Genomic DNA, 140,790 nt, shown 5'->3' with positions numbered 1-140,790 from the left:
GTGGCTGCACTGAATAAACAACAAAGTCGTATAAATGTGGAGGCTCCTACTCCAGCCCCAGATGCCCAACAGCCAGTGTGCAAGGACACAGGCCTGCTGGGGCCAGAGCCACAGAGCGGGGTCCCAGTCCCAAGCAAGTGGCACTGACTTGACACAACGCATTCTGCCACTGACTTGGGACAGAGGTGGTTCAAGACAAGGAATGTACAGCTGACCTACTGGGCTTCTGGCTCATGGCAGGCTCACTTGTAAAGTCTCAAACCAGCAGGAGAGGGTTGCTCAACTCCCTTGTACAAGTGGGGAAAGTAGCAGAGGCAAGCTAAACTCTGATCACAGTCAGGGCACAGCCAGGACCAAAGCTGCTCCCAAGCCTTTTGGACAGCCAGACAAGTGCCATAGGGAAGGACTGACTGAGAGCGGCTGCTACTTCGGTGTGTGGAGAACGGCCTCCTGGAGGGCCATGACGCGAGCTTTATTGTTTTCAAAGGACAAAACGAAGCAGGGTAATTAATACTAGACCCATCAAGTATGTTCTGGGAAAACAGTGTTTTGTGAAAGTTTTCAACTGTTTCTGGCTAGAATGGAGGAGGCCGGGGAGCCCACATAAGGACGTGCAGCTCCTGGCCAGCTGTGCCCCACTGCGGAGCTCTGCAGGGCAGCCAGTGGCTCCAGCTGAGGGTGGGGGACATGCACAGGTGGCACGACTCCACCCTGTGAGACTGTGGGGACAGAGGACCTTCCACCAGGTCTGCTCGAAATTTAGGACTCTGCCAAGAAAACTACCTGATCCTGGGGACAGTCAGCTCTGAGCAACAAATGAGAAACCAAATTCCCATACTAAAACTCTTGGGGGGACATGCATGCATGTATGTATGTATGTATGTATGTATGTACGTATGTATATATGTATGTATGTATGTATATGTGTATGTATGTTTATGTGTGTATGTATGCATGCATGTATGTATATGTGTGTGTGCATGTGGCTTACAGTGAAAAAAAAAAAACTTCCAAAACCATGACAAAAGCAGCAGGATCTGGCTCTTGCTCTTACCTTCTCCCCTTCTCCCCATCTCTCTCCGTGCTCATGGCCGGCCTCTACTTCTCTACTCCCCTTCTCTCTCTCTCTGCCCCTACTACCCTCCTAACTCCCTTCCCCATGCCCTGCATAAACTCTATTCTGTATTTTAAAAAAGGAAAAGAAGCAGAGTCTGGTGGCTCAAACCTATAGTTCCAGTGTTTGGGAGATGGAGGCAGGAGCTCAGCCTGGGCTATAGAAAACCAAAACCCTAAACAACAACAAAAAGGGACAAGCTGGCTTTAAAACAGTAAGAATAAATGCTACCTCGCAAATGTCCTGTGAGGATCATGTGATGGGTAAGACAGCAAGCACCTGGAGCACTAAGGCCAGTGGGCACATTTCCTACGATCCTGCTAAGGCCATCTTTCTAGCCTGAGCTGCAGAAGCATGCTAGGCCAAGGGAGGGCTGTACTTCCAGAGCAGCAGGAAGAGGTAAGGTGGCGTGTACAATGCAGCAGACAGTGGATTCTGGCAAGAAGAATGAGCCTGAACCCTACGAACCAGGAGCTGGGATGCTAATCCCCCTGCAGGCCTCCCACAATCCAACCAGGTGGCCTTCCTAGCTCCTGTCCTCCAGACACGGGGAGCTCGGCGGTGAGAGGAATGGCAGAAGGCATTCCAGCCCTTAGGGAAGGATGCAGCCTGCTGGGGACTTTGGGGTCAACCAGCTGACAGCAGACTCCCCGGTCCAGGAGGATGCAGGATGGAGACAGGGGAAGCCGGAGTGAGAATCATGGGGAGGAGGGATGAGAGACCACACACCCAGTGTGCTCCAGTTTTAGTGCTACCCATGAATAATCTACTAATGTACTGTTTATGTGATGGCCAAATATGTCAAGAAAGAAAACAACAAGTAGGAATAGCTGTTATTTGGACTTTTGGCGCAGGACACCAGGCAGGCTGGTTTCCCTTTCCATGATGCCAAAAGTCCTGCCAGCTCTACAAGGTTTGGTTGCTGCTCTTTTGGCAAAAGGGGCTGATGAGAACTTATTACAGGACACTGGCAGGCAGCGGTACCCACAGGCCTTTGCATGTTCTCACAGCTGAGCACCTGACTGTTCCGATGCAGCTCCTGGGTGTTACCTGTCTGATCCTCGAGTAGGTAATACTGCTTCATGAGCTGCCAGTGGGCCTGCAGAGCCTTGGCGGTACGGGCCAGGTAGAAGGCATCAGGGTGTCTGTGCAGCAAGTCCTGGAAGGTTTCCAAGGTGGGCTGGCTGGTCTGGAGGTGAGAAATGCTCTCTTCATGCTGGGTTCTCATTCTTACCCATCCCTGTCCCCAGGCCCTCCCAAGGAACTAGAAAAGTTAACAGTCACGGGGGGGGGGGGGGGGGAGGCACAGTTTTTCTCAAGACCCAACCCAAAGGCCCCTGCAGATGTGTACATCTATCTGCATGTGTATTTGCAGACCATAAGTGGGGCAGACAGAACTCCACACTGGTGGGTTCCCACTGGTCCAACTTGTACCCTGCCCACTTACCGATCCTACTTTGCTCAGCAGCTGCTCCTCAGCCTTGCTGAACAGGGCCTTGCTCTGAATGGCTGCAATGGCTTCTGGGTGTAACTGCCTCATGGCCTGGCAAGCCAGCCTGCACATGGGGAGAGAGAAAGGAGGGGCAAAACTGAAAAGGAAGGAGTCAAGTAATCTGGAGTTCCTCCCCCCCCAAATCTATAAGCCTCTGGAATACAGATTCTGAGCCTAGGGGTCTGTGGTAGAAATAACTGAGGCCTAACTTAGTACCAGGTCATGGTCCAATGAGGCGACTCGGGAAACAGGAACCAACTCCCGCCTGCAGGGCTGCTCAAGGTTCAAGGCCAGTACAGTCTACAGAGTTCTGTATCAACAGCTACACAGTAAGAGCCCAGCTCAAAACAAGCAAACTTCTGAGACACCCTGGGAACAGCTGCGATGCTCTTTCAGCCCTTCCTCATTAACCACTGCCCACTGCCTTTTTCCAAGCTGAGGCCAAGTGGTTTTTCTGGTCTCTTGGAATGTTGGCTATAGCTTAAGTAGGTGGCAGGGCTGTGGAGGAGTAAAAGATGGGCGTGCAAATTCAAACCAAGCTTTAAGGACACTGAATTAAGTAACTGAGGAGGAGTATGGTATGTATGTATATGAGCTTATTTGAAACTCTGCTAAAACTAGAAGGGTCTTGAGGCTTTTATTTCAGTATCTGACTTTGTCTCCTCTCTCTCTCTACTGTTCCCCCCCAACCATTTGTTTTAGAGACACAGTTTCTCTATGTAGCCCTGGTTGTCCTAGAAATCACTCTGTAGAGCAGGCTAGCCTCCAACTCAGACAGCCAACTGCCTTTGCCTCCTGAGGACTGGGAGGTCAATTCCCGCTCCACAGAAAGCCCTGTGGGAGTTAGAGGAAGGAGAAGCAGGTCCCCTAGATTACCCCAGAGGGTACAAGGCCCCACGGCCCTGTCTCCCAAGACCCTCCTTTGGGCCCTGGTTGAATGTGGCCCTCCTATACCTAGTTCCAAATTTGGGGAGCCCCCAGCACCTCCCCTCTACTGAAGCCAGCCTACTCACTTGGAGATGACGGGGTCGTAGAGCAGGGCGTACCAGCGCTCCTGAACTTCCCGAAGGGTGAAGCGGCAGCTGAACTTCACACCCAGATGGACTGATGTCAGGTCATTAGTCTGCAAGACCCCACACTGGTTTGCTCCAGCACCAGCACTGGGAAGACCCCTTCCCTTAGAAGCCATAGGGTCCTGCTAAGCTGGTATGGGGACTAGAAATTGAAGGGTAGGGGAGAAGGGAGCCCCAATCCCATGGTGGGTACCTGCAGCACAGCATTGATGAGGAGGAGGTCATCTGCAGGCTTCCATCGGCCCAGATCCTTGGTCACCTGAAGTGGCTGTTTGCTTTTCTTCACACGCTTGGTAAGTCCAGGGGTTGGGGCAGGGCTGGGTGGTACAGGAGTAGTGGGGGCCTTGGATACCTGGGTATAGGACAGAACCACAATGGACTCAAAGCTGGTATCAGCAAAGCTGGGACTTCAGACCTACTGCTTCACTTAGTGTGACAGCTGCAGGCTCTGACCACACCAGGGAGCCAAGCTGAGAGCTGAGCTTTCTCACACCCACACCCACCAAAGTACGTCTACATCATTCCTGACCAGATGGGGTCTTCTCTCTGCTTGTGGTACCCTCAACCCCAGAATGGAGGGTGGGTGGGGAGTATACCAGGAAACCACTCTTGCTGCTGCACTGTCTGGGGCCGGAGCAATGCCACCTGGGGGTTATTTTTACACCCTGCAATGCTGGGAACAAGCTGTCTGCTCCCAGAATAGATTCGAGCTCCCTGCCTCCCACACTGAATGCGATACAGGATGCACTGGCAAGCAAGGGATGCAGCAAGGAAGGGAGCAGGGAGACAGGAGGGGGGTTGACAATGGGAGTGAGACAGTACGGTCCTCTGAAGGCCGCATCCAGCTACCCAGTGCCTCACCTTCTTCTTCTCACTAGAGGAGGGCTCGCTCCCCGAGCAGCGGCCCGACTCCAGGCCACCAGCGCCCTTCACCCGGGAGGAGGATTTGGCCAGACTGCTCTCTACCAGCTCGTCATCGAACTTCTTCCTCTTGATGAACCTGTGGCAAGCTCTACACCGTCAGCCACTGGGGCCGCACCCGGCTTCCTTCCACAGAGCGTGGGAACTAACTGCCTGCACTTTCCAGCAGCGTCTGGCTCAGTGGACGCGGAAAAGCCAAGTTCTCTGAGGTGACAGGCAACTCCCCAACAGAGACTGAAAACCTCCCTCTCCCGTCCTCAGTGTCACTCAGACAGACCAGTAGGGAAAGGAAAGGAAAAGCTCAAGGTTTTTCTGGACTCTGTCTGGACCTAAGGCAGGCTCTGGAGGCCATTTGTAACAAAGACTAAGACCTAGTTCCAAAGCCTTCCCCTTCCCAGGCACTCTGAGCCCAGACTACCTGGAGGAGCTTCTCCTTTTAGGGATAGTGCCCAGGGCCTGGGAGGAGGCTCGCTTCTGTCCTGCCAGTGACTCCTCATCCTCTGAGCGGCTGGCAGTGCCCGACGCCATCAGGGATGAATCTAACAGCCCCTGAGAATCTAGAAAAAGAGAAACGGTAAATTCGGGCTTCCAAGTGCCCTCTGCACACAGAGCCCTTCTTTCAGTCCCTTCAGCCCTTTCCCAGCCTCCTGGAGGCTCGAGGTCTTGAAGGCGAGCATTCCTTGGCCATCCAGATCCCATCTGGGCTCAGACCTGGCCCAGACCTTCCACGCTGGGCAGTTCTCCTGGTGCCATGTGTCATGTTGAGCGGCACATGGTGCTCAGGTCAGACTGATGAGGCCGACACACTGGGCTCTGGGCACGACTGCCCCTCTGCCGTCAAAATGCAGCGTGCCAAAGAGCAGCAGCTCGACAACGAGCCAGTCAATTGTGGCTCTGCCGGGAGGTTCATGGGTGGTGCTGGCCCAGGGGGAGGTGGCAATGCCCAGCCAGGACCAAGAGACACATGTGTAAGGCGTGGAGTAGAATCGGCAGCTGCTTGCTTGGGGAGCCGGCCCGGCCTCATACTACCTTTGTCCATCCTCTCACGGTCCCAAAGCCACCGGCTCCAAACCACAGGGCAAGGAGGGAGGGTCCCACAGGTTCATCCAAGGGTTCTGACCAAGTGAGCTTGGGTGCTGAGGAGAGAGTCTGCAAAGGAGAAATAAGGTTCCCTCAGGCTCAGGTTTCCAGCAGACCAAGCCGACTACCAATTCCTTACATGCTCATGCACCGTCTGAGGAGGGAGGACACGGGGTGGGAAGAGGCAAAAATTCTACTCTCAGTTGCACCCGACAATCAGTAGCTACAGCCTGGTTAGATGGCTCCTACCTTTAATCCCAGTATGTGGAGGCAGAGGCAGGTGGATCTCGGTTGACTTTAAGGCCAGCCTGGCTTACACAGCAAGCCAGGGCTATATATATTGAGTTCCTGCTCCAAACAACTAAACCAAAAAAATGTAAGTATCTATGTGGGAGTCACTGAGACCTTCGAGAGTATGATAAAAGATGTTGAGAAAGATTTATCAGGCTCAGAGACCTCTCTTAATTTTACCACTAAGTCCTAAATTAAACATTTGGAACGTTAACTAGAAAGGGTCAAGTAATTCTTGGCTCATTTCTTTCCTTCTGATGCCTACTCAAAGTAGCATCCCGTCTCTGGGCCACAGCCGGGGAAGGTAGATAGAATTCCAGTGTCTCGCTAGCATTTTGCTTTCCCCTCCATTTGCAGCTTTTACTTTAGTGGGTGGTTTGGGAACTGTATGAATTTGGCAGCCCCCCTCCCCCTTCTAGAACCCACGGAAAACCCAGGTACTGGATTTCCAGGAGGGCTGGGAGCAGGCCCCGCCCCTCTCGTCTCTTAGAGCAAAGTTCCGGCTCTGACCGAAAGGAGGCTCCGCACCCAGTTCCTTAAGTCAGCGGCTGGGAAATGTGGGTACCACAGAAGAGGGTGAAGGTGCCTAGTCCCACGAGCAACTAAGGCAAAGTGTTTACCCTCCTTTCCATCCCTCCTCCCGGTAGAGCACACCCAAGGTGAGGAATCAGTCCACGTCTGTTTTGGGGACTCTGGGGAGGAGTGGTAATTTAGTCAGCTCTTCAACTCATACTACTGCACCGATCTCGCTATCTGGCTTTGAGACCCTCCACAGGCCAGTGGTAGCGAACCAGGACCAACTCTAAACAAACCTCACCCCACCTCAAACATGCCACCTTTGCGCATGCGTAACACCGCAGGCCAGATTCTAGCCCGATCGGATTTACGCATGCGCAGATTTTTCGGAGCGATACCGGGGCGGGGCCCCAAATCTTGCTGGGGGGTTGTGCCCCGGGCACATTGGGAAACTCCACTTCACCCCCAGGTATACTCAGAACACTAGAAGACGAACCACGGGGTCTCACCATTCCTAGGCTGCCAGCTCTAACAATTTCTCCGCGGCGACGGCAGGAGCCGCAGGGCCAAAGCCGGCTTCCGTGAGGCACATCTACTTCCGGGTTACGAACGAAGGGTTGGACGACCTTTTCCGGTTCGTCCTGGACGCGTAAGTGAAAGGGGCGTGGCCTTGCACCCTAGTGGAAACCATTTTGCGGGGAGCCGGAAATGAAACTTTCCGGGTTGGCAAAAGCGCTTAGGGAGGCACTAGGCAGTAGTTACTTATAGGAACCGCGGAGGTTTCCTGGTTGGAAGAAGCAGCGGGAGGGCGGGGCTTGTGGCGAGACACAGCCCAGGCGACGCTGGGAGGGGCGGAGACCTCCGTACGAATTTGCGTTTCGTAATTAACACTAAGCTTGGTAGGTCTCCCAGGACTAGATTTTGTATTATCTGCCAGTGTTTTTAGATACGGTATTCTGCCAGTGCCTTTGCTAAGCACACGATTGGAAGAAAATCTCGGAGAGCTTGCTCTAACTGGGGGCTCGCGGGGGGGGGGGATGCGTCGTACAGTACGATCCCGAAGTTTCATGTCTAAGGAGATGCAGGATGGTGGCCGTGTTCCTAAGGAAACACTCCGAGAGAAGTAACGGCGCCAGTCGGTTACGTCAGATGGGACTTCATCTAGACGGCTGGGGGCAGTCGTAGGTAGCTAGGAAACCAACCGAATGCTTTTCAGAGAACCGCTTTCCCTGAGGGGGAACTGTTTTGAAAGAACTAGTTCCCAGAGAACGGAAACGTCCGGACTTTGGGCGTGTAGGAGGTGCCTGGGCAAGCTAGGGAAACCGGAGTTGTTTCATGCCTTCTTTAAGGGGCACAAAAGTGTAGCAGCTCTGGCTGGAGTAGCTCCCTGGAAGAGCGTTTGCCTAGGTGCCTGACATCCTGAATTTAAGTGTCAAATGGACGGTTTGCCCATCCTGACCCTGACAGTTTGATTAACCCTCAGCTTCAAGTCTTCACTTAATATACTGCTAACTTATTTCACGAGTATGTGTTTGCCTTATCTCCCCCAAAATAGTTTTCTGGTACACCGTGTGCTTGTTAGATTTTTGTCAACTTGACACTAGCTAGAATGTTCGAGCTCGGTTGAGAAAATGCTTCTATCAGATTGGTCGGTAGGCAGGTCTTGGGGGTGTGTTTTTTGATTGGATAGATGTGGCAGGGATAAGCCTACTGTGGGTGGTACTACCTACCCCCGGGCAGGTGGTCCTCTTTTGTAAATGAAAGCAGGATAAGCAAGCTGGGTAGAGTTAGTCTTCCGTGGCTTCTGCTCCAGGCTTGAGGTTTCTGCCTGACTCCCCTCAGGAATAGAGTGTGACTTGAAAGTTGTGAGATTAAATAGACCCTTTCCTTCCCAAGTTGCCTCTAGTTGCAGTGTTTTGATCACAGCAATTAAAAGCAAACTAGGACACCGTCTGGTGGGTTGTGCTAAATATAGTGCGGTTTAGTATCTGTACTAGATGAGAATAATTGGGCACTCTTTTTTTAAAGAGGTAATTTTTTTTAAGTGGGAATAAAATACTTGATGCGTGCTAGGCAAGCTCTGTACCACCAAGCCACAGTCAGCAGCCCTAACAAGGTATCAGTTTGGTAAAGAGCTGGATTAATATGGGTCAGTATTTGTTAGATGTTCTTCTGACAAAGGCAACTTGAGGAAGAAAGGGGTTATTTTAGCTTACAGGGTTTTTTGAGGAATGTGGGGGCCTACAAGCATCATGGCAGGAAGGGCCTGATGGCAGAGGAGGGGGTGATTGCAGAGAATGAAGTAATGGTGTTCTGTTTGCTTTCTCCTTCCTGTTCAGTCTGTAGCCCTAGCTCAGGGTCTTTCCATTCCAGTTAAACCTCTAGAAACAGCTTCACAGACACATTGAGAGGTTTTTTGGTCTTGCAGGTGACTCTAAATGAGACTAAATTGACAAGCCCACAAACCCACCCGACACCTGTGCATAGCACTTTTATGTCGGTGGTACCCATCAGCTGCTGGTGCCACTGGGGCGCTATCAAACACATCACCATTCTTTCTTGGTTTGTTTGGTTTGGGTTTGTAACTTTGGCTGTCTTGTAACTTGTTATGTAGGCCCTGAACTCACAGAGATCTCCCTCTGCCTCCCAAGTGTAAGGATTAAGGGCGTGTGTCACTACACCCAGCTATTAGTCTCCTGTAGCCCAGGCTGGTCTCAAACTCAAGGTATCAAAAGATTGACCTTGAACTTCTCATCCTCCTGCCTCTACCTCCCCGCTGCTAGGACTGCAACCATGTGCCATTTTCCCTGGTTCTGTGTGGTGCTGGGCATCAAACCCATGGCTTTGTGCCTGCTATATAAGCACTCTCCTCTACATCCCCAACCCTGAAACATCACTTTTAAATCATAATATTCCTGAAGTCTCATGTTAATTGTTTATACTGGGTGGGAAATGTATTACTGGACATGACGCAGGGGGTGTAGGAGAGCAGAGTGGAAGCTCTCACTACAGAGTCTGCCGCTTTTCCAGGGGACATGTGTGAGCCAGAGCTATGGGGTGAACCGGCTCTCACTACAGAGTCTGCCGCTTTTCCAGGGGACATGCGTGAGCCATAGCCATGGGGTGAACCGGCTCTCATTTGCCACGTCTTTCAATTCATTTGCATTAAACTTGGTAAAGTTCCAGTTTTATGAGGTGTGGATCTTTTAGAGGCCAGGGAACTTGAACTTACCTCTGTACGAAGCCTTCACCACGTTCCTCGTTGTGAAACTTGGTGCAGATGGACATGCTGACCAGGCCTAAGTGTGTTCTGGTCATTGTGTCCTGGAGCTTCCCCAAGGCACCGTGCATACTTGTCTGAAGCCTAGACTGGGGATAGTATTGGGGTCAGAGACATAATTAGCTCCTAGAAAGTTGCCTCCAAGATCCCCTAGGGCAATCCATATAGGTAGCAGGTTGAATGTGCGACCAAGCAGGCTGCTGTTTATAGCATTACACACAGGCCTCCATGAAGAACGGGGCCTGGCCAGCTCAACTGGCTGCAGTCACGTTCATTTTGTTTGTTTTTGGAAACAGGGTCTCTCCATAGCCCTGGCGGTTCCAGAGCTCACTTGGTAGACAAGCCAGCATTGAAGAATGCTGGGATTAAAGGCAGGTGCCACAGGCGTGTCTTCATGTTCATTTCTTCATGCAAAAGGCAATCATTTTATCTTAAAAGCCCCCCAAGTCTTAACACTTTCAAAATAATCAAAAATATAAATACAGAGTGTTTTCTGAGACTCAGGTGATCTCTATATCTATAAAATAAAATACAAGTGACGTGCAATATACAATGCAGAGTAAATATTTACATTCTGAAATAGAGTGTCAGGCATGCAAGGAAGATCAGGCCAATGGCTGGAGAGATGGCTCAGTCTGTAAAGTGTGTTGCAGGAGGCCAGGCCAACACTCCATGTCTAAAATCTCAGCTCATGATGGAATCTTCTGGTTCCCAACACTGTTAGGTGCTGTAGCCCCAGCTCTGCATGTGCACCTTTGCTCTTGGGTCAGCTCCCTTCTCTTCCTGCAGCTTTTTTCATCAGATGTCCCACCGTCCTAGAACCTCCAATGTCCACTGCAATTCAGGTATCACTTTCACATGGTCACGCAGTGGATTCCCAGGACATTTTCTACGAAACCTGACCACACTCTACCTTGCCTGGTCTTGAAGACTTCCTGGAACCCTGTTATATTGCTTCGGTGGTGCCACACAGAATTATGCATTATGTGTGCCTATAAACTAACGTCATGTAGGTACCACCAAGTTCCACTGTGGTTTCAAGATGTAGTCTATCCCCTTTCTATTACAGTTGCAGTGCCTTCTGGACACAAGTTTGAATTTTGACAGATTGGTGTCTCAGAGGATAGGTGAGTGCCCACAGGACCCCTTTCCTGTTGCCCTGCTCCCTGTAAAGCAGAACAAGATCAGTGAGCAATAATCATGAGTGTAGCCTGAACACTGTTGTCCTGACATTTCCTCCACCAATAGATTGGTCTATTACTAGTAATTCAGCTCCAGTCAAGGTTGAAGTGGAAACTTCTAGTTCTTTGGAAAATTAGTTATTCTAAATGAGATGTTTAGGGGGAAGAGGAGGGCAGGAGATATTGCTCAGTAGTTAGAGCACTGACTGCTCTTCCAGAGACCCTGAGTTCAATTCCCAGCAACCACATGGTGGCTCACAACCATCTGTAATGGGATCTGATGCCCTCTTCTGGTGTGCCTGAAGACAGCTACAGTGTACTCATATACATAAAATAAATCTTTTAAAAAACTGAAAGAAGGGCTCAGGCAGATTTGCAGACATAACAAGATAATACTATACAGAGCAAAGCCATAGTTCAGGTTATAGAGGGATGTAATATCAAGACTGACGTCAGGCCACAGGATGGGAGGTCACTGAAGGGCACTAAGCTACACCTCAGGTCTTCCTATGGGATCTAAAAGAGGGAAGGGCTGCATAAAGAGTATAGTTTGGGTGTTTCTCTATTTTAATTGAGAAATTAAGTCATATATTAAATTTTTGTACTATATATGTCCCTTCTCATAAATTCATCTGTACTGGCAGGTTTTGTGTCAACTTGACACAAGCTGGAGTTATCACAGAGAAAGGAGCCTCAGTTGAGGAAATGCCTCCATGAGATCCAGCTGTAAGGCATTCTCAACTAGTGATCAAGGGGGGAGGGCCCCGCCCATTGTGGGTGGTGCCATCCCTGGCCCAGCCCATGGTGGGTGGGGCCATCCCTGGGCTGGTAGACCTGGGTTCTATAAGAAAGCAGGCTGAGCAAGCCAGGGGAAGCAAGCCAGTAAGTGACATCCCTCCATGGCCTCTGCATCAGCTCTTGCTTCCTGACCTGCTTGAGTTCCAGTCCTGACTTCCTTTGGTGATGAACAGCAGTGTGGAAGTGTAAGCTGAATAGACCCTTTCCTCCCCAACTTGCTTCTTGGTCGTGATGTTTGTGCAGGAATAGAAACCCTGATAAAGACAGCATTTTATTTTAATCATATGTGCACCTAATTACAAATAAGCATAAGATGGTAAACAGGGGGTTCCCCCTAAATATTGATATTGGGAATACAACTGAGTAAGAACTATTTTAATTTGATTGTTTCTAAGAAACTTAAAACTATTGTTCAAAGATGGGAGTACCCATAGCCTGCTGCACACAGCACCGAAGGAACTCTGAGGTTGCTAGGGTCATTGTTTGGAGAGGGGTATGTGTGCATAATACACGCAAGGGGAGGAACTTTGCTGCCACATGCATGCACATAGGAGGGCGTGTGTGTGTCATGAAAAACAGAGTTCCAGGAGAAACTGACCTGTAAGTCACTCTTCAGCAGCGGGGTCATGAGGGGGAGGACCAGGAGATAAGACAGAAAGCAGGAAAGCTGGACTATGGATGTCTTGCACAAGTTGTGTCTTAGGCCAACTATCATACACTGTGACAAAGTCAGCAGGAGGCTGCTCAAGCATTACCACATAAAGGGACACAGGATGTCTGACACACTGAGCACTGGGAAGGATAACCTTTGCTCCTTAGTAGAGAAGAGTACAGTTCTCAGGACCCACAAGGCCTTGCCAAGCATATTTCCGGTTCGGCACAAGGAACTACTGTTATCTTTCCGTCCATCAGGGACTGGGGAAAGCCTTGGATCAGCCTGGCGCTCGACACTAAAGGATCACCCACGTATGCTTTCACTTGCCCTACTCAAAAGTTTAGACCCCATCCTTCTGCCAGCCGCTTAGCTCTCAGGACAGTCGTTTGACCGAGGTTTTTCTTTTTTTCAGTACTAAAGGATATGCTTAATATCTGTTGAGTAATCATCTTTAATTACTACAAAGGAGTAACCTGTGGGAGGCCCAGAGTTGTGTGGGAGCAGAAACTAAGAGCTCTGAGTTAGATGGGTTCAGTTTGGGGCACCTGAGAGGTATCTTGGTGGAGGGACCGCGTTTAAGAGGCAGACATACTAGTTCCATTAGGAGAGAGGCCTGGAGATAGACACAGAAAGTCAGCATCATGACGAGTAGCCGTGACGAGGCAGACGTGAACACCCGGGGAGGAGAGTAGACATAGGTACAGAGAAGAAGGGCCAAGACCAGTGCACAGGACCCTCCAACATTCATGATAAAGTAGAGATGTGGAGCCCAGAAAGATAGAGGATATAAATGAAAAGGTTAGCAATGACTCCAACCATTCACCTCAGTCAACCAGCATGGTGGACAATAGTCTCACAGTCTGGCACTGTCTTTCCCTGGTGTGGATGTGGTTTATAGTGGGAGCCATGTTCATGGGTCCTTTAGAATCTTCGCTTAGTTTTATTTTTTGTTTGTTTTTTAAGACAGAGTCTCTCTATGTAGTCCTGCCTGTCATGGAACTCACAATGTACATCAGGCTGGTTTCAAACTCACAGAAATATACCTCCTTCTGCTTCCCAAGTGCCAGGACTAAAGGTGTGGGCACACCTGGCAATTGCTTTTTATTTTGTAAAAGATTTGCTTTTATTATTTTTTTTCTGTTGCTCTTTGTATGCATGTACACGTGCACACACATACGCATGTGTGCATGCATGCTTGCTTGCCCATGCCCATGTATGCATGCCCAGTTACCATGTCACGGCATGTGTGGAGGTTAATTCTCCTCCTCTTCTATCATGTGACTCTCAGGATTTGAACTCAAGATCGTTAGGATTGACAGCACACACCCTTACCTGCTGGCACATCTCACTAGTACACAAACAACTCTAATTTTTTAAATTGAGAATTTAAAATTGTATTTATTTGTGTGTGTGTGTCTGTATGGGTGTACACATATCATGAGAAATATGTAAATATTGAAGCCAGCTTGTGGGAATTAATTCTCTTTTCCCTTTAGATAGGTAGATGGGTCCTGGGATTGAACTCCAATTGCTAGGCTTGGCAGCCCATGGCTTTACCCACTGAGCCACCTCACTGGCCCTAGTTTTTTAAAACATGACTAAATTTACACATCTCAGTCCAAAGTTCATAATTATACTTAAAAAAGAGACCTGTCTCATTAAAGTGAGACATGTGACAAAGTTTGCTCTTGTGGCTATTTTTATTTAAAGTGCTTGCCTGTATAATTATAGATGAGAAAAGAATGAGATATAAAAAAATAAAGAATTAAAATATTTAGGATGGCAGCTCTCGTTTTTAGGTTTGGACCACCTGACATGTAGTAGAGTTATTTGGGAAGAAGAAACTCAACTGAGAAAATGTCTCCATCAGACTGGCTTGTCTGTAATCAAGAATGTGAGCATTTTCTTGATTGATGACTGACATGGGAGGGCCCAGCCCACGGTGGGAAGTGCCATCCCTAGGCAGATGGTCCTGGGTGTATGAGAAAGCAGCCTAAGTAGGCCATGACAAGCAAGCCAGGAAGCAGTATTCCTTCATGGACCCTGCTTTAGTTCCTGCCTTCAGGTTCCTGCCTTGAGCGCCTGCCCAACTTTCCTTGAGGATGGACCTGTAATCCAAATAAATGACCTGCCCTGATGTGCTTTTGATCACCATCTCTCTATCACAATAGAAGGTCCAAGAACATCAACTGAAAAATTAATACAAATAAGACGTGTTTGACATTTATTTATTTATCTGTGTATGTGTGTGTGTATGTAGGGCGGTGCTCACATGCAATCCAACTGAGATCATCAGACTTGATACTTTAAGCATAACAGACGTAACTTAATGCACTCTTTAAAATGTACGTTTTAAAAGGTATAAAACAAATAAAATATGTGATATTCAGTTGAAATAACAAAGCAGATGAAACAGTAGCGATCTAGATCTAAATGCGTTAGATCTGGGTACTTAACATTAAACATGCTAGCAAAGGCACAAACGGAAGCTTGGATAGCTAGAAAGGCATAGTATATCTCGAAGTAGAAAGACTTGGTATCATAAAGATGTCAGCTCTCCATAAATTAATCTATAAATTTAATATGGTCTAATAAAAATACCAATAGACTACATAACCTGAATATAAAGTTCATGTGTAAATTTATACCGATTTAAACAGCAGCAGCAGCAGCAGCAACAAGGTAGCCAGGAGCATTTTGAAAGGGAAGGTTAATGAGGGGGAGGAAGCTCTCCCACATAGCACAGTGAACTCTAGAGAATGCCAGTGCATGCATAAACGGTTCCATCAAGAGAACAGAATGGCCCAGAAATAGATACAAGACATTAAAAAAATGTCGTATATTATGAAGATAGCATTGTCTGTCAGCAGGGAAAGAAGAGATTATTCAGTAAGTACTATCGAGACAACTGTGTAGCCACCTGGAAAAAAATAATGTGGCATCTCTGCTTCAGTTCTTACACTAAATCACATCCGTAGGAATCAATTGCACTTAAATAAATACAAAAGAGTAAAATTACAAACTCCCAGTGTCAGAGCGGAGAAAGTATTTCTCACGTGGTACAAGATTTCTCAAAGCGTAGGAAAGACAAATTTTGTCAACAGAAAAATCTATAATTTCTGCAGAGCGAAAGCATACCATAAACAAAGACAAATGGAGAACTGAGGGGTATCTGCAGCTCATATCAGACAAAGGAACTAATTTGCTTTATGCATACAAAATCTTTTCAAATCGATATGGAAAAGAGTGAAAAAATCCTATAAATGGATTGTTGACAGAAAAGGAAAGATAAATGAATGCCCTTAGACATGTTGAAAAATACTCAAGTCTCTCATAAGAAGATTGAAGTTACATTTAAATATGTTTCACCTGCAAACTGGCAACAATGTCAAACCTTTTGTTGGAATTACAGCTCCATATGACGTTTGATCCAGCATGCCTGCATATATGGAAGATAAACTATAGAGATTGTTAAAGCATTGGTAGCAAAATTTTAGAAAACACCCAGAGACTTAACACTACAGGACCAATCAACAGTGCAGTGTGTCCAAGGGATGGAGTGCCACACAGCCAGCTGAGGAGCTGGCAGAAACGCTCTACAGAGCGCTTAAACATTTTCCTAAGAAAAGAGAGAGTTGTGAGCTTTTTAAGTGGAGATGTCCTAAGACATCTACAGTATAGATCTTGCCAGTCTAGTGTGGAATGTTTGCAATAGAATACAACGTAAGAGACACCAGCATCCTGGAGAGATGGCTCAGCAGTTAAAAACAATGGCAACTTTTCGGGAGGACCCAGGTTTGATTCCCAGCACCCACACAGCAGCTCACAGTTGTCTGTAACTCTACTTCCAAGGAGATCCAATGTCCTTATCTGGCTACTGTGGATCCCAGGTATACCGGTGGTGCGCAGACATATATGTAGCCAGAATGCTCATACACATAAAGAAGTGGCCTAACTTAGGATAGAAAGAGAAGACACGTGGTGGTTGATGGGGATGGACTGAATATGGGGTACAGTGAGGAGGTGCTAGCTTTGGCAGGAGGGGCTGGTGGTTGTACACTGAGAATAGCTCAGGAGAAATGCCAGCCTTGGCTGATGTGGAGACATGAGCTCGGTTTGGATGAACTGAGTGAAGGTTACCAGCGTCTGAGATGTTTGGTGGTGGGTTTGATTTCTCACAATCACATGGTGGTTTACAACCATCCATAACTCCATTTCCAGAGGATCCGATGCCCTCTTCTGACCTTTGTGAGCACCGAGCGTGCAGATGGTACACACACAAACATGCATTGCACACATGAACATACAAGCAAAACACACCAAAACCAAAACAAATAAATCTAATAAATAGTTGTATGTATGCCGTATAGCTCTGGGGCTCAGATTAGAATTGGAGGTACAAGGGGGGCTCTCCTTTATCAACCTGAGAATCGCAGCCACAGGGCAAGTCATCTTGGGAGAATTCTAGCAGTGGAGTGTGCCCCCAAGAGTGCAGGCAGGAGACCACAGTGGAGGGAAGGCAGGGGTGAAGGTAGGCTACAGGGAGAGTGGAAAGGTTCACTTGGCTGTCACTTGGCTGAAAACCTTTGAGCACATAAAAGAGGTTTTCTTGGTTTTTCCCTGTCCACCCTCCCTTCAGTTAGCACGTGTTGTGTGTGTGTGTGTGTGTGTGTGTGTGTGTGTGTGTGTGTGTGTGTGTGTCTGCCCGCCATGTTCCCTGTGGTAGTTCTGTCTTTTCCTCCCCGACATTGCTTGACATCCCTCTGAGCCCTCTCCTGCGTGGGCCTTGCCTCACCCCTCCACTTCACTTCGCTAAACTCCACACCTGCCAAGGGCCACTCTTCGGCTCTGCCGGCCCAGCACACCTTCCAGCCCGGTCTCCAGGAAAGAGACTCTGCACTTCAGTGTCATGATTATCAGAGTCCTCTCAGCACAACACAGCCAGGAAGCCATTGCTGAGTGAAGAGTGGTTGGACAGATGGACGGATGGATGAATGGATGGATGGTGGGTTCTCAGGAGCCTAAGAACCTAGTTTTGTTTTTGTAACATTTGCGTTTGTGATATTATGTGTTTATGTCCTCAGCGCTTGGTACAAAAACATGACACCACAGTAGGTATCAGGAAAGTGATTAAGTAATCAGCCTGTAGCTGGATGCATCCCTTAATCCCTGTGCTCAGGAGGCAGAGGCAGGTGGATCACTGAGTTTGAGGTAAGCCTGGTCTACATAGCAGATCCCAAGCCACCTAGGCCTACACAGTGAGACCCGACTCAAATCCAGCTGTAAATACAAAGTCATTTAACTCGATCTGCTTTTCAATCAGAAGCAGAGGCAAGACAACAGATGCAGCTCAGGCGGTGCTATGGGGAGGAGCCTCTTCCTTCAGAGCTGGACTTGGTTCCTACTGTGTGTCCTGGGGGCAGGGTGCCTAGTGTTAGGTGCTGAATGGATATCTGTTGAATAAGTGAATGAATGAAGAGTGGTTGAGGGCATGGCATGTGTTTGGTGGGAGTCCATGGAAGGGCCTCTGGACAAAATTCCTAAAAATAGTTGCCTAAATGATCACTAGTAAGAACACATTTCTGCGCTGCAGTGCTGAGGACCATGTGCGAGTGGGTAGTCAAAGGACGTGGCCCAAGGCTGAAGGAGAGAAGGCTCACCGTTACTAATCGGTAGTAGGGTACAGAAGTTCCGGGGACAGCCTTCACTCTCCCTTTGCCCGCCTTGCCCCCCACAGGCAGCCCAGCACCTTCCCAGGTGGAGCCCCAGGAGTTCCTAAGCTTTCTGTAATGTCACCCCTCCCAAACCAAGCCCTCGAGCCTCTTAAACAAGTACTTTGCTGCCTCCTAGTGGCTTCTACTGTAAAGGACCTCTTTCAGGGAGCATGAAGTGACTGGCACCTGCATCTTCCTGACTTTCCCAACCCCAGTTCTTACTGACTGCCCCCTCTCTCAGGAAGCAGCCACAATCAGTCCTCAGCTGAGTCCTGGCCACTGTGCCGGCTCTCCTTGCGGGTTCTAGGGTAGTTATCTTCAAGAGAGCCAAGTGCCTTCCATTCCGGTACTCAGAGGGAGAGGTGGAAGGATAAAGAGCATCCTGGTGTACTTAGTAAGTCCCAAGCCAGCCAGGGATGCATAATGAGACCCTGTTTCAAAGAAAAGAAGGATAGATGGAAGGATGGAAAGGAGGGAGGGAGGAAGGGAGGGAAGGAGGAAGGAAAGAGGAAGGAAGGAAGGAAGGAAGGAAAGAAGGAAGGAAGGAAGGGACGGACCTGAGCCAACAGGCCAATCCTACCCATGCTGATGGATATTCAAGTCAGTGACTAGCGTAGCGTAGCTAGGCTCCTCTTCGCCTTCCGGCTGTAAGTGCTGTCTTTATGGGTGGTGAAAGCAGCCAGGTCCTCACAGCACGCAGCTTGAGAGGAAGGCTGGCACCTGTGGAGAACTAGAGGACTTCTCAGGACACTAGCCTCTGCTGTGTTCTAGCCAGTTGTTTTCGCACCTAACAGAAATCTGAGCTAATAACTCACTACTGACGTTAATATTCCGAATATCCTCATTACGTTGATAAAGCTTGTTCATCTCTGTCTTCCTGATGGGTGCAGAGATGACACTGAGTTACAGAGTAAATAACTTACAGCTGATTAGCTCCCAAAGCGAGGTTATAAGAGTCATTTCAAATATTTGAAACAATATAATTTAACGTGAAGGCTTTTATTATTGTTGTTGTTATTTTGTTTTTTTGTTTTTTTTTTTTTTTCAACATAGGGTTTCTCTGTATAGCCCTGGCTGTCCTAGAGGTCTCTCTGTAGACTGGAACTCAGAGTATCACCTGCCTCTGACTCCTGAGTGCTGGGATTAAAGTTGTGCGCTAATGCTGCCTGGGTCTTTTATTTATTTATTTTTTTAGGACAAGCTCTCACGGTGTCACCAGGTTGTTCTTGAACTCACAATCCTCCTGCCTGCACCTCTGCAGTGCTGGGATTCCAGCCAGAGATGGACATGGTTGGGTGCGGTTTCGAGGAGCCTGGAAACTGCCTCAGCCTGTTCTGTGTGACCTGCATCTGAATTCCGCTGTCGTCCCAACCAGGCATCCTTGATGGCTTAGGCTATGGTTCAGAGCAAAATTTTTACAGCAGCCTCAGAGCCAGCTGGGTACACCCCACACTCTCCTTTTTTCTTGAGCTTTTGTTTTTGGGACAGGGTCTCCTTATGTAACCCTGGCTATCCTGGTGCTCAAGCTAGCCCCGAACTCATATATAGACCTTCTTACCTTTGCTTCCTACTGCTGCCATTCAAGGGCTGCACCACTGTAGCCAGCTCTTTCCTGACTTTTAACCTCAACTGGAACCAAGGATGGGCGCCATTCCTGGGGAGAACCTAGATGTCTGTTCACTTAGGACATGTGCTTCCTGCTGTGTCTGATCCCCAGATCCCTCATGGCAGTGTAAACAGCAGAGACGGAGTGGGGTTGGGTAGGTCAGGCGAGGGTAGGTGGGTGTTCAGGACAAGTGTATTAACTAAAGCAGGGTTTCCACTGACCAGACACACGGCTGCTGGTGACAGCCTTCTGGACCGCCACCATCTCCATCTAGAACCTCCACATCTGTGTTGTTTCTGCTGTTGTGGACAAGAGTGGCCATGGACTCCTGGTCCTCCTGTCTCTGCCTTCCAGGTGCTGGGAACTCGGGCATGCCTTCTGTTCTTCTGAGCTGTCAGGCTAATCATTTGACCATCAGATCCTTATTTGTAGTTGATTAAATGGGTTCTCTAAGTGATAATGACTCTGCCGTGGTTGCTCCCAGAGCCAGCGATGCCACCAGCATACCACCTGGGCAGTTTTCTGATGGATGCTCAACTTCTTGTCGGATGGCCTCAGACCTAGTTCCGAAGATGACTGGGGGGGGAGGTGGCTGGCCTTCAGCAAGGAGACAGAAAACTTTAAACCAACCTTTATTTTATTACAAACTAACAGTTTGGGGACTGGAGAAAGAAAATAGAATCTCCCAAAGTTCTGGAACAACTTAGCAACAACTGTGTGTGTTGAAGAGCACCGGCTGGGCTCCTGCATTGGGAACAAGACCTTGTGAGGTTGTTAGTAGCCCAGAAGTTTGAGAGTCACTAACTAAGGGTTGGAGTGGGGACTGGAGTCACCCGATCTCTCTGGCTTTGTAGGGATCCGGGGAGTGACTGGCTGGACATTTTGCGGATAAGCTCGGCCAGCTCCTCCGAGGGGTCCTGGCATTCCTTTCTTAGGATCGACGAGGCACTGAAAGAGCTAATACAGGTACAAGTTGGGTAGTGACCGAGACAAGGCCCCTGCTGTCTACCCAGAGCATGGAAACAAGGGCAGAGCTGGGCTCAGGCTTGACCTGAGTGTCCAGCTGCTTAGCTTGACATCTCTGCGAGGTTTCCTCGCTGGCTCCGGCTACGGCTCGAAGCCAAACCTTCTCCTGGCAGCAGCTGTAGAGCCGGCTGGGCATCCTATGCTCAGCTTCCTTTCTTGAGTTGTGTTTGGTTTTGGGTTTGAGACAGGGTCTCTTTATGGAACCCTGGTCCTTGGACTTAGGCCAGCCCTGAACTCATAGAGAGCCTCCTGCCTCTGCTCCCTCTCCTCTTTCTTCTCCCCGTCCCTCCTCTCCTCACCCATCTCCTTTTTTTTTTTTTTTTTTTTTTTTTTTTTTTGTAAGACAGAGTTCCTATGTAGCCACTTAGCTTTGAACTTGCTCTGTGGACCATGCTGACCTTGAACTTCTTGAAGTGCTCTGTTTGCCTACATAAATGCTAGGATTACAGATGATACTTTGATGAATGTCCCAAATCAGAAAAACAACACCGGATGACCCTTGTGCCATAATAACAGGGCCTTATGGCAACATAGGAACCCTCATAGAAACACCCAGAAGCCTAGCACACAGGGAGGTGACCCAGTCCAGGGGCAGAGGAGGACAGAAGCAGAACTCGGCCTCTAAACCAGAGTTGTGCTAAGCTGAATAAACTCCCGTAGAGTTGAAAAGGGGGGAAGACAATTGTATTCATCTAAATCCTCTTACAAAGAGAAATCTGTCTTTGCTGGGAATAATATTTTGATATGTGCTTCAGCCTGCAGCTGAGATCCCAGTGGAGGCTCAGGGGTGGGTGGAGCAGCTCCGCTTGAGACGTGAAAGGGATCTAAGAATTTCGCACGTTATGCCACAGACTGTGAGGGGGAAAGGAAGGCAAGGATGAGAGGAAGCTGCTGTTGGTGCTGTTCCTTGAGACTCTTTTCCCATCATCCTCTTCTTTTGAATGTGTAGGCCTGTGTGCTCATGCAGGCGTGTGAACGTGTATATGGCACAAGTGTGTGAGAACGTGGGGAGGTCAGAGGTGAACATTGGGTGTCTTCAGGTGTTCTCTACTGTATGTTTTGAGGCAGGTTCCCTCAGACCCTGAAGCTCATCAATTTCACTGGGCTAGCTGAGCTGGCCACTGGATTCCAAGGACCTACCTAACGCCCCTTCTGAAGCTGGGGCTACAGATGTGTGCAGCCACGCCCAGCGTTTTATGTAGGAGCAGGAATTTGAACTCAGGTCCTTATGCTTGTGCAGCAAGCAGTGTACGGACTGAGTTGTCACCCCAGCCACTATCTCCTTTCGTTTTTACAATGATCCCAATGCCCTAAATGCCTACAGTCAAGCGTAGTGTGTACACTGGATACTTACACAGCCGTTTATATGTGGAAAGAACAGAGAGGCTCACCTCAGGCTCCCCCAGAGTCCAGGCAAAGCCAGGGCAGTGTGAGAGGTACAGAGGGGGACACAGAAGGAGCTTGCCATGGGGGATGCCACCAGAGGCCCTCACTGAGCAGAGCCCCCAATAACTCCTTTTTGTTACAGATCTTTCTTGGGGGTAGGGTCAGTCCCACCAGCAGCAGGTATGATGAATGTGAGGTCCCTTGAAAAAGCCTTAAGTCTTCATTAGTGACATCTTCAGGCCATGAGAGGCAAAGGAGATAAGCCTGTTCTAACCAGAGAAGCCTTCAGCTGATCCCTAGGTCTGAGTCCTGCTGCCTTCCCTGTCCTCTTGTTCCAGGGTGGCCTTAAACCAGAGAGCCTCCTGTCTTGGCCTCCCAAGTGCCGAGAGCTAGGCCTGTGTCCCCACACCTGCTCCTCAGCTGTTTCCCCAGTGACAGTTCTTGAAGGCAGTCAGGAAGTGAAAACCACAAGGTGGGGTCCAGGCACAAGTCTCGGGTCTGTCACATCGTCCTTGGTCTCCCTCCGTCTCATTGTCCTCCGACCTGTTTCTCTAGAACAACCCTATTCTAAGGACAAGCTAGGGCACCCAAGAAAGCCGTGGGAAGCCCAGGAACCCCATACAGCAAGCTAAGTGCAGCGAGAAGCTGAAGAAGTACTGGCCTCAGGACCCAAGCTGACGGCCGGCGAGCGCATGAGGCCAGCAGTGTTTGGTTTCTGAGGTGGCACAGTAACTGTGTGAGCGCCTGGGCTGTTGAGTAAAACCCAATGCAGCCTCGATGAACAGGTCTCCCCAAATCCAGGGTAAGCACCCACCCTTGCTCCTTACCGAGCCTTGAAGGACACTGAGCTTCTGGGGTAAGAGGGATGCTCGTCCACTGCCAGTAGCCTGGGGATATCTGGGTACCCCCCTAGCTGTTCCCAGGACAGGTTTGTGGGAATCTTCTTTTCTATGAGGTGACTTGAAGAGGCTACGTCAGTCTTCCATATGGCTTCCATCTGGTTCCCTTGTTGGCTAGGAGTGGGCAAGCACAGGGGATGTCAAGAGAGACAAAGAAATACAGGTCCAAGACACTGGGCCTTGTTTTCTTCCCTTTTTAAAGAGTTTGTCACCATCCTTGTCACCCTCACCGCCCCCCACGTAGGCTCTCTGACTTAGTGCCCGAAGATCCCCTTCTAGACACTCGCGATGGGGCTGGAGCTCCGAATCGGGTCTCACTGGGGTAGGTGTTTACTTGAATCACCTTGGCTGCCTGGAGGCTCGCCATGTCTGAGCCTGAAGCCCACATGGTAGGAAGGATTGGACTTGTCTGTATGGACGGACCAATGGTAGATGCTGGCTCATATGCTCAGGGTAGAGATGTAGGTTGTCCCTTGCATTTTCTCAGAGTCGGTCAGGCTAACTTGCCACTCGCAGAATGCCATACACATTCTGTTTCTGGACCTGAGCACCCGACAGTCGGGGGAGTTGAGTAGCGGGCCTTGAAGCCGTTTGCCCGTACCCCACTTGCTACTGCTTCCCCAGGCTGGCTGCCTCCCCTCTCTCCTGCTGCCGTCCCTACCTAGCTCTCCGAAGGGGCACAGATTTCCGGTGCTTGTTGGTGGAGCGGCTGGCACGGGCTCTCTGATGTAAGACCGGAGACGACTTGCTTATCACTGGCTTTGCAGAGGTGAGCACGGGGATGTTCAGGCGGATGTCCCACTCTTGCTGGAACTAGAGAAACCAGCAGAGGGCATCAGGAAGGTGTGTAGGAAGGGTGGAGGTCTTGTTTGGTTGTCACTGACCCTGCTGGGTAGAGGCGGAAAGGCTGAGGCCCTTTGACTACAAACCCCAGGTCCTCAGCATGTGACATGTTCCTTGAAAGTCCTTCAGTTCTTATTTTCTGGGGTAGCTCCTACTTTCTCCCTTGTTGTAAAGAATCACAGACAAAACAGAAGGAAGAAGACGAGGAAGCCAGGCCACTGTCCAGCCTGTAGAGGCTGCATAGTGTTTCAGCGTTCTCTTAAAACATGTTTATTACTGTTGACGCATGTGCACATCTGAGCGCCGTGGAGTGCGTGTGGTTGCCAGAAGACAGCTTCATAAAGCTGGTTTCCTTCTCTACCTTTCTGTGTCACAGGGATCGAACTGAGGCTGTCAGGCTTGCGTGGGAAGTGCCTCTAACCTCTGAGCCATCTCATACCTCACTATTTCATTTTCTCCAAATGCCAGAGTTGCCGGGCCCCCAGCAGCAGAGCAGGGTGTTCTCATGTCTCACCCGGTGTAAAGAACGCTATGGTACTTTCATTTCCCTTGTGCACACGCCGTGTGGTTTAGCCCCGTTTCCGAGAGATTTCAGTCCACCGCCATCACTGTTCACATGGCTGAGGCGGAAGGCGGAGGGCTACACCAGAACCAGGGGTGAGAACAACCTTCGGGGGGCCGACTAGTGACCGGCATGCCCCCTCTAGCCAGATCTCACTCCTAAAGGCGACAGGCCTTTAAAGCAGTGCCACAGACTGGACCCTGAACATTCAAAGCCTGTGAGGACATTTTAGATTCAACCACAACAGCCCAGAAGGGAGATGGCTGGGTCCTGTGGGGACTCCATTTTCCGAAACTCCCACACTGTGTCATAGTGGCTGTAATCAAATCTCTGCCTCTACCAGCAGCGTTCAAAGGCTCTCTTATCCTTGCCTCTGATTGGCCTACTTTATTTTCTGACGAATCCTATTTCTTCTCTGGTATACCCCAGCACCTCCTGAAGGTGCCCCTGTGATTTGCTACAACACGCATGCTATGTAAAGCAACCTAGGTGCAGAAAGATGGTACTGCATGATCTCACATTTGTATGTGGAATCAAAAGGGGAAATATCACATATGTAGAGGTACAAGACAAAATGGTAGTTGCCAAAGTTGGGGCACGGGCCAGGAAGTGTGGAGGTGTAGACCAAAGGGCAGAGTAGAAGGCATGGGTGAATAGCTCCAGTTGTGACTGTCCTTGTAGGGACCGAGATGTTCTAAAGAGAGATACTTGTGCCCTACCTTTTATCAGATACTTGAAAAGTGGTTCCCAGAGGATTGGAACTCCCCAGAAACCTCATGCAAGGGAAAGGAGAAAGCTAAAGCCCTGGTGCTGGAGGAGGAGGAGCTCGGCTCCCAGGAAGAGATTTCACACAGTAGGACGACTTGCGAGATGCAGAATGGAACAGGGCACCTGTGGGTCTGTGATGTGATGGGACCACATCTTGATCACAACTTCAAAGTCCTATAGACCTCACGCCCTCTGTTTAGACCTACACCTCCGACAGCCCCCAGACAGACTACTGACCACTAGACCCTTTCGTTTGATCCTTCCCCCAGTGCGGCCACAGTGCCACACTGCTTTTCACTGTGACTTTCTCTTTAAGGGGCAGCTCAAGGGTGAGCAGTTGAGGCCAGTTTGCCAGGACCGCCAGAGAGCAGGCTTGCACCCTAAAAACCCCTGTACCAGACAGATAAGTACAGTCTGCATCAGTACAGGCTGGGGCTCTAGTTAACCACCGTGGATTGTGTTTAGGATTTTGCCACCTGGACAGGTGATAGCTGCGTTTGCCACAGAGGGAGAATGGGTCATTAGCTGAGAAGAAATGTTCCTGCTGAGGGGACCGAAGTACAGCAGCACCGTCATCCTCAGCAGCCTGAAGAGTTACCTTCATTTTTTAGGGACTTTGACTTAGGAAGAGGTGCCTGGTTGGGGGGCAGGCAGGGACTGTGACGTGATAAGGTGAACCAGAAGAAGCTATTATGGTGACACCAGGAGTCTTGCTGAGATGAGAGTCTAGAAAATTTCAGGTTTACAGACTGGAGCGGACAAAAGCCCGACACAAATGTTAATTGTGTTGGAATTCCTGAATCTAGGCTTTAATCAGAGTCTTGGGCTGGGGCCCTCTTTTTCCTTCCCGCGTCCCCATAACCGTTTCTTCCTTTCCGTCTTGTTAGTTTGCTTCTAACTATTTTACAGCAGATAGGTGTCTTACTTCAGCCTGTGTTCTAACCCTTAAACATACACAACAAGACTCACTATAAACAAACACAATGACTTTTTGTCTCACAAAGCTCTCTGAAAAACAGGCTCAACAGTCACGCAGCCTTTTCACACTGCGAACGAATGAGTTCAGGAGACAAAGAGGCTCCTTAACGTCTTTGCGCCGTCATTTGTGTTGGGCTTCATTCGTGGTTCTGCCGGGTGCATGCAGGCCACAGGTTAGCTACACCAGAACCCCCAGGGCCAGCAGATCATACAGAGCCACTGTGTAATCTAAGAAATCATGCTAGAACCTTAAGTTTCTAAATAGAAGTGGTTGGCCAAGTGCCCAATAAAGTCAACAAAAATAGGCCCACGCCAGGGAAAATAGGCCCATAGCCATGAAACACTGTTGACAGAGAAGGAGCATGGCAGCTAGGAGGAGGAAGGCGAGTCAAGCTACAGATGCAGGTCTACACAGCATCAAAACCAAAAAGGCCCTGAGTGCTGTCTGTATCCTGGGAGGGGTGGCAGAACCCATTTTGGTTTCCATGAGTAGACAGCCTGTCAACTAGAAGTCAGCTGGGTCCAGGGGAAGACGCTCTCAAGGTCTGTGGGATGGCTGAGAAGGGGCTTGCCACGAGAGCCTGCTGACCTGTGTTCTATCTTTCCACCATGGAGGGGAACACATGCACAGCAAATAAAATCATTCTTAAATAGAGACTTCTAGGCGGCTGGAGAAATGACTCAGAGGTGAAGAGCACTTTTCTTCCAGAGAACCCAAGCTCACTCCCAGCACCCACACGGCAGCTCACACCTGTCTGTAACTCCAGTTCCAGGGGATCCAACACCCTCACACAGACACACATGCAGGCAAAATGCTAATGGACATAAAACAAAAATAAATACATAATTTGAAAAGAGGCGCTTTTAGGCCACCACGGCTCCAGGGATTGCCCTCCTCTGCATTCTTGGTTAGGAAATGTCTGGAGGAAGGACTCCAGTAAACCACGGAAGTGTGTCAAGGAAGAATCCAGAAGGCTAAAGCTGGGCCTCTGCAAGGGGGAAGAGGTAGCTGGACTTCAGCCAGTGCTGAAGGAAACCCCAGTGTCAAGAAGAGAGTGCAGGGCTCCGCTCTCCTAGTCCTGGTTCTTTTCTGCCTCTGAAGAGCCCCTCCTCCCACAGCCCCTCCCACACACTGGACAGTTACCTTCCCTCAGTCTCTGGCCCAGAGGCTCTCATGAGTTCTGACAACCCCCACTCTGTCCCCGCTCACTGAACAGGTGGCAGGGTAGGAGCCCCACCTTAGGGAACATGGTCACCATCACGTGCAGGCACTCCTGGTGCCTCTCCTCCAGCTCTTTCTGCTTGTCTGTCCAAGCCTGCAGCCTGAGGCTCTGCTGGCGGTCAATGTTCTCCAGGAACACATATGGGTTCTGGGCCTTATAGACGACTCTTGCTTGTCGTGTGATTCCAATGTGCCTCATCACTTCTTGTCTGGGAAGAGAGGGAACTTAGGAGGTAGAGAGACTTGACTGGAGAGACGCCTCCATTTTGTTAATTCTTGGGAGGAAAGTGAGGAACGGATCTGTGAGAAGGAGCAGGAAGGTGGAAGGTGGTGTGAGCAGAGGAACCTCGGGGCTGGAAAGGAAAAGCAAATGGTAGGGACCATGTTGAATGAAGCACAGGAACACAGGGGTTGCAGACAGAGTGGGTTTATAGACAAAGCCCGCTAGAAGAAAAACAGCATAGAGATGCCGTACCTCCTACACCTCCAAGGGTTGCCCAAGGCCTGGCCCCCTTGTTAGTTCCCTTTCCTAGGAGACCAGGGGGAATTCTCCTCATGGTTTCTTGCCCACGTTTCTTTCTTTCTCTCCTGGGTTTTAGCTCTACTCTGATTTGCAATGGGCACGGGTGGGTTCTGGGTTGGTGCCAGGTGGCCGCTGGGTCACCTACCGGAGGCTCTGGAAGCGTCTGTAGTGGATGTACTTCTTGCAGAGGTACTGCAGCCTAAGGATGCTCAGCTCCATAGTGATGGCAGTGACCTCCAGGGCCTTGCTGCGTAGGTACTGGGGCAGTGCCAGCTCTGATTCCGTGCTACCCAGGATCTGCAGGTTTTTCAGCTGGGCCTCCATGTCTATGTGGTAGGCCTTGTCCTTAGGTGTCCCTGGGGCTTTCTGCAAAGAGGCCCGGGCTACCTTCCGGACGGATGTCCCTGTGATGGGAAAGGAGCCACATTTCTTGGGCTTAGCAGAAACCTGGCGGGTCCATGGTGTTTGCCTAAACTCAGCTGAGCACAGGGTCCTCTGGATTCCCAGCCTGGGCTGCTGGGAGTGTGGGGGTGTGAATATGTACGGCCTACTTTGAGGAGCCGACTGGGCCCGGCAGTGGGGAGACGCCGTTGCTGATTCCGACTTCTCCAAGTTCTTCCACCGACTGGTGGTGGTGAAGATCTTCTCCGAACTCGCGTTCTGCTCCTTCCTGGGGCTCTGTCTCTCCTCTTCTGGCTGCGTGAGTTTCTGCCACCGCTGCCTGGCAGCTGCCTCTGCCTCCCACTGCCGCACTTTCTCCTCATGCTCCTGCTCCAGCAGGGCCCACTTCTTCTGCCGTTGAAGCCACATCTCTTCCTCCTGCTGCCACTGCTGCCTCCTTGACTCCCAGTTGAGTTCTTCCTCCCAGTGCTCCATGCGGCTCTCCAAAAACATCCTCCTGGTGCTCCCTGGGGACAGGGACTTCTCAGGATAGGACTTGCTTTGGACTCCCTCCTTCTCTTGGATGCGGTCCCCCTGGTCTTTGCCTTCCTTTCCCTTTAGTTTTTCCCACTTTGTAGGAATCTGGGGGAGCCCTGAGTGTAGCAGCACAGGCTCCAGGGGCTCAGAGCGGTCAGTGAACACATCTTTAACCCTCAAATCTGTGGCTGTGCTGGAGGGTGGCTTTTGTGCCGCAGGTGTCCTGCCGCTGCCCCAGGCCTTGTTCAGGAGACTTGGGGAAAGAGCTGAAAACACCCGTCCTTCCTTGGGCTGCTGCTGTTCCTCCTCCGGGGCTGTAACCACCTCTGAAAGGGTCTCTTTTTCAGGGGGTTCCAGATCAACAAAACCCTTGGCTGGTTCTTCTGTCTGAGCCATCTTCAGCTGGAGTTCCAGGGCATGCTTTGTCATGAGGAGGTTATGGTATTTTTCCCCTAGAACCTTTACCTGTTTAAGCAGCGTGTCCCTTTTGCTCTCGAGGACTTGGATGGATTTTTGGAAGTGCAGCCTCTGGGAGCTGAGCTCTTTGTTCATCTCCACCTTCAGGCATTTGTACTTTGTCTCCAGACTTCTGTTCTCCTTGTGCTGGAGGATCAAGGCCTTGTTGAGGTTCTCCACCACAGCGGACATGTACTTGATGGCCTTGACCTCCCCTTTGCTGAACATAGTGGACTCAAGGAGCTCCTGCAGCATGGATCTCACCCCAGAGACATTCAGGCAGGTGGCGTTCTTGTCCTGGAGCATCTGCTCTGGGCTCGGTGGCTCAGGGAGGAGACCCCGCTCCTTCTGTGGGCTTTCCTCATGCCAGTCCTGCCAGAAGCTATGTTTGGACACTGGAAGAGATAGAGAGGAGAAAGGCAGCGAGCTTCCAGCAAGAAGTGACAAAGTACCGACCCGTGGGACCCTGCAGAGCCAGGATGCTCAGCCACCGCTCTCTGAGATGGGCAAGAAGGAGCTGGCACTGTGAGCCAGAGAGGGGTTATCAGGAGCTACCTCTGCCGGGCCTGAGATTACCATCTTGGAGCATCCTCGCAAACATCACTGGCAAAGGGAACAGTGGGTATCTTCGGATGCAGGAGAGCGTAGTATGGGGCTTGTGTGATGCTGAGCTCGGTCTAGATCTCACTGTGTCAGACGAGACACATGACCCTGGGGTTCAGAAGTCTGAGACCAAGTCACCTGGATCTGAATAGAATTCGTACCATGTGCCTTGGGTACGTTTCTTAACATCCTAGTGCCTTAGTCTCCTCGTTGGAAAAATGGGAACAACCATGGATTCTAATTCTTGGAATGTAGAGTGCACATATTTAAGGCCATGGATGATAGCCCCATAGTAAGTGTTCAACGAATAATTCCCACAAACCGGGCGGTGCTAGCTTTAATCCCAGCATTTGGGAGGCAGAGGCAGGCGGATCTCGGTGAGTTCAAGGCCAGCCTGGTCTACACAGCTGGCTCTAGGTTCCCCAGCACCAATGTAAGAAGCTGGACGTACTGGGCATAAATATAATCTCATTGTCCCATTGCCGGAGAGGCAGAGCCAGGAGCATCTCTGGGCTTGCTGCTCAATCAGCCTAGCCCATTGGGGAGCTCTAGGGCCAGGGGAAGACTGTTTGAAAAATAAGGTGGAGAATGATTAAGAAAGGTGCCCAGTATTAATCCCTGGCCTACACATGAGCACACCATACAAATTTACACCCTCGAAAGGGAGGATACAAATGACTGTGTTCCCATGTGCAGAGTCGTGAAGATTGTGGGTCAGGTAGTCTCCATCGACGTCTTCCTCCTCCTGTAACATCCAACCTCATTTTTTTGAGACAGGGTGTCTCTACATATAATCCTAGCTGTCCTGGAATTCACTGATCAGACCAACCAGGCTGGCCTCAAACGTGGAGATCTCCCGCTTCTGCACGCAGCACACTGGGATTAGTGTGCACCACCACACCTAGCTTCAGCTTAACTATAGTTAACTATACTCACTTAACTATCCAAGAGGATCTGTGGAAACGCTCACACTGGCTATTTTTTATTAAGCCCAGAAGATCCCAGGCATGTTGTCAGACATCTCGTGTCTCCTCCTCCCAGCTCTGAAGTTTCTTGTGGCCCTTCTGCTCTCTGAGCTTCACAGGTCAGTCATAGAGCGGACAGGAATAAAATTACAAGGGTTAGCCAGGCTGGTGGCTGACCATTTTAGGAGAATCCAGAGTTCTCTAGAAGCATCCAGGACTTCCAGTTGAAGCTTACCAGACCCTGGCCTGTGCTGGGTGTAGAGAGAGGACAGGGTGCTCTTCAACCTCTGCCGACAAACTGCAACTTTCCTGGCATTTTGGCCCCATTTCCCAGAACTCACATGAGGCCACAGCTCGAGGAAGCATTTGAGGGCTAATCTTTACTTTGTTCCTACTATATCTTCAAAACAAACAAGCCAAAATGGTTTCTCTGTATAGCCCTGGCTGTTGTGGAAGTCACTTTATAGAACAAGCTAGCCTCAAACTCAGAGATGAGCTCAGAGATCTACCTGCCTCTGCCTCTGAGTGCTGGGATATGCATGGGTGGTTTTGGACTTTGTACCATGTGCATGTGGTGCTTGTGGAAGCCAGAAGAGGGCGTCACATTCCCCTGGAACTAGAATTACAAATCATTGTGAGCTGCCATGTAGGTGCTGGGAATTGAACTCGGGTCCTCTGGGAAATCAGCCTGTGCAGCGAGCGAGGCTCAGAACAGCTTTGTGATCGGAATGGGTTCGTTACCCCAGCTCTGTACCCTGGCTTCCCGCTCTACTGTCTTTTGCATGTGTGTTATGAAGGACCGTCAGATGGCATCCAGCCCATCCCCCCCACCCCCAGCTCTTCTCCTGGAAGCTCCAGGAACCTACTTTCTGTCCTTTTCTTTTGGTCTTCAATGAGAGTCGAGCAAAGAGAGATGAGAGACTCGATGCCTCCTTTGGTGGCAATGAGGGAGAGAGGCAACACCTTCTCCATCACCTCGATCCATTCATCCAGGGTTTCGTCTTCCTCCGAACTCCTGTTCTTTATCTCATAAGTTAGACTGTCACCTGGACGGGTGGGGTCAGGTTGAGAACAGTCTGTCCTCTAGGGACCCCCACATAGATATCCCTACAGCAGACCTGAGGGTGAGGTGGTTTCCTCGTACATCGGCTATTAGACAACTCACTTTCTTGAGCCCGTCCCGTTCCCTGCAGAAGGGATGGGGGAGGATCGAATGAGGTAATCCTCATGAAGTGACTGGCATCAGGCCTGCCGTGCACAAATGCAGTAGACGTGAGAAGTGTTGCTCAAGTGTGAGGCCAGCCATGTTAATCTATACATAGTTTAGCATCTGGGCCACTGAGTGGATCAAGTCAAATGGGCAGTTTTCCTTGTGCTTCTGTTTGTCTGCCTGCTTGAGGTAGAGTCTCAGTATGTAACCTCAGCTGCTCTGCCGTCTGTGTGGGTGTGTGTGAAGCCCGGTGATCACAGTGGACTACCTTCCCCAGCATAGCCGAGCCAGCTAAGGCTCTCAGGCTTTGTGATAGGTTCTAGGGTTCTGGACGTATTTACCCACTGGCTTACCTTCCCAGCCCCGTATGTGATGAATAACTTTGGCTGGCTTGGTGGAAGGCGCACCTCTGGGCAGGGGCGTTTCAGAGGTGATCACGGCATGAGGTTCGGACCTAATCAGCAGATTAACCCACTCAAAGAGTCAAATTTAGGTGGACTGTTGGGAGATAGCAGAAGTGTAAAAACTAGGACCGTGTGGGGGTGCGGGTCACGGACGGGGCGGACATGGGTTGTGGGGGTTTGTTTGCTTTAAATGGTCTGTCCTGCCCCTGGCCTCTTCCAGTTCTCTGCTTTCTGGCTGCACGAATGGAGCAGCCTCCTCTGCCACAATCCCTGGAAGTCGCTGACACCTCTGAAGCTATCTTTGCCCTTCCTTTCTCTCAGGTGCTTGTCAGAGCAACAAAAGACCAACTGACATATCCCTTCTGGGGAGTGAGACTGCGTGCTGTGATTTGAGACTCCTTCACTGGGGAAGAAGGTTTCAATCTGTCCTTAGCTGTCCGGGGCCACCACCCCATCCCCTCCTTGCAAGTGCTGATTAAGTGGAGAATCTTGAGGCACTGGCTCTCTGGACCCACAGACTCACCCCATTCACCCAGCCAGCGGAGGATCTCATACAGCTGTTTCTCTTTAGCCTTGGCGTCTTTAGAGAAGGAAGCGATTTTCTCCAGCAGGATGAATCTCTTCTTGCCTTTCTGCTCTGGCTGGTGAGACCTCGTCTTCTCTCTTAAGTCATATCCCAGTTCTTCCTGGAAGCGATTGACGGCACAGTTGACATTGTCCAAGATGTCTGAGAGTTGGGTGGAAATATCCTGTATGGGGCAGGAGCAGCAGATGGCAGAGGGTAGGAGTCTCCATCTTGGAGGTGTTGCCCATGTTCTAGAGTGTAACTCTGGGTCTCAGGGTTTTCCCACTGGTAAAGTAGAGCTTTGTGAGAACTGCATGAACTGAATGTAAAGTGTTTAAAACGGCCCAGAACACAGAGAGAGCACCAGCCCTTACGGCCATTTTACGTTTTAAGGTCAGTGACACTGAAGATCCACAGCCTTTAGAATTTCAGAATTTGCTAGAAACATCTGGAATTTCACAAGGGCCCAGAAGCAAGGTGGGGACAAAGGGAATTCCAAAGAAACACTGTCCCGTGCTGTCCCGTGCTCACACCCACTCCTCTCCTTGCAAGAGCTGACTTGGGGGGATAGAAAAGCTCTGGCACAGCTGCACCAGAGCCCCATATTTAGAGTGGTCCGAGCCTCTGGACATCACCCCAAGTGTTTCCAGGACACAGCTTAGGGGATTCTAGCCGTCTGTCAGCATAGAGTCTGAATTTTAAAAATCTGCGCCTGCACAAAACCTTTTAGGATCCAGGCGGCACTGTCCAGGAGCCTTATGCCCACTTACGTAGGGGCGTAACCTGACAGCCCTGCCTCACAGAGGTGGTTGGTCTCAGATACACCATGTGGGCATTCCAAACTCACCTGTCTGCAAACCCAGCTTGTCAAGTATCCCAGGACCCCCAAAGGCCCAAAGGCTGGAGTCTTGTGTAGACGTGAGAGATCAGTCCCCAGCCTCTACATCAGACCCTAATAGAAGGGTAGTTTCATTGTCTCTGGGGTTACCTTCTGAGTCCGAATTAGCTGGGCAGTCTCAATCTTTGAAATAATAGCCTTCACTGATGTGGGAGTCACCAAGTGTGGGGGGTTGTCATTCTCCATTCTAGATAATTCTCTCAGTCCGAAGATGCCTTGTGTCTCTGGCACACAGGCCTGAACACACAGTTATGGGCAGCTTTGGGGGCTAAAGGCCCAGGGAGGTTCCCAGGTACCCTCTGCCCAGCTACAGCTGCTCTAGTAACTGCCAGACACCAGGTTCCAACGGACTCCCTTTTCCCCAGTGACATCATCAGTTTGCCTTAGAGAATTGGAAGTTTACACTTCCTGCCACCCAGCTGCATTTCATCTTTACCTGCTTTTATCTTTACTTGACCTGTTTATTTGTTTTGCTTAACCATTAAAAAAAAATCATGTCCCCAAACTAAATATTAATGGTAAGAACAGGAAGAAAAACAACCAAGAAAAACGACTTTCTGCTGTACTTTAGATCCTGGTTCTCCAAAGATCCATACATGGAAGGTTCTGGTTCCCAGCATGGTGCCATGGAGAAGTTGTGGAACATTTGGGAGGGAGAGCTCTGGGTGGGGGATGGATACTGTGTACTCTTGAAGGGCATTGTGGGGCTCCAGCCCTTCCCTCTTTCTCCCTCCCTGATTCGTGGTTTTACTCTACCACTTCAGAAAGAGAAGGGCTCTTAGATCACAGGCTGGAGTTTCCAAACTGGTGAGCCAAATAACCTTTTTCTCTTTGAGTCAATCCTCACGAGTGTTTTGTTACAGCATCAGAAGGCTGACTAGACCCTTTTCTAAAGGGAGCATTTGACTTTAAAATCAGAGCTTTTTTTTCTTAAGGGTTTATTTTATCTTATTTATATGAGCACAACTGTAGCTGTCTTCAGACACACCAGGAGAGGGCATCAGATCCCATTACAGATGGCTGTGAGCCACCATGTGGATGCTGGGAAGTGAACTCAGGACCTCTGGAAGAGCAGTCAGTGCTCTAACCACTGAGCCATCTCTCCAGCCCCCTCAGTCAACACTCTTACTAGCTAAAGGCGATAATCATAGCAGGGGTTTTCTTTTCTATTTCCAACATCGCTGTATGTTTGGGACCTAGACTTGCATGTGGCACACACCAGGGCACCGAGCACCTGTTGAGTAAATGGGCATGAAGTGCAGGTCATGGGCATGATGAGAAGTTTGCTTCCTTGTCACCAAAGACACCGCTGTCTGCCGGATAGCGAGCTAAACTTGTAAGTTGTCTTACCCACTTACGACTTTACCCGACACTCAACTGTCTTTCACCTGACTGCTCGTTCACCAAGGCAACGGTGATTCTCCTGTTGCTTATTCAACACCTGACTGCTCGTTCACCAAGGCAACGGTGATTCTCCTGTTGCTTATTCAACACCTGACTGCTCGTTCACCAAGGCAACGGTGATTCTCCTGTTGCTTATTCACTCAGCAAACATCCACTCGCTCTTGGTGATATCCCAGGGGCTGTGCTTGTGGCTAAGTGCTGGCAAAGCAGAAATGAGTGAGACCCAGACCGAGACCCTAGCTAGTGGGTATTTATGTATCTTCACATCTGCTCTGGATGGTCCTTTGGGCCTTAATAACCTCAGAGATTGTATAGTTTGTAAATTATTTTTAATTTGATCACGTTTTAAGTTTTTAAATTTTAGCCTCTCTCAGTCGCTCACAGTCTTGCTCTAAGGATCAGATCCAGACTCTTGTGCGAGTTCCACACGCGTTCTACCACATCTCAACCCTGGGAGACTTACCTTCCCCAGCATAGCCGAGCCAGCTAAGGCTCGCAGGGTGCCTAGGTATGATGGTTTGTATATGCTTGGCCCAGGGAGTGGCACTATTAGGAGGTGTGGCCTTGCTAGAGTAGGTGTGTCACTGCGGGTGTGGGTTTTAAGACCCTCAGCTGCCTGGAAGCCAGTCAGTCTTCCACTAGCTGGCTTCGGATGAAGATGTAGAACTCTCGGCTCCTCCTGCACCATGTCTGCCTGCACACTGCCACGCTTCCTGCCAGGATGATACTGGACTGAACCTCTGAACCTGTGAGCCAGCCCCAATGAAATGTCCTTGTAAGAGTTGCCTCGGTCATGGTGCCTGTTCACAGCAGTGAAACCCTGACTAAGACACGAGGTATAGCTGGAAGAACAGAGTTGGGATTCTAACTTGGTTTCCTATTGCAACTCCTCCTCTGGACTCTTCCTTCCCTGCTCCCGCCCTCTCTATCCTCTTTTATGTCCAACCACACTGATGAGTAGATTGTATATACATGTTCTGAACCAATTAAAGCATACAGAGTGTATGACTTTAACTGGGAAAAGCCTGAGACACCCCCCTCAATAGTGGAAATGCCTTTAACTAACCCCAGCACTCAGAAGCAGACACGGGCAGAGCTCCATGGGTTCAAGGCCAGTCTGGTCTATGTAGTGAGTTCCAGGACAGCTACATAGAGAGACCCTGATGAGACAAAGGGAGGGAAACGGGCCTAAGACTCAACTGTATACTGCTGACCTGGAACTTTAAAAGGCGCACATTTCTGGGTGTGGAGGCACAGCTTGCAGTCCTAGTTTAGGGGGTAGAACAGAAGGGTCAGGAATTCGTGGTCGTCCTTGGATCCATATCCTGTTTAAGGCTGGGCTTTGTGAGAGATCCTGTCTTTGGGAGACATGGCTAGAGACATAGCTTAGTGTTTAGGAGCATTGGCCGTTGTTCTTCCAGAGGTCCTGAGTTCAACTCCCAGCACCCACATGGTGGCTCACAACCATCTGTAATGGCATTTGATTCCCTCTTCTGATATGCATGAAGACAAAGCACTCATTGTCTTGGTTAGGTTTCCATGGCTGTGAACAGACACCATAACTAAGCAACTCTTTTAAGGGACAACATTTAATTGGGGCTGGCTTACAGGCTCAGAGTCAGTGTTCAGGCATGGCAGGATCCAGGCAGGCATGGGGCTGAAGAAGAAGCTGAGAGTTCTACATCTTCGTTCAAAGGAAGCCAGGAGCAGACTATCCCAGGTGGCTGTGAGGAGGGTCGCAAAAGCCCACCCCAACAGTGACACACTTCTTCCAAATAAGGCCACACCTACTCCAATAAGGCTATACTTCCTAATAGTGCCATTCTCTGGGCTAAGCATATTCAAACTACTACACTCATATACATAAATAAATAAATAAATCTTTTTTTTTAAAGGAAGCAGAGAGAGCTGGACTGATGGCTCAGTGTGTGTGTGTGTGTGTGTGTGTGTGTATGTGTGTGTGTGTGTAGGGGGGTTTAAAACATTTGTATAAAGGTTTTACATAGTAGGGAGATAAAAAATATTTTAAAACATTTTTATTTAATGTATGAGTGTTCTGCTGCATATACATCAGCACGCCAGAAGAGGGCACCAGATCCCATTACAGATGGTTGTGAGCCACCATATGGTTGGGTATTGAACTCAGGACCTCTGGAAGAGCAGCTAGTGCTCTTAACTGCTGAGCCGTCTCTCTGGCCCCGAGATAAAAATATTTTAATCCATTATTATTAAAGCTTCACAGTGTTCTGCAGAAAATATTACCATTTAACATTTCTTACATCCATACCCACAACACATATATGTAGTACACTGCAACACACACACACACACACACACACACACACACACACACACACACACAGACAATGCAACATGTAATGCTCAAGACTGTAACAGGACTATGGGCAGATGGTGCTCATGTCTAGAAGTTAGGGGAGCATTGGAGAGTGTAAGGGTCGACTATTCTTCCTCTCCAAAGCAGCCAGACTTATATCCCTGTCCCTTAGGACTGGGATGTCTCCAGACATTAGTCCTTCTGAGGCCACTCCATGGGCCAGCTGCCATACCTTCATCTCCATTCAGAGGCCACTCTTGGGTGGTCACTACACGTCTGGGAGAGACACTAACTTAAAAAAAACAAAACAAAACAAAAACAAAACAAAAAAAAAATCATCCTCTTCTGCCCCGGCCCGGAAGGGGGATGTGGCTGGACCAGCACCGGCCTCACTCTGTCTGCCATTTTCAATTTTCAGAGTCTGTTGACTGTAATCTTGCTGCTTATATAAACATGTGCTTATACCCAATCCCTGGCACCCAGCATCCTGGACATAAGTAAAACTGAACTGCTGGGAATAGTTTGAAAGTGTGCCCAAATCTGTGAACTCACGAGGCCTTATGTCGCCGTATGCTGTATCGTGACGGCCATCAGCATCCTCTTCATACAGTAGCTTTGGCAACCACATGTGTGGCCCTCAGACTGTACACAAGGACTTGCCTCCAGAAAATAAGGGGAGGAATGATTAAGCCATTTGTCTGTGAACATGGAATGAGATACATTTTGAGATGCAGTTCTCTATTTTTGTGCTATTGGACCAGTGAACTGTATGAATAAGTGAGATGTAACAGTTTAATACGCAGGAATGTGATTTTAGCCATTGACCTCGGTCTCACTCCAGTATTACACTCTGTGGATGTCACTCTGTTTTGTCAGAACCGCTTTTTCTAAGGTTCTTGAGGCACGAAGTAGAAACCCAGTGGCAGAATCAACAGGCTCCTTTAACTAGGACTTCAAAAATAATGTCTTCACAGAATGATACCTTCTAGCAACTGGCCTATTTTTATTGAGAAAAAAAAATTGTTCTATTTTTGTTGTTACTGTTCTTATGGATTGCATTCATATTTAACCCTTTTGATTGCTAACCAGAGCACCTCTATTCTTGGCAAAGTCTGTAGTTTATTACAGGTGTTTAACATATTTTAAACAAAGCTCTGTATTTCTTTAATTAGCATTAGAGTTGGGCTTCACAAAGATACAGCTGCCATCCTATGAAGGAGAGTATCTTAGAGTGAAAAAAGCAGCAGGTAGAATGGTGATTGACTTGAATAAGCATCATCTATTTTTCATTCTCTGGAGTGTTAAGTCTTCCAAATAGAACAGCCATTGTAGTTAAAAACAAAACAAAACAAACAAACAAACAAAAAACCCATCTAGTCTGCTTCGAGCAAAGTATGTGCTGAACTTCCTCATCTAAAACAGTGCTGTGTTGTGAGTCCTCAACTACATTATAAGTTCAGCTTTATGACTTGGTGTCCTAACATCATTTCATTGTGAAGAAGCTGCCTCAATGAAGCCAGACATCTTTAGTGTTGGACAGGTATGTGTATGTTCAGACATGCACTCGGAGGCCAGAGTTCAGCCTCAGATGGCATTCCTCTGGACAGCCATCTATCTTGTTTTTTGAGATAAGGTCTCCAAGCATTGGAACTGTTAGGGTGACCCAGCAAGCCTGGCTTTTTACGTTGGTTCTGGGGATCAACTGGGTCCTCACACTTGCAGGGCGAGCACTGAGTCATCTCCCTGTCTTAAGGGTTTGTTTTTGTCTTTCATTGCATAAATAGAAAAAAAAAACAGTAAAACAAACATGTTTAAAATTTTATAGCTAGGAATGTAACTTAGTGGTAGAACATGTATGTAACATGCACAAGGCTCTGGGTTTGAGTATAAAATACTTCTCTCTCTCTCTCTCTCTCTCTCTCTCTCTCTAAATGAATGTAATAAAATTGGAGCAAACAAATTTTTGGTGAGAAAATAATTAAATAAAACACAATCCCTCAATACCTAGTGGTCTTCAAGACAGGTTATTGCAACCTGAAACAAACAGAAGCTAGAAAACGACATTCTGAGCATATGTGAGAAAATACACCTAATGTGTGAAGAATGGACGGCACGCCAGCTGTGGTGACACATGCCTGTACTTCCAGCACTTGAGAGGCAGAGGCAGGAGGATCCCTGTAAGCTTGAGGTCAGCCTGGTGGTCTACAGAGTGAGCTCTAAGGCAGCCAGGGCCACATGGAGAAACTGTGTCTCAGAGAGACAGAGAGAGAGAGAGAGAGAGAGAGAGAGAGAGAGAGAGAGAGAGAGAGAGAGAGATGACGAGTTTGATCCCAGGACTCCACACAGTGGAAGAGAAATGACTCCACAACTTCTCTGTGGAGCACGCACACTAACATCCACACACAAACAAATTAATAAGAAAATCATATACAAATGACACAAAGTAAATGAACAAAATAAAAAAAGCAGATAATGACTAATCCCAGGAAATAATGAAGATTTGTTCGGAGAACAAGTTGCATCAGCTTTTTCCTTGGCTCAGCTCTGAAGAGCAATCACAGTGCTGTAAGAACTGATTATTAAACAAACATAAAGTATTACAGAATGAATTTTGCAGATGGATATGATAAATGATGTATAACTTATAAGAAGGGAAGGGGAATGAGCTAAAATTCTTATATCTGCCCCCATTATTTCCGGGGCTGGGGCAAGACTGAAAACCAATGTTTATATACTAAATATTTCAACACTATAAGCCAACAAGCTGTTAAGTGAAATACATCCTAAAACTTAATTTCATTAAAAGTGTACCTGGAAGGCCAGGCTCTAACTTAAGAGCTCTGGGACTCTCCGGAATTCTGCAGTAGCAAACGGTAGTGCCCAGCCCCTGGCTCTGCTCCATTCTTTCCTTTCGGCCCTTAGCTGTGTCCCACCTTGAGAGAACCTACATGGGGTCAGTGACCTCTGGTGTATGCTGAGCCTCTCTCTGCAAATAGCTACCCTTGTTATTTCTCAGGCCCAGGGATGCCCACATTATCTTCAAGGTTTCTCTGAGGAGGGATAAGGAAATCCAGCAAGAAATGAAAGATGGTCCAGGAAACAAACTGGATAGGCAATTTCCCCATCCCTTTGAATATCCATCAAAATCTGATCAATAAGGGAATCGTAGCTTTGGGTCAGGATATCTCCTTGGATTCTTTACCCCGGGAGAAGGAATGAAGCTGAAAGAGGGAAATAGATACACCTAAAAAACAAACAAAAACTAACAACCCAGAACAACAGCAACAGAAAAACCACTAGTCATGAAAATGAAAATGGCTGTCTTGAAAGAGAAGAGAAAGGAGGCAAGCAAGGGTCTGCTCTTGGTCTTGAAATTGTTTATATATTCATTTGACCTTTAAAAACATTTGTCAGCTCATACTGTAATCTGGCACTTGAGAGGCAGAGAAGCAAAGGCAGAGAGGGGCAGAAGCTGAGGCAGGAATGTGAATTCAAGGCCAGCCTAGGCTACAAGTTAAATTCCAGGTCAGTCTAGGCTATATAGTTAGACCCAATCTCAAAACTCTCTCCCTCTCTCTTCCTCCTTCCATCCCTCCCTCTCTCTCTCTTCCTCCCTGTCCCTCCCTCTCTCTCTCTTCCTCCCCCCCCCCCCCCCCCCCGTTTTCCAGCACTGCTGTCAATAACCTGAGATTTTTTTCCGTTAAGTAGATCCACTCAGGTAAAGCCAGATGCTTAAGTATGTTGCAGAAACACACACACACACACAGTGCTTTTTTAAGAGAGAGAGGCTGGAGAGATGGCTTAGTGGGTAAAGACAATTGCCATCAAGCCTGACAACCTGATTCAATCTCCAGGACCCAAATCGTGGAAAGAGAGAACCGAGCCCAGAAAGTTGTCCTCTGACTTCCATGTGGGTGCAGTGAGCTCACGTGTGCCTCCTCCTCTGATAGATAAACAAAATAAAAACAAGTAAACATAGGGAGAGAACATACTTTAGATTTTTTTTAAGCTTGGTTTTGGACTTATTCTTTTGTTTTGTTTTGATACAGGGCTTCTCTGGCTACACCTTTCCTGTGTTTTCCTGGCTGTCCTTGAACTTGCTGTATAGACTAAACTGACCTCGAACTCAGAGATCTGCCTGCTTCTGCCTCCCAAATGCTAGAATTAAAGGCATACACCTCTGCCACCTCAACCTGACACAACATTAGATTTAAAGTGCATAGTTCATTTGTTATTTGAGATGGCTTCAAGAAAGACAAATTAGATCTCAGGGGAAGGGGCTTCCTTCCCTCGTGTTGGCTTTTCCCCCTTGATGTCCTGGGACATCATTTTAAAGATCAGGTCTCTCATTAGTCAGAGGACTTACAAAGTAGGCTAAACATGCTAGCCACTGTGCCCCAGGGATCTGTCTCTGCAACCCAGCGCTGGCCGGAGGAATTAATGCAAGAACTTTTAACACATTATTGATAGAGCCAAATTGTCTGTAGACATAGAGAGGTGTTTTCTTGAGTCAGGTTCAGAAACCTGCCAAAGGAAACAGGTAAGTTCTTTACCCTGGCTTTGGAGAGGGTAAACGGGTGCAATGCCAGGGCCAGCTGTACTAGCCCAAGAACTGGAGTGTGCACACCCTTTAAGTAGCTCCTCTTATCTGCACAACCGAACGCTTATCTCACATTGTGGAAGTTATAGAGCCAGATTCCAAAAATAACCCAGCGAGAGGCCGTTTGCCACTCCTTTAGGGGATTTACGGGCCGCGCCCGACACATACTGTTCCTGGAACAGTGAACAGTTCTTGAATTAAGAAATAAAAACTAAAGAAAATAAGCATGGAAAGGACCCGCTCTATGAACCGCAGTGCTGCCCAACGCGCGGGCGGCGGAGCCGTGACCCGGGCATCCACGCCGCTCGGCGTAACCAGCGCGCGGTCAGTCCCAGGCGGGTCCAGGCGTGCCCCGCCCCGGGGGCGTGCCCAGGAGTCTTGCGCACGTGGGGGCGGAGCTTGGCGCTCCGTGCCGGAGGCGGAGCCGGGCCGGGCACACCGGGCCGGTTGGGGGCTCCGCTCCTTGGCGTGAGCAACCGGAGCCCCGGCTACGAAGGGGTGCGACCTCCCACTGGCCCCGCCCTCCCGGCTGAAGCCCGACCAATCAGAGCTGTTTTTACTGGCGAGTGGGCCGAGCCGGCCCAGCTGCTCTGAGGCTCTGGCATGGTAACGTCCCCGCGCGGGGGTGGAGAGGCCCGGGGCTGTCTCACAGCGCCCCCTGCGGCCCGGGCTCGGGCCGGGGAGGCGGGAGGGCCGCCAGGGTACCCGGGACCCTGAGGGAGGGCGAGGGGACCGAGGGGTGAGGAAAAGAAGCCCAGTAGGTAGGTGGGGGCGGGGATTGGGGGTAGAAGGGGCGGGGAGGCCATTATGGAGCATGACGGGGGGGCGGGGTGTGCGGCCCGGGGCTGAGGGGACTGAGAGCTGAGGCACTGTGTGAGAAGGAGGAAGGGATGAAGTGAACGGTGGGTCTGTGGAAAAGGGTCGGGGAAGAAGAGAGGGCGGGAGATGGAAGCTAGTTACCAACCGTGGGCTATTTGGCGTGGCCCGTGCCCCTCCCCCAGAACTCGGCTTATTTCTTTTGGAAGCGCTCAGTGCCCCTTTGGACCTTAGGGGGTCTCCCTTCTTTACAAACCCGTTCACAAAACCTGTCTCTCCTGAGGTTAGGAGGGGCTTCTGAGGAAAGAGGCTCCTGGTTTTCACCTCAGAACTGGAGGGACGAGCAGAGGCGTCCCAACCCTTGCTCTGCCTTCAAACAGACTGTAATAACTCTGTGTGACCTTGGGCAAGTCACCACCTTTCCTTGGGCCTCGAATTTCCCATTGACTTTTAAAAAGGAAAATGGGCAATATGATAAACTGAATCTCCATCAGTTGCAAAAGGGGGCGGGATTTGAGGAGGAAATTTAATCGAATGCGGCAAGCATGAAGATGTGGAGACCTTCAGCTTGGTTGGGGAAAATTTCCCCGGGATTTGCGGATGAGATATTTAATGCTTGCAAGGTTGGGTCCTGGCAGGCATGGGCTTTGGGAAATGTTGGAGAAATGGGAGGAAGTTGACCCCTGGCTCAAAAAAGATGAGAACCAGGAGTAACAGCATTCTATTCTTCGGGAGAGTGAAGAGGTGATGGAAGATCAGAAGCCAAAATGTTGAATTCTAGAAAGATCTCCTGGCTCTTTGTGGGGAGCAGAAGGAATGCTAAGGCTTACCAGAGTAGAGGCTAGGAAGTGGGTGGGGGAGGGGCTGATCCTATTTGGTCTCAGCAGGTCAGTGGAGAGACTACTGGGTGATTGGGCTCAGCTGTTCTTCTCCGCACTCTATTGAACCTAGGGCCTTGTTAATGCCAGCAAGTACTGTAGTGCTCAACCACTCGGCCAACCCTGTTTCTTTTTGATGATGGCTGCCTCTTTCTGAGAAATGCCTCCTAGCCTTCATTTTCTTACAGCTCCTTTGGTGAGTAAGTCAGGCCAGGCCTACCTAGGATCACCTGGCTGTCTCAGAATCTCAGGATTGTGTGAGGATTGGGATGAGGGCTGGGGGAGGGTTAAGATGAGGCAAAGAAATGTCATCTGTGGCATCCTTTCTGGGAGGCAGCTTGGGCGGTCAGATTGCTTGGATCTGCCTCCGCTGTTTAATCTCTGAGAACCGTAGAGAAGAAGTACCCTGTCAGAACCCCAACTTCTCCATGAAATGGGATAATTCCTCAGAAGGTTGTGAGGATTTAATGAATGTGTGGTATGACTCTGGCTCATAATATGCACCCAGCAGACATTACTGTTAGCTGTGATTTCTGTTCTCTTCTCTGGTTCTTGTCTTTTTCTGTGTTCTGAGTGCTCACTTCTGAGATATCCCTCAGATTTAAAGGCTGAGAGTTGATTACATCTTGTATGAGGATGCTTCCATTGGTCCCCTGAATACATGATGACTGGATGGTCAGATGTGTCTCAGCATTGACTCTTCCCTGCCCCAGACTGTATGTTCTGGTCCAGGGAAGACGATTTTCAGATCTGCTTGTCTTCAGCTTCCTTTCTTGTGTCCTTTTGCACTGGTCACTTCTGAGTTCACTCAGAAGTGTAAGCGTCCCAAAGTTGTATTGGTGTTGCAGCAGGTGAGAGGAGCAGGAGAGAAAGGACAGCTTAGGGGAAGCCTGGGGGCGAGGGAAGGAAGGCTGAAGGTTCCATGATCATTCCCATTCTTCCCATAGCTCTCTCTTCCTCGGTAACGGATTAAAATGGGTCTGGGTTTGAATTCTGCCCAGAAGTGTCCGTACAGTTAGCTTTCTATCATGTGGCTTTTCCCATATGAGTATTTGATACCTGCTGCCTTCACCAAGGTAAAGAATCTACTTGCCTACATGTTTCTTTTACAGACTGTACTCCAGAGGATGTTTGCAAACAAACAAGTACAAACAGTATTTTAGGTCGTATGCAGAAATCCACCAAGGTTAGGGATGAGGCAGTTTCTTCAAAGCACTTCACATGGAGGGCCGCTCTGTCCAGACAACCGGCAAGGTTACAAAAGAGAAAACGCAGGCTGTCGAGATGGCTTAGTGGCTGATGCTTGCTGCGGTGGCACAAGGATTGGAGTTCAGATCCCAGTACATACCAGATACTCACCTCCCTATCATTTTAGCCTTTGAACACAGAGACTGGGTCACCAGAGCAAGTCGGCTAGTGAGATTGGCTTTATCAGTGAGCTCTGACTTTGATTGAGAGACCCTGCTCTCCTCAAGGAATGGGGTAAAAGGTTGATTAAGGATGATTCTTAACATTAGCTTTGGGCCTCTGCATATTCGCATGCCTCACACGTCTTCAGTCATTATGAAGTGAGTGGAAAACCCTAAAATGTAGCACACTGGAGTGGAGAGGTGGGCACTCTCGGAAGCTCAGTAAACATCCACAGACGTACATGGGGCTGCCAAGTGGTGTGCTTGGTCCTAAAAGGACAGAATGTGTGTGGGTGTGTGGTTGTGTAAAAGTAAAATGAAGGAGTTAACACTGGATCATCTTGAACAAAATGAGAGAATTCTAACAATTCCTGAATAGAAAGTTAACTGGGAAGCCCTGGCTTCAGGGCTAGATGTGGGATTGGCTGTATTGAAAGGCTTTGGATGGTAGATGAAGGGGGGAAAAGTATTTAGGTTTTGTTTCTATGAGACAGTGTTTCCCCCTTGTAGTCCTGGTTATCTTGACTATGGCCTCAGAAATGCCTCTGCCTCCCAAGTTCTGGAACTAAAGGTGTATGCCACCATCCCTAATTTACTAATTTATATATTCATTTTGAGACAGGGTCTCTCTCTTTGTAGTTCTGGCTGTCTTGGAACTTGATATGTAGACCAAGATAGCCTTGAATTTGCTGAAGTCCACCTGCCTTTGCCTCCAAACTTAAAGGCATATGCCAAATTAAGAACAGCTGGTTTGGACTGGAGTGATTTCTCAGTGGTTAGAGCACTGACTACTCTCCTAGAGGTTCTGAGTTCAATTCCCAGCAACCACATGGTGGCTCACAACCATCTGTAATGGGATTTGATGCCCTCTTCTGGGGTGTCTGAAGTCAACTACAGTGTACTCATAAACATTAAATAAATCTTAAAAAAAAAAAAAAAAAAAAAACCTGGCTCTAAGTTGAGGAATTTTACAGGGTGGGCAGTAGGCACCACTGTTCATCCTTAAGATGAGGGTTGAATCTTGGTGATGTAATCACTTTCAGGGAAGGCTGGTATGAAACACTGTCCCACCCTTTACCATTGCTCATCCAACTTTTCTCAGATGTGAGAGGAGTGGCAGTGTGTGCGCTGTCATTCCTGTAAGTCCAGCACTTGGAGGTGGAGGTAGGACCAGCCCAAGCCACCCAAGACCCCGTCTCAAACAACAAACCTTGGCACATGACTGTAATCCTGGCACTTGGGAGGCTGAGGGAAGAGGATTGTTCTGCTGTAAGTCTGGCTAGAGGTAGAGGTATAAAGTGGTAACCTGTCTCCATTGATGATGATAGTCAGCATCTCCTCCAGCTCCTCCACAAACAAGAATTATGTTTTGTTGGTAAGCAGGCCTTACTAGTGCCCACTGAATTTGGCGGGGCTTGCCAAGACCAGCCAAGTCAACAAACTGCTGCACTTTAATTTTTTCTATATTTCTCTTACTCATTTGGATGATGGTGCATTGTGCTGCAGTGGAGGTCAGAGGAAGGTTGTGAAGTCAGTTCTGTTTCTACTCTGTGGGTCCCACAGATCAAATGCAGGCAAGTTTCTTAAGAGTTGGAATTACAGTGCTGAGCCACTGTGCTGAGTTTCCTCTCCCCATAAGACCTTTCATTTTATTGGAGTTACACTAAATGTTATAGTTTATTAAATCTAAGATGTAAGGGAGGATCCATGTTTTTGTTTTTTTTCCCCTCAAGTTTATTATGTATACACTATTCTGTCTGCATGCCAGAAGAGGGCATCAGATCCCATTGCAGATGGTTGTGAGCCACCATGTGGTTCCTGGGATTTGAACTCAGGACCTCTGGAAGAGCAGTCAGTGCTCTTTACCTCTGAGCCATCCCTTCAGCCTGAGGATCCATGTTTAGTACAGTACATATTTTACTGCCACATGAGATAGCACATTTAGAGTTACACTAGTGGCTAAGATTGTGATGGGTGACTCCTGGCAGAAAGGTGATGGTGGTAAGCATGTAAAGGTGGCTCTGGCTAGTGCCATGGGTTACTGAAGGCTTTCACTAGAAATGTTTGTTGATTGTGAAATGTTTATAGGACATAGGAAAGATGCCTGAGATCAGAGAACTGAGTGTGGCTGGAGCACAGAAGATGGGGATGGAAGAGGCTGGCAGGGTCACTGCCTCACAGACCTGGGTTGGGTCTTGGCGTTTGCTCTCAGAACAGTGAGAAACCAATGGAGAGCTCTATGCAGATGCTTGTGTATCTGATAGGTATTTTGGAGGGTGTTGTGGATTCAGACAGAAGTGGATGTAACAGTTTGGGAAGCCACATGGTAGATCAGATGGGAAAAGTGGTTTGGGCAAGAAGTGTGAGAAAAAATGGAAGCAATTTTTAGATGGAAGAGCCTTTCGGAGGTAAAACTAAGAGAACTGGGTATCATCAAGGATGTTATGGAGAGCGACTCCAAGTCCATCTTTAGCAGATGGTGCTGCTGGGCCTGATAAGACTGAAGGGTTTAAGATGGCTCAGTAGTTAAGAGCACTGGCTGCTTCTTCCAGAGGACCCTGGTTCAATTTCCCAGCAACCACATGGCAGCTTACATATATATGTATAACTCCAGTTTTAGGGCTTCTGACATCCTCACACAACATACATGCAGGTAAAACACCAGTGCACACAACACAATAAGTTATATATCTTTAAAAAAAGCTGTTAAAGCAGCTTAAGGTGAAATAGTAGAACACAGAGTTGATATCCTCCTGTGGCAAGTGATTTCTGACATTCCATACAGATAAAATCTCCAGAGGATAGAAACGGTAGCTTAGCTGAAGGTAGAGAACAGAGAATTTCAGTAGCTTGGTACATAGCTACTTAGGACAAGGTAAACAATACTTCCACAGATAAAGGCTAGAAAGCAGTTTTAACTGCCCAGGCCTCAGGAGAGGGGTAACTGAGAAACAGTTGGGAGGCAGCTCCTCCTCTCCATACAAACTCTTCCTAGAGTTCTTGTGCTGTTCCTCAGCCCTCTAGTTACATCTTCACCTTGTAAAAAGTGTTTGAGCCAGGCATGGGCACACCTCTAATCCCAGTGCCAGGGGCAGAGATAGGAGGATCTCTTGAGTTCTAAACTAATCTGATCTACAGAATGAGTTTCAGGATAGCCCAGGTTATATAGTGACACCCTGTCTCTAAAACAAAACCAAACAACATTAGACAGTTTGTCCATGTCTATGACCAGAGGCCAGAGGAAGATAGCATTTTATCCATCCCTCACTGCCAGATTTACTAGAGATAGGCCTCTCATTGAACCTTCGGTAGGCTGGCAGCTAGCAAGCCCTAATAATTATCTTGTCTCAGTCCTTCATAGCATCGGTATAACAACCCTGCACAGTTGTGTGTGTGTGTGTGTGTGTGTGTGTGTGTGTTATGTTGGCATCCAAACTTAGGTACTCATGTAGCAACTGCTCCTGTCCACTGAGCCATCTCCTCAGCCATGTACATGTTTGCCTGCACGTACATCTGTGCATCATGTCTGTGCCTGGTACTCATGGAGGCCAGTAGAGTGTGGAACTGGGGTACGTACAGTTGTGAGCCATCATGTGTGAGATCCCTGGAATTGGGGTATACACAGTTGTGAGCCATCATGTGGGAGCTGGGAGACTGAACCTAGGTCCTCTGGAAGAGCAGTGTCTCCGGCTGCCCCACCCCTAGTATTTTTGAACAGGTAATAAAACCATATAGTTGCATATTCATAAGGCATACAATGGCATATATAGAAAGTCTCCTGTCTTTTGTCTCTCTTATCACTGGTATTTATGCACAATAAAGCTTCACCATACCTGGCCTCCCCTGAACTTATTAGTGTATCTTTAGATGTTGGCATCAATCCATATCTTAGTAATGAGTTTCCTCATTCTTATGAGTGTGCTTCATTTTATGTTTTTATCTGATTAGTCTTTACTTATTTCCTTTTCTGTTTATAAATATGTTAAAATGAAAAATTTTCTATATCATTTTATATATATATACACACATATATATAATGATTTGTACATCTATCATATATATGTGTGTGTGTGTTGAGAGTATGACATTTTAGAATTAGAAAGTTTTATAAAGATGTTTGCTTCATTGTTTTAAATCCATTCAGTATTTATTGAGTACCTATATATGCCAGACCCTGAGGCAGGTACCAGGAATCCAGCTTTCAGAAAGCCATGTGATCCTAGTCTTTGTGGAATGACATCACGCTCTAGTAGGGCAAATATCAGAGGAGAAATTGAAGAAAGCTACTTTAAATAGTATCATGTGATCAGCCATTGGGGCAAGACAGGAACACTTGGACTGTGCAAGCCTGTGTCCATGTTCAGGGTTTGTAAAGGAAAGGTACCATCGGAGGTGGGGTGATGGGGATGAGGGGCTGGGAGTAGAAGTGGAGACATGGATGAGTGAACACTAGTCTGGTTAGGGAGGATGCTGGTCACAAAGAGACTAGGGCTTTAAAGGAACAGCAGCTTTGGATTGAATCTTCAACCCAGTAAATTGAAAGATAAAAGATGTGAACCCCTAACAGGCTTGAGAGAGGGGCAAGAGAATGGGTTGAAGCCATGAGAAGAACCAGATGCCTGTTGCTGAGCCTTCTGTGCCTCTGCAGTGGCATTGCCAAAATGGGAACTCCTAAAGTAAAACTGATATGACAGACTCCATCAGCTGGCTTTCTGGGATAGATCAAAAGGGCTCAGGCTTGGAATGGGCAGGAAATGGGGCTTGGAAACTCCCTCTTCAACTTGTGTTTCTCTTTCATCCTCACCCCCTCTGCTTCCCTTCTGCAAAAGCCCATTTCTGTGCCCATCCTGGGTCCTATGACTTTTCTCTCCCTCAACAGTCGGTTCCCGATTCTGGTCCCCGGCCCCCAGCAGCGCCTGCCCCCTTCCCACCGGGGCCCCCCATGATGCCACCACCCTTCGTAAGTTTTATGTGTTTTCCTGGGCTTGGCTTTTCCAGGCTGCACCCTTAGCCCCCACCCTACGACTGCCATGTTGCCAGGAAGGACCTGTTATACACCCTTTTGCAGCCTTTGGAAGATGGGTGGTGTTGAGCACTGGGGTGGGAGAGCTGCTCTTAAGCTCTAGTCCATTAAGTGACAGTTTTCCTTTTGTTTTGTCCTTGGGATACAAAGGGCTGGATGGAGGTAGGAGAAATGGAAGGGAAAGACTTCCAGTAGAGTGAGGCCTGGGGAGGCTTCTTTCTTTTTCATTATTCCTTACTGTGCTCTTTATGAAAAGCCTCTGACTTTGGGCTGGAATAGCATTGGAGGTCATGAGTCAGAAAGGGATGGGAGGCAGGAGACCAGGGTCCTTGCCTTGTCCACCTCACCTGCAGCTTTCAGGGGCGTGCAACCTCCCTCTTGACACCGTTTCTTTGCCCTTTTCCTTTCCCTTCCTCACTTGTTAGGAAGCTGTGTGCTTGCTATTATGCCCAAGAACTCCTAGACTGCCTGTCTTTATCAGTAGTGAGGAGGGAGACAGTCTTAATACCTTTTACTTCTCAATGGAAAGCCTTGGAATCACCTCTAGGCTGGGATGAGGTCTGGGTAGTTCCTGAGATAGGTGGTGTCTGCCATAATAAGACAGTGTCCTTTGTTTAGTTTATTTTTCTTTCCTCATTTCCAGATGCCCCCTCCAGGGCTCCCACCTCCTTTTCCTCCAATGGGGCTCCCCCCTATGAGTCAGAGACCTCCAGCTATCCCCCCCATGCCACCTGGCATATTGCCCCCAATGCTTCCACCAATGGGGGCACCGCCTCCACTTACACAGGTAACCGATTCCACAGGGGTCTTTAGCTGGGGAGAACTGGGGAAGGAAGGGAACTTTGGGCTAGATTTTTGCCTGTTTGTCTCTGCCTAAAACAGTTCTTAGGCATGGTAAATGTCCAGAACCTGAAGACTCTCAGAGTATGTGCTCTAGTGAGGGTCGGGACCCAAAAGGAGTCTCTTAGGAATCCTAACTCAAAAAAACTATTTTGTTTAGCCCTCCCTTACTCTAACATTGGCTGCTGGTCTTTATATCCATAGATACCAGGAATGGTCCCTCCGATAATGCCGGGGATGCTGATGCCAGCGGTGCCAGTCACTGCAGCGGTAAGCGTGCGCTAGGGGCTAGCAGGAAGCAGGTCTGACTTGGAATGCATGGATGTGCACTCTGTTCTTTCCATCCTATCATATCTTCTGTGGTCCCTGGCTGCGTTCCTCACATTCAAATTCTCAACAGCCACACACTCAGCAGTTGTGGTTTCCTACCCTCTCCCACCCTCTCAAGTGGGATGAAGGCAACAGGTTCTCTCCTTCTCAAGCCATCCAGCACTCTTAAAAAACACACTCATCCAGATACTCCTGCATCCTAGACATGCTAAGAAGGCTGCTCATATCACACCCTTTCCTCTGGAGGGGGCAGTGGCTCCTTCCTGTGCTGCACCTTCCTGTGCTGCTGTTCAGTGCAGTGGAGTCTTGAGTTGGGTGTCGAGTTTGACATCTACTGTGAAGATGGATCTCAGAAGTTGACTCAACAAAATACTCTTGTGGAAAATGAAGAAAGGAGCTACTATGCAACTCTCCCTGGGATCTGAGAGTCACAGTCCTGGTGGGGGTGGGTGGGAATAGGACTGTTAGTCGGCAGAGATCCCTGGGAACAGGACACACAGATCCTGGCCTGGCCTGCTTCTCCATTCTCCCATGGCCTGGGTCCTGGGGGCCACTGGGCTTGGCCCCAACCCTTCCCCCTCCTCTTTCTCGGCAGACGGCTCCAGGTGCGGACACCGCCAGCTGTGAGTCTTCTGGGGACCTGTTCCCCCAGGCTCGGAGGTTGGGGGGCACAGGGGAGAGGGGACCATGGACTGGAGCCCACGCTGGATCATGCCTGTTGGGATGTTGATGGGAACAGGGGGACATTTATGGGATGGAATAAGGGAGGACTAAGTGGGGAGAAAATGGGGGTTTGGAGCAAGGGCTTAGTACGCTTTCTTTGCCTTCTTTTTTAGCTGCTGTGGTGGGGACAGGCCCTCCGGTGAGTGCTTCCAGTTTAGATTTTTGGGTAGAAAGTGGGAGGAAGGTTGATGGCTAAGTCTTTAGGTAAGGAAAGGTTTTGGGAAAGGAGCCTCACTACAATTCTGTGTATCTTCCCTTCCCCCAGAGGGCCTTATGGAGTGAACATGTGGCCCCTGATGGGCGCATCTACTACTACAATGCTGATGATAAACAATCCGTGTGGGAGAAGCCCAGCGTGCTCAAGTCTAAGGCAGAGGTCCTGAGTGGGGTTTTCTGGTCCTTCCTCTCAGCTTCCCTGGTCCTTCCAAGTTCTCTTTCTTCCTTGAGTCTCCAACCATTTTCACTGTGGTTCCTCTGACACAAGATCCCTGACCACCTCCATGCTCCTTGTAATTGCCTCCCTAGGATCTTAGGATGTCCATTTTCCCCACTTAGGCAAGGCCAGGTGGCAACTAAAGACTTATCTTTACTGTCTTATGCTCACTGGGTCCCCTTAGCTCATGACCTTTGGCCCATCCCCTTACAGATGCTGCTGTCCCAGTGTCCCTGGAAAGAGTATAAGTCAGACACAGGAAAGCCCTACTACTACAACAACCAGAGCCAGGAGTCCCGCTGGACCCGGCCCAAGGACCTGGATGACCTGGAAGGTGAGGTGTCCTGGAGGTAAAGGGGAAGACTGGGCAAGACTACAGGGAGTTCTTTGCTATCCCCAACTGCTCTCTTTTTCCCTTTGCAGCCCTAGTCAAACAAGAGTCTGGAGGGTAAGTGACTTGACTATGTACCCTTCCTTCCTTGGAACACTTTGGGGAGAGTGGACTCACTGTTATCCTTCCTCTGTGGGAAGAGGAGCCATACTTCTTTATAGAGTCAGATGCTTTTAAGACCCAGGCTAGAGAAATTGGCACACCCCTACCTTCCTGTCTCTGCTTTAGTACACCATCACTCTTTGGCTTACCTGCAGAAAACAGCAGACCCAGCACCTACAGACACTACAGCCACAGCCACCTCAGCCACAGCCTGACCCTCCACCCATACCGCCGGGTCCCATCCCAGTGTCCATGGCCCTCCTGGAACCTGAACCAGGTCGAAGTGAAGACTGTGATGTGCTGGAGGCTGCCCAGCCCCTGGAACAGGGCTTCCTGCAGCGGGAGGAGGGCCCCAGCAGGTATGGGCTGCTCCCTTTCACTACAGCCTCAAACTCTTCATCCTCATTCTCTTTAGAACCTTGGGGGGGACATGTCAAGAGCTGAGTATGACCTCCGAAGGGCTTTCTGGGGAGCAAGAAAAGGACAATAAGTTGCTGAGAGTGAAGGGCACTGAAAACTGTAAGGACCATGGGCACTGTGGCTGAGTCCCTTCTACTCTCCAGCTCTACTGGACAGCATCGGCCACCACAGGAAGAGGAGGAAGCTAAGCCAGAACCAGAGAGATCTGGCCTCAGTTGGAGCAACCGGGAGAAGGCAAAGCAGGCATTCAAAGAGCTGCTAAGGGACAAGGTGCTGGGGATTTGAAGGGCTGCTAAGGGAAGGCCTGGAGGGCTTGAAAGTTATCCGGCTCTAAGACCTATGCCTCTCTGTTCCAGGCTGTCCCTTCCAATGCCTCATGGGAACAGGCCATGAAGATGGTAGTCACTGACCCCCGTTACAGGTACGCTTGAGTAGGAGTGGGATAGCCCTTGTGGTGGAAGCACCTGGGCCAGGAACTCTCTGAGACGTCCCAATTTGAATCGACACTCAATTGCATTGACTCCCACTTGGGTGCTGACATTCAGATCTGAGTGGCTGGGATATGGTGCTAGAGGAGGAAAAACTAGATGCTTAGTGAATGATTACTGGCTTGCATTAGGAAAATGAGCCCTAAGGAGACAGATATAAGATAGAAATTTGAGAACACTTGAAGCAAAAGGGTCCAGTATTTGTCCCTCTCACTTCTCATCCTACCCATATTCTGGACACCTGTATGCTAAGTCTATGCATGGGTCCCCAATTTGGTGCTGTGGAGACCTTTCCCCCATGTCTGTGATCCTGCTTCATGGGCTGTCAGGGTAATTCACGCTGCATCCTCTCCTTTCCTTAACTGTTTACTCCAGTGCCTTGCCCAAACTGAGTGAGAAGAAGCAGGCATTTAATGCTTACAAGGCTCAGCGGGAGAAAGAGGAGAAAGAGGAGGCCCGGCTGAGAGCCAAGGAGGCCAAGCAGACTCTGCAGCATTTCCTGGAGCAGCATGAACGCATGACCTCCACCACCCGCTACCGGTCAGGGAACTGTACTAGGCTGGGCTGTGGCTCAGGAATCCTGAGAACACACAGGTGCATGGTCTGTTCTCTACCTACTCACAGCCCATGTGCTTCACAGGCGGGCAGAACAGACTTTTGGGGACCTGGAGGTCTGGGCTGTGGTCCCTGAGAGGGATAGAAAAGAAGTTTATGATGATGTCCTCTTCTTCCTGGCCAAGAAGGAGAAGGTAATGGACAATCACTGGCTGGATTCTCCTGCCCTCAGTTTTGTGTAGACCTGGCTATTGGCTATTCATTCTCTGCTCAGTGTCCCTTCTGAATTGGGAGCTGGTGTGGAGCTTCTCCTTCCCTTTTTCTGCACTGGGCCAGAACCCTGGTGAGGGAGGGCAAGGAGGACGCTACTGTGACTTGGAATTCCTCCTCTTTCGGGGACACAAAAGTCTGGAGTCTTGTTTCCTAAGGAGTTCTAGCTACTTCCTTTTCTCAGTTTTTCTTTTCCAGCCCTGCCTCACTTTAATCCTGTGTCTTTGCAGGAACAAGCCAAGCAGCTCCGGCGTCGAAATATCCAGGCCCTGAAGAGCATCCTGGATGGGATGAGTAGTGTCAATTTCCAAACCACATGGTCCCAGGCCCAGCAGTACCTCATGGATAACCCCAGCTTTGCTCAGGACCAGCAGTTGCAGAGTAAGCCTGGCTCTCTGCTCTTTCCTCACTGAGCTGAGAGCCTGCCCCCTTGCCTCTTCCCTTACATCCAGTTATTGCTCCTCTTGGGACTCTGGAGTTTCCAGATGTTTGATGGTATCTGTCTGGATGGTTTCGTTTGTGTGGTGCTACAGATTAAACCCTGGCCCATTTTAGGTCAGGCTGTATCTTTTTTTTAGAGGTCTGAGTTAGGCAAAGTACTCTACTACTGGGTTCAACCCCCAGTCCTGGGGTCCACTGTCTATATGAACACTGTGTCTTTCAGGGAAATCTCTGGGATAGAAATATGAAACCCTAGAGATGGTGGTGACGGTATCTACAGTTCATGTGAACATGGTCTGTGGCCTTAACTGTAGTTAGGAATTGCTGGCTTGTCGCCACCTTCTGAAGCTGTACTGAAGCCTGACTGCTTCCAGTTCCCCAAGATGTGATGCCTCAGATTGTAGGATAACTAGGTTACATGGTGGTTTCTAAAAGCTGAACTCATCAGAGCTGAGTACTTGCTATTTTTTCCCCATACGATGAATACTCTTTTGCGAGAACTACCAGCAGTGACTGTTCCCATATAGCCCTGCTTCCCCTTTCTACCCCTGGGGAGTCCCTAGCACCCACATGGGAAACATTCTTGAGACATGGGGTCTGAGGGACTGTCCTACTGATATGGCACCTGCTAAGCTCCATCCTGCCTGTAGATATGGACAAAGAAGATGCACTTATCTGCTTTGAGGAACATATTCGAGCTTTGGAGAGAGAGGAGGAGGAGGAGCGGGAACGGGCTCGGCTTCGGGAGCGGCGCCAGCAACGAAAGAATCGGGAGGCTTTTCAGGTATTTTTATATTCCTCATAATCAAAGCTTGGCTTCGTTCTGCTCTAGACCACAGCCTCTTTGCAGCGGTCTGCTTCTGAATGAGGCTGGCTGTTGACTGGCCCCTTTGAAGTCTCACAAGGCCACTCTACAGTAGTGTTCCTTCAGGGAACCAGGCTGTCTGTACACACTCAGATATGAGTGTCTTCCTTTGGGTGAGAGCCACACAGGTAGTTTTCCCTCAGCTTAGTGGTATAGTAGGATGACTAAGCTGGTCCTAGCAGGAAATCGCGCTCCCTGAGGTCTCTGACTCATCACCTCCAGGCAGGCTTACTGGCTGTGAACTCCATGTTTCTCTTGTAGTGCCTCTGCTTGTTCCTCTGCCCTCCTTTTCTTAGGCGCTGGCCATGCTTCCTATCTCATTCTTTCCCTGTGCAGACCTTCCTGGACGAGCTGCATGAGACCGGGCAGCTGCACTCCATGTCTACCTGGATGGAGCTGTACCCAGCAGTCAGCACTGATGTTCGCTTTGCCAACATGTTGGGCCAGCCGGGTAAGGCAGCCAGGCTTCCCCTTGTCTGGTCTGGCTTCTCAGGACCCAACTCCCTGGCCCTGTCCTTGTCCCTGCCCTGAGCCTTGGGAAGCTGCCGCCCGCCAGGCCCCATCTCTCCCTTTTTGCAGGCTCTACTCCTCTGGACTTGTTCAAGTTCTATGTGGAGGAGTTGAAGGCACGATTCCATGATGAGAAGAAGATCATAAAGGATATTCTCAAGGTGAGGGAGACCTGGGGTTATGTATGGATAGACCAGGACTCCCTACGTCATGTTTTTCAGGAACATGGCAGCTTGCACTGGGGATACAAATAGACACATTTTCTAGACATACGTAGTGATGCATGTCAGTATTCCCAGCGCTTGAAACACTGAGGCAGGAGAATTGCCACAAGTTCAAAGCCAGTGTGAGCAAGAAAGTACCAACCAGGTTCAAACCCTGTGCCAAAACAATTAAAAACCAGAGCAACAAATCCTTTTTTTCCCCTCTTACATGAGAAGTATTAACCAGGGACCAGTGTTACAGACAGGAATCAGAAGAGTTAACATCAACCTTTACCCTTAAAATGAGCAGATGGAGGGGTGGGATGTTGTAGACATAGGGGTTCGTCAGGAGCAAAGGCAACTGGGTGGAAAAGGCCTGAGGAGCAAGCACAGCACTTGTAAACTTACATTCCCACATCTAAGCTCCTTCCTACCTAGAAGGTGTTTTGAAGAATTTGGAACTTGTTGCTAATGCTTTACAATCTGGAGATTTCACATAAAAACCTGTTTTGTTTTGGTTCTTGAGACAGGGTCTTAGGTATCCCAGGCTGGCCTTGAACTCCTGATCCTTCTTTCACTTCCCACACGCTGGGATTATAGGTGTGCACCACTATGCCTGGCTTCTCATAAAATCTGGATCTTCAGTGTCTCTTGCCAGTTTGGATGATGTCAGCACTGGGCTCGTTCTGCAAGGCATGCCATGGACACTGGCTGAGATGCCACTGCCCTCTTAGAGGAAGAGGGTGAGGCGTTCTTTCCCTCACTATGCCTTACTGCCTTAGTGCTGGCCAGTGTCAGCTGCTGTTCACTAGCCCATGTGCCCTGTCATTTTCTCTACTGGAGAAATAGTTGTTTGTCAAACTTACAAGTGTAAGTAAGTGAAAGGAGCGTTGTGTTCCAAAGGAAAAAAAATTATTTATTTATGGAAGTAAATACCATTTTAATATATAATTCTATTCTATGAGTATCCTATTAATAACTAATAGTAAACACTATTCTACTAAATACTATATGTATTAAGATACCATATAGTACAATGACTAGAAGCAGGACCTAGGGTAGAGTCCAGATTAAGCTCTTAAGAACTTTTCTAAGCATCAGTTCCTTTGTCTCAGAAATGGGGAGTGTTCTACCATGGAACCCCCAGTTGCCAAAGATGGCAACTTTGTGTCTTAAGTGGAGAGGGACATGGTACTAGGCAGGTTGCCTTACAAAGCTATGAATGTTGTAATGTTCAATATGGACTTAAACCAACTGCTCTCGCTTTTAATCCCGCTGCTTGAAGGTAAGGAGCGGGCAAGTTGCAGGTCAGCCTGGGCTTCACAGCAGATCCTATCTAAAAACCTGAATAAATTCCCCTGAGAGTTTCAAAGTTACTCTTAAGTGAGACACATATTGTCCTGGGGTTTTCTTTTATTTCTCTGTAACCACATGCCCTCTAGAGCTTTACAGAGGGCTTTGGATTGAGCTATGCTTTTTAGTTCACCCTTGTTTCAGTACTCTGTTAGCAGTGCTCTTTGATCCAGAGGTGAGGAGGAAGACTAGTCAGGCAGCTGTTTCAGAATCTAGGTAGCAGAGAGGAAGCGCAAGACGCCATAGGATATTAAGAAAAGGTTGTATCTCTTGTGCATTAGGATACCAAAAATATAAAAGATTTTTAAAATGGCAGATGATTTTAATCCCATCACTTGGGAGGTAGGGGCAGGTGCACCTGAGTTAAAGGCCACCCTGGACTAGAGTGAGCCTAGGACAGCCAGGATTTTACAGAGAAACTATCTTTTAAGATTTATGTATATGAGTACATATGAGTATACTGTAGTAGTCTTCAGACACCAGAAAAGGGCATGTGAGCCATGTGGTTGCTAGGAAATGAACTCAAGACCTCTGGAAGAGCAGTCAGTGTTCTTAACCATCTCTTCAGCCTGAGAAACTCTGTCTTAAGAAAGGTGTAAGTTGGGCTGGTAAAATGGCTGAGTAGGTAAAGAGGTCCTCGGGCTTGGTGGGGAACCTTAGTTTGATCTCAGGAACCAACTTCACATGTGCCCCCACATACAAAGTGAAGTTAGACTCTGGGACAGAACCACTAATGTAAAATTGCCAGACTGTTTTGTGACATGAATGGCACTACCTTTGTTACATGTTAAAGATTTTAAATAGCAAGGGTTGAGCCAAAAGAACTGGCTGCAGAAGATGAGTATTTCATTTTGGAAGTGATCCTTTAAAGCAGCTCGGGCAGGAAGAAATATAGCAAATGAAGTATAGATGCCGGTCCTATGAGACCTAACATTTAGCCAGAGTAACTGATGGCCTGTTGGGTTTTGTCTAAACTAAAGCAGTTTAGATTTCTATCCTTCATTTGGGCGTGTAGCCGTGGAGGCCAGATGATCTTAGGAGTTCCTGTGGACATCCAGTCAAATGAACTGTAGGGGCACCTCTCATCTCCTAGGACAATGCAGGGCCCTGAACTTGGAGCAGATAGAAGCCTGGAAATCTGGGCTAGAAGATTAGCCAGTTTGGCATGGGTTGGAAACTGCTAGGGAAGATGTAGATCAGGTAAGTTTTGTTTTTTTTTTTTAAGTTAGTGTCAGGGCAGATCTCAGGAATACATGCTCACACGAGGGGAAGTGACAAAAAAAGGCCCTGGAGAGGAGAGTACTGCCTGCATGTCACAGTAATCTGCTCATTGGCCTAAAAGCCCCTGCAAGTTTATCTGGAACATCTGACCCTCATTTCTTCTGTAACTTGGGGATAAGACATGTATCGTATAATTCTAAATAACATAGAATTTAACAACTTGTCAAGTATCTTGTTCATAACAAAACAATCTTAGTGTTTATTTCTTTTCCTTGTGCCATGTCTAAGGAATTGAAACTGAGGAAAAGAAGCAGTTAGCTAGTTTGAGGGATATTCTAAGTGAAGTGAGCTGTGTGAAGAGGATGTAGTCCAAGCCTTCCCTAAGGAAGGCCTGTCCTAGGAAGAGAAGGGCTGCCACACAAGCACATGGGCCTGTGCTTGAGTCCTCAGCACCTACATAAAATCTGGACATGCTTGCAACCCCAGCCATGAGGCAGGGTAGAGAGAGACAATCCTAGCCTGATAGTTTAACTCACATGGAGAGCTTCAGTTTCAATGAGACTCAAGTCTCAAGGGAGGGAAACAGCTGTATACCCACAGCCCTCAGGCTGTGACCTCACTTGTACTGAAAGGATGTGTTTGGGAAGGACTCCTGGGGAAAAGCAATAGAAGACTGGAGGAAGCCAGCTGTGTGGAAGGACAGGAAAGCTGGCCTGTGACACAATGTCCCACTTACCTCCTACATGAGCTTTGCCAAGTGAGATTACTCTCCCAGATCTTAACTTCACAAGCACATGGAGGCTTTCTGATGAGAAAGAGAGGCTGGCCGTGTGTACTTAAGACAACGAACATACATGTGTTTTTATATTGCTGGAGAGCTATACACTTGGCCAACATCTCTTCCAGGACCTATGCAATCAGGCTGGGTGTAGTGCCTGAAAGCAGATTTGGGATTTAGACCTAGGATATGGCAGAACAAATGATTTCATTTTTCTTGTCTGCATAAAATTAGACCTGGCCAAGTATGACAGGATTAGTAGAGAAATGTGTCAAGCACTCTGTACAAGAGGCAAAGGGTACAGACCAGATGTTAAGTATGCATGTCAGCTTCTATGAACAGCAGGAAGGTCCAGCTGTGGCCAGAGGAACAAAGTCCTAGTTGTAAAAACTCAGTCATCTATCAAGATGGAAGATACTTCCTGACTTTTTTGGCTCCATATGAATCCACACAGGTTGGAATGGGGCCTGTCAAATGAAGACTTAGCATGGTTTCTAAGGTGTGTCACACGTCTTATGGATCCTATCTGAGGGTAGAGGCTTGAATGCCTTGCAGCCTGATCCATTTTGCCCATTGGCCTTGAGTCTTGGGCCTGTGGTGCTCCTGGACTTCACACACTGCTGTGCCTACAGGACCGGGGCTTCTGTGTGGAGGTGAACACAGCCTTTGAGGACTTCGCCCACGTCATAAGCTTTGACAAGAGGGCTGCTGCGCTGGACGCAGGCAACATCAAGCTGACCTTCAACAGTGTGAGGGGATGGGCAGGGCTGGGTGGTCTTTTCACTTACCCCAGAGTTTGTTCCTAATTGCCCTGCTGATTATCTTGGGTTTTGGACCCACCTTCCTACCTCTTAAGGTACTCCTGACCCTGTTTTTGTTTTTCTTTGCCCTCAGCTGCTGGAAAAAGCAGAGGCACGGGAGAGGGAACGGGAAAAGGAGGAGGCCAGAAGGATGCGGCGCAGAGAAGCTGCCTTTCGAAGCATGCTGAGACAGGCCGTGCCTGCTCTGGAGCTGGGCACTGCCTGGGAAGAGGTCAGAAGCACAGCCTGGCCCCAATCACCCTCAGGCCTGAGGGCAGCGGAGCTTCTCCACCACTGAGGGCCCACCCCAGTCACAGCACAAGCCCTGGGCCAGCTCCAGTTCCCTTCCTTCCTCTGCCCCAGCCCTGCCCAGTTCTCGTGGCGGTGTCCAAGCTGGTCCAGGCAGGCCCTGGTCTGATCAGCAGTGCTCTCCCCGTTCAAGGTCCGTGAGCGCTTTGTGTGCGACTCAGCTTTTGAGCAGATCACCCTGGAGTCGGAGCGGATCCGGCTCTTTCGAGAGTTCCTGCAGGTGCTGGAGGTAAGGTACTTGGCCACCCTCTATACCTTTTAACTTTGAACTAGGCCTGCATGAGACCTTCAGTAGCTTGTCACCATGCAAGGAAGGGGAGGACTAAGGGTGCCCTAGAATAGACAGAATGCCCTAGCAGAGACAGGAAGGCAAGGATCTCACCTCTCACTCTGCCTCTAGCAGACTGAATGCCAGCACCTCCACACCAAAGGCCGAAAGCATGGCAGAAAGGGCAGGAAACACCATCGAAAGCGTTCGCACTCACCCTCAGTGAGTCGGCAGGTAGAGGGTGAGGCGGGACTGTCTCATACAGATTAAATACGTCTTTCCTCTATACATTACCTCCTTGGCTCTGGACTCCCTGTCCCCAGTTCCCAGATGAGGGCTTCTGGAAAACAGAACCTCTGGGCTGACCGGTATCTACTCACCTGCCCAGGGCTCTGAGTCAGATGAAGAGGAGCTGCCCCCACCATCTATTCGGCCCCCCAAGCGGAGGCGGCGGAACCCCTCAGAATCTGGCTCTGAGCCTTCTTCCTCACTTGATTCAGTTGAAAGTGGGGGTGCTGCTCTTGGAGGACCAGGCTCCCCATCTTCCCACCTTCTTGGGTCAGGTAAGCAGTTTCTAGGAGCCTGGGAGCTGGAGTAGAGGCACAGCAAGTCCCAGACCCTGAGGGTTGACTGGGATTGGGAGGGCCTGGCTGTGTAGCAAGGCTTCCTGTCCCTGCCCAGGCAGGGAGCTGGGTGAAGGAAGGAAAGCCAGATCCAGCCTTCCTCAGACCAGCATCTACAAAGAATGTACAGGGCTGAGGGTGAGGCATCTTTTTCTCCCAGAGGGACTCAGCTCAGAGTTTTTTATTTTTAACCTGTAGATCATGGTCTTCGGAAAACCAAGAAACCAAAAAAGAAAACTAAGAAAAGAAGACACAAGTCGGTGAGTGGAGGAGGAGTCTCGAGGTTCTGCAGTCATTTCACCTGCCTCCCAGCTGTGCCGCTCAACTGCTGAGATGGGCTCTGAACTCTTACAGACCAGTCCTGACAGCGAGACGGACCCTGAAGACAAAGCTGGTAAGGAGAGTGAAGACAGAGAACAGGAACAGGACAGGGAACCCCGGCAGGCAGAGCTCCCTAACCGTTCCCCAGGCTTCGGAATCAAGAAGGAGAAGGTGAATGGGAGGACCTGTCTTTTGCCCCAGCCTGTGACACACTGTCCAAGGGGCTCAGGTAAGTCACACCTTTGCTCAACAGACAGGCTGGGACACATCGGAAAGCGAGCTGAGTGAGGGGGAGCTGGAGAGGCGAAGGCGGACACTCCTACAGCAGCTGGACGACCACCAGTGACTCCACAAACTACTTTCTGCCTTCAGACTTCGTGAGGCAGTGGCTCCAGGGCTGCCTCAGCATCTGCCTCAGTCTCCTTCGTCTGTCTGGTCTGTGTCTACTTTTCCTAAAGTAACCCACCCCCAACACACTACTGTTCGCACCTCTCAAGGTTGCTCTTGGTGTTGAAGGGTCCCCTAGTTCTCAGACAACTAGTGCAGTCCTTGCCCTCAGCCCCACCAGAGATGGGCAGTCTATACCACATGGGGTGGGTGATGCCAGTAGCTAGTGTGAGAAGGGCCTCCAGAAAACAGACAGGCTGGTTGGACGGCCTGGGTGGCCAAGGGCAGGGTCCTCACCTCTAGCATCAGTGCCTGCTCTTGCCTGACCTGGCCCTGGGGCTCCACCACTGCTTCCTCTCCCCCTGGGACCCGATGTGTGTGTTCTGTTCTGTTTTTTAAATAATATTTATAACATGATCTACAACTACTTTGTCCTCTTCCTGTGCTATCACTGGGGACCGGCAGAGGGCACTCCTGTTCTGAAAGCTTTCACCCTCTGGTTGTTAAAGCCCACCCAGCCAGGCCTCCCCTGCCATCTAGGCTTGTCAGGCCTGAAATGGAGGACAACACTCTCCACCCACACTTACCCTCATGGCCACCCTCACCGACAAAGAGAAGACAGCTTGGTGCGCAAGGCTTTGTTGAGAGGTCTGGGATTTATGTACAAGAAAGGAAATGGTCCATGTACAAAACAAAGTGCCCCTGCATTCCCTTCCAGGATCAGAGAGCCCGGTAGGGAACTGAGCAAACAGTCTGAAGATCTTTCCTCTGTTGCCTGTTCCCGGCCAGAATCCACCTAGCTGAGGAAAGGTGAGACTGCTGGCACATCCTTCCTCTGGCAGTCTTGGAGCTGGTACACAGTGCCTCTCTGCTCTTCAGTCAGTGGGTAGGGTGAAGCCCAGGCCCTTCCTTTCATTGTTTGGAGCAGGAAGTGCCCATCCAGAGGGTGGCCACCAGGGGTCGGCTGGCCCCACCACTACCCACTCTCCATGTTAAGCATTAGCCCTTCCCTTTCCATTTTTGAAAGCTTCAAGTCTTCCTCCACAACACTTTGGTGTTAAGGAAGTTCCTGGGAGAAGCAGCTGCTGCTGGATGCCAAGGTGGGTGGGCCATGGGTCTGGGAGAGCAGCACAACAAACCCCTGAAGACTCAGGTAGCACACACAAGAAGGCCAGTGGCCTGACACTGCTCTTCTCCCCATTTTTACTAGGGCTCAGCAGAGTGGGCCCAGGCAAAGAAGGGCTTCAATCTGTGAGATTATCCCATATTGGCAGAGTCCAGGGATCCATTAGTCTGGACACTCTCTAGACCAGAGCTGACTGGGGAAGAGAAGAGATCGTATTTCTTTTTCAGTGTATATCATTATGTACATCCCATTAAGCTCTAGGAAGAGGGGCTGTGTACCCTCATGAGCTGAAGCTGGAAGTGGTTTTTTTCTAGCCCAGAACTTTCAGGAAATGAAGTTGAAGACTGGGGGCAAAGTACACTATGGGGAAGGCACTAGGGAAATGCCAGGCCCCTATAGACCTAGTGTCCACAGTGGCACAAAACAAGCCAGCTTCGGAGCTGGAACAGCTGGAACAACGGCCTTCTGCTGGGCCCTGTCTACATCTGTAGGACTGAGAATTAAAGTACTTCTGCCTCCAAGAGGATCTCAGTGGGGACCTGGAGCCCGAGGAGGGCCACTGGGTGGTACAGCACTCCTGGCTTGGCTGTGAGCAACCATGGATTGATGGGTTGAGCCTGTGGAGAAAACAAGTGCATGAACAGTAAAGGCGAGGAGACTGAAGCAGGACAGCGCCTGAGGAAGTTGTCAGCCATGGAGGTCAGGGAGGATCTTAAAGGAGAGGCTTAAGGACCAGCTAGAAAACCTGCTGGAGCTATTTTCAGAGGGTAGCATAGGAAACTAAAGGCCACCCAGAAAAAAAGACTAGAAGCCGACTAGATGTCAAGAAGCAGAGGTCAAGGGACATCTGTCCTTGAGTGGGAGCTACTCCCAGAGCTTTTAGGAGGGCCCCAAGGGAGGCCAGGACCCAAGATACCTTGGGTCTATGAATGGAGCCTCAGTAATCCAAACCATTAGGTCTTGCCTGCTCTGGCATAGCTCCCAACCTTGGCCCAGAGAGTCCTTAGCCCATGGATCCCTTAGTAGCTAGATCAAAATTAGTGGGAGGACACATGCAGGGATAAGCTGTGTTTCTCAGAGCATGCAGCATGCAAAGTGTGTGTGTCTCCATCACTGGGAGGCTGCTACCAGATGATTCCAAGGCATGCAGTGAGGGCAGCTCTAGTGCCCAGTACCTGTCAGAGGCCCCAGCCTTGAGGGCTAACAGTTTGACTCATCATGGTGGGCTGCATCACAGAAGAAGCGTGAGCCCCGCTTGGCAGTACGGGCCGTGAAAGGGACACTCTTCAACACTATAGCCCAGGAGAGAGCAATTAGGTTTTATGGGGAAATAGACGAGGAAGAAGGGCCAGAGGGGGTTAGGTCAGGCTCTGGGAATCGGGCCCAGTGAACAAAGGTCCCACCTGTGATGATGTCCTCAATGGTACCATCCTTCCCCTCATAAACAGGCCGGTGTTCCTTAGCTTGGCGCCGCCTCAGCTCTGCAATTAGCTCCTGCTGTTGCCATTTGTTCCTCTGGGATGGAGTCTAAGGACAGATATTAGAAGGGGAAGGAAGTTACCACTAACCCAACAAGCAACTGGTTCCTGTCCCAAGATATAGACTGAAAATGTCCCTGCTGAGAGTAACCCTGTGTCCTGTCCATCTCTTCACCCCCACCGTTAGCCACTATAAGGGAGGGTGTGTGTGTGGGGGGGGGCGACAATATATGTCTTGGTTTTCTTTCAGGCTCCTTGCTCCCTGAAATCCTCAATTCTTTGCCCTGCCCTCCAGATCAGCTCTTGGTCCCACCCACCTTGGCATCCAGCTTCTTGGCTTCCTGAGCCAGCTGCTTCTCCCGCATTACCTCCTCTTGTTTCTTACGAGCTTCATTCTCTTGTTCGGCTTCCTTCGAGAGGACCAAGAGGGGAGCTTGAGGCTTCCACAGGCGGGGAAGGGTGGGGCTGACACTAAGCGTAAAGTGTGGGTGGCAGTGGGGCCAGCTAACCCCAGGTGGCCACTCTCTGGAGGGGCACTTCCTGCTCCAAACAATGAAAGGAAGGGCCTGGGCCCCCACCCTGCCCACCAGTCTACAGTAAAGAGGCCTATGGCCAGCTTCCATGATTCCTTCCTAGACCTCAGGAACTGGAAAAGACTAGACTTGAAGCCCAGGCGCTCTCTCCATTAATCTTCTACCGGCCAAACTCCTCCTGAAACAGTTCTTCAACTTACCTTGTAAGAACGAATGAATCGGACAAATACTGGGAAAAACACAGAAGGAGGTGTGGTCTTGGGACTCTCGCCAAAGTAACGCACGACTGCATTGTAGGCTTCCTGGGTAAAGGTCAGACATGGTCATCCCAGTGGGTGGCAGCCCAGAGGTCACATATGGACAGAAGGCCCACAGAAAGCAAAGCCTACTGCCAAGAGAGGAAAACCCACTACCTGAGCCCCTCCCGAGTCATAACTTGAGACATGGATGTCTGCTATCTGTAAAGTCCTTTGTTACTACCCCTCGTCATCCCCATAATGCTGGCCAGCCGCCTGGTACAAGAGTTGGATGCCTACCTGAAGTGGCTCCAGCTTTTGGCTCCAGATGTCTGTTGCCTCCCTCCCCCAATTCCTTGCTCACCTCAGCAGTTTTGGCATCACGCTGGAGCTTGTCCAGTTTGCCTTCATTGGTACCAAGGAAGTTTCGAAGAACGCTGTTGTCATGAATGTTGCATTCCCGCCGAATCAGCTCCATTCCCCGGCCCAGCTCTTTCACATCTAGCAGCACGTTCTCCAGGGACACTATTTACCAAGAGGCCTGGCTGAAGCTTACCCAGGACTACAGCACATCTATTCCACCATGTTTCCTTAACATAGACTCAATGATGTACAGAATACAGAAGTCCGTGTCAAGCAGGCTGAGCTCTCTCAAGCAGTAGGAAGGAATGGATGGTCTGAGTTCATGGACCCAAAGACCAACGTAGTGAAGGAAAAACCAGAGACAGCTGGTCTCCAAACTGGAGCTGCCTGAGCCTGCTGAGGCTTTTTCATGGGCAGGACAGGAACAGTGATACTGTCTATCTGTCTGCAGTGGGCTTTACAGGTTTTCTAATTACTTCACATACATGATAGAGAAATACAATTCCCAGTCTAAGGGAAGCCTGATCATCCTTGAGCCAAGAGGAAGTCTCACTCTCTGGAGTAACTCCTGCTCATAGTTTTAGCAGAAAGCTTTGAAGAAGAAAGAAGACAACAAAACCCAGTAATGAACCCAGGAGTTCCTTTTGCTCAGCTTCCTCGGGTTGTCCTGAGAGAAGTAACCCTCACCTGCTGCAGCCTTCTCCACAAAGTGCAGCTCCTGCCAGAAGTTAGCCAGCTCTGGGTATTTCTCCTTCACTGTCAAGGCGATGAAGTGCAGCAGTGTCATTTTCCGGTCAGTGGACTTGGTGTCCAGCAGCTGAAAGGGAGTGGTGGCAGCAGAGCTAGGCACCCTGGCTCTGACACTGCTGTTCAGGCTTCCTGCACATGCTGCCCCACCATCTTACCAGGTCCAGGCTCTGGAGCTTGAAGCCGTATACAGCACCTCGCTTGCTGCTGTTCATGTAATTCCCCAGTGCAAGTATGATCTGTTGGTAAGATGCAAGGGAGGCAGGTCACAGCAAGCTCCAAGGACCCACCCAGGACCTGAGGACCACCAGCCCCAGTCACTGCCTTTCTAACCTCCAGCATCTGCTTCAGTTTCTGTGAGGACTTGACGGAGGCAGAGGCTGCAATGATGGCATTCAGTTGCTGAAAGACAAGATGAACACTGTGATACCCAGGCTGGGAGGAGGATAAAGTCAGCACAGGCCAGAAGGACAGTGGGCGTGACAGGTGACAGCAGTGGACAGTGACTATGGAAGGTATACCGGTGTGAGCATCTGCAGATTGTCCTGGAAGTTTCCCAGAAAGGCCATGCCAGCCATTCTCTGGGTCAGCCGTTCCACCTTGCTGAAGAGCAACATGAAGCGGTCCTCAGCTGCCAGCTCCTCTAGGGGCTGTCGCTCACGCTCGTACTGCCGCAACAGTTTCACCTCAGCCTCCGTAGGCAGGAAGCGCATCAGGCATTCCACAAAGTCTACAGGTAGTGTCTGTAAGTCAAACCTGTGTAGGATGAACAGCACTTCAGGTCTGACATCTGTCACATCCCCTCGTCCTTAGGAGGACTGGAGGCAAAGCACCACTGCTTCAGGGCCAGCTCTCCTGTCTTTGCTCTGCTAACATGGCTGGTCCTTGTCAATGGTACTCCTGCTACACTCTTCCCTCTGGGCTAAACATGCAATGCAGCTTCTCTCTTCTCACCGAGCCTGAGACCCAGACTGGAGTCAGTATGCTCTGTTCTGGTTAGTGTGAGCAGGTCCTGTCAGGAACCTTGGAATCTAGGGAAACCCAGCTGCTGTGGAAACTGAGACAATAGCTGTCTGGGGACCGGGGCCAAATTGGTGGGAGCCTCACGTGTGGATGGCCCTGCAGATCTCCTCAGCTGAGCGCCCAGCCTTGCGAAGGGTGATAGCCAGGTTCTTGGCACGATTGGCTTCCAAAAGGGTCACCTTGCTGGCAGCCTTTTGTGCTGTCTTGTTCTTGGAGCAGATGAGGTCAAGAGCAGGACCCTGGGCTTTTGTCTTAAATAACTCTTCAAACCTGTCCAGGTCTAAGTCCTGGTGGAAACAGATAGAGACAATGTTGAAGGCTAAAATAATGGTAATACCCACTGACCACGTGCCCTGCAAGGATCCAGTCATGGCTCCTAGAGCTGATAATGCTGTCAGTCCTGCTCTGCCTGAAAGTTTTTCCAAGACCAGAAGAGTTATCCCGGTCTCCAGGCCCCAACCCCACCCCTTCTGGACCCCAGATCCCTGTCACCTCCAAGATCTTCTCATCATCAAGTTCACTGAAGACAGTGCCATTGATCTGATTGGGTTTCAGTGCTGTCCAGTTGAAGACTGGAAGCCGGAACTTGGTCTTGATAGGTTTCTTGATGCGGATGGCTGGGGTTTTGGAAGGAGGGCAGGAGTGAGATAAGAGCTGAAGAAAAACTCCAGTAGCATTGCCCAGAGCCCTGAGGACACTCACCAGACAGGCCCACTGTCAACACCACAGACGGAGCAGCACCAGGGAGAGGTGGGGCAGGGGGACACTTGTCTGGGAAGAATAAATGCCATCATGACCCACAGTCCTAAGACTCCAAGGCTACCCAAACTCTGCCTGCCTCCCTCTCTTTAGAAACCGAGAGAGGAGAGAAACTAGTCAAGTCGAGCCCAAGTGTACTGAAGGGTAGAGCCAGAGCTAGTCCTTGATGGAGTTTCTTCTGGCAGTTTAACCCTCTTGGCTGCCTTCTGAGTTAGGGAGGCGCCTCCGAGATCCTTGAAGCAGAACCTACTCCCAGCATTTCTTCATCTATTTCCCACAAATACTAGTCCTCCCTGAGCCCTCTCATCCTGACTGAATACCCTCCTAGCCCTTAAATGATGCTATTTCCCAGCTGTTTCCTAAGAAAGACACTTCTGACTACAGTTCTGGCCTCACAAAAACCTTGCCCTTCCTGGCTTGGAAGTCCCAGTTACCTGGTAGTGGAGGAGGAGGTGGGGGCAAAGGTGGAGCTGGTGGAGGAGGCAGAGGAAGAGTCTCCTGAGCCGGTAGGGCTGGAGCCAACGGGTCCAGGTCAGAGGGTATCATGCCTTCAGTCAACTCTGTAGGGCCTACCCTGGCTAGGACCTCGCTACCACCCATGGATTCCAGGCCCCGGGCACTTGGCTCCAGGTGGCATTGGCGCTGGAAGGCCTCCTCCTTTTCTTTAATGAGCCTCCGAAGAGTATGCACCTGGTTGCTTGTGTTCTCATATGTCTCCTGTCAGGCAGATAGCAACATTGAGGAAGAATAGGCTGAAGGCTCTACAGTCAGTTACCCTGGGAGTCAGAATTTCTACCCAACAGACTCAAGAAGAGTCATCTCAGTGAGTGTGCTCAAAAATCGAAGAAATCCTGGTGAGGAACAGCAGAGCTGGAGTGTGGTAGAGCAGGAGTAAGCTTGCTCCACTGGTATTCTGACATGTCCTTTTTCTCTGCTCAAGTCTTTTCTCACTGCATAGGCCCCTCAGGACTGAAGGAAAAGGATGCCCCCTTGGTCCCCTGCTGCTCTCTCCACAGACCTTAGTCTTCGTTACTAATTTTATCTCATTGGCTATGGATAAGCTAATGGATGGAAGCTTCATGGATAAGCCTTTGTGATCCCTGTGTCCTTCCTGGCTCCCCGTCTAGTACTAGGCAGGGATAAGGATACACACAGAGCTGAGCTCAGTAGCCAACGTAACCATATTCTTCTGAGAACAAAGAGGTTGTGGCCTGGCTCTATAACTAAGCTATAAAATTAGGAGAAAGAACATGGACTGAAATATGAGAAGCACTGTCCTCTAGGACACTGTAGACAGTAATAAACAGACTGGCTACTCTAACGGCGCTGAGGAGCACATGAAGAACAAGCCAGCAAGAAGGCAGGAAGATGGCCTGCCCTGGATTCTAGGGGTCCATGAGCACATCAGCTGCCCCCATGCTCTTCTAGGTCTGGCCAACTCCAGCTTCAAGATTCTCAAGATAAAATCATGGGAGGAAGCTGAGCAGTGGTCATGCACACCTTTAATCCCAGGATTTGGGAGGCAGAGTCAGGAGGGATCTCTGAGTTAGAGGGCAGACTGAGTTCTAGAACAGCCAGGGCTACACAGAGAAACCCTGTCTCAAGAAGAAAGGAGGAAGGTGAAAGAAGTAGAGAGGAAGAGAAAAAAAACAGGAGATAGGAGTGGATCACCAGGTCACCCTTGCCTGAGTGCTGAGCATAGATCAGTATCTTTCCTTGACGTGATTTGGGAAGAAAAGGAAGTCCTGAGGAGCTGGAACCTGGGTCCGTCTAGGCCTCCCTACTGCCCCTCCCTTACTGGCACCTTGATGCTCTCCAGCTCCTTTTCCCGCTGTAGCAGCTGCTTCTCCAGTTCTGCTACCCGCATCATATTCTCATTCTCCAGGTCAAGAAGCTTCTCTGTGAGCTAAAAAATGGGGAAGGCGTATTCAGAGCTGTGTTCAAGCCCAAACACTTAGCATAACTTAAAGCCAAACCAGGACCTGAAAAGCTATGTCCAAAAGGCAGCCTTATTCATGTGGCTTCCCTACATGACCCTCAGGGGCCAGCAGTCCTGATGCTATGAAACAGATATAATAGTCTGTCCCAAGTTCAAGGCCAAATCCAGCCATAGAGGTCAGCACGTTCCGGTAAGGAGTTCTCAGTAGCTTGGGCCAGAGTTTGGTTAGAGAGGCTCAGCAGTTCTCAAGGTTTCCCGTGGTTCAATCTGGAGGCAGGTAGGTCAGCTCCTGGATTCCTGGAACCCAGCTGTGCCCATCCTCCCAGCCTTCCACAGTGGCTCTGGCAAGCAAAGGACACTTACGTGGGACACATGCTCCTCCAGTTCTTCCACCTTTTCCAGGGCTACATTCTTGGTTTCCGCATCCTCCAACAAGCCCCCCACATCAAACACATTGTCCAAGTATGCTTGAATCTGCACCTGTAACTTCTCGCTCTCCGTGTGCCTTGACTTCTGTGGAAAAGTAGAGAGCAGCATGTACCAGAGTCAGCACAGGCCTCCTGGAAACTCTTGGTACCCCATCATTGCTTCACATCTCCCTCCCACAACTTCCATAGAGCATGTGGCCAGTGTCTTCTAGACACTAGCATAAGGGCCCCAGTCCCAGGCCAAAGACAGGCAGGTCCCAGATCCATTTAGGACTATATTCATACTTGTTCTTAAACAAAAACAAAACAAAATACCCAAGCTCTTTGTGTGTGTGTCTAAGATGATTCTCTACCCTGAAACACTTCAACTTCCCAAGGTCATAGTCAGCTTACCTGTAGGAATTCCTCCAGCCCCAGCTTGGTAAACTCATATTGCAGATGGACCCGGAAGTTCATGTCCTCTACCGAGTGCACCACAATGTTGATGAACTGCATGCAGGCCACCTGGGAAAGAGGCAGACTCTCAGAACACAGTGTGGCCCTGTGCTGCAGCACAAAGCTGCCATGGACATGACATGCGCCTGTCCCAGACCCAGGTCCTCACCATGAAGTCAATGTTGCTGTCTTCATTCCGGAAATACTCCATTAGCTTCTCAAACCGATGCAATTCTTTGCACACCTGAATTCGTAAACAGTCTCAGGAAGAATCTCTACCGTGCAGAACTGAAATCCCCAAACTCTGGTTCCCAGGAACGTGATGGAGAAGACATGGTTCAGACCAAGTTTAGCCAAAATTCAGTGGGGCATAGTGGCTAACATCCTAGCCAGCCTTCAAGAGGCTAAAGTAGGAGGACTACCATTGTTTGAGGCCAGCTTGTGATATATGGTAAAAATGTGTCTCGGAAAACAAAAACTGACCAAACAAGCAAAACATATCAGAATAAATACATAAGGAAAACAAAACAAAAACCAAATTAATTATAACTTTATCTAGAGACTGTGCCATTTTGGACACCAGAAAAAAACCCAGAACCTGGAATCTGGCCTTAGGTCTCTGACCCTCACCACAGTGAAGGGGACCCAGTGTGGCCTAGGATTGTGCCTGAAAGACACACAGCAGATCTGATGCTGTCAGATTACAGAAAGAGGAAAAAAAGGAGTCAAGCTATGGCTGCAGCATGGGGCTGGGGCCCTACGGGGACACAGAGGAGGAGCCAGTATGCAGGAAAGCCCTCTGCTAAGAAGGGTCCAGGGGCTCCTGTGAGTTTCTCAACTTTAAAGAGGAAGAGCTGTTTCCTGAACCAAACAATGGATGCTAGGGAAGAGGCCAGAAAGGAGGAAGGGGTGGGACCACAGCTGTGGCTGGATGTTGAGGAATCCTGTGTTCAAGAAAACTGGGGTTTCAGAGGTAGACCTAAGGATGGGAAAATTCCACACAGGAGTTCCCTCTCCCCTCCCTAACAGCCCTCTTCCCTGAGAATAGACTTGCTTTGGATCCCACCTGTGGGCTGGAAAGTCTTAGAAAGTGAAGATGCCCAGGCTCCACTCCAGTGGGTGAGGAGTAGAGCATAGGCAGGGAGAGGGAGAGAGGCAGAGAGTGGGGGGGGGGGATAAAGAAAAAGAAGAAAAGATTGTGTGTTTTATTACTATAAATATATATGAATATGTGTGCTGTGCCTGTGGAAGCCAGAAGGGGGCACCAAATCCTCTGGAACTGGAACTAAAGACAGTTGTGAACTACTATTTGGATACTGGAAACTGAACCTAAGGCCTCTACAAGATCAGCAAGTGCCCTGACTACTGATCTGTATCTCCAGCCACAGTCTGCACCCTTTCCAGAGCCTCACTAACTGGCCAACTGTGAGGTGTCCTGGAACAAGATCTAAAAGACTTCAGTTTTGCTTTTGTTGTGGTCTCACTCCGAAGCAGGCTGCTCAATCTAGTGGCTATTTTAAAGTCACTAGAGATCCCAGAAAATTGGATCTACCCGGTTCCTTACTTCTCCTCTAAAACACACACGCATGCACACACCAAACATACAGGAGAGACCAACCTCTTTGAAATTGTCAAAGGCAGCAAGGATGATTTCATGACCTCCCCGCACCAAACACACAGCTGCCAGCAGCTCCAAGACCAGGGCTTTGGTCCTAAGAGATGAAGGAAGTAAACATCCAAGTCCCATCCAAGCCACCACAGTTTATGTCCTTTAGAAAGAAGATGGGAAAGGAATGCTTGTTCCCCCATTAGACTGAAGATTAAAAGTGAAGCCTGTACACTTGCCCTCCAGCAGGAGAGCCTGGATAAAGGACTTGTCAAGATAAACCAGGATCTTTAGATACCCGGGCATAATGAGGAAGGAATCAACACACCTTGGATTCTTGTTGTTGAGACTAAGTGCAATCTCATTGACAGCGTGGGGATGGGACATGACCAAGTTGAAGCCATACTGCAAAGGAGAGGATAAGAAGGGACCTTGATGGTAAGAAAGAAGAAGCCAGCAGGTCTCCACTAGCAAACTCGACTTCCACAAGCTGGTGCTCTGCTGTTTTGGTTGGACAGATAAGGCAAAGCATCCATGGCACGCATCAGCCCTTACCTGATAGTTCATGATGGCTCTGAGACAAAGGATGCAGACATGGACATCATCCTTCTGGCTCACCAGGCGGGAGTTCTTCAGGGCCCTTCGGCCAGGGAGAGTACTGTACCTGGGGGATAGGGCCAAGTGATCAGGTGGGGACAAGGCTACTGGTGAAGATTAGACCACCAGGCTGCCCTGTAGAAACAGCAGAAATGGAGGAAATAAGACCTTGTAACGAATGCCAAGACAGCCAGGGTGCAGATGGCGGTGAAGTCAGCCATTCACCTCTTTGGTGCAAGCCTTTGTTGGCAACTGCCCAGGACCCCAGCTTTATATTCTGCTAAAATCATGCTAAACCCCAGAGACCTCTGAAATACAGAATTGTTTTGAGGACTTTGTAGTCCTTAGGGTAGGTCACAAAGACATGCATCTGAGATTCCCTCCTCCCTCATTTAGTTACATCTCTGGCACATTCAGTGGGGCAGGAGAGTCTGTGCTCATCTCATTCTGAAGTCTCCACGGGCAGAGCAGACCTACACAGGTCTTATGAAGGCTCAGGGCTATGCCTGGCTTTGTATCATCTCTCCACTACCTTAATGTTTTATGAGAAGAGCAACACATACAGAATCTGTTCCTGCAAGATCAGAATGGTGAGCAGTGTCCATGATACAAAATCCAAGAGAAGAAGAACCATGAGAGAGACATAGGCCAAAGGAAAGGCTACGGATCTATAAGGACAGCCTCTGAGTAATGGGCTCTCCGAAATGATCCAGTCCACCACAGGACTGCTCTTGCGAAAGCACAGACAAAAGAAGGCATCACAACTTTGGAGAGAAAGGACCTGAAGGGGAAAGGGAAGGGAAAGGAAGAAGCCAGCAGGTAGCTGGGCCTGTTCTCTAAAAGCTGCTGGGAAAAGTGAGTTGGGGGGAAAATGGGTGTGGGCGCAGGAGCTGAACTGGCCAGTCAAGCCCAAGCCCTGCCCAAGGTCAGGAAGGAATGGCTAGGAGAGAGTAAGGACTGGGGGAAGGGAGAGCTAGAGCATCAGGGGGTAGCATAGCTGAGGACCATGTACTTACCCAGGACAGACCGCTGGGCAGTCAGGGAGACAGAGAGGACAGATCAGAGACAGGCGAACAGGCAGAGGGCAAGAGAGCTGAGCCTGGAAGCAAGAGTGGAGGGAGGAGCATAAGCACTCACCGGGTCACCAAGACCTGGGCTGGGGTGGGAGGCAGGTGGGCAGAGTAAGCGCGCACATACCGGAGCACGGACTGGCGCGCAGAGCGAGCGAGGCTGTTGGTGAAGGGGGCCGACAGGGCGCTGGGCGGTTGCAGGTCCTCGATTGACCTGCTCCAGGACCGGAGCTTGTCAAATGCACCATCATCACCACTCTCCAGACCCTCAAAGTCAAACCTAGAGCATGAGAGGACACACATGCGCGCACACAGGCACATATACAAGAGAGATTCTGTGCCAAGCCCCCAGCAAGCCCACCTCCCCCTCTTCAAGCCTCCGTGGCAAACAAAAAGCAGGGCAGCAAGAAGAGGAAACAGAATTAGGCATCAGAGACCTGATCCTGGTTGGAGCTACCGACGTAAGACAGAGCAGAAAAAAGGCTTGGACAGTTCTAGGAGAGGGGAATCTGAAGGCTTCTCCAAGGCCCAAGGGCTGTGGGGACTGGCAGGCTTCCTGTGTTCCTAGCCTCAAATGACATCTCAAATCACCGTGACTCTACTTAAAAAATCTGTTTCAAAGATAATGAATGGAGGGAAATGAACCAATTTCAGGTCTTGCTCAGTGGCCAATGGCAGAGGCCAAAAGACTCAGACCATGCTAAAAAGTAGCCCAGGTCATCAAGAACTGGATAAGTCTGAAAGGAAAGAATTGGGGCCCTGAAAAGTCAAATTGGTCCTTGAAGCTCCGCAACTACACCTCTTGTCTCACCCTACCAACTGGCCTCTGTGGTTTGACTTGTCTCCTGCCAGGCCAATATGCTAATAGGTCTTAGTGAGTTACACCCCAGGCCTAGCCCTTTTAATGGCAGGCTTTTTATGACTGAGGCTTCTATGTCTTCCTCCTCAGCTTCAGCTTCCCCAGAACTGTGAGCTGAGACTGTGAAAGAGGGAGGTATTTCTGCCCCTGAGGAAGTGAGTATTGTTTTTAGTTACTGCCATAAGTAGTTGTGTCCAGAGCAAAGAGGTCAGCTGAGACCACACAACACTCAGGGCCTTTTCTTACATCCCTGCTCCCCCAGAGTGCACACCTTGAAAAGCAATCTCCTCTCCTGTCCCTCCTGCTCTGTATCCTCTAAGAACTAGGACACAGGCTTTTCCCCATAGGACATCTTGCCCATTTTGAATGCCCAGTGCCAAAGGCTGGGGCTTTCTGGAACAAGGGATACCCACAGAGGTGAAGCTGCAATGGTCAGGAAGAGTCCTGACAGCAGGTGGCATTTAACAGGGTGATCCAGCCATGGTCTCACCCTTTCCTCTCGAGGCCTTCCAAAACACTGTCTCATTCTCTGGACTCTACTTTCGAAGGCACTAACTGACTTCCCTGGACACCAAAGTGTAGTCTTGGTTTGGAGCAATGGAACTGTTTACTTTTCCAAGAAAGACAGGCATATTTGGGAAAATGATCTGCATCTTTTTACTATAAAAGTTCTGAACTAAAAATTCACTTAAGCAAAAGTTTCCCCATTTCTTTCTATAAAAAGATCATTTAGAGGGACACTCGGTCTATAGAGGATGACTGGGAAGGGGGATGGGAAGCTGAACCTGGGAGGACCAAGAAGAGACACAAGGGCAGGGACAGTGGAAAAGCAAAAGTTTAGGCAAGGTCCAAGACTCCAGACCCAGATTTCTCTAGACTAGGGATTTTAGTTTGGGACCCATGGGAAGTTGAGGGCAAAACTGGGACCCGTCCTCCTTAGGCTGACCTGTCTAAAGTGTAAGCCTTGCATATGTTGCTAACTTCATTCACTATCACAGTCAGCCTTCTATGTCCAGAAATTATAGGCAGGCTTATCACCTGGGTAATAACAGCCAAGTAGCCACCAGAGGAGGCCTAGTCTATTCCAAATGCTAAGTGGGATACACACCTTCCCATCTAATCTGTTTAGTCAGGACAAAGGTGCCTGAGGTTCCACAGACCAGCTTTGACTCCAAAAGCTCTCATCCACTGCACCTCGCCATGCTTGCTAACCAAGGTCACGCTCACTGGCCTTCCTCAGCAGCGGGCCTGTAGTAGTTCTCTCACATCTCGGGGCCCAAGCTGCCTCAGGAAGACTCAACATTGTTGAAATTATTAAATCCTACAAAGCCATCTCCCGGAGGAGCCAGGACATTTCCTTGAAGAGCCTGTAGCTTGGCACTTAGATCACTTGGCTTCTGACTCCAAGCTTCCCTCCATACTGTTCTCCTCATGCTCCCCTGAAACATGTCTTCCAGTCCAGCTAACTTTCCAATCCTTGCTGACTCCTGCTATTCCCCTGTCTTGCCTGCTTACTTCTGCAGAAACACTTGAGCCACTCCCTCCTGTTCCGGGATGCCCGTCCCACCTTCTCTGCTGGAATCTCACTCGTCCTTTTTCTTTCCCACTACATTTCCTCCCAGGATAGAAACCGAAGCCTCAGCCTCAGCCTCAGCCTCAGCACATGGCAGGCAATGTTCTGCTGGTCTGTATTCCCAGCCCGCACTCTTCTTCTAAATAGACTGGGACTGTCTGCTTCCCAGTGAGTCCCCAACCTTAGCCCTTGTGGTACTTACATGACAGAACACTGGGCGAATGATAGGTAGTCCACCAGCACATCCAGGCCTTTGTTCTCGTCATTGAGAAACTCCCTCACCCACCTGCAGATACAGGAACCACAGTGGATGTAGTATGTAAAGTGGTTTGGTTTGGTGGAGGGTTCTGACCCAGCAACCTAGTTCTCAACAAATTTACTCTCTCCTGTATGCTGCTGGAACCTACTAACAGGCTGAGAAAATCCTGAAAACCAAAACCTATGACAAGTCCATTTGTGATTATGCTGCCAGCCTGGACTTCCTACCGGCAAGAGAGCCAAGAAATGGGAAAACACCTTCCAGTGCCACTCAGGTTCCAGCCAGTTTCTCCTTGTGGGCCAGGTTATAACCCCATTATTTCCTGTGTCCCTTTGATCTGATACAGTGCTAGGCACGAAGTCCTTTCCCACCATGAGCTGGAAGAACTGGGGAGCCATCCAGAGCATTCACCACTCACAGAGCTGTGTCTGAAAAAGCCAACAAGTCCCTAACACTATAAATCTCAGTCAAAATGAGCCTTACAGGGCCAAAGGGCTCTCTACTGAGTTCAGTCTTGAGAAGCCATGAACAAAGATGGTTGTGGGAGTTCTGTGTTCAATTGGAGTGAGTCTGGCAGAACCAAAAAAGCTTGGGGAGCAATTAGGAATTCAAATTCCAGTACGGCATGACTCCCCCAGTCAGATGACAATGTGGGAAGGAAGTGAGCAGACAGGAGGACAATGCTCTAGGACATTTTTGCTTTCCTTTTGGACTATGGAATAAAAGTGAAGAACAAATTCCCTCCGAACTGGTGGGAGTTGTGACAGGTTTGTTTCAGTGCAGAAACATAAACCCCTCAGGATAGAAGCCTTGTTCTCCTGGGTACACTAGTCCCTCTGGAATGTTCATAGAACTACATAAACCAGCTGTGTCCAAACTGCCCTGCAGAGCTGTGTTTACCCCACAGCTGCAACACCAGCTCCATCCTGGCGAGCCACACCCGAAGCTGAGAGGCTGGCGCTAGAGCACCAGGCCTGGCTCATTTGCCAGCAAAGCTCCAGCTAAAGCTGACACTGGAGCTGCCTCAAGTTAGCTTCCTCTCTGGGGGCCGACAGGCCTCCCATTTCCTGTCTGTCTGCTCTCCAGCTCCCCACCCCCTTCTCATTTCCTGTCTGAGTCTACACTGCTATTTTAGGGATCCTGACACTTTGAGGGGAGGTTAAAGGGCACTCTGACAAGGCAGAAAACCAATACAAACCACGAGATTTAGAGGGCCCTGGAATCCTACTCGGGCAGCCTCACCCCAGAGCAAGAGACCCCAGACCCCGCCAACACTCACTCCCGCAGGACCCTGTCCATCAGGATGGAACAAAAGCAGGATCTCCATCTCACTCTGTCCTGGCCGCCTTCCACCCCTGACTAGCCTAACAAGCTTCCTGAAGAGAAGGATCTTGTCTTCCTCATAGAACTACCAGAGAAGCCTCAGATTAGATGGCACGGGCTTAGCCCTTCCCTGGGACCCAAGGGATGGGTCTAGACCTCAAACTTGTGAGCCAATGCCAAGAAGCCCTGGAGCCTGGGAACTATGCTGACCACAGGGGACTGTTTCCCTGTGGTCATCTTACTAAGGAGAGCAGACCCCCCACCCTCACACCAACTATAGCAGGACTTAGAGAAGATGGCAAGGCTGAGGAGAGGCCCTGTGGGGTACTCGGGACTCCCAAGTGGCACACACACAGCGTAAGTGATGACCTCTCCTAGTTTTCCTTCTGTGAGATTCTTAGGGGTGGAAGAGGCGGCACCCCTACCTGAAACTCCGTGGTCTTAGTTCACGGTCCGTTCTGCAGGACCACTCTTTTCAGCTGTTTCTTACTCTTGCTGGAACAGCTTCATAGGTTTGGCCACACCTTTCTCGGTGGCTTTCCATGTCTGGGTCACAGATGACTGCTGTGGAAGCCATGCTCCCAACACCAGGAACTGTCCCTTTCCTGTCCTCTCCTGTGCCACTTCCCTTTGAGTGCTGCTGCAGCTGGCTACATTCAGATATCCTCTCCCCCTAAAGAGCTCCTGGCTCATCAGGCCTGGGGGCAGACAAATAGGCTGCTGCCTTGACAGAAGAGGAAAAGCTGGTGATGTCATTGGCTCTTTCCACCTTACTCTCAGGGATGCAGGCTGGCATCTACCCAGAAGCCCCACTTCACCCTCATGGAGGCGGCACCCCTACCTGAAACTCCGTGGTCTTAGTTCACGGTCCGTTCTGCAGGACCACTCTTTTCAGCTGTTTCTTACTCTTGCTGGAACAGCTTCATAGGCCAGAAGCGCTGTGTTCTCCCTGAGCCTCATGCATCAGCCCCCAGCTTCCTCAGCAAGCTCTGGCTCCCTGCTCAGGCTAAAAGACTCACAGAGACCCTGGGGGCCCTCAGTGCACTGGCAGCAATAGGATCTGTGAGCTCGAGACATCCAATGCCTGATCCTCTCTATCTTACATCTCCCGTGCTTTAGGAAGCCTCTTCAAAGAAGTAATCTGTACACCAAAAAGTCTAAGTAGTCACCAATTAGGAACTAATTTCATTGTTTAATATCATACATTCTCACATCCCAACCTTTGCTGGGCCTCTCTTGGCCCAGTACCAGACCATAGGCAGACTCTGCTCTCAGCTGCTATGGGAATGTCTTCCAGTCAAAGCCACAGAACCCCAAGAGAGGCCCCAAGCTTGCCAGAAGTAACCGGTCAGCAGCTGGCAGAACGGAAGGGTAGAAAAGCCAGAAATGGCATGTCTAAAGCTCTGTGGAGCCAGATGCTATTCAAGGGACAACCTTGTTGCATGGCAGAAAGGATAAACCAACAAAGGGCACCCAAACCTGTGTGGGAGGCAATGCCTGCCGTCAGGGAGAGGCTGCTGGCAGACCTGACTTACCCAATGTGATTGGTGCGGAGTGAGATCTCCAGCTCCCTTAGGACTTTAGTTGACTCCTGTACTCTCCTCCTGAACTTCTGTAAATGGAATCTTTTGTCACTTGATGGACATCCCCTGTCAGTTATTTTCCTTTTCCTTTCTTTTTTTTTCCAAAACAGGGTTTCTCTGTGTAGCCCTGGCTGTCCTGGAACTCACTCTATAGACCAAGCTCGCCACAAATTCAGACCTCCCTGCCTCTGCCACCTGAGCGCAGGGACAAAGTCATGCACTACCATGCCTGCCTCCCACCTTTATCTATTTTTGTGTCTGAGTACTTTGCCTGCATGCATGTCTATGGACCATATACATGCACTGCCTAAAGGGGCAAGAAGACAACACTGGAGTTCCTGGAACTGCGGTTACAAGAGTTATAAGACACTGTGCATGCTGGGAACGGAGGTTGGATCCTCTGGGCAAACAGCACATTCTTTTAACTGTCGAGTCGCCTCTCTAACCTCCCTCCATCAACCCTGTCTGTTATTTGTCTGCGGAAGAGGTATGCAGCATCTTGCTATGTAACCCAGGTTGGCCTGGAACCCGTGGTCCTCCTGCCTCAGTCTAAGCGTATCACAGGCAATACACGACCAAGCCCAGCTGTAACTGTACACTATAAATGGAAGAGGCAGAGAAGTACAATTACCCTCCAGCACTGGACAGTCACTTTAGGCCCCAAAGCCCAGGTATTCAACTCCCATTACTCAAAAATCAATGTCAAAATACTTAACCCCAAGGCAAAAGGTTTGTGCCCAAACCCACAGGACTATGAAGGGCAGCAAGACAGCGACTTTCCGCCATATACTTCACCTTCCGTGTTACATTTGGGTCCAAGAAGCTCTGGAGTTTCTGGATATAGGTGTGGGGAGGATTCTTCACTTGAAATCTTTCCTGAAAGGAAAATGCTCACACTTACGCACACAGGAACACAACATTCATAGAAGGCACTAAGGAAGCAGAATGCTGACAGTGTTCAGTTTGAGGAAACTTGGGCCTCCAGTTGTCACCTGTCCTTTAGTGTCATCCAAACCCTAAGTTCCCGTCCTTAACGATTCTTAGGTATGTCCCACCTATGCTGTAGTCTCCTCTCTCGCTCAGTGCTCCCCAACACCTAAAGTGCTTTATGTCAGAAGCTATTTTAAGAGTCTATTGCTTGCTAAGCTGCAGAGACTACAGAGCTGTGATTAGTACCTAAGGCAAATACGTGACTGGCTAACTGACAGTTAGGAAAGCCACGGGGAGGGGAGCTCTGCTTCAGGGAGTCTCATTTTTGTAGTTCTAACCTCTACAGCTGGGGCTCAACTAGTCTGCTGTGTTGCAGATGTTCAGGGCAAGTATGCCCCCCATCTGCTCTTTGTCCAGCAACCCAGTGACGTTCTCAGCAGGGTCACCTCTCAACATCTTTCTACACAGTGCGACTTAGGTCTACCCATGAGGAAACTCAGCAACCCCCCAGCATTCTGGTCCTATAAAGGCCTCCACAAAGAAGCTCTCTGAAGAGCTCAGGGGAAGAAACACATAAAGCCGTCTAGGAAAAGGACCAAAAAAAAAAACCAAACAAACGGGGCTGAAAAGATGGTTCAGTGGTTAAGAGCACCGACCGCTCTTCCAGAGGTCCTGAGTTCAATTCCCAGCAACCACATGGTGGCTCACAACCATCTGTGATGGGATCTGATGCCCTTTTCTGGTGTGTCTGAGGACAGCTACAGTATACTCATATACATTAAGTAAATAAAATCTTTAAAAACAAAGGACTCCGAGGAAAAACTGAAATTATGTCACCTAAAAAAGACAAAACTTATCTAGTAAAGAACTTTCAAACCAAAGGGCTGCTGGTTCTCCAAATTCAAAACTTATCGCAGAGCCCAAGGAAATAGGCCTTTTCTGGTGAGAACTTGGACCTCAGGACTGCTGCTGGCTCAGGGAAAGTGTAAGTCATGGTAGAAGTAGCTAATAAAGACCCGGCACCTGTTTGTCTTGGCCCAATCTGGTTGTGAGTTCTTTGAATGAAATCACCTTACACCTTATGCGGCGGTTTTTGTGAGACTGAGAGATTTCAGTGTGTGTGGGGCTCCTAATAGGCAACCAGCCCCCCAACATCAGCTATTATGGTTTTGCTCAGAGCCTAAAAGAAAGAACAGATTTGTTCATGACAAAGCTCAGCAATTGAGTGCTTCGTAAACACCATGCCCTTACTCTGTACTCCTTCCATACCTACCAAAAACAAGCTGAGCTCTGCAGTCAAAGCCTGTGACCTTCAAGCATGCAGACCCAGGCAATGAGTGTTGTTATATCTTGGTACTCCACAAAACAATGCCTTCTCTTCTCGCTCAGTTCTAAACACTATCCACGCAAGCATAGCTGCAGTCCTTGGCTACAGTGATATTTCAGAACCGAGCCAAGGGGATAGGGACACCTCCTCCTAAAAGTCTGTGGCTGATGGAAGCACCACCCCCACCCCAACTCCCCACTTTTTGTCATGTCTGGGCCAGATTAAGAGGGTCCTTCAACATAGCCTACAGGCCCAGCCACAATCCTGAGCTGGACAGATTTTTATGGGAAAACTGCACACCTTGCCCACAGCTGATCCTGCACAACCCACCATGACATCACTGTCCACTGGGCAGCCTCTTGGGACACACAGACTGCCAGCTTTCTCAGCCAGGCAGATGCAGACCGCACCTCCTGATCATGCCAAGCTCATACCTGGTCACAGATGAGATCCCACTTCTTCTCGTTGTCATACTGCCGCAGGAGCCGGGCCTTATCAGGAGGCAGGTTCATAGAGCTCTGGGGAGAGAGCCCGAGTTAACAAACAAGCTGTGCTCCCACCACACCCACACCTGGAGGACAGAGATGGAGCCCCTTCACGGCCGCTGCGAGGCAACGTGGAGGGAGGTACTTGTCCTGCCTCCCCACTGTAAGTGTCAAGTTTGGTTGAACAGTATTTTCCAAACTAAAGGACATGGAATCAATCTAGTGAGTCAAAATCAACCGTATTTTAGCTGTAAACTAATAGTGGGTGAGATGCTCATGAGTGAACTGCCCGCTACCGAGTCTGTCCTGAGTTCACTCCCCAGAGCAGAGAACCAACTCCTGCGAGCTGTCTCCTGACCTCCGAGGACATTACAGCACGGGTGCTCCCCACATACACAACATATTTACAAATGCAAACAAGATTTAAATAGAAGACACCAAGGTTCACTTCAAGTAGGAAGCATAGAAGTGTTACAAAGCCTTCTTTAACCTTCCACACATATGTCACGTGCACATACGTCATGCTGTACAAGGTACTACACATGCTGGGCAGCAGTGGCACACACCTTTAATCCCAGCACTCAGGAGGCAGAGGCAGGTAGGTCTCTGAGTTTGAGGCCAGCCTGGTCTACAGAGTGAGTTCTAGGACAGCCAGGGCTACACAGAGAAACCTTGTCTTGAAAAACAAAAATGATTCTATATGTAACATGAGGCACAACAAACTGGGAAAAAGCATACTATAAAAGTTACTTTTTTAAAAAGCCCCCCCCCATTTTTTTGCTTTGTTAACTATTTTAAAGTGTGTGTGTGTGTGTGTGTGTGTGTGCGTGTGTGGTGTGAATTAGATGCAAGTGAATGAGGTCACTCATGCAAACAGAACCACTTATGTACTTTTAGAAAACATCTATGAAACTTTAGAACTTTAAAAGGCAGTGGCAACTTACTTACTACTAATAACAAATCATTACCCTTCCATTTAACCATTACACTGTACTATCCAGACCCCTTGGGGCACCATAATGTACAATTCTGAAGGCTAGGCCCTGAATCATTTTATTTTGTTCATTACCATGTACTGAATGAATAGGTAGTACAGTGTAAGGAAGGCCTAAGTCTGCCTGTATGAGGTATAAACCTCCCTTCCCCTCCTGTGCCCCCTGTAGCCCTGCCTACCCCCTTCTCTTGAGTCAGATGTCCCCGGCTGTCATAACTGCCTTTGTTCTAAGTTACAGCTTTGCTTCTAACAGCAGTCTGACACTTTGATCAGATCTCAGCACCTGCACACCCCACCTGTCACTCAAACAAGATGCCCCATCTGAGGTGTTTCTGGAATGCCTTCCTCTCCCTCACCTTTCCCTGCTACTCAAAGAACCCAGCTTTCACTCCTTGATAGTCCAAACCTAACCTTGCTGGCTTCATTCAGGATCTCCAAGGACAAAACAGTCCTAGAAACAGGTGTTCTATTTAAGGGACCAACAGAGAAATCCTGAACTATTTCCTTCTTCGGTGTCTACCCGCCATGCACTTATCTCACGCACACCATCTGGACTCTGGCTACGTCCAGTCTCCTCCTCAACACAGTTATAGACAGAAGTCATGAGGAGCTGATGGTTATCAGGCCCCAGGAGCAGTGGGCTCAAGTCCTGGCTGAAAACAGTATATTCAAACACAGGAAGCAGGTTGAAGACTCCAGTTAGCATGTATGTACAAAGAAAGAATTTAGGGTCAGAGAAACAAAAATGGCCAGAGGAGAAAAGGTCAGACAACCTCATCACAACTTTCCCATGTTTCTGCCTGTTGCTGAGGAGTCAGCCTGAACTACACAAGACAGGCTGCAGCTTCCCCACAGCTGGGCAAGCATGACCCATCCCTCTGGAGCTGCTGCTTTGCTGGTGGCCTATATGTCTGTGTGGATTATAGAACAAACAGAGACAAAGGTCAAAGACAGATCCAGAACTGCCTTGGCCTACCCAGCTGAGGGGACAGGTTGTTACTGGCTGAACCTAAGAGAAAACTCAGCAGAGTCTCCAGGAACAACCCTGGCTCTTCTCATCCTGAGCATTATCACTGTCATCTAATGACACTACTTCCAAGTCTCCGCCAGGAAAATAATTCCCTACTTTTTCCTGAGGAAGAAAAATGCTAGTTATGCTGGCCTTTGGGGCGGGGAGGGGGTAGTAAGTAGGGGTTCAAAACAGGGTGTCTTTGTATAGCCATGACTGCCCTGGAACTCACTCTATAGACCAGAATGGTCTTGAACCCAGAGACCTGCCTGCCTCTGCCTCCTGAGTGCTGGGATTAAAGGTGTACACCACTACCTGCCTTTAAACACACACACACACACACACACACACACACACACACACACACACACACACACAAGCTAGAGTCATTGAGAAGAGAACCTACCTCTCAAGAAAATATCCCCACCCAGACTGCCCTGTCATTTTCTTAATGACTAATGAAGAAAGGTCTATCCCCTCATTGCCACCTTGGTCAGGTGGTCCTGGGTCCCACAGTAAAGCAGGCTGAGCATGGTACTAGGAGCAAGCCAATAAGCAGCATTTCTCCATGACTTCTGTACCAGTTCCTCTAGAAGTATTTTTGATACTCGACATAACTGTCATCTCTGACGCTTTTTGCCTCTGTCTGCTAACCTAGGCCTAGTCCTGGAAGCTTCTAACCTCCATACAATTGAATCTAGGCCTAGAATATTTTTCAGCCTCTAAGACTTACTGCTAAATAAGCTCACTCTTTCTTGTTCTTTCTAAACTCTGGCTGGCTGGTTCAACTCAGCTGGTCTGGCTCAAACTCTCCAGGCTGACTGGTTCAATCTGGTTTCAGTTTCTCCTGAATTGCTCTGCTTAGCCTCAAACTAACTCTAGCAATCTGTTCTGATCATCTGGCTCCTTCTGTCTTCGCCTGTGTCTAACTTGTTCTCTCTCTGTAACCTGTATCTGTACAACACTCCCAGGAAAACTGCCTCTTTTTCCACTGCACCTCAAATAGCTTCCCTTTCCTCTCTCTCGAGAGTTGGACATGTCCTATTCTGTGATTTGTCACTCTGTCTGCCGCTAGATTAGATATCACTTTCCGACATGGGTGCTTCCTTCGACAAACTAACTTTACCTTCATTGTTTAGGATTAAAGGTGTGTATTAAGGGCATGCCTGTATTGGAGGGAGCCTGCCCTGGCTTCCTGTGATGACGTACTATGGTGTGAAATGGTCTCTCCTCAAGTTGTAATTTGGTCATGATGTTCTGTCACAGCAATGGAAACCTCAGACCTTGCTACAGAATAGAAATAGTCTGCTGCTGCTGTAACAGACATCACATCCTGTCTACACTGACTTCCTCTTTTGGCCAACCACTGTGAATGGCGGCAGCGTCACATCTCCCTGTCAGGTGTGCTGGTGAGAAAATGACCCTCTGGGACTCCTATCTTAATAACACAGATGATTCATCAAGGACCCTCAGAAAAGACGGACCCACCCCTGCCATGTGGAAATAGGTGGAAAAGCATGAAGCAACCCTAACCAGAGGCCCATGTCCTATCTGGAGCTTCTGTGGCTTTTCTAGACACTGGCCCCAGCTTTCTCGGGGCCAAAAGTGCAATGAGAAGGAGATAAAGAAAAACCTGCAACCTCCAGCATTCTCACAGAGCAAAGGACTAACTGGTAGGCAGGAGGCACTAGCTAAGGCAGAGAACCAGGTTCTCTTCCTGCCAGACAAGAGCACGAAGACTCTTGTCTCCACCTGACAATGTATATAATTCTGTCCAATGTCCAGAGGAAGCCAACTTCCTGGCTCCTAGAGACATCCAGGGGTTAAACCTGGCAGGAATCTAGACTTAGTCAGAAGCTTGATCACCAGCATTTTCCTTCAGTGGTTCCTTGGAGACTGGGCTCTCAGAGGCAAGAGTTAAGTTCTTGCTAAGTCCCTGATCCAAGTGTTGCTGAGCAGAAAGGCAGCAGAGGGCACCAGCTGTGGGGCCAGAGTGCCCTAGATCCACTTGGGCTTGTCAGAGCCTCAAGCCCCACAGAGCTTACTCATCAAGCTAATCTTATCACCTCAGAGGGCTTTATGCACATCAGATGAGCAGTTTACACCTGCACACATCTGGAATATGATGGGCACTAGCAAAGTCCACTTTCCCCCTAGAAAGCCTGTGTGGTATTTGGCATCCACACGCCTGCCCACTTGCTTCTGGGTTGTCTGTTCCTATTTGTCCTTCAGCAACTGCTTCTCAACACTGAAACTACAGCATAATTCTTTGAGGCCCCTTTTTAATCTCTCTTTGATTTCCTTTAAGACTAGAAACAATTTAAACATCACCACCTTTGGGAAGGGGAGAGACACCCCCCCCCCACTCTCAGGGAGGGAGAAAGATAAATCAGAGCCAAAACAGTCATGATCGGAGATAAGAGAAGGGGAAGCTGAAACCACATTGAGAGCAGCTCTGGATTCTAATCTCTAGGTCAGTGTAACCAGCAAGATACCTCATAGACAGGGCGACAGACAATGGGAGAAACTGAGGCAAAGATCTGATGCTTCTCCAGCAAGGCTGCTTGCTCTGCCTCCCTTCCCGCTTGGGGGCCTCTGTTAATAAGTGGTCCTATTCCTCCATCAAGGTCTCCTTACTTCCCCCAACCTGATCCCTGTTCACTTCAGAAAAGCTGGGAAAGAGGACTGGGGATCTGCAGAGGCTCCCTTCCTCTGTCTGCCTTGCACCCCTCATTTCTTTCCCACTGCAGGAAAAGGGAAATGCTACATGCATGACATTTCCTTAAAAGCTGCGTGCCCACTCGGGGACTCGCCACTACTCTGCCGGTCTTTGTGAGCCAAGCCTGGGGAAAACCCAGCATAGAGAGCTAGGAAGCGCCCAAAACGCCCTGCTTCACTGCTTCTCCTCGTCTCAGCAGAACATGGCACATCTAGGAACAGACACAAAAATGGTGTATCTCCTATAGACACACTAGAAACATCAGAAACCTCACCTGGAAAGCTACAAATGATATCTAGTCTTAGCAAAAACTAGAGTCAGTGATCTTACGAACGTCTTCTCTTGAAGACCCACATAGTTTTCCAAGATGGACACTCCAGGCCTTGTGCTTGGGCTATGGGGTGGAGATTTCTGGACAGCGGAGTCTAGAGCCTCCCTGTAGGCACACAAAGTGCTTTCCTGGGTACCATGTGCTTCTCAACATGCTGCTGTGCCCCTAGATGCAGGTGCCCAAGGCCTCCCTGGCATCTGTCCATGAACACAGTGGACAGATGAGCAGAGGTGGGACAGGGTGAAGAAACAAAAGCTTGGAAGCTGAGGCGGCAGCAGCAGGACTTGACACTGTTCCCAGCCTGTACGCCTATGAGATCCCCACCTCACCAACCAAGTCATCCCCAATGCTAGTGACAAAGCTGGCAAAACATGGCTCGAAGGCCCCTGACCAGGCATAATAAGACAGTGTTTGGAACAGCCCAGTCAGCCTTCATCGCGTCCCCATTGATGGGCACAGCTGGACCAAAGGATGAGAACTCAAGAGGTAGGAGGCATCAGCCCCTCCTACCTTGGCCCCCTGGCGACCAAAGTCAGCCCTACTGCAGTAGCAGCTCCCAGACAATGAGAGCTATTTTCAGCCAGTGCTTTAACACAAGCCAGCTGGCCAGTGTGCTGGGCAGGAGTCCTCCACCCAGCCCGCCCAGACAGCGGGCGGCCCGGCCAGCCCCACCCGACCCATGCTGCTGCCACCTCTGCATTACTGTTTATCTCACTGCTTCAGCACAGCCCCTCCCAACACCCCCCAAACTGCGGTCCTGTCAAAAGAAACAAATCAGAGCTCCATCAAAGGTCCAGGAGCTAACGGTAGAAGATCTAGACATAGGAAACACAGCAGCCCCTTCAAACACCCACACTTTTCCCTAAGCCCATGAGTGGCTGGGGTAGTGCAGGGGTGGAGATGAAACCCATGGATAGGCAGACTCACTGTGGCTCTCACTGACCCAGAATCCAGTCTTCTCTGCCAAGCCTGGGAAACAAAGCTCAGCATTGCTCCTCTTGCCCACTTCCTCTACCCTTCCCGAGCAGGGATTCAGAGAATGAGTTGGAGTCAGGGACAAGAGTTGTCCTACTCCAGAAAGAGAATCATAGGAGAGGCCAAGGGCAGGCTCTAAAAGCAGACAGCTAGCTCCCTGACTGGTGTGATGGAGTGGGGCAGACATCTGTGTCCAGCCAGCCCCCTGCCCAGCAGTATTCTAAATCAGGAAGCAGGGAGGGCAACCCTGAGACTCCAGCCCTTTTCTGCCAAATCATAAGCTCACAGTACAGTGACCCAACCCCCACCCGTTTTCTTCACTCCCTTGAAGAGGGAGCCTATGCACAGGAGCACATGCAGCGCGCAGCTCTCCCGAGGTCTTCTTGAGGCCTGAGCTACTGTTAGACATAAAGGGAAGTTGCCAGAGCTCCTAATGGCATCAGAGAAGTGGGTGTGCTTTTCTGAGACTTGTGTCTGCAGTAACTTAAGTCTGCCTTTCTGGATTCATTTTAACTGAAGCCATCATTTTAGGAACAAGCTGCCAGCACAGAGTATGTCTGGAGAGTGTGCTCCTGTGGTCGCTGATGACTCCATAACCAGAAGTGACTTGCCCGGCAGTTGTGGGCCAAGTCCCTAAGCAGCCTGGAGGGAAAGAAATGCATTCGCCAGATGTCTCCAGCTGAGCTCTGCAATCACAGCAGGCTCATCACAGCAGATGAAGAAAGGTCCAGGAAGGCCAGTGCCACTCAAACAAAGAGATGACTTTTTTCAACAATTATACCACCCCCCAGGCCTCTTTGTCACCTTGGAGGATTCCCTTATTGGATGCTGAGAGAGCAAAGGAAAGTGACCATGTCCCTAGTACTAAGAAAGCCCCAGGCTCTGCTACCCTCTGAGGTACTACCCCTCCCACACCTGCTATCAGTAACTTCTACTGGTAGCCTGTAGACCATGGTTGAGGACACCCTTCTGCCTACTACCAGTTGAGGAATACTCAGTTTCAGACAAAACTGCTGATGTCATTTTCCAACTGAGCCATGGCCCCTAACTAAGAAACCACTACCACAGCAACTTGATCTACCCATTGGCTCCTCAGCCCCTCCTCGTGGTTAGCCAGACCCACACACTCCCCAGTTACAGAGCATGGAAACTATTCTGATGGAGCTGACAGGCTTTCCAAAGTCTTGGGCACAGCTTGCCATTGTCCATTAGCTCACCAGGGTTCTCTCTTCCCCTGGGACTCCCTGGAGCCCAGAGGCTCCACTACTCAGACTCTCGTAACTTCTCGGTCACATCTGTCTCTCTCCCCACACCACAGCTGCTCCCTCACTGAGTCTCTTCCCTTCCTGCCTGTCCACACCCCACAGATGCTTTCTGACTCACCTCAGCCCTCGAGTGGCACCGCTGCTTCTAACTCTTCCTTTCCTCTTCCCAGGGGTAGGCATGAGACTTCCAAATACCCAACACTCAAGGTGAATCCTGATTTCCCTTGACTCAAATACTCTGGCTCCTTATCATTTACAAAATGGAAGTCCTTGGCCAGTTGCTCCTCAAACCTTGCCCTTGAAGATCTCTAGAGCTGGGCTTCTCCTAGCTATCAAGAAACAAGCCCTCTTGCTATTTCCTGGCCCCAGGATTTGCCTGATCAACACTTCCTTTGTCTTCTAAATCCCTCCTACCCATTATTACCTGTCTCAAAATTCAAAGTGTCACAAATCACACTCCCAAAGAATTATGTGTAAAAATGACTCAGCAAAGGTCTCCCCTTGCTATCCCCCAACTTTAGCTTCCTATGTAATGATTAGCCCTTTCTCTCCCACTTAGGTATGGTTCATGACCATGTGGAATGTAAACTGTAGTGTATAAAGTCTCTGGGGAGAAGCATTAAAGAAATGAAGCAGATACTCTCTTCTGTCCTGTTAAACACAAAGACAATGGCTGAACTTTGGCAGTTATTTTGGACCAAGAGAGATGACTTTGAGATTGAAGTCTGTGTAGTAAAACAAGAGAAAGTTCCCTGGGGTTAGGGATGCGGAAATGTGGTAGAGCACTTACCCAGCATGACAAACCCTAGGGCTGCAGAGAGGAAAACTAAAAGTAGCTACTGCTGTTGTCACTGCCAAGGGGCCATGGTGCACACCCTTGTAAACCCAGGTACTCAGATAACGAGGCAGGAGCATTGTGAATTCAAGGTCAGTCAGGGCGATTCAGCAAGAATACCTCAAAGGAGGATGACATGGATGGGAGGACAGGAAAGAAAACACCTCATTACTGATGCCATGGACAGCTGGTGCGATCTGAATGTATTCCACATATCCCTACTTTCTTGTTCGCTGCCTCTGTTTATTTATTACAACTAGAACAGGACTCCCTAAAAGCAAAGCATTTGCCTCTACTCTGAGCCACGCTGGTGCCTACTGAGTCTTGCCTAGCCCTCCACCAGGTCCCAGGTTTCTTGTTCGGGTCCTGTCCCGTTACCCTGGTTATTCAAGGACAGAAAACATTCTGTAACATCTCACCACTGTCCTTGGGACTTCTGGGCACTCACCTACCCTCTGTACCTGGTTGTTGTTACCGCTCAACTAACTTTCTTGTTTAGGCTGTTTTTTCCTCAGTAAGCTGCTGGGTCTCATTCAGAGTCTCAGTTCAAGTCTTAAGTCTATTTCCATCCCTTTCCTTCTCTTTAACCAGAGTCACCACTTTTATAGCCAGCCTGCTAGAGCACAGGAGTCATCACCAGCTCAGCAAAGACTGAGCAAATACCAATTCTTCAAGGATATACTCCTCTTCCTCTTCCACCATGTGTCCTCCTCCTGACACTATGGCCTCACCCCTCCTCCTCCAGCTCACAGCAGGCCAGATCCTACCTCTTCTAGCAAATCTTCCCTAAGTGAGAGGTTCCCCAACAGTCTCCACCCATTTATTCTTTTTAAATGTGGTCACAGTTGTGACTTATGACAAATGTTCCTCCATCCTTTCTTAAATATTCAATAAACATCCTCAGGATGAATCTCACTGACACTCCTGAAAACACAACGTCCCACCACTTATTGCTGTGTATCCTTGGGAAGAGAATTCCATGTCTGTGGGACCCAGTCTCCTCCTACCTAGAAGAGTGGCTATGGGGACTGAGGAAGTTAAATTAGCATATTTAAGCATCTACAGGAGAACCTAAATAGAAAGCATAATACATAATGCAAACTTTGCTCGGGCACTTAATTCAAACATTTACCCATAAAACTACACACCCAAGCATGACCCTTGACCTTGGGAAGAGTGGGATGAACAAGGATTACTATCTATGGCAAGCCTATATCCTGAGGTAAAGTTGACCAGAGAACGAGTGTGAACTGTAGCTTACTCTGCTGAGAAGAGACAGATCTTGCCCAAGGGATCCCTGGGAGATAGTATCTAATTAGATAAGGAAGCAAGCAGGGATTACTGGAAGAAAAGTTTCAGGATTCTGTACTAAACAAGCAGGAGAGGGTCAGGCAAAGTATTACAAAGGATGGTCACACCCTAAGTCAGGACTTGGCAGAAGTGTGGAAGAACGACATACTGTAACAAGTGGACCTGCAGTTAACAGTGTGCACTAGGAAATCACAGTCCAACAACAAAGGAGCCTAGGAGCTAGCAGGAAAGCAAGTAGGACACTACTACCATTAAATCACAATAGTAATAATGACCAAAGCTAACATTCAGTGAGGAACTTATCTTGAGTGCTTTGTGGATTACTTCACCTAACTCTGCAATACCCCAGCAAAATAAGGATTGCTTTCTTTGTTTTACAGGGACTGTGGAACTTGCCTGGGGTCACAAAGCAAATACTCAAAGGGCTGGAACTACAGTCTAGATCTGACCCCAAATCCTGAACTTTATCCTACATAGCAACTACTGGGAGACAAGGAAGTGCCTTAGCCCTCTTCGTCATCTTTCTAACTGTGTGCCCTTCGGGGCTGACCTGGGTAATTATAATTTTCCTTATGAACTCTCCCACCATGAACAACTCTGTATATACTACTCCTCGGAGCTTCTGCAGGGTGATCTGTTAGCAATTATGTTCGGACATTTTTCCTAGTTTTCATGCATAATCATAAACTTTACAATCCATCTGCTTAGAGAGGACTAAGGAAACGTAGAGGCTGAAGAACTGCACTGAGAGGCTGGGGTAAGGGGTGTAAGTCTGTTACAGCACTTGAGAAACATACAGATCTCTGTGAGTTCAGGGCCAGCCTGATCCACATAGCAAGTTCCCAGACAGTCAGGGTTACAAAATATAGACCCTCTCAAAAAAGGAGCAAACAAAGCAAAACTACACACACAAAACAAAACATCAAGATATCTCAAGTGGGTGGGATGGGAGGTTTCTCCCTGGAAAGGAATAACATGTCTAACACGTGTCAAATGTGTGTAATCAATCTAAAGAGTCAAAATCATTAATTTTAGTTAAACTAATTACCAACTATTCTAGTAGTTGACATATCAAATGTGTCAGATAAAGCTGTCCAATGTTAGCAGTTGTCTTTTTGGTGTACCTGGACCAAAGCAGTGCATGGCTTCCGTGAGCATCATGGCTTCCTTTCCCCTCCCAGAGATCATAGGCTTTGCCATTCAAACATTCAGTCTTTTTTTCCCTATTTATTTATTTATTTATCTATTTATTTATTTAATGTATGTAAGTACATTGTAGCTGTCTTCAGACACACCAGCAGAGGGTATTGAATTCCATTACAGATGGTTGTGAGCCACAGTGTGGTTACTGGGAATTGAACTCAGGACCTCTGGAAGAACACTAAGCCATTTAACCACTGAGCCATCTCTCCAGCCACAACCACTAAGTCTTAACAAGGGAGACTAACAACTATTAGCATTGGTCCAGCATTTTCCATGGGCAAGATGCCAGGGCCTGAATTCTTCAGAATGACATTTCGACCTAAATTTTGCCCTGTGGACAGACTTGCAGTCAGTGCCACTAGAGTGTGAGGTCACCACCCAGGAACATAAACCTGGGATCATTCTGTAAAAAGAAAGACCCTTGTAATCAAGTCCTTTGTAGTCAGTACTCAGAACATAGAAGTTTTCTTGTCTTTGAAACTTTGGCTACAAAGTTGAAAGAAGACCCTGCCCAAGAACTTGTCATCTACAGTGATGTCAAAGAACACTGTAGAGCTTACTACAGGTGACAGCTCCTATGGAGCCTCAATCTTCTTATCAACAGCCTAAGTGCCCTATGTACTGCACCTTACGTACTGTATGAGGTTGAACGTAAGTACCTTATACACCACACTGTGCAAGGCTGAACACGTTGTTACATCTTTATTGTGCACAGGTGTACATGTGTGTAAATAAAGAAATGGCTCTTTGTTCTCTCCCTCTGCCATGTGTGTTCTAGGGATCAAATGCAGGTCATCTATCCACAGAACCATCCCACCAGCCCAGAAAATCTGTTTGCCTTGCAAAAACTCTTGTATATTTACAAAGAGAGGGGAGGCTGCAGTTTATAAACATCTACTCTGGTCCAGGCACCAGGCACTTTGCTAATCTCTTTATAAGATTTCATAGAGGAAAGATGTTTTCCTCAGTTATTCATTGCTTTCCTTTTGCATGATGTCCTGAAATAGACTGTAACACTCCATGAGGGTGCAGACTTAGCACAGAAACATACTGTGTGGCATATGCAGAAGAGAATTTAGTAGAGTCCATGGCTGCCCAAAAAGGCAGGAGAGGCTGATGGGAGACAGCACTGCACCATCCAGTGCACTTGCCCTGGCCCAGCTCTGACTTTCCAGGAGTCTCATAATAAATCCAGGAGCTTATTATCCAACCATAAAACTTAATGAATCCCTTCCTACTTCTAAGCACATGTGGGAGGGCATGACTCCTGCTTTACAGAAGGGTAAAATGAGCCCCAAACCAGGCACATGTCTGTCACATGTCACATGAGCCGGGAAGAGGCATTCCAAGTCTTTTCTGTCTCTCCCTGGTTTTTGGATGGCTCTTAAATGAGGCATGTCCACAGTGGCTCCTGGCTTCTCTTCTCTTTGGGAGGAACTATAGTGAATGCAGTCTACTCTTAACCTCTGAGCAGTCTTCCAATGCTGTCACCCCTCGACTGTGCCTTCAGGGTCACAGCTTGACAGGGGTCACAGCCACATCTCATTTTATTTTAGCCGTTCCAGTGTTTCTGAATTTCACTGGACTATCCAACTAGGTAAGAATACCTTCCTGTATTTGGTCTAGTAAGAGTTCCTTCCCTATGATCTAGAGAGAACCTGGGGGGCTGCCGAGAGGGCTCAGTGGTTAAGAGCACTGGCTGTTCTGCCAGAGGACACAGGTTCAACTCCCAGCATGCAAATGGAGACTTACAACCATCTGTAACTCCAGGTTCAGACAACCCGATGCCTTCATCTGGCCTCTGGAGGTATTAGGCAAGCACATGATGCACAGACACATAAACACCATATACATAAAAAATTTTAAAGAATTAATGTGTGTGTGTGTGTGTGCGTGTGTGTGTGTGTGTATACACCATATAGCTGTCTTCAGACATACCAGAAGAGGGCATCAGATCCCATTACAGATGGTTGTGAGCCACCCTGTGGTTGCTGGGATTTGAACTCAGGGCCTCTGGAAGAGCAGTCAGTGCTCTTAACCATGAAGCCATCTCTCCGGCCCACATAAAAATCTTAAAAATGTAGCATTTTAAAAATGAAATAAGGACACCCTGAGTAACTTTTGGCTACATGTGGTGATATCTCTAATCCTAGCACTAGGAGGCAGAGGTAGATAGATCTGTTGTGTTTGAGGCCTGGTATACATAGCACACTCTTGGCCAAGCAGGGCTACACAGTGAGTCCTCATGGAAGTGTGAGGCACCCCCGCTGGCATATTTACTCAGGGTCAGGGGTTAGAAGGGATGTAGTACCAAGCATTTCATAGCTAACACTTGTCTCATACTGTCTCACTGACTGCCCTCAGCAACCCCTGCAGCAAATGCTCCTTCACCTGTAACCCAGTAAAAACTGGAGACCAGCTGGCTCAAGGTCAACTACAAAGTAATAGAACCAGCTGGGCGAAGTGGTGCATGCCTTTAATTCCAGCACAAGGGAGATAGAGGCAGAGGCAGGTGGATCTCTGTAAGTTGGAGGTCAGCTTGGTCTACAGAGAGCTCCAGGACAGCCAGGGATACATAGAGAAACGCTGTCTTGAACCACTGCCAACAGCACTACCCCTAAAAAAGACAAAAGCAAAAAACTAAAGTGGGGTGGGGGAGGGAAAGTACAAGAACCCAAATTTAAGCCCAAACATGTAGTTTCCAACATACAGGGTTTTCTACTAAGTCCTGCCATGAGCTTTGATGGAGGCAGATGGGGGAACTCCATTTCTAATTCAGGAAGGTCCCATTAGATTTGTCTGACAGCTTTGATCTCTAAAGGGTGCTTCCTTGCCTAGCAAGACGGAGTGAAACCAGCTGAGACAGACAGTGCAAAGTCACTCACTCCCCCACCCCCACCTTAGAAGCTTCTAAGTTACTATGTGGTGGAAGGAAAGAAACTGTCCTCTTAGACACATCATGGTAACTTTACAAAATACTGCAGATACCTTGCCTGAAAAAACAAAACAAAAAGCAGCTCAGACTGTGGGAGCAAGAGATGACTCAGATTTGAATCTTGGTCAGGAGACTCTGAGTAGGATCTGAATCTGGGTCATTTAAGATATTTGTCATGAGATACTAGGAGAGCTGTAGTTTTCTGTGCCTCTTTTCCCATTCACAACAGGAATCTGATGCAGCACAACAGCAAACACAGGAGTGAGCCCATTATCTCCTGCAAGCCGACCCCTCCAGAGGGAGAGCAGCTTCACACGCTATGGGGTTTACTCCAGGTTAAACTCCAGGGGTTTAGCAGACAGGCGGGACCAGCATCGAGGCAGGGCAGAAGGGCTAAGATCATACGATCAGAACAGCCAGGGAGTCTGGGACTCCACTCAGCTTGTCAGTCACAGTTTGGTGATCTGTAGAGATTAGGGGAAGATGTCACCAGATTTCCAGCATTCCTGGTATACCTTAAGTCCCTCACTTTCCCAGCTGTCCCTGACTTCTTCCAGTTCCATCTGTGGTCTGTAAACCTGAGGGCTCATCCGTCAGTCATTCTCCTCAGCCTCCTCTCTTCTCACATCTGCTTTGCTCCCTGGGACACTAAGTCCTCTGAGTTTCGCTCCCAGTTCCCACAGGGCTGGCTGTGAGAATATAAACCACTCAGGTTTTACAGTACTGACCCTCAAATATATAGTTCTGTCCCCAGTATCTCTTTGGAGCTTCACCGATAAATCTTCAGCTTCCCAGGAGATATTATTCCGACATCTGGTCCTGTGCCTTCATGTCTCAGACAGGCCTCACTACTCACCATTCTCAGGTTGTTCTCCTGTGTTCCACTGGGTAAAGTGACTTCCACTTAACTCATCCAGCAGGGTGGAAACCTCAGGTGCCATCCTGAGTTTTCACAGTCTCGTCTCCACGCTCCGTGTCAAACCTAATCGGTCCCTGAGGATTTCATCTGTCCTGTGGTCCCACTGTGCCTCCCGCCATCATCATATAGTAAGTACTCACTGCTCCTCATTGCTGACTTCTTCCCATGGAACTCATGGGACTGACCTACATGCAACTCAAAATCTGACTGTGACACTTGGAAAAAGCATTAGGTACAGTTCCTCCATGTGACATCCAAAGCGTCATTTTCCACTACTCTCAGCCTACACTGCACATCAGCAGTGAGCTACCTGAAAAGATTCTCGGAGCACACCATGCTCTGTCCCCCTTTCATGTCTAGGACCGTGCTGTTCTCTCTCTGGAGTGCTTTCTCTGTCTTAGACTCCGTTCAAATCCTATTAGCCCATTGGCCAACAGAGGTTTTCTCCTGCAGGCAATGTCCCCCAGCACTACACTTATGTTTCCAGCCAATCTACACCAAAACCCTCACCTAACCACATACTGTAATTACACTCGGTGAGTTAGGCCCCCCTCCAGCCTGAGCTCCTGGGGTAGACACAGTCTTAGTCATCTTTAGTCCTATGGCAATTAACACAATTCTTAGCCCTCAATAAATGCCTGCTGAGCCTTTGATGGCTGAAATGTTGTCCCTGTCCCTGTGTCTAGACTAGATGGCACATAGGCATCTTCTGCTCACTGCCTCAGAGTCCCGGAAGGAAACTGAAGGGAATCTTCACAGCCTTGCTTTGAAAACAGGCAAGAAGAGTGGCAGCTGCCATGTGGCTAACCCTGACATCTCTGAGCGCCCCGAGCAACAATAACTAGCCAGTTTTGTTACAGTTCTTGGAAGGAATCAACCAAGAGGCCAGGTGCCACCTGATGCACTTTAGCTGGTCATCCCTCAAGTCCTAAAGTTATGGTCACAACTTTTAACATGGATAGTTTAGGGAAATGACAGATAAATACTTTGGGCACATACCAGAACTTGTTGCTCTATAAATATGCAGGAGATTCTTAATTCCTTACTCACCCACCATGCCAGCAGTAATTAAGAAGCCCAAAGGGAGCAATTAGGAGCTGCTGCTGAACAATTAATTTAGAACTCATGCCAGACGCACCCAAATACAACCTGCATAGAGATGTGAGCACTTCTCAAAGAATAGGACTCACCAAGCTCAATCTGCCAAAGGGATTATGAATGTTGTGTGAGGCTCATGTTCAGGAGAAACAAGTAAAAACAAAACAACCATGACCATAAACAAGACGTCTGTCCAACACAAAGGGCTCCTTCCCTGCTGTACATCTTCTGGTTCATCTACCCTAGGGTATCATCCCCAAGGTTTGCACTGAGGAGAAAGGGGTGTATCTAGCCCACAAAATTAATCCAAGTAACAAGCCAGAGTACATTCAGAGCACAACCCTCAGCCTCAGCAGGCCTGTGTGTGTGATGACTGTCTGGCCTTGACAAAAGCCCCAGAGCTCAGAATGTTCCTCAAACCAGACCCTTCCAGGCCACACCAAAAACACCGTGCACTAAGGGGCGGAATGATGGGAATCAAGGGTTACTTACCCTGGTCCCTGGTGTCTCTAACATCGGCGGCAAAGTGACAACTGAGGTGTGTACTTCAATGATTCTGCACTTTAGAGGTACAGAAAACACAACCTCTACCCATGAATAACAACTCCCACTCCTTTTCTGTTCTAGAATGTCCTTGTGTGTACAAATGCTTTGTCTGTGCGTATGTATTGCACCATGTGGGTACCCAGTGTCCACAGAGGTCAGAAGAGGGTATCAAATCTCCTAAAGCTGGAGTTACAAAGGGTTGTGAATGTTGCGAATTGAACCCAGGTCCTCTGCAAGAGCAAGAAACGTTCTTAACTGCTGAGGCCTTTTCCCAACCCCGCTAATTCATTTTCTTGAATAGTTTCATTTGGCTTCCTAATATAAGACTCTTTGATTCAAAAGGTTAATGCCTTTAGAATACTCCTTGGATTAGGGATGAGTTGGGTGGCAGAGCGCCTGCCTAGCATGCATGAGGTCCTGCCTGTGTTCTATCCTCGGCACTATGTAAACTGGGTTTGGTGGAGTATGCTGTGATCCCAGGGCTCAGAAGACAGAAGTGGGAAGATCAGAAACTCAGGTTCATCCTTGTCCACTTAGGGAGTGTGAGATCATCCAGGACATATGAATTCTTGACTCAAAAACACTCTTACTATGGACACCCCACTATGACACTACCTTGGATCCTGTAACCATGTCATTTAACCCTTATAAATTCCCCAGAGGGTAAGAAATATCCTCATACAGGAAAAAAAGCTGAGGTTCAAGGGAGTTGAGAACTGGCCATGGTCAAAGAGCTAATAAACAGCAGCTTAAGACTCGAATCCAAGTAGGGTGATGGAGGTCACACCTTTAACCCCAGCACTCTGGAGGCAGAAGCAGGTGGATCTCTGAGTTCCAGGCCAGCCAGGGCTGCAGAGAAACCCCATTTTCCAAAACAAAATAAACAAAATGATTCAAATTCAAATCCCTTCAGCCTTTGAAAACAGGCAGGAGGAGGCCACTGTACCCTCTGCATCGGTTTCCTGGGCCCACCTTTACATTTCTCCTTTGTCCAGAACACGGTCACTTCCCAAAACCCTGAGAATCAGACCAGAGAAACCCTGAGAAGGCCAGCATCTATTTACAGCTAATCAGCACCCTGCCAGCCCTGCAGACAGTTGACACTACACTTGGGGCCAGAAAAAAAACAAACCACAGGCTCTGACTGGGGCCCACCTGGGACTAGGAGCCAGTTGGGCCCCAGAGAGCACACTGCCTCTGCTCTCCACCCAGGCTGCCTTCTGTAGGTGGCGGCCTCTTCCTCAGAGGCACCTACCTTCTGGAATCTAGATTTCACTTCTCACCCATTTCTTCGGCTTCAGTCGCAGAAAACACTGAGCTTCAGAAACATGGTCCCCGTTACTCTCCTCCTCCGATTCTCTATGTGGCACCCGTCACTATTTTATACACATGTACATTTATATTGTTCTCTTAACAGTGTGAACTCTGAGGCCAGTGTCTTTCTCTTATTCACTATGATATCGTTAATGTCCAAAATACAAAAAATGTTCAGCATTGTCAAATGAATAGATGGATGTTAACACAAATGGCAGAAACAAATGTGAGAGACAAGGCTGAACGTTTACTTCCTAAGAAATCAAATCAAGCCTACTGTTGAACCCCAAGATCCCCTCCAGATACCTCGGTGAAAGTCCCCCACATCTCACTCCTGTGCACAAGCTCTAACTGGGCCCTTCAGAAGGTACTAGAGGCCCTGGGGCTCTGCCTGGGGAGGAGACTTGCTTCTCCAGTAAGTACAGCCCAGGCAAATTAAAAGCTCCCTCTTCAGTGAATCCACTCAGCTTTAGTTATAGGTCGTACTTTTTATTTTTGTAACCAGCCAACCCACCAAATTATAGGCCCAGGCCATGGATAGGCACGCCAAACTCTGGGGCCAGCCTAGGAGAGACACTGCCCTTTTGGCCTGAGGGCAAGTACAGCAGTAAGGGCTGAGCACCAGTCAAACCTGAAATGAGAGATAAAGAGGGCCGTCCCTGTCTGGCAGAGCCTAGAGGGGAACCTGGCCCGCAGGCAGGCTGCTGCCCTAGGCAGGACAGGCTCTAGAAGTCTCCCAGTTGAGCCCAGCACTATGAAGCCTGAAAACTGTCTCCACACCTATTTTCAAATTCTTACTATGGCTGGCAAGACCCCATGAGGTCTGAGTCCTGAGCACCTTTGATGGCTTTCAGACCTCCAAGATCTTTTTCAACCAATCTCCTTTTGGTTCCCTGGATGTACAGTTGTTTCCCAGCTCCTAGAATTTCATTACTCTGCCCCAAACACACCTCAGATGTTAGCATATGGCAGTGATGATGGATGGAGAACAGAGTTAGGTCCTGCAAGACTCAAGCAAAGAAAGCACCACAGTCATTAAATCAGAGCGAGCAAGCGCTGAAGGCTGGCTGCAGTGGCAGTACAGATGAAGGTGAAGTAGTCCGGCGTGACCCCAGGTACCTAGCTGGGGCCATTAGCTAGGAAAGGGTACTAGCTCACCACTGCCTCCCACAATACAGTATGTACAATACTACCTGAGGGTAACAGCATCGTGACGCAATGAAATGCTTGTTGAGAATCTACCACAATCAAAGCACTTTGTGTACCTGTCTGTACCCAGGTGTGCCTATGCACATGTGCGGCCCTGACTGTGGAGGCCAGAGGCTGACACTGGCTATGTTCCTCATTGGCTCCCCATCTTATTCTTTCAGACAGGGTCTCTCAATCAACTGGAGCTCAAAGACTCTGCAAAACTGGCTTCACGGCAAGACCCAGGGATCCTCTTGCATCCTGGCACATGAACACCTTGCCCAGCTTCTTACATGGGTGCTATAGATCAAACTCAGGCCCTAAGCATTGTACCAACGGAACCATCTCCCCAACCCAAGCACTCTTTATAACACAAATTACTTAGGACAAGGCGCTCTTCCACCTTTAAAGAAGACAAAGAGTTAGAAAAAGAAAATTAGTTTAAAGTTTGGATTATAAACGGAAGCATCTACATACAGTTCAGGTGTAACATGTGGGATCACTTATTCAAACTAGTCTGCTCTCTAACTTCTGAGGATTAAATGTTTATTTCTCACATTTCCACCATTCAACTTTAAATGACCAAACACATGAATGGCCAGGGACCACTTACCAACTAATCTCTAATCTCTATTTCCTGATGAAAGATTGGGCAGCAGGGCCTCCTCGGAGCCTTCTCTAGCATCAGTAAATCTTCAGGCAGAACTCTCTGTGGACTAAAGATCCATCCTGATCCAAGTTCATTTCTCTGTAACCAGGCTCCTCTATTCCAAAAAGCAGACCTCCTGGCTGCTCTTCCCAAAGCCTGCTCATTCTTCCTCTTTAATCTCCTCCCATCCTGCTCTGTCTGGAACAGCCTTCTCTCCTCTGGATTACCCTAGACGCCTTTAAGACAAGATTTAAAGCAGTGCCTGATTTCCTTCCTGTACCAGGCTGATCTTGCCTTCCTCTGATTCCTGTGTGGTTACACTGACTGACTGACATCTCAGAACCTCAAGAGTTCCCTCTGAGAGGCTTCTGTTTTCTTTTACTATGGAGACAAGATCTTGTGTAGCCCAGGCTAGCCTGGAACTCACTCTGTAGTGAAGATAACTCTGAACTTCTGATCCTCCTGCCTTAATCTCCAAAGTGCTGAGGTCACAGGATATACTACATGCTCACTTTGTGGATCAGACACAGAGCCACATGCATTCTCAGTGAGTACTCTACCGACTGAGCTACATCCTGCCCTCAAGAGGGCCCTTAGTTTCTTAGAAACATGTAACTGAGTGAGGCAAACCATGTTCTCTTACGGATAAAGCCAGCTTTGAAATGCAGAGGCTTCACAGACAACCTGGGAATGTGTGCTTGACGTAATGCTCCAGTTCAAAGCACAGTTCTCATGCTCAGTTGTCTGTCCGACTCAGGTGGCATCCTTTACATATTCAGCACTCTCTAAAGTGCTCAGGAACGTGCCATGGGTATAGAAGGGAATGGCTGAACAGAATAAACTTGAGTCTTGCCAATCTAAATGAGGTCTTTGCTTGGCTCTCAATCTATTCTTTGCTCCTGAAGACATAATCCTATTTTTGTTTTTAGTTGGATTTTGTGAGAGAAGATTTTGCTGTGTGTCCCAGCCTGCCCCTAAACTCATCATCCAGCCCAAGCTGTATCAAGATCAGTATGAACCTCAGAATGACTTAGACCTGATCCTCCTGCCTCCAAGCCACCAAGTGTATGTGCCACCATACCCAGTCTGGCCCTATCTTATAATTACATTTTTCGACAGCTTCTCATTATTCCAGGTTATCCTTGAACATGTTCTATAGATGAGGCTGGCCCTGAACTACTGGTCCTCCTGCCTCCATCTCCTGAGCATTGGGATTACAAGCATGTATCACCCACATGTAAGCAAGAGGTCAACTCTGGGAAGAGGGGGATCTTGTAAGAATGCAGACTCTGGAGCCAGTGTGGTTTGTGGCTGTAATCCCAGCACTCAGGAAGATGAGGCACAAGTTAGACACCTGTGTGGGCCAGTGAGTTCCAGGGTAGTTTGGTGCTACAGTGTGAGATCGTGTTTCAAAACAAACAGAAACACAACATGGCTTTTTGGAGTCAAAATGCTTGGATTCAAATCCTAACTACTTACTAATTCTTTAATCCTGAATCATTTAACCTTTCTGGACCTCAGCTTTCCCATCTACAAAACAGAATTAACTGCTTCTATCTGGGGCTGTAGCTTAGTGGTAGATCATATGCCTTGCATGCTTGAGACCCTGCATTTAGCTTTAACATGCACAAAAATCTAAAAAACAAAAAAACAAAAGAAAACAAACAAACAACAGCAAAAACAAAACAAAAAACCCATAAGCCCTGTTTTACATAGCCACAAGAAAGGAATGAGATGGTTTGTGCCAAGTGACTGCTTGGTGCTGGCACTCCATTACCATTCAGTAAATGTTATCAAAAACTTACTTGAAATAGTCTTTTGGTGGAACGTCACCAGATGTCATTTGTCTCCCTTTCCAAAGTGGCCACATTCATTACATCCTCTTTCTCTGTCTTTCATTATTTAAAAGCACGTTAGTTATCCTTTTCCTAAGAAACAAGAATCTAGAGAACACTGTTGCTACAGGGTTGTGAAGTTCAGAGCTGAGCTTACTGCCCTTGCTAATGTTACTGCAGCTCTGCTAAGGTGAGACTTGCGAGTTTAGCTGGACCTGAAATGAAAGAGACTAAAAATATACAACCTGCCGTGTCTGAGGAACCAGGATGCCACTCAACAATCTAAATTGCAGCCTGGGGTCAGAAGGCCGTCTCTTTTCTGTGAGAACTAGTGCCTAGGTTCCCACAGGCAGGTGACAGGCAGGAAGAAGCCACCAATCCTACTGATGTCCCCTCTCTCTCCTGCTCATCTTCTGACTCAGTGTAAAGTGAAACTTCTATCATTCAAAGTTGAAGTTCCCCTTCCAACTTTATTTTTACTCTTCCATTTTCCTTAAAAGAGTAATAAATATACAAAATATAATTTTATTGAGAAATTCAATCTTCTCTGGTGGTCAACACAATTTGGTTCTGATTCTTCTAGGCCTTTTCTCTACACATTTACACATAAGCACATACTGTATTACACAGTGTTACAGTCTGAACTACCTTTTTAGATTACTATTTTTGTACATGCACACACTCTGATCTTGGAGATCCCCATCAGCCACAGACAGTAAATGATGCTTACCTTACCTATACATTAATAAGCAAGCGTAATGTCCCCACCCTCAGGGAGTCAGTAATGTAAGAAGGATAAATAAGTAGTTAAATAATTTCAAGATGAAAAGTAACAGAGGAATGAAGAGGACTCTAAGACATACAATAATAAGCAGGGCTTGGAAGTAGATGGCAAGTCCAAAGTGGAAGCACTTATAAACTGAGTAATTTAAAGACTCGGGCCAAAGGCACCCCAAGCAGACAGAGCTTGTGCAAAGGCTCTAATGTAGAAATGTTCCGGATGAAAGACTAATATTTTAAATTTGGCTCCATTGTGGAGAGAGGAACATGGCTGCCTAACTGTGCTACGAGCAAGACTGACCCCGGTGTGCGTGGGGACAGTGGCTATTGTTAAAGATGAAACTGTGGGGATTACACTTGGATTGTGTGTTGAGAGAGAACATTAGAGAGTGCTCATAGGATTTGCTTTGAGCAACTAGGAAAATGGAAGAATCAAGGTGTTCCCAATTTAAAAAGAAAAAAGGAAGGAAGGAAGGAAGGAAGGAAAGAAACAAAACGAAAAGAAAGGAAAAGAAAAGAGAGAAAGCAGTGTCACGGAGTGTATAATACTCTGTGTACACAAGTGGAACCAGTTCTGGAGAAACACTTCCCAGAATAAAGATGGCTGAGGTAAAAGCAGCATTTCAAACTGACAAAGCCCTAAAAAGTGTCACCTAAGAACAAGGCATAGTGGCTCATACCTGTAGGGCTCCAGCACTGGACTCAGAGGCAGGAGGATAGCCAGGAAGTAGAGGGACAGCCTGGCTTACACACATAGGCGAGGCACGGCTACATAGCAGGCCCCCATTTTAAAAAGACCAGACAAAAGCTTTCCAAACATCTGCACTAAATTTATCTTTAACAGCAACAGTCATGGATATTGTCCAGCTTTTTTGATATTTACTTCAAGATAGGGTCTTACTCTGTATCCCAGACTGGCCTGAAAGGTTTCAGCAATCCTCCTGCCTCAGCCTTCTAAATCCTGGGATGGCAGGTGTGGATGTTACCATGCCTGGTATTTTATTCACATTTTTACCAAATTTTTTCTACAGATTTGAAATCTACAAGGAAAACCAAAGACTAAGCATCCATCATTAGAAAAGGCTGTTTTTCTAGGAGACCTTTTAGCATTTAAAAAAAAAAAATCCAACTAGAAATGTCTTTAGGAGGACTCTCCTGAGCAAGCTCTAACTGGTGACCTTCTCTGGTTAAGCCCCTGAACCTTGCCCTTATCCCCTGTAAAACACAGGTGAACTACCCTTACAGAGCTGTTGTCAAGGTAAATGAAATCACCCATGTAACAGCGTTTCCCCTAACCCGATAAATAAGAGTACTACTTCAGCAAGTTAAGTCCAGGCCATATAGTGGGTATTAAAAACAGCCATTTCTGAAAGGAGATAGAGGCCCTACACAGGAATAAACAAGCCAGAATTGTTCTTGGAAAAGGAAAAAGGTTTACACACTCTCACTGCGTAGCCCTGGCTGGCCTGGAATTCCTTATGTAGACCAGGCTGGCCTCCAATTAAGAGATCCACTTGGCTCTGTCTTCTGAGTGCTATAAAGCCCACAAAGATGTAAGATCTTCAAAAAAATATTTTATGAATATTTTAAAATATTCTAAGCAGTCAAGAGGTACAGGTCGGTCTGTTATCATTAATCAGGTAAGATTTCTAATCACAGGACACCACATTTTGTCACCAACTATGAAAGCAGAGGCTACTGGTTCCCCATGAGTTATCAAAACCCACCCAGTCACTCCCATCTAGACGTTCCCAGAATTTGAGGACTAGACCCCTAACTCAAAAGTGTGGACAGCCTCCTCCAAACAATCCTTAATCAAGGTAAAACAGTATCAAGGGGGCTGAATGCCTCTCTCTAAATGGGGACCAGCCAAACGTCAACAGGATGCCTTAGCTGTCACCACTACCAAAGCACTGTTTTATCTACACTGATTAACTAGGGTTCTCCCCTACCACACACTTGATCACACTTTCCTAGGAGATCCGATAACAGGCCGAAAGCCCCTCCGAACACTGCATATAGACAACATGCGCATGAAGGAGATGATGAAGCTGGATAGCCTTTCAAAGGGATCTGTCATCCACAAAATAAAGAAGCACTATCAAATGCACTTACAATTCAGCTAGACATGGTACTACACGCCTGCAAGCCTAGCATTTGCGAGGTAGAAGCCAGATGATCAGGAGTTCTAGGCTAGCCTGAGCTACAAAAGATCCCAGCCTCTATCCTAGCCATCCAAAAATATTTATTGATAATACACTCCCAAATATAAGACTTTTATACACTGGTCTGATGGGCTGACCAGAGGAGAGAAACAGCATGTATAGGCCAAACTTCTACAATAGATTTTAGGGTGGAGCCTACTGTATCAGAAGAACCAGGCACTAACCCTATAGATAGGGATAATAAAAAGGTCTACTCCTTCCTAGGGTGTAAGTTCACTAAGATATGATTCTATCTTTACTCTTATTCTGTTAAAATAAAAAAAAAAAAAAAATTAAATACAAGGCCTTTGTAGTCCTGCTGGCCACCCCAGTGTTGGGACCAACAGTATGAGAGTCATACCCAATCTCTTGGTTTAACAACCCTGGACTTCTGTACCAAGTACAGCAGCACTTATTGCTCCCCAAAACTCCCTTTCCTCAGTTGAAAACCATTTTAGGATCAGGAGTAGCCTTAATGTCCTGTCCTCACTTATGTCATGGAGCAAAAGTGGCTCAGAACAGTTGCAGGAGTGGGCTGGTGGGCAGGGAAGCCTCTGACAACCTGAGTCCAATCCCTGGGACCCACATGGTGGGAGAGGACAGACTCCCACAAGGCATCCTTGGTCCTCCAGATCCACACTGTGGCAAAACACGAGTCCACATATTCTCAATAAATGAATAGAGACAATTAAAAATTTTAAGCTATAAGATTTGCTCAGACTTTCAGATGAAAAACGGACACAAAAACTGTCCAAACCTCAGCTCCTGATTATAGAACAGCCTTTCTGTAAGTCTGAGCTGGCAAATCTCATCTCAAACCAGCTATGGGGGTGGGGGTGGGGTACTTTAATGGTTTCATGGGAAAGAGAGACTGCGTAGGACTGGTTCCCTGCAAGGAAACTGATCTAAATAAATAATAAACGAAACAGCTAAACTCTGAAGTCTAAGTAGTTCTTAAAACAGAATAACCATCTCTTAAAATAACCAAATCCCAGACTTAAGCCCAGCTCTTAGAACAGGGCTGCGGAGCTGAAGAATGTGACCATCTCCTTTCTAGACTGACCAGAAAGAGGGAAAAAGTACACATCTAGCTGAGCAGTGGTGAGCACACCCTTAATCCCAGCACTGGGGGTGCGGGGTGCAGGTGGATCTCTGAGTTAGAAGCCAGCCTGTCTCAAAAAAAGGGGGGGGGGGAAGAAAGAAAGAAAGAAAGAAAGAAAGAAAGAAAGAAAGAAAGAAAAAGGGGGGGGGGAATCTCTCTTGTTGCTGCTGTATTGGGAACCCCTGTGCCAAAACTAACAGGACAACTCAAGCCCTGGAGGAATGTCAGAGGTGACTAAGGAGACAAAGGGGATGGAGACAGGAACTAACCCCCCACTGGTATAGGCCAGCCTGAACCCAGCCATGCAAAGAGCTCAGCTAGTCTCTTTGTGGTTCGTAAAGTTATTTACAATACTTTTCAGTGTCACAGAGAACTTCACAAACTAAGCCTACGCAGATCACTGAAGTTCAGGATTTGAGAGCCTCTGCACCATCGCCATTGGCTGCCATAGGGATTTTATCTTCCATCACTTCCTGCCACACTCTAACTGCCCGTAAGTGCAGTAACACCATGCTTTTCTAGGTTCGTTCCTACCCAACACAAATTCCTGAGCCACACCTTTACTCCTTTACTGTAGGTGGCAAATGTGGTAAGAGAACCTGGGAGAGAGCAGGGAGAGGAGAGGGAAGGTAATGAGGCAAGCTATAAAGGCAGAAGTAGCCAGGAGTGTGGGAGGGGCACCAGGAAGACTAAGTCAGCTGGATGCCTCCCTACCTCTTAGGTAGGTGGAAGGAAAACAGAAAACTCAGGGATCCTAGCTACCCAGTTGTTCAGCTTCATCCTAGAATCTCCTGCCCACCCCCTTCTTCAGAATAGAGAACCTTAAAACTGTCGGTTTCATCTACAGCTGCTCAGAGGGAGCCCTGAAGTCTCATGCCCAGAGGGGACAAGAGACCTCCTGGAAGTGACCACAGCACCCTCTCTATCTTCAAAGAAAATGGCCTTTCTCTTTTTAAAACGTAGTTCTAAACTAGAATGAACCCCCATCTTTTCCCTGCCATTGCTGCAGCTTAACTCAAATGCAAGAAATGTCTCCCCAAAATGGAGACCAGATGCCTAGCAGAGCAGGCACTACTCAGACTTCAGGCAGACAGTACTGGGTCCTATGGGTTAACCACAGTCAGCTCTGGGGTAAATACCTTGGTCTTGACCTCAGGGAAGACCTTGACCCTGCCTTCCCAAGAAGCCTCATGGGGGAAGATTTGTGGTTTCATTTCCTCTCCACCTTGGCTTCCTTTTTCACTTCACTGAAGACCAGTTATTTTCACTGAAGCCTGTTCCTGTTCTCACCAACTGTGGCAGTTCTCTCAAGAGTATGTGACTGCCATCAGGACTGCCCAGCTGCAGGACATGTAGACCCAGCAAGCCCAGCACCAGAGGCTTCTCAGAGCATAAGGGGTGGGAAGCAATTCCAAGAACTCCCCAGTGTTCCCCACTCCCTTACAGAACAGTTAGTCATTTATACTCTTTCATGTGTGAAAAGATTTATAATGTGAAACTATAGAAAACATGTTTATTACATAGTCATGTGAATATACAATAAACCCCCACTAAAGAACAAAAGACAAAGGTAGCCAAAACACATAAGACAAAATATTCGGGAAAGTGCAAAGTAAAACCAGCTAGCATTTTTATTAGTCAGAGACAAAAGTTCTCAAAAATCTAAACCATCCAGAAGTGGCTTATTAAGAAAAGGAAGACCAGACCTTGTGGCACATACTTTTAATCCCAGCACTCAGGGGGTAGAGGCAGGCAATTCTCTAATGAGTTTGAATCTAGCTTTGTCTACACATAGTGAGTCCCAGGACTATTGGGGTTATGAAGACAGCTCAGAATATGGATGGATGGATGGATGGATGAATGAACGAATGAAGAAATGGAGAGCAAGAGGTGCAGGTAATGGGGAGAGCACTTGTCTAAGAATGAAGGAGGTTTTGAGTTAGATCTCAAGCACTGTGAAAGAGGAAAGGAAGAAACAGGAGGGAAAATGAGATAGTAATTTACTATAGTGGACAGGAAATCACTGATACAACTTTAAGAGACGGTATAGATAGGTCTTGGGGATCAAGATAGATCACTGGGTTATGGTGCTTGGTTCAGAGTCAGAGTTCAATCCTGGTTGTGAAGTGAGAAAACTAACTCCTGAAAGTTACTCTCTGATCTCCACATATATACAGCACAGCAAAGCACAAAGCTCAACACACACACACACACACACACACACACACACACACACACACAAATGAATGATTAAAAAAAAAAAGCATAGATCTCAATGGCCTTGAAAAATTTTAACCTTTGGCCCAATAACGCCACTTGTGGAAATTTATCTAAAACAATAATCAGAGATGAAGACAAACATTTGGGCAAAGGAAATTCATCAGGAAACAAAACAGAGTTAAAAGAAAAGTACAAATAACATAGTAACCAAATACTCTATTGTGGAGTACTATGTAGCCATAAAGTCATGATACTAAGCATGTTTTAAAAGTTAGAAAAAAGTTAAGATTGTAAAGAAAAACTCAGCTGGGGTGGTGGTCCACTGCCTTTATTGAAGCACACAGAAGGTAGAGACAGGCATAACTCTCTGTGAGATGAAGGCCAACCTGGTCTACAGCCCAAGTTTCAGGATAGCCATGGCTACAAAGAGAAACCCTGTTTCTAAAACCAAAACAAAACAAAAAATGGGGTGGGAGGCTGTAGCTAGTCCAGCAGTTAAAAACTTGGTTATTCTCTGAGAAAGCCTAAGTTCAATTCCAACCATCCCATACAAAAATGTCTGTGACTCCAGTTCCAGGAGAACTCACGCAGACGTCCATGTGGGCAAAACAATTAATGCTTGTAAAGTTTAAAAACTAAGTAAAAACGAAAAACTCAGTTCCTGACAGTCTGAAGGATGTTATCTTAATTGCTAAAATACATTTAAGTGTGTCAAAATCTTACTAGGAAAAATTCCTAGTCCATTGTACAGATAATTTTCTTCTATCTTTCCAAATGTGTTTAATTAATATATACTACTTTATAATCAAGAGGAAAATCCTCTTTTCTCACTTGGAGGACATGTTTTTTTGGAGGATGAAGATTTGGTTTTGAGACAGTGTCTCACTATGTAACTGAGACAGGCCTTGAGTTTACTATTCTATTGCCTTAGCTTTACAAGAGATAACAGGCATGTGCTACCATTCCACACTGTTTTTAAAAGATAAACTTGGAAGTATGTATTTAAGACCTTAAAAACAATTTATACAGCTGGCAAGGTGACTCAGCAGGGAGAAGCTCCTGCCCGGGGTAGGCCTAACAACCGGAGGTGAAGTCCAGAACCAACTCCCAAAAGTTGTCCTCTGACCTCTGTTCAAGCCATACATACAGGTGCTGTAGTCACAGACATGGTAATAACTTTTTTGAAAATAAGAAACAATGTATAACCTCTAACTGATCAGGTTCAATGTAAAGTTTCTATCCTAAGGAAACCACACAGTGAAAGGGTGTTCAGCACAGAACCGTTCACGACTGTGGCCTATGGTTCTGTCCAGGTAGGACTGTGACAACTGGTGTGTGTAACCTACATCAGCACTGGGTAGGTGTGCTCTGTAAGCTACAAGCCGCTCCTTTGTTGCTCCTTTTTCTTTCCCAGTTTGTCAGCTGATTTCTTTAGGGGAAAGCTAGTGGGTGCAGGATGAGAGGCTGGACTTCAGTCTCTGCTCAGGCGGTGGTCACTAAGTGACTACTGAATCTCTCCAGCCCCACTTTCCTCTCCAGCGTGTGCAGTAACAGCACTTACCACACAGACTGAGCTGCAGATTTAATGGGAGTCAAAGATTTAGCAGTCAGTCAGCTGTGCACTGTAGGCTCAGTGAATGTTAACTGACCTTTATCTCAACAGTGACTCAGGTCTGAAATCACTTATATTCCCCAAAAGGAGTGTGAGATGCAGAAATTCGAGGAAGGTAACTATCCTATGCTATATACCTGGTCACAGGATGTGCCTGCTCTTGTCAGATGAGGGTTTCCCAAACCCCACTGTATTTATGGAGCTCCACCCCCCACACTCACTCCTCCGGAAAACGTTCTAGTTGGGAAAGTTGTATCTACGCTGAGTCAAGACCACAGACTCCTGGCTTTCTGGTGCAGACACATGATCTGACCCACAAAGACCTAGGCAGAGGTTGGAGAGCTTTGATCAGAACATTGATCCCAGCCCAGTGCCTTAAACCAGGTTCTCTATCAGTGTGGTGCACATCACAGGTGTACAGGCATACTTTTTTGCTTCGTCCCAGGGGCAGCTGAAGGTCATGACCGATCCCCTCCAGGTGTGCCCTGATATGAAGCAGGTGCCAAGGGGCCGATCCTTTCTTGCTTCTCGTGAAACACCTCTTTGGAACATCCTGAACTCTGAGTCCAAGTTGGTGCCATTGAGCTGAAGTTAGGCTCTCCACATTGCAGAGGCCAGGATCTCTAGACAGCTCCATTGCTGCCAACAGATCTAATCTCCCTCTTCCAAGGCAGATGAAATCCAATAAGGCTGCTAAGTCTACAACTTATCCCTCCTCACAGGCAAAGTCGGTCCTTGAGACCATACCAACGATACACCAGAATTATTACCATCTTCTAAGAGTTCTTTGTGGGGGAGAACTGAAAGCTATTTCCCGAAGTTAGCACACGGCCCAGCTTCAACACAGTGATGCTCGCTACTAACCTCTCTACTCAGAGCCTTTCACATCAACGCCCAAGCCCCAGAGCAAAGGAGAATCCCAACGTCAGCTCCCAAAGTTCGTCTTTATAGACCATCCCTTGTGAAACCACAGAAGGACTACAAAGAACCACAAGCAGTGGAACACAAACCAGTCACCAAAGCTTAACATGAAACGAGGAGAGGGAAAAAAAAAAAATCAGGCGGAATGGTTTGTGTATTGTTTCAATTGGGGAAAAAAAAACAGATGCCTAGTCAAATGGCTTATCCACATGTTCAGCCTAGGCAAACCCACTATAACTTAGCAGGATGCCTGCAGGCGGTTCTGAAATGAGTAGAATGGCATCGCTCCTTACCCCGCTCCCCACCCCCAAGGGCAGCCAGCCCCTTCTCCGTTCCCCCGTTTCCTCCCCGAAGCATCTGGTCTGAACGCGAGACCCACTCTCATACGGGAGAAAAAAAAGAAAAAAAAAGCCTGATTTCTGGCTGGGGACCCAACAGCTTCGGAAAACCGTCCCACCAGCGAGGTCCCGGGAATGGAATTCCGGCAGCGGACCGGGAAGTCTGAGGGAAGTGGGGAGGGAGGAGTCTGGACCTCCGGCAGGTCCCGGAGCTTGGGGACCCCCTCCTCCCCCGACCCCCGACGGGCCGCTGCGAGCTGCGGGCCGGGTCGGGCGCTGACGGGGCTGCGGGGGTGGGCGGGACCCGGCGGGGGGTGGGGGGCGGCGGGAAGGCAGCAGCGCCGGTCTCACCAGCACTAGGGCGAATCTCTCTTCCAGCTCGCACGGCTCCGGCATCGGCGTCTTGCCGGGCGGCAGCAGCAGCGGGACGGAGGGCGGCTCGCCCGGGCCGCCGTCGGTGCTCTCCAGGTTGCCCATCGCGGCGGGGCCTCCTCCGGGCCTCAGCCCTCCACCTCCTCGCCAGGGCCCTCTGCCGCTCCGACCTGGCTCCTCCCTCAGCGCCCGCTCCCCAGGCCCGATTCCTCCGCCCCTCAGGGGGCGCCTCGCTGTCCGGCGGGCGGCGGCGAAGCGCTCGACGCGCTGAAGCGCGCCTTATTCATGCAGGCCACGCCCACCGCCCCGCCACGGCTAACTGACAGCCGCGCCTCCCAATCACAGAGCCTCCCGCCCTCAGAGGCCTCGCGCCTGGCTGCGAGCGCGCCCTGGTGGCCCTTGGTGGGCATCCAATCGCTGTGCTTGCGGGACGATGTAGACATCGGGCGCGGACAGCAAAGTTAACTGGGAGATGTGGGGGATACTAGGGAGCTCCCCCATCTGTGGCTCACATCTGCAATTCCAGCACTGGAGAGGCTGCGGCAGGAGGACTGCTTGGTTTGAAACCAGCCTGAGCTACATAGCAAGAATGTCTTCTGTGCTTTTGAAGGGGGAAATATGCCTTGAAAGTATGGTTAAAATGAATCCTGTGGAGGCTGGAGATGGCACAGCTGTTAAGAGCACTGGCTGGCCTTCTGGGGGACCTGAGTTCGATTCCAAGCAGCCACACAGCTGCTCACACTTGTCTGTAACTTCATTTCCAGAGGATCCGATACCTAAAAAATGCACGTTTTTAAAAAGGTGATTACTGTGACCTAATGTCTATTTCGGGCCTGGCTTACAGAGGGTTTTATTATCCAAGAACGGTCATCTCTTTTCTGTGAATCTTTCTTAATGCACCTGGAGCCTTATACAAACTTCTCCGGGTCTCAAGTTCCTGTACAATGTGAACAGTATAGCCGAGGACGGAGGTGAGACTGTGGAAATAAATGGCTTGGGTTTGGTGGAAGCGATTTGTTAGGTCCCTCTGCTGCTCACAGTCCTCCAGCCGTGCTGGAGCCTCACCTCTAGACTCTCCTGCTCGCCACGCTGCGGTAAAGCCTGCTTTCTGGTGAGGTCAGGAGCTTCCATCTAGGTCATATGCTCTACCCTGGCCCTGGACTTGGCATTAGGAAGGATGAGCTTCCATCCAGAAGAGATTCAGAGGGAGATGTCTTTGTCACAGGCATCCAGGGAGAAGGAAGGCTTCGTGCAGATGGACAGGTGACAGAGGCACTCAGAATAAGACGTTATCAACGAGCACAGGTTCCTTGGGCTGGTATGAAGATAGAACATCTCTGCTCTGTCTTGTCACCACTGACGAGCTGACGGACTTCCGTTGCTTCTGTCAGCCTTTATCACCCCCTTCTTCCTCATTTTCTTTTAGGAAACCACTAGATACTGTTTTCGGCCGAAGTACAACTGGACTTTATCCCCCATCAAGGAAGGAGCTGGACTTGACCCAGGACTGCCGGATTTTGGAGATCGTTGATTGACCTAAGCCAAGCTGACTGTAGGACTAGTCAAGGCTTTAAAAGGAAGAGTCTGGAAAGAGACTCTGTCCTCAGGGCTTGTGACTTGTTAAACCACAGACCTCCAGCTGTTCTTGCTTACCTTGCCATCACTAGCCTACCGGAGCCTGGAGAAGAGCAGCTGGGAGGGGAATGCAGAAGTCGGATGACTGGAACCTGGATCTAACCTCCCAAGTTATCTCCCAGATGTAAAAAGTTATTACATGTCCCATACTGTTTTGAGCATTGAAGATACAGCTGTCAACAGAAAAAAAAAAAAGGAGCATACTCATTTGTATGCTCCAAGCAACATGGAGCAGAAATAGAAATTTGACAGGATGCCTAACAGCATGCCTTCCTCGTCCCTGTGTGGTCTTTCTTCTAATGTTGAAATCAGCCACCCTATACGATAGCTTCCTTGTTTCCTTCTCCATCTCCTAAACATGCACTTCCCCGACTTTAAATGAGAAACTTTGCCGTTATGTGTTTGTGTCTATTTGTGTGTGTACGCAAGGATACCCAGAGAAACCAGAAGAAGCTGTTAGATTGGATGAAGCTGGAGCTACTGGCGGTTGTGAGCCACCTGATGTGGGTGTTGGGAACCTCCCTCTCCAGCCCCCTTTCTGATTCCTTCAACAGACACTTCCAGAGCAGAGACATAATGATAAAACTGTAGACTCATATTAAACAAAAAAAAAGATAATTCGGGAGGGGAAGTACATCGCTATTCATTTATTATGGATAATCTAGGAGCATGTGACAGAAGAAACTTGACAAGATGCCCAGCAGCATGCCTCCATCCCTGTGTGGTCTCTTAGTCACCAGCCTTTAGCTTTTGGTTGCTCACGCTTAACTACCAGACTTAGAGGCTCTAAAGATCTTCTGGGGCTCACTAGATGACCACATTCACTGTAAACTCCCTGCTTACTCAGAGCCATTGTCTTCCTTCCGGCATTAAAAGATCTATATCTAACAATCTCCAAACCTTAGTGCCTCTTTATTCCCACGTTTCCTATCTCACCTACCTCCAAAGACCTTAGGCCGGGAAAGTAAGAGCCATGGAGACGAACGGATGTCGCCCAGGAAGGGGAAAGGCCTTGTGGGAGTAAAGGAAATGAACTGGGAAAGAATGTGAAAGGCTGAGGGACAGTCAAACATTTAACTAGGCTAAAGGATAGAGTGTGGGGAGAGAGAACAGAAGGTGGGTTGGGTCCAGTTGAATGGGGAATGTGGCACAGGGCTGAAGAAGTCACACTTTATTCTGTGTCCAGGTTAAGGTAGGTGGTATGTTTGCAAAGGCTCCCTGTTTATGACCCAGGCTATTCTTGAACCCGTCTGAGGTTCCCAAGTGCTGAGATGACAGGGTTTGCCACCACACCCAGTTTCTAGACAGCTTTTAAGTACATTCTTTGGGAAGATTCCCACAAATGCATTTCAGAGTCTAGAAAGGTCTACAGACAGAAAAATGGAGGAGAGTGGAGAAGAGGCTGTAGTGAATCAGGGTAGGAAGATAAAATAGAAGCCGAAAACAACCCTAACTAAACCAACCAGCATTGATTAACTATTTGATAAATAACGGTAAAAAAATATTTTATGGTGTTTATATTTTTAAGTGTAAATGTATTACTCTGGATAAAAGGTGTGTGTGTGTGTGTCTGCACATGTTAAAGTCAGAGGGCAGCTTGCAGGAATCAGTTCTCTCTGAGCATGTGAGTTCTGGGGATTGAGTTCAAGTCACCAGCCTTGGCAGTACATGCCTGTACCACTGGGCTATCTCTCTGGTGTGTGTTTTATAATTTGAGATGTTGTCTGTCGTCTGACTTGATCATTATAACATCATCAGAGGGACATATTATTATCTTAACTTTGAAGGTGGGTAAGCAGACTAAAAGGCTGCCTAGAAGAAATCAGTTAGCCTGGAACTGACCCTGGGCTTTAGTTTTAGATTTCCATATCAGTCTAATTCTCTCATAAGGTGTGAGGGAATAACAAATACTGAAGAAGTGAACCTAGTTTAAGAATAGCCAACCCTGGACTGGAGAGATGGCTTAGCGGTTAAGAGCACTGACTACTTTTCCAGTTCAATTCCCAGCAACGACATGGTGGCTCACAACCATCTGTAATGGGATCTGATAGCATCCAATGCACAGAGATCTGCCTACCTCTCTCCTTGTGCTCTTCTTTCTTCTGGACAATTCTTACTTATCCATAAAAACCAAGGTTAAAGGTCACCTCTTTCATGACATCTGTACCAAAAATGGCCAAGGACATCCCTGTGAGCATGTAATCTCCTGACATAACCCTTTTCATCACACCATGACATCATCAGGTTGTGTAAGCTCCTCAGGACAGGAAGATATTTCCTTGTCTATTGAGACTGTCACTCAGTGTCTGCTGCGTGCTCACAGTGAGTAACTCCTACATTCACCTTCATTCCACACGATGGAAGGCCTTCATTCCCTGTCACTCTTCCCACATGCAATGTGACGGCCAGCTCGTATCATCCCATGATCAGCAGAGGAAACAGAACTCTTGCAAGTGTTTTAAGGACAAAAACACACTTTAAAAAAAAAAAAAAAATATATATATATATATATATATTTTAGTTTTAGATTTCCATATCAGTCTAATTCTCTCATATATATAAAAATATATATATATATTTACTATATTTAAGTATACTGTCCTCAGACACAGCAGAAGAGGGTATCAGATCTCGTTACAGATGGTTGTGAGCCATGTGGTTGCTGGGATTTGAAATCAGGAAAAGCAGCCAGTGCTCTTAACCACTGAACCATCTTTCCAGCCCAAGAAACAAACTTAAAAAAAAAAAAAAAAATCCTTTAGAAAGTCTGGAGTATCTCAGGAGGGCTGGAGCACCGAAAATGCTCCAGCATTTCTGCAGTACAAGTTCGTTGCCAGAGAAACTGCTCCTTCTGCTGGTCAGGGATGGAAAGGCCCCTGGAGGCCTCGCGAGCCAGAGATCCTGCCGCTGTAGCAGGGCGCTGCCGCTGCCGATGTAACCAGGTATCAATATTTGTTTGCAAGGCTGCAACCGTCACCCAATCGCTGCTATAGAAATATATATCTTCTCCACAACCTTCTAGGGAAATGTTCAAAGGAGCAGGAAGGCGTCTTCCAGTCACTCCTGAATCTGATCCAAGTACCTGCAAGCCAGTCTGAGACTCGATCCTAGCTTTCCAGCCCCTGCGGTGGAAGTGCACTCGGTAAAAGGGGTGAGTGAGAAATGCTCACCACCTGTCTTAGGGTTTTACTGCTGTGAACAGACACCATGACCAAGGTAGCTTTTATAAGGACAACATGTAATCGGAGCTGGCTTACAGGTTCAGAGGTTCAGTCCTTTATCATCATGGATGGCAGGAACATGGCAGCATCCAGGCAGGCATGGTGGAGGAGCATCTGAGAGTTCTACATCTTCACCTGAAGGCTGCCAGTGGCATACTGGCTTCCAGGCAGCTAGTATGAGGGTCTTAAGGCCACACCCACAGCGACACGCCCACTCCAATAAGGTCACGCCTACTCCAGCAGAGCCACACCTCCTAATAATGTCTCTCTCTGGGCGAAGTATATGCAAATCATCACACCAGCCCAGACGCAGCTTATCTCCAAACCCACTCTCATTTCATTATCTGAAACTGGGTCTTTCCATCTGCACCTACGCCCCTCTCCCTTGCCTAGTGTTTGCGCTCTGGCTGTCTTGGTGTCTGGTGCTGGACTAGAATCTGCCCTTCGGAGTACAGTGTGCCCCTTTTTGCTATCTAGGTTTGATGAGTTTTTTTAGCTATGATTCTGAAGGTGCACTCTATAAGAGAATAGGTAAATACATTGGTATTCACCAGAATTAATAACTAGCCAGGCATGGTGGCTCCTGCCTATGATCCCAGAAACCAGCCAAAGCTCCAAAAGTGACATGCACCCAAAAGAGAGGGGCAGCAAAACCAAACACAAGATTCTTCTTTTCCTTGTAGGTGCTCAGCTCAGAGACATCACATATGCTAAGCGTGAAATCCTTTATGGCTTATGGATTTTCATTAATTAATTAATTAATTTTATTTGACTTTTTCGAGACAAGATTTCTCTGTGTAACAGCTCTGGCTGTTTTGGAATTTTCTCTGTAGACCAGGCTGGCCTGGAAATCTCAGAGATCTGCCTGCCTCTGCCTGCCAAGTGCTAGGATAAAGGCGTGAGCCACCACTGCCCACTGTAAATTGTTACCGAGACAAGATCTCAGTCTATCCATCAGGCTGGTCTTAGACCTCTGTCGATCTGCCTGCCTCCCAGGAGGTGTGAGCCACTGTCGCTACCGTCTCCGACCAGCAGAAAAGGAGCAACAACATAGCATTCTTCTCAAAGCGGTTTATTCAGGAACCTTACAGCATGCCAGTGAAAATCTTTCTGTCTCCTTTCTGTTTCTCTGCGGCGCGCTCCTCAACCAGCGAGGAAAGACGACCATCACCAGAGGATTCTTCTCAGATCATGCTTTATTGTGGGAGCCTCTTGGTTGAAGGGGAGAGCAGGAATCGAGGGGCCCCGAACTACCCTAGCTGTCCCCTTATATAGGGAGAAGCGCATACGGGCTTGCCATGATTGGTTGTCACCAGTCTGCTGACACCAGAGGCCTCGAGATTGGCCGGAGATAGGTTATGTACTGCGCATGAGCAGGGTGCAGCGCCTTAGCTGACAAGAGCATTACTATATATGGAGTTGTTTATCTCAAACCGTGAGGGAGCCAGCGCCATCTTGTAATGGCGTCCGCATTCAGCTCCCCACATTTCTCTTTCTCCTCTCTGCCCCCAAGCGCAGTCCCTTTTATCCTCTCTCAACTCCACCTCCTCAGTCCATGTTTCGTGGCTGCAGTTCATAGGTCTGTGTCATCTGGCCTGATCTCAAGTCATGGGTGCCTGGGCAGCTCGCATGGTGGGAGTGGCTAATCTCAGGGACAGGAGGAAATCGGGTGCTAGTCACAAGACTTGGCCAGAGTCCCAAGCGCCATCTTGGGACTGCTGCCACACCTGCTCTCCACAAGCCACCACGCCTGACAGTACTAAAGCCATCTGTTATTTGTCCTGTAAGACAAGGTTTAGCCTGGACTGGCCTGGACCTTACTCTGTGGCTGCAGAGGACCTTGAATTTATTATGGTGATTGATCCTCCTGCCTCAGCCTCATGAATGCATAGATTACATTAATGAACTCATGAGCCACGTGTGACTTACTAATGATCTTTGAAAAGTACTGTTGAGAGAACTGAAAGAAAGTGATAAGAGTTGGGAACAGGGGGCTAGAGAGACGGCTCAGCGGTTAAGAGCCCTGACTGCTCTTCCAGAGGTCCTGAGTTCAAGTCCCAGCAACCACATGGTGACTCACAGATCATCGAAGGGATCCAATGCCCTCTTCTGGTGTGTCTGAAGACAGCTACAGTGTACTCATATATATATAATAAATAATTTAAAAAGGAGTTGAGAACAGAGCTCAATAGTAGCACACACAAGGTCCTAGCTCAGTTCCTACTACCTACCTCCTAGTACAAAAAGGAAAGAAAAGAAAGGAAGAAAAGAAAAACAGGACAAATAAGTTAACATACCTAAAATCATTAATCATTATAAAAATACACATTACTAAATTCACAATGAAAGGCAGAGCATGTGACTCAGTGGGGTTTTGAATCCGAGCACCATAAAAATCAAAACCCCATTTAGTCAATTTACAATGAGCTGACACTACATAGCTAAAAACTGAAAGTCTGATTATACTATTGGTGGACGTAAAGAGAGAAATTAAACTTCTGAGACAGCCTCATGTGAAGTTGTAAAATGATATTCTGGGGAAAGGGCTGGCCAGTTGGTTAGAGGCTAAATATAAATAAATAGGCTGGAGAGATGGCTCTGAGGTTAAGAGCAGATCCCGCCTTCCGGGCTCAGGATACACAGTGGCTCAACAGTCTGTAGCTCCAGTTTCCGGAGAGTTCAGTGCCCTCTTCTGGCCTCTATGGGTACTGCACACACCCAAACATATCTGCATATATTATATATTTATATCTTAAAATAAAATAAGTAGGGGCTGGAGGGATGACCCAGAGGTTAAGAGCTCTTTCTACTTTCACAGGGAATGCAGGTTCAGTCTCCAGTACCCACATACTGCCCGTACTAAGTTACTTTTCTGCTGTGGTAGTAGACCGCCGTGACCGAAACAACTTACTTACAGGAGTCTACCTGGGATTAAGAGTGCATGGTGGCTAGAAGGAAGTAAGAGCTTATGTCTCAGTTCTCAAACATTAAACAGAAAGTGCCGTGGAATGGTCTCTGGATTTAAAATCTCAAAGCCCACCTCCAGTGATATAAAGCCACACCTCCTAAACCTGCCCAAACAGCGCCACCTACTGGGGATTAAGTATTGACAAATCTTGAGCCTATGGGGACATTCTTATTCAAACCACTACACTGGCTCAAAAACCATCTGTAACTTGAGTTCCAGAGGATCCAAACCCCTCTTCTGGCCTCCTCAGTACACATAAAATACACAGACACACATACAGGTGCAGCACCCATATAAAAGAGTTAAAATAAATATCTTTAAAAGCTAAGCATACATCTTTCGTATAATGTAGTGACTTGTTCTTGTTCTGTTTGATATTTACCCAAAAGAGCACATACATATACCCAAAGATTTGTAGTTGGACACAAAGGCTGACAGATCTCTCAGCCTGATTTACATAGTTTCAGGTGGGCCAGAGCTTCACACCGAGAATCTGTCTCAGAACAGACAAAGCAACATCAGGGTTATGACGGGCAAGTCCATCAATGGGAGAGTAGATAAATGTCTGACAGTAATCCGCATATGAGAATATATAAAAACTAATGGACTGTTGTGCTCTAGTGTGGCCAAATCTTAAAATGGTCCTGCTAAGTCAAAGAGGCCAAACCAAAAGGAGAGAACAGTCTACATGCTTCCATTTACATAAAGTTCAAAGAAGTCCAATTAATCTATCATGATAAAAGCAGACCAGTTTGGGGTGGAGGAGGATGAAGGCAGGTGGGGTCACAAAAACAGGAAAACAGGGTCTGTGGTCATGATTTCCTGTCAAAATTTACAAAATCAAAGTTTACATATATTTTTACCACTTGCTCTATATTCAGATAACTAAATAAAACTGTTTTTAAAGGAAGGCAGACAGAAGCCAGGGCTGGCACACATCATTAATCCCAGCACTCGGGAGGCAGGGGTAGCTCTGAGTCTGAGGCCAGCCTGGTCTACGGAGCGAGTTTCAGGACAGCCAGGGCTACACAGAGAAACCCTGTCTCAAAGGAAAAAAAAAAAAAGCAAGCAGATATTTGGATTGGGGGGGGGGAACTAGGCTTTGACTGTATTTACTTCTGTATTTGCTAGACATTTGCTTTCTCCACCAAAGTGAAAACTGCAGAAGGCTTGGGACTTTGCCTATTTGCACAAGACCATGTCTAACACCCAATGCAGCTTCTGGTGTACTAGAGGCACGTGGCAAGTGTTTGTTGAAGAAAGGAAAGAAAGAGAAAGGAGTTGGGAAAAATTCCAGTTCGCCCATGGAGAAAAGGGAGAACTTGATGCTGTTAAGCAAACACGGGAACAGGCAGCATGAGAAGCCAGAGAAAGAAGGGGCATCACGGAGAGAGAGAGGTTAGAGAGAGCCACTGGGGTTTGGGGTTTAGCAGTTAGAAACACTGGTGACTGAAAACAATACAGTTAAAAATAAAGATAAGTGGGCAGTGGCGGTGCATCTTTAATCCCAGCACTCAGGAGGCAGGGGCAGGGGCCCTGAGTTTGGGGTCAGCCTGGTCTACATGAAGAGTTCCAGGATAGCAAGGGCTACACAGAGAAACCCTGTTTTGAAAAACAAAACAGGGGGCTGGAGAGATGGTTTAGTCGTTAAGAGCACCGACTGCCATTCCAGAGGTCCTGAGTTCAAATCCCATAAATCTTTAAAAAAAGATAATATCTTTTAAAAGAGCAGAACCTGCCACTCTCTCCCCTAATCTCTCTTCCTCTGGTAAAGTTAAACATAACTACCATTTTCTTATGAAGGTTTTATTTGTTTTGAAGAATTCGTACAATGTTATAAAGTAGCATTAGCCGTCCTGGGCTGTGAGGGGTGTCGCTAACGTGCGTAATGATTAACAGCCCGGCTTCACGGTGCTGTGCCCAGAGCTCAGGTTCAGGTTCTGACGCTGGGCAAACTATTCAAGCCTTCTCTAATCTGTTATACAGTCACTGTTCCAACCTCGCAGGGCGATTGAAAGGACTAAATGTTTTACATATGAAACATCATGACTATATTGAATACTCTTCACAACAGATGTTAGCCAATGTTGTAAAAAAAGGCAAAATCAAGAGAGAAAATGAATTGGGGGGTTTGCTCAGTGATAGAGTGCTATGCGCACAGGTTTGAGCTCCAACACTGTAAAAATAAATAAAAATAAATGACATATTCTAACTTTTAAAGATTCGCTTATGTGTGTGAATGCTTTGCTGCACGTATATATGTGGAGCACATACATGATGTCTGGTATCCATGGAGGTTAAAAGAGGGCATCAGGTCCACTGGAGCTGGAGTTACAGTGGGTTGAGACCCGCCGTTGGGTGCAGGGAGTCAACACAAGCCTGCACAAAAGCAACAAGTGCACCACCTCTCCAGATACACACACACACACACACACACACACACACACACACACACACTTAAATTAAATAATTGTCAGGTGTGGCAATCGACGAATTCAAGAGATAGAGTCAGGCGGATCTCTGTGCATTCAGGGTCTGCTTAGTCTCCACAGGAAGTCCCATACTGGTCGAAGCTGGTCAGAGAAAAATTGAGATAGAGGGGTTTGTATATGCACAGGCTTAGTCTTGTAGATCCCAGTGACCTTCTGCCTCAGCACCCTGAGGAACTGTAGGCACAGAACACCATTCCAGACTTAAGAAGAACATTCACACAACCTGTAATCACAAGGTTATAACTCTGCCCACTAATAGGAAGCAGGGTCTCAAGTTACAAAGCTTAAGAGGCTTTCCAAAGCCTGTAATTTTTGCTTCTCGTAATTCAGGTCTGAGCTCTCTGAAATGACTAACAACTCAACAGATTTTCCTCCGAATTCGTCTATGTGGGAGAAGCTAGCCAGATTTCGCCTGCCCTCTTTTCCTGCCTATCTCTCTCTCACACTCCATCCTGAGATTAGGATGGACACTTGTTCTAGTTTGCCCATCCCAGGTCCAGCACTGGGTTTTCTCATTCAACAGTCCCACATCTGCCACTGGGTTACGTGGCAACTCCCAGGCAAACAGATGATGAGGGTTGTGTGCTTGTGGGTCTCCAAGCAAGCCCTAACTCTAGCCTGAGCATCTGCACATGAAGAGTTCTCAGAGCAGTCTGGGAGATAGCATTCCTTAGACCCTTCTCCTATAGAGCCACGCTATCCTAGGAGCATTTCCTAAGGATGCTTTTATGATTTCTGAAGAACAAACTTCCAGGCACCTGTGAGGAGTTACATATATAAATCTAGCTTGATATTAGCAGTAGAATAGGGGCCTAAAAATAGACAATGGTATGGAAAAACAAAGGAGACTTAGGGATCTTATGTGGTTTTTGTTTTTATTATCTTTTTATGTGGTTTGGTGTGTGTGTGTGTGTGTGTGTGTGTGTGTGTGTGTGTGTGTGTGTGCCTTTATATGACATGGTGTGAGAGATGAGGTCAGAGGACAGCCTGTAGGAATCAGTTTTCTCCTTATCCCATCTGGGTTCCAAGGACTAAACTAGCTTGTGTGGCTTGTTGGAAAGCAGCTTTACCTACTGAACTACCTTGTGCTGACTCACCCTATAACTTTATTTATTTGTTTGTTTATTTAACTTATTTTTAGTATAGAATAGAGTTTATTCAGGACATGGGGAGGGGAGTTAAGAGGGTGGTAGGGGCAGAGAAAGGCAGAGAAGAAAAGAGGAGTAGAGAAGTAGAGGCGGGCCATGAGCACATGGAAGAGAAGGGGAAGGGAAGGGGAGAGGAGGGGCAAAGGGGGTAAGAGCAAGAGAAGAGAGAAGAGAGAGCAAGAGCACCTTACAACTTTAAATCCCCTAAAAGTATTTAAAGCTCACCAACCAAACTGAAATATTGATGAAAAGCCCACACTGGGCTCTATTTCTCTGTAAAGGGCCTCGGTCTTCTGAGTACTGGGATCAAAGGTGTGTGCCACCATGCCCAGCACATTTTTAATTGACCCTAGTTAATTCCTTGTCTATGTGGGGGCTGGGATCTCTTTCCTGAAGCTTTCTTAGAATCTATTATATTTAGCTGCAGTTTGCTGCAGCTGGTGCAAGACCATATATAAGAATAGTGCCTAGCATAGGTTTACCAGGGGAAGTATCATGAAAGTTACCCACCCATCCTGCCAAACCTTGGTCTTGCTTTTTGGAGGTTTTGTCTGTTTCTTGCTTAGGTACATGTGACTACTTTATACCCAGCTGTTTGCTCTTAGTTTCTCATCTCTAATTCTCTGAACTCATCAATGTAACACAACAATGTAACACGACAATGTAACACAACAATGTAACACAATGTAACATAACATACCTTTTAACCCCCTTGTCTACTGTTACTGTAACACAAGAGAAAAACATGGTTTTCCTTAAGGGCCCTTCTCCCTTCTTTCCCACAGAAGTCAAACTCCTGCCTCATGCACTCAGACTTTTTCCTGTATGAGTACCTGTCTTTGTTAGTGTTTCCACTACTGTGAAGACACACCATGACCAAGACAACTCTTAGAAGGACAACATGTAATTGGGGCTGGCTCACAGGTTCAGAGGTTGTATCAAGGCATGGCAGGGTCCAGGGACACATGGCACAGGATGAGCTGAGAGTTCTACATCACTATCTGCAGGCCTCTAGGAGAACACTGGCTTCCAGGTAGCATGGAGGAGGACCTCAACGCCCACCCCTACGGTTACACCTTTTCTCCAGTGGGACCACCCCTACTCCAACAACATCACACTTCCTAACCATGCCACTATCTGGGCCAAGCATATTCAAACCACCACAGGACCCTAGTGGCTCAGTGTTCTTAACTGCTGAGTGGTTTTCCTTTAATATGTTGATCTTGTTAATAAGCACAGTGCTCTGTCCACACCACCTGTCTCAGTAACTTCAAATTCAGTCAGACTTTGTTTCTTACCCCAAAAACCCATTTTTCTGTTTCTCCCTGTTTTCTCCTGAGTAAGAGCCAGCAGTAAGTAAGCAGCCACAGAGCCTCAGTGTGGCTATTATGCAGTTTTGAAATTTCCTCCACTCAACTTGGCCCATTACTTTGAAATTTAACCTCCTTCAAACTTTCAGGACACAGGCAGAATGTAGTCATGTGCTTTGTCAGAATAGAATATGAATGGCCTCTACACTGTTCCTGTTAGAGTCTTGCTTCCTTCTTAACTTTCAAGGTCCTGGCCTTCAGTATGCATATTTCTGCCTTCTGGTTTTCCACACTCCCACCAGAGAGACCTGTTAATCTCTGCTTACAGCATTTTAAGGTTTTGATAGAACCTTAGACACACCATGCTTAGGTACATGTCTATCCCACCCATAAACTGTCTCTAATGTCTTAAGAGCCACATGGCCACAGAGTCACAGCAATGATTACATTTCTTGGTACCAATGCTCCATCTGTCACTTTAGTAATTGCTGTTGGGAAACTACCCATCAAAAGCAATTTTAGGGAGAAAGATTTGTCTCATAGTTTTAGAGGATGCAGAGCATCCTCATCCTAATGGGTACCGCGGGGTGGCCACCAAGAGAAGACTCTTTGGACATGGATTGAAGCCAATAAGAAGGCTTTATTAGCCAGCTGGCGACTGCACTTGGGTGTTTGGGATCCCAGTCTATCACTGAGTCTTTCTCAGGACGAGCTTTTAAGCACAAAATGAATATGTCCTGGGTTGACATGCTTTAGTTAATGACAGTTAGCCAGAAGCAGAAGTACAGAGGGCAAAAAGCAAGGTTCCTACATTTCGGAGACTTTCCCAGAACTGTGGACTTTGAGGGATTAGGCCTCTGTTTTCATTTTGGAAAGCATTGCTGTCTACATGCTGATTCTTGCCTGAATGGTATTTCCATCATGGAGTCAGTATGCTAAGGTCTGGGACCCTTTTACAGTGGGTGGCTTCATGGGAGTGGGGGTGGGGTGAAAGTATGTGGCTAAGACTCCTTACTTCCTCACAGTGTGGGGGAATAAGGACTCAGAGGAAGAGGGAAAAAGAGAGGAGAGGGAGAACTAGAAGTGGGGTCTAGTTACAACACACACAACCCACTTTCCAGGAAACCACTTCCTTTATATTAGCTCCACTTCCTAAAAGTTCTATATAAGAAGCTTCTATAAAGTAGCTTCCTAGGAACTGGAGAGATGACTTAGCGGTTAAGAGCACTGACTGCTCTTCCAGAGGTCCTGAGTTCGATTCCCAGCAACCACATGGTGGCTCACAACCATCTGTGATGAGTTTGGATGCCCTCTTTTGGTGTGTCTGAAAGAACAGCAACATTGTACTTATACATAAAATAAATAAACTTTTTTTTTTTTTTTTTTTTTTAAAAAGTAGCTTCCTAGAACAGCACCACCAGCATGGGACCAAGTGTTTAAACATGTGAACCTTTGGGGAACATTTTTCAGTCAAACCATGACACTGTCCTCTAAGTATAAATAACAGTTATCATATGACCTGTCAATTGATCTTTGGATAATTTTAGTACCTTTTTGTAATACTGTAGCAAAACACTCAAGGATGGAGTATTTTGCTTTTAAGCAAATAAATATACTTTGTAATACATAATATAAAGTTTGTAAAGTATGTACTTATAAGGAAAAGATGTTTATTTAGTATACAGCTATTCACATCTGGTGATGGTTTTCTACAGAAGCACTGTTGATAATAGTCGGGAAGTAGAAAGAACGCAAAGGTTGGTCAACCTTTAATCTTAGCCATACAAACAGAACACACACACACACACACACACACACACACACACACACACACGTATCAGTGACCTCAGTATACTGTTGCACTGGCTAGTTTTAGGTCAGCTTGACCAAGTGATAGTCGTTTTGGAAGAGGGAACCCTTATGTTCTCAAAATGCTTCTGCTGCACTGACCTATGGCCAAGCCTGTGGCGATGCATTTTCTTGACCGATGATTGAGTTGAAGGGGCCCAGCTCACAGCCCTGCCTCTCTGCGTGCTCCCTGTGGACCAGAATGCAAATCTCTCAACTGCTGCTCCATTGCCATACCTGTCTGCTTTCTACCCTGACGTGCACGGACTAACCTTCTAAAACTGTAAGCAAGCCCCCCCAGTTAAATGTTCTCATCACAGTGTCTCTCCACAGCAACAGAACGGTGACTAGTTGCAGGATATCTGCTTATACTGTGGACCCTGAGATTTTTATACTGGAAAAGCCTGTCGACAGGGTGGTGTGGCTCGGCCCTAGCACACACCTTTAACCTAATATCTGTTTATCGTAAACCAGATTGAAAAACATCAACCATAGGTCAAGACATAGAGCAAACAACCCGTTGACAGGTAGTGAACACAGGAAAAACCCATAGGGAATGAAAGGCATCAGAATAGATGAACAGGAAGTAGAAAGGAGGGACATTCGGTTGGAAGGGAAAAGGGTCCTTCTGGGATGTGGGTTGGAGGAGGAGGGTCAGCTGGGTGCTTTGGCTGCCTCTCGGAGCCAGTAGGCTTTCATCACAACATCTGGCTCTTGAGTCTTCATGTGGTAAAATCTAATGTTTGGGATTTTAACAATAACAGTGACAAAAACTAAGTTAACCCGGAGCTCACAAGGTTTGGAGTTACTGCCACACTGGCCGCCATCTGTTTTTGCTGCTAAACCATGTTTCGTTGTATGGCTCTATTGTTTGTTTGTTTGATTAATTTTTCAAGGCAGGTTTCTCCCTGGAGCTCATTATGTAGACCAGGGTGACACTGAACTCAGAGATCCACCTGCCTCTGCCTTATGTGTACTGGGACTAAAGGCCTGTGCCCACATGCCTGGCCTGAAACGTGTATTTTTGAAAGGTGTATTGATTTATTCCACCTCAGTGTTTCAAATTAGCATTCTGAAGCAGGTCTCAAAAGCACCCCCAGAGTGGAGTTTGTCGGTGTGTGTCTGAAATCCCAGCAGTAGGAAGGTGAGGGTAAATGGGTTAAGTTCAGAGTTAACCTGAGTTGCTTGATGAATTTGTGGCTAGCCTGAGCTATACAGACTTAGAAAAATCAGTTGTGTTAGTTTTTCTCTCTTGTTTAATTTTAGATATTTTTGTTCCTTTTGATTCGTTTTCCCCAACAGGGAACATCTTGCTGTGTGACCAAGAGCCGGCGATGGCCCTCGTGCCTCTCAACTTTGCAGTATTAGTGTTACAGAAGTAATGCCAGAGACGGCCACAGCATTGTCATGTTCTTCTTACAACATCATTTCTTTCCAGTTTTATGTGCACGTGTGTTTGGCCTGCATGTGTGTGCACCTTGTCCCTTGCTACTTTGTGGGTTCTTCCTTCTATCTTTATCCACCTTTATGACCCCCCCTGACACTAGTAAGAGAGGGAAACGGATGGAGAGGAAAGGGAGGAGAAAACAGTCAGGGGTTGGAAAGGAGGCCATGTTATGGTTAGACTACTTCCTGCTGATTGTGGGGGGAGGGTACAGTTTCCGGGGACAAGTTTGATCTTTGATGTCACGATTATCTAATTTCTTCTTCGTTTCCTTTTTTTTATTGAAGAACTTTATTTTAAAAAACAAAGATAAATGTACAAATTTTAAGCATTTCTGCATAAAAGTATATGAATACATTTTTGTCATTGCTTGGCTTTTTTTTTTTTTTTTTTTTTTTTAAGGTTTGATACTCTGCATTAAGATCTTACTAGTTACAATGAGCATAAAGTACATGTAAAACAGGATGTAACCTGGAATTAGTCAAAGTTTTCTTGGTGTGTAAGGAGTAAACATAATGGTCTTTTTTTTTTCTTGAACTTCACACAGTCTATGAGTTGTTTCTGGGGTGTTCAGAGCTTTCTGGGGGTTAGTATCCAATTATCAGTGACTACATATTATGTCTGTTCTTTTGTGACTGGGTTATCTCACTCAGGATGATATTCTCTAGATTCATCCATTTTCTTAAGAATTTCATAAGGGCATTGTTTCTGATAGCTGAGTAGCACTCCACTGTGTAAATGTACCACAATTTTTGTATTCATCTACTGACTTCTTGTTTCTTCTTTGGTAACAGCTACTCAACAAACTTCAACCAATAACACGTAACAACTCACTCCACTTTTGGGGCCCTAACATTTTTAAATCCTCTGAGAAGTCCTCAGAATTCCAAACACCACACAATCACAGGAAATGTCTGAAGCTGGCAAAATTATGCCCGTCCCTGCCAGAGCACGAGGCAAATCACAGTCAGCTGCTGTGGCAGCCCCACATCCCACTCTTGGAACTAAAATAAAAACACATTCTTACAATATTTCTGTGTTTTTTTTTAAACGAAGCAGAAATTCCAAGATTATCACTACATATATGTCTGTGAGAGGGATGTTGGATCACTGGAACTGGAGTTACAGACAATTGTGAGCTATCAACCAGGTGCTGGGAATTGAACTCAGGTCCTCTGGAAGAGCAACCAGTGCTTTCAACTGCTGAACCATCCCTCTAGCCCTTCTTTTTCCTTTTTATTTCATTTTTCTTTTGAACTCTTGTGTTTTGGGAGAGGTGGGGGGCAGGGTCTCACTATACAGACCAAGCAGGCCTCATACTCAGAGATCTGCCTCCTTCTCTCTCCTGAATGCTGGGTTTAAGGGCCGATGCCATCTTTCTTGAACACTGGGTTTAAGGGCCTATGCCATCATACCTGAACGCTGGGTTTAAGGGCCTATGCCATCATACCTGGCAGGTTTTTTTAACCTGTTAATTTTAATTTACAGAACTAATTTACATCTGGCAGGGAGCACCCTGATGAACAAAGGATGTCCTTAGTTCAGGCTATCCAGAAACTTCAGATCCTCCTGCCTCCACCTCCAGAATGCTAGCTTGCTTGCTTCCCCAACATCTCCATCTCCACCTCCTCTCTGTCTGTCTCTGATCTGCCCCTTCCCCTGCTGTTCCCACACTCCCCACTCCCGTTTCTCCATGGTTTCTCTGGGTACTTTTGGCTGTTCTGGAACTTGCTCTGTAGACCAGGCTGGTCTCAGATCAGAAATCTGTCTACCCCTACCTCCTGGGTGCACAGGTAAAAGCTTGGTCCAGGCCATGGTCGGTCCTAAGGGCTTTGCTGGAACCAGTGCTGAGACACTCTGATGGTCCTCCAGCTTTACTCTACACACTTCTCACACGCCTCCCTCTGCATTTCAGCATGCAGCCCTCAAACACCCAGACTCCAGTTGGAATCCATTCTCTACTTGTGATTTTAGACAGTACTAATGAGTTGTGAAATCGATTTTTAAAAGCGTAGGCATAAAAATAGAAATAAATGAGGCTCCTGTTCTGCTTTTTTTTTTTTTTTTTTTTTTTTTTTAAATTAGCTTCACGGCTTACTAGTCCTTGCATTGGTTGTGCTCCAACTAGAGGAACAGGCCCTGGGAGAGCCACCTGCTCTTTGTCCTCCCTTGGCCAGGTCTCTAAAGAACTGGTTAGGGTTGCAAGATCTAGTCTTTGCTGCCCTGCTTACATCGGACTTGCAGGGACTGTGGTAACTACAAAGAACCACCCACTTCCATGCCGGTGGTTGTGGTCTTTGTAGCCAAGTTACTTGGGGCTTCCGGGCTACCAGGTGGCCTCAGATCCTCCAGGCTAGGGTCCCTGGGTCTCTATAAAATAGCTGGACCTTCAAGGGTGTTCTGAAACTTAAGCTCCATTATATTCAGTGTTAAGATGTCTCGAAGAAGCCAGGCGTCGGTGGCAGATGCCTTTAATCCCAGCACTTGGGAGGCTGGTCTACAGAGTGAGTTCCAGGGCAGCCAGGACAGAGAAACCCCGTCTCGAAAAACAAAACAATGAGAGATTCCAGAGAGGGCTGCTTCGCTTTCCTTATTTACCATCCATGAGAAGCCTAAAACCAGCATCTCGGGACACGGGTGGTCTCACGTGACAGCAGTCTAGGCCTGACACGCCCCATTTCACTTTTTCCGCTCCATAGGTCCCCAGACCGACGTCCAATCTTCCTATGGGGAAGAAGGCGGAGGCCTATAGCTAAGATGTCGGTTGGTGGTTAAAGTCTTGATTGGCAGGGTTACTAGCCAATGACTCTGACGAAAGCAGCTGCTGTTTATGAACGTGCAGCCAACGGACAGGCAGCGGCGCAGATAAAGGCCAATGAAAACTTGCCTGGGCGGGTGTGAGGGCGGGGCTTCCCTGGGGGGGTGTGGGTAGACTTCCAGCGCCAACCCCCGGAGACTCAGAGCACATCCGGTGTTAGCAGAGCGGGGAAGCTCCGGAGAGGCGGGTTAAGAAGGTACGTGCGAAACTAGGATCGGGCAAACCGGGAGCGAGGGATACGGAGGGAACAAGAGCAGGAGCGAGTAGTAGCTTCCATTTTCGGACAGATCAGCTCCTTAGGGAACCTGGCCTGCTCTGCGTCGAGATCGAAGGAAAGCTGGGCGGGGAGAAAGTAGTGCCGCGCATGCGCAGCAGCGCCGGCGGGGGCGAGTCTGCGGGGTCTCCCGGGCAGTTGGGCCTGTCTCTGTGGTAGCGAAGGTCTCTTAGCGACCCTCGCTTGCCTCTCTTTCTCCTCAGCCGAGTTCAGGGCTTGAATTCGGGACAGGTTAACCCCCCCCCCCCAACACACACAACTGACTCTGAGGTAAACGAAAGGGAAAGCTGTGTCGTTGTGGTCACTCCGCCCCACCCAGTAGCGAGCTCGGTCGCTCGTTCTCTGGGTTCCTCCACCTCACCTGGGTGAGCCGTCGGGGTTGGGGATTTGAGGTAGGCCTGGTTAGACAGACTGCCCTGTCACGGCGGGTCAGGTGATGTCACACTTCTCTGTGACACGCGAGATTCCTTAGTTACTTAGAAGCCAACGGTAGAGAAGCTTCGGGTTTGGCCTGGCTCCCCAGCCCCACGGAGCAGCCCCACTCTGATCTGATTGGTTACCTCTGGACAGGTGAGGTGGCCTTGATTGCTTGGTCCTGAACCCTGGGTGAGTCCCAAAGTCGGCTCCGGAAGGGCGGCGCTAGGCGCTGTTTTTCTTGACTGACTAAGCCTCTGATAACTCTGATAAACGAAGCCTGCCTTCGTTTCTTTCTTTTCTTTTTTAAACAACAAAACGAAAAACAAGTTGTCTGGTGCCAGGCCAGGTTGCTTTGCCTGTCCAATCAGGCTTCTGTTGGCCAAACAACAAAACGACTATGAACTTGAGACTCTCCAATTACACAAACTACCTGTGAATATGTAACACTTTAGACGCTGACTGCCTGAAACGCAGACAAGAGTTTTAAGGCTGAAGGTCAATGGCAGGCTTTGTAGTTATTTATTAATATTTGTATATGGTTTATCTTGAGGCTGCTTGGGGAGTTCAAGAGGTATGGTTCAAGAAAGATGTCCCTGAATTGCGTAATCACGTTTTCTTCTTGCCTTCTGCGAACACACTTAAGTCTGTAATTGCTACATTTATTGTCTTTGGTGTTTCTTTATTGTCTAAATTGTTTTCTGTTATAACTTGAAGAACAAGTGGACATTCTTCAGTTTTCTATTCTATTCTCTTCAGTTTTCCTCCAGTAGAGAATGGCTGGAGTGCTTTAGAAGCCGCCTGTAACCTGGACCCATAGTTTCCCTCTTCCATTATTCATCATGGGGAACTGAGGTTCCTCATTTCCCTGTAGATCTGACTAGGAAAAGGAGACATTAATTTGGACATGGTAGAAATGCTAAAGAGTACATTGTGGGAGGAAGGACATATGTCTGCTGCCTCAGTGAAAGCGAGTTTTTCTGCCGTGGGTGAAATTGCACTGCAGTGAAAGGTCAGGAGACCCAAAGCTGGTGCTGACTCCCCTGCTTTTCCTTTCCAATGTTGGCCAGATCAGCACTAATGTTGGGTCAGCACCCTGCAGAGAAGGCATCCGTGGGTTTCTTATTGAGAGGCAATAGAACTGGTATTAATCATATGTTATCGTTGGGAGAGGGAAGTGAGATTAAGTAAAACTATCTTCTCACTGTTATGTGGTAGAAAAAGCAGGATTTGAAACTCCAGGTTCTATTACCACTATTACACTGCCATTCAGAAAAAGAAAAACTTAATGTGGAACTTGTTCCGCTTGGACATAATGTGAAGCTTGTGTATCTTGGTGTATGCATTTAACATATAAACTAGCAAGTTAAACACTGTATGCACATTTCACTAAATACTAGGGTGTGAATTACCTGCCGCCACCCCCACCCCCCCCCCCCGTTAATTGGGCTATCTTGAGCCCTGTCCAGAAGGAATCAAGTTGACCCTTGTCATCGTTGGAGATAATGCACTGACTTAAAGTGTTTCATTTTATTTCATAAACTACCCAAGGGTATCAACATCCCTCAGGGGAGTCAGTCACTCAGGATGTTCTCCCTTCTACATGTTGGTACTTTGACTTGGCTGTAGGATCTGGTAGTTTGTCCTCTTTTGTTCCTGGACAGTTTCTAACCAAATTTTATGATAGTACATATTTCCTGAGTACAGTATTCAAGACTAGAGAGAGGATCGAATCTGAGTAGTATCTGCTGGGCTAGCTGAGGAAGGGTGACTTGAAGCTGTGGAGTTGGAGCTTGGGAGATGGCTCATTGCTTAAGAGCACTGCTGTTCTTCCAGCACCTGTACGGCAGCTCCCAACTGTCCCTAACTCTACTTGCACAGGATCTGACCTCCGGGCTCAGATCCAGAGAAAACACCAATGCACATAAAAGTAAATAAATCTTGAAGTTGCAGGTCTGGTTTGTTCTTGATTAATGCTTGTTCTGTTGTGGGGGGGATAACAGTGGGGGAGGAGGGATGGCTGGTTTCTAATGGAAGATTATGTGTTGAAGCTTCTCAGGCTTCACTTCTGCCAGGGTTGTGGTTTTGGAGAAGGCAATTCAGTAGTTTCAGAGTTGGTTCAGAATAATAAATTGAGCCAGGCGAAGTGGCACACACCTCTTTGATCCCAGAGCTTTGAAGGCAGAGGCAGTCCAATCTCCGTGAGTTCAAGGCCAGCCTGTTCTATGAGTTATAGAATGGCCCGGACTATATAGAGAGACCCCATCTCAAAGAAATTGTAAGTGGTAGGCATTTTCCAGTAATGTCTGTCTTGGTTCCGAGGCAACCCTCTCCAGAGATGAATACAGTGGTAGCTTAACCCAGGGTTTTTGATTTAAGTACAAGCTCTAGGACTTCGGGTCTCCTTGGGACAGCAGCTTTCAACCTGGGGTTGAATGACCCTTTCACCAAGTCACAAAGCAGATATCCTACATATCCAATATTATATTATGATTCATAACAGTAGCAACTTATAGTTATGAACTAGCAACAAAACTAATTTTGTGGCTGGCAGTCACCACAGCATGAGGAACTATGTTAAAGGGTCACAGCATTAGGTGGGTTGGGAACCACTGTCTTATGATGTAGGCCCAGCCTTAGCTGAAACAGAACACCTTGGATTCTCTTGAAATTGACTACTTCCTAGGGTAGCAGAAAAAACGTCAAACTAATAATGCACTTCAACAGAACTCCACCTCTGCAGCTTATCACTCAGTAGTTACTGGGCTGTTCAGAGCACCTAGAGGCACTCTGGGGCTAGGGACAGTGTAAATGTGTTAGAGGAAGCTTAAACAAAGGGAGTTCTAACTAGAAGTGAGTTTTATCAAGTTCCTTCAGATTTCAGTTTGTTTGTTTATATTTCCTCTTTATTTCTTTAGCTTCACTTTCTCCTTTAAAGAAGTATTGCTGAGCCTTCGGGATAAAATTACAGTTTTTGTTCAGTCATGGGAGAGCCTTTTGCGTGCTTTGAAAGCACTCTGTCACTGAGTTTCTGTCCCTGTGCTGCAGGTTTTGTGTGTGCATGTACGTACTTGGAAGGCCAGTATTAGATAATCTTTTGTTTTAGGACAAGGGATTTAACAAGAGCAGATAGGCTTTATCCCCCGAGCAAAAGGTCACAGAAATGCCTGGCTTGCCCTTGGTGCAGCTATGCAGTAAAGTTGGAAGTTTGTGTTGTGTATGTGTGTGTTTGAATGCTGGTGGTTAAATGTAGGGCCTGCCTTGATCATGTTAGGCAAGTGTTGTCACTGAGCCATGCCTTCCAGCTGGGGGTGGTTTTGTTTTTAGTAAGTCTCAACTCTGAAACCCAGGACATTTCTGAACCTTCTCTCCTGTCCAGCCTTCCAGAATGCCAGGGTTAGTGGCATGTTTCTCTCAGTTCTTGCTTTTTGTTGTGTAATTTGGAGTGGCTTTGGCAGAGGAGGCTGGCTCTGTTAACCACAGTTTTAGTGACACTTCCCAAAGCTGTAGCAATATGTGCATAACAGAGTCTGACAGATTCTGTTAATGCTTGGAACTCCTGTTGCCTTAAAGACAGAGACATAGAGCAGCAGTTGTGGTGCATGCCTTTAATCCCAGGATTTGGGAGGCAGAGACAGGCGGATGTCTTGAGTTTGAGGCCAGCCTGTTCTGCAGAACAAGTTCCAGGACACCCAGGACCACACAGAGAAACCTCTTGTCTTGAAAAACCAGGGGGAGGGGGCAGGGGGCAGGCATTTAGTCAAAGGGTTTTGGTTGTGATTAAACAAATTTTCTATGATCCCAGGAGGCACTGCCATTTAATTTTGTGTAAATAATCTCACACTATTTCAAGACTTGAGTCTCTCTAAAACTAGGGATCTGTCTCTAGGTTTTTGTATGAATTAGAGTTTATAATGAGATAGATCAGGGATTTTCTTTTTTAAGACTAAGCTTTACTATTTAGCCCAGGTTACTCCTCAAAGTTAAGTTTATCCTGACTTTGTCTCCCAAGTGCTGATATTACAGCAGTGCCACCACACCTGAGTTGTTGGGTGTTGTAAGGGCCTTAGTTACCTAGGGCTAGGCAAGCGAGCCAAACTCCAGTCCAGGCATGGCAGCATGCACCTAGAAGACAGAAGCAGTTGGATTTCTTTTGGAAGTACCAGGCCAGCCAGGGCTACATAGTGAGACTCTGTTTCAAGAACAGAAACAAAACCTTGAGGGAGCATTTTTATCTCTGTTTATACTTTTATTCTTGATAATTTGGAAAAACTCTGGAGCAAAATTACATTTCCTTCCTTCTGAGACCTGATTTTCCCCATTTTAACATTGCCAAAATGAAATATGACATTATATTAAGTATATACATTACTACTTTTAAAAAAGTTTAGAAGTTTTATTACTGTGTGTATATACATGTTGTGTTTGACTGTGGGTGTGTGCACGACCCAGCATTTATGTGGAGGCCAGAAGAGGACTTTTTGAGAGTCAGCATTCTTCATTCGCGTGGGACCTGGGGATGGAACCCAGTCCTTAGGCTGCAGAGCATGTGCTTTTACCTGTGAGCCATCTCTTGGACCTTCATTGCTCTCCCATGCCTCTGTAACAGTATTAAACTTGCTGTAATTAACATACTTCATTTAAGATTTGATGTAGGTTGGGTGTGGAGGTCTATGCCCTTAATCCCAACACTCAGCACAGGCAAGCAGGTGGATCTCTGAGTTTGAGGTTAGCCTGGTCCACATAGCAAGTTCTGGGACAGCTAGGGACACACACAGAAGCCCTGTTTTTATTTTTTTTTTTATTTTTTTATTTTTAATTGAAATAGGTAGTGAAACCAAACAGTGGAAGTTTTACCCTGGTGGGACACATGGAATCCTAGCAGTTGGGACCTCAGATGAAAGAATGACTTGGCTGTGTAGTGAGCCTGCATTTCACAGCGATGCCTGAGGAGGAAGGGTGGTGTGTATGACTTTAAGTCAAGTAAAACTAAGTACTTGATTCCCTCATTCTTATCCACAGGCTTCTTTGCCTTACTTTTTTTTTTTTTTTAATCTGAGCATTTTGTGTGCAAATATGTCAGTGCAGCACATGTGTGCCTGGTGCCCTCGGGGTTTAGAAGAGGGCATAGCATCCCCTGGAACTGGGCTTAGAGCCTTAGGCAGACTTGTGAGTTCTAGGCCTGGTCCTGGGAAAGAGCAGCCAGTGCTCTTCACTGCTGAACCCTCTCCAGAACCTGCCTCTTTTTTTTTTTTTTTTTTTTTTTTAAATCAACTGAAAGCCTCAGAAAGAGGCAGGTAGTACCTTCTGGAACATGTCAAAGAGCAAACTGGAAAAGAAGAGCTCTTTGTGCTCTCTGTCAGTTTCCTCTCAGAGGGGTCTGATTACATGAGTATTGCCCCTTTTTGACTAACAATCCCCTGGGCATATTTGGTCCCCTCCCCCTTGATGCTTGAAATTGGAAGCAAGATGTACTTCAGTACTTGGATGGTGAGAACTGAGACTTGACTGTAGGTTGCAGGTTCTCCCTGGGGATGTCATTAGGAGTGTTAATGGAAGCCTTACAGACACTTTCCAGTTGCTGGACTGTACCGTCCTGTAAGTGTGCTCTCTGGAGAGTAAACTCAGTGTGGTTATGGAAGACGGCTTGGCCTTGCAACAGCCTGCAATAGTTGCGCCATCTGGATCAAGAGGGCACAGGGGCCCGTGACTTGGAGAGGAGAGCGGTAGCTGTAGTAGGTTTTGCAGCTTCTCCAGATCTGTTCTTAGAAACTGAATTAAGAGTCAAGGTAAGCAGGGTTGTGAGGAGAAAGGAGGCGATCTGAGAAAGCCAGCTCTAACCTTTGTGATTGTTTCCTTTGAGGGAAGAGAGCTTTGGTGTGGTGACTTAGAAAGCCGTAAGAATGCATCTTTCTATTGGTCCATAATGCCTCAGAAGTTGACTGTAGGATTGTAACTTTGCAGGTTAATGGTTCCTCCCCTTTCCCCTTCCCCTTTTTGGCAGATTAGGAACAGAATGGGCGTTGTGTGTTTAGTGAGAACTAGGAGAGGTGAAAGCTCTTGATTAGATCTGACTGTGTGACAGGGATGAAGAAAGAGGAGCACAACACTTAGTCTGGCTTTATGGCATTAGCATGATGAACGTGCATGTAGTTTGGTTGGGTTTTGGTTTTTGTTTTAAATTTCTGGGGTGATGGGGGAGGTGGTTACACTACTCAAATGTTTGGCTCCCCAAGGGTCACAATGAGAAGGGGGTGGTAGGTGCCCTGATTTGATTCTGAAATGCCATATAACATTGAACTGTTGGGAAAACTGGAATAGGGTCTAACTCAGGGATAGCATTGTGTCATCATTTTCCAGTTTTGATGAATTTTCAGGATATATACACTTAAATATTAGAGCATTGTATATACCACTTAGGAAGACTATTTTAAGTCTTTATGTAAAATACTGCTCTGTGTGGAGGAGGGGAAGGTAGATGTTACCCTTTAGGAACTCTAAGGGCAGAATATCAAGTGGGCTGAAGAGGTGGCTCAGTGGCTAATGTTTCCTGTGAAAATGTTAAGGACCTGAATTTTGAGTCCTCAACCATGTAAAAGCCAGGCACAGTTGTGGGGTGTGGATAAGGCAGACAATAAGATCCCTAGAAGCTCACAGGCCAGCTAGCCTGGCCCATACAGTAGTGAGAACAAAATGACTGTCTCAAAGTGGAGGTGAGGCCCAAGGCCGCCATCCTCTAAGCTCTGCATGCAGGCTGTGGCAAGCACATGTCCACAGTCACACACATACAATTGAGAGAACACACAAAGTTTTAAAAAAAT

General features: G+C 47.9%; 5 protein-coding genes and 1 pseudogene across 12 annotated transcripts in view; 3 read left to right on the top strand and 3 right to left on the bottom strand.

Moving 5' to 3' along the window:
* MCRS1 (microspherule protein 1) overlaps positions 1-7,017 on the bottom strand; it is an 8,916-nt gene extending 1,899 nt beyond the window's left edge. The window contains exons 1-9 of the mRNA XM_080939118.1: positions 6,997-7,017; positions 5,630-5,749; positions 5,019-5,157; positions 4,541-4,679; positions 3,873-4,031; positions 3,620-3,729; positions 2,562-2,670; positions 2,165-2,303; positions 1-9 (exon numbers count right to left, since the gene is read on the bottom strand). The exon at positions 1-9 is cut by the window's left edge and continues 67 nt beyond it. Coding sequence (XP_080795244.1) covers positions 1-9; positions 2,165-2,303; positions 2,562-2,670; positions 3,620-3,729; positions 3,873-4,031; positions 4,541-4,679; positions 5,019-5,157; positions 5,630-5,639 — 814 coding nt within the window. The 5' untranslated portion in view covers positions 5,640-5,749; positions 6,997-7,017. The remainder of the gene's footprint in view (positions 10-2,164; positions 2,304-2,561; positions 2,671-3,619; positions 3,730-3,872; positions 4,032-4,540; positions 4,680-5,018; positions 5,158-5,629; positions 5,750-6,996) is intronic.
* A 13,508-nt stretch (positions 7,018-20,525) lies between these two features.
* Positions 20,526-34,133, bottom strand: FAM186B (family with sequence similarity 186 member B; the record flags this gene model as incomplete). The annotated part of the gene is given in 9 exon segments (XM_080939462.1): positions 20,526-20,575; positions 20,578-20,678; positions 22,961-23,146; positions 23,694-23,845; positions 27,422-27,614; positions 28,074-29,697; positions 31,737-31,916; positions 33,008-33,233; positions 34,038-34,133. Coding segments are annotated over 9 exon segments (2,808 nt in total).
* A 1,079-nt stretch (positions 34,134-35,212) lies between these two features.
* Positions 35,213-38,299, top strand: LOC308438167 (protein kish-A-like; annotated as a pseudogene). Its single transcript has 2 exons — positions 35,213-35,283; positions 38,068-38,299. The product of its transcript is annotated as a protein kish-A-like (transcript).
* A 4,607-nt stretch (positions 38,300-42,906) lies between these two features.
* Positions 42,907-63,447, top strand: PRPF40B (pre-mRNA processing factor 40 homolog B). Of its 5 annotated transcripts, none has more exons than XM_080939106.1 (26): positions 42,907-43,047; positions 50,269-50,349; positions 51,056-51,199; positions 51,457-51,522; positions 52,178-52,205; positions 52,419-52,444; positions 52,571-52,681; positions 52,952-53,072; positions 53,162-53,186; positions 53,387-53,590; positions 53,795-53,921; positions 54,008-54,072; positions 54,515-54,679; positions 54,780-54,888; positions 55,195-55,345; positions 56,056-56,189; positions 56,607-56,721; positions 56,850-56,941; positions 60,968-61,084; positions 61,230-61,367; positions 61,578-61,673; positions 61,845-61,934; positions 62,101-62,275; positions 62,534-62,595; positions 62,690-62,729; positions 62,910-63,447. In XM_080939106.1, the coding sequence occupies exons 2-26, from the start codon at positions 50,332-50,334 to the stop codon at positions 62,942-62,944; spliced, it is 2,454 nt and encodes an 817-aa protein (XP_080795232.1). In that variant the 5' UTR covers positions 42,907-43,047; positions 50,269-50,331; the 3' UTR covers positions 62,945-63,447. The 5 variants fall into 5 exon arrangements, with proteins under 5 accessions (XP_080795232.1, XP_080795230.1, XP_080795229.1 ...); XM_080939104.1 differs by having other exon boundaries at positions 62,690-62,827; positions 62,914-63,447; XM_080939103.1 differs by having other exon boundaries at positions 62,690-62,827.
* Positions 63,448-63,692: 245 nt separating this feature from the next.
* On the bottom strand, positions 63,693-114,625 carry FMNL3 (formin like 3). 3 transcript variants are annotated; one of them, XM_080939097.1, is made up of 27 exons: positions 114,377-114,625; positions 83,672-83,755; positions 81,776-81,856; positions 80,933-81,009; positions 78,018-78,101; positions 75,511-75,663; positions 74,272-74,380; positions 74,045-74,121; positions 73,729-73,822; positions 72,280-72,354; positions 72,069-72,179; positions 71,611-71,760; positions 71,113-71,214; positions 69,743-70,025; positions 69,252-69,320; positions 69,042-69,166; positions 68,634-68,836; positions 68,048-68,282; positions 67,860-67,928; positions 67,685-67,765; positions 67,467-67,596; positions 66,781-66,941; positions 66,381-66,482; positions 65,965-66,057; positions 65,573-65,696; positions 65,345-65,461; positions 63,693-64,786 (listed from the first exon to the last, which is right to left on the bottom strand). In XM_080939097.1, the coding sequence occupies exons 1-26, from the start codon at positions 114,500-114,502 to the stop codon at positions 65,370-65,372; spliced, it is 3,090 nt and encodes a 1,029-aa protein (XP_080795223.1). In that variant the 5' UTR covers positions 114,503-114,625; the 3' UTR covers positions 63,693-64,786; positions 65,345-65,369. The 3 variants fall into 3 exon arrangements, with proteins under 3 accessions (XP_080795223.1, XP_080795224.1, XP_080795225.1); XM_080939098.1 differs by having other exon boundaries at positions 75,511-75,597; XM_080939099.1 differs by lacking the exon at positions 75,511-75,663.
* Positions 114,626-133,403: 18,778 nt separating this feature from the next.
* TMBIM6 (transmembrane BAX inhibitor motif containing 6) overlaps positions 133,404-140,790 on the top strand; it is a 16,241-nt gene continuing 8,854 nt past the window's right edge. Inside the window, exon 1 of the mRNA XM_080939134.1 lies at positions 133,404-133,477. The gene's annotated coding sequence lies outside the window, so the exon portion shown is untranslated. The remainder of the gene's footprint in view (positions 133,478-140,790) is intronic.

This window comes from Micromys minutus (assembly GCF_963924665.1).
Source record: "Micromys minutus genome assembly, chromosome: 27".
Classification (NCBI taxonomy): Eukaryota; Metazoa; Chordata; class Mammalia; order Rodentia; family Muridae; genus Micromys; species Micromys minutus.
The sequence above is the reverse complement of the archived record's forward strand: the minus strand, read 5'-3'. Positions and strand labels throughout refer to the sequence as shown.

Excerpts from the sequence above, each read along its gene's own strand:
- PRPF40B (XM_080939103.1), top strand. Across the intron at positions 52,206-52,418 it reads AGGTGCGGACACCGCCAGCT|CTGCTGTGGTGGGGACAGGC; the intron begins GTGAGTCTTCTG and ends CTTCTTTTTTAG. Across the intron at positions 52,682-52,951 it reads TGCTCAAGTCTAAGGCAGAG|ATGCTGCTGTCCCAGTGTCC; the intron begins GTCCTGAGTGGG and ends ATCCCCTTACAG.
- FMNL3 (XM_080939097.1), bottom strand. The coding sequence starts at position 114,502 with ATGGGCAACCTGGAGAGCACCGACGGCGGCCCGGGCGAGCCGCCCTCC. Across the intron at positions 71,761-72,068 it reads GGCTGGAGGAATTCCTACAG|AAGTCAAGGCACACGGAGAG; the intron begins GTAAGCTGACTA and ends ACTTTTCCACAG. Across the intron at positions 67,597-67,684 it reads AGCTCCAGAGCCTGGACCTG|CTGCTGGACACCAAGTCCAC; the intron begins GTAAGATGGTGG and ends ACTCCCTTTCAG.